The 143,752-nt window shown below is 44.8% G+C and overlaps 4 protein-coding genes across 7 annotated transcripts; 2 read left to right on the top strand and 2 right to left on the bottom strand.

The window, feature by feature from the left end:
- Positions 1-55,751: 55,751 nt before the first annotated feature.
- SMPD3 (sphingomyelin phosphodiesterase 3) lies at positions 55,752-66,151 on the top strand (the record flags this gene model as incomplete). Its single annotated transcript, XM_080937083.1, has 7 exons — positions 55,752-57,068; positions 61,486-61,561; positions 61,662-61,817; positions 63,726-63,815; positions 63,984-64,047; positions 65,644-65,806; positions 66,050-66,151. The coding sequence occupies 7 exons, from the start codon at positions 55,752-55,754 to the stop codon at positions 66,149-66,151; spliced, it is 1,968 nt and encodes a 655-aa protein (XP_080793209.1).
- Positions 66,152-69,639: 3,488 nt separating this feature from the next.
- PRMT7 (protein arginine methyltransferase 7) lies at positions 69,640-106,798 on the bottom strand. 2 transcript variants are annotated; one of them, XM_080937079.1, is made up of 18 exons: positions 106,648-106,798; positions 105,179-105,341; positions 102,305-102,341; positions 98,179-98,328; positions 92,773-92,881; positions 87,589-87,701; positions 85,372-85,613; positions 85,007-85,187; positions 80,679-80,806; positions 79,747-79,882; positions 78,588-78,671; positions 78,197-78,244; positions 77,267-77,356; positions 74,649-74,810; positions 73,480-73,554; positions 70,849-71,009; positions 70,048-70,144; positions 69,640-69,855 (listed from the first exon to the last, which is right to left on the bottom strand). In XM_080937079.1, the coding sequence occupies exons 1-18, from the start codon at positions 106,688-106,690 to the stop codon at positions 69,685-69,687; spliced, it is 2,190 nt and encodes a 729-aa protein (XP_080793205.1). In that variant the 5' UTR covers positions 106,691-106,798; the 3' UTR covers positions 69,640-69,684. The 2 variants fall into 2 exon arrangements, with proteins under 2 accessions (XP_080793205.1, XP_080793206.1); XM_080937080.1 differs by having other exon boundaries at positions 105,179-105,373; positions 106,648-106,715.
- A 19-nt stretch (positions 106,799-106,817) lies between these two features.
- Positions 106,818-114,848, top strand: SLC7A6OS (solute carrier family 7 member 6 opposite strand). Its single transcript, XM_080937100.1, has 5 exons — positions 106,818-107,012; positions 107,113-107,379; positions 111,193-111,402; positions 113,017-113,137; positions 114,188-114,848. The coding sequence occupies exons 1-5, from the start codon at positions 106,821-106,823 to the stop codon at positions 114,304-114,306; spliced, it is 909 nt and encodes a 302-aa protein (XP_080793226.1). The 5' UTR covers positions 106,818-106,820; the 3' UTR covers positions 114,307-114,848.
- Positions 114,849-116,511: 1,663 nt separating this feature from the next.
- Positions 116,512-143,548, bottom strand: SLC7A6 (solute carrier family 7 member 6). Of its 3 annotated transcripts, none has more exons than XM_080937087.1 (10): positions 143,505-143,548; positions 134,671-135,227; positions 125,335-125,460; positions 122,603-122,747; positions 121,791-121,914; positions 121,433-121,536; positions 120,736-120,832; positions 119,720-119,869; positions 119,170-119,353; positions 116,512-118,691 (listed from the first exon to the last, which is right to left on the bottom strand). In XM_080937087.1, exons 2-10 carry the CDS (start codon positions 135,191-135,193, stop codon positions 118,597-118,599), a joined length of 1,548 nt encoding a protein of 515 aa, XP_080793213.1. In that variant the 5' UTR covers positions 135,194-135,227; positions 143,505-143,548; the 3' UTR covers positions 116,512-118,596. The 3 variants fall into 3 exon arrangements, with proteins under 3 accessions (XP_080793213.1, XP_080793212.1, XP_080793214.1); XM_080937086.1 differs by having other exon boundaries at positions 143,487-143,511; XM_080937088.1 differs by lacking the exon at positions 143,505-143,548 and adding an exon at positions 143,278-143,389.
- Between the last annotated feature and the right edge of the window lie 204 nt (positions 143,549-143,752).

Below are 143,752 nucleotides of genomic sequence, written 5' to 3'. Positions count from 1 at the left end.
CATCATCCCTATCAGAAAGTCATACTGGCCTGCTATAGCACTAACACCCATGGGCTATCCTCTCTCTTCTCGCTAGCAGATCTCTGGCATATTGCCTGTCTCTGAGAACATTTTTGGGAAAACCTGGCCCAGTCAAACAGGACCAGTGATGGCAGGTCAGTCCCAAGCCCTGCTGCTCAGGGTTCTTAGAAGTCAGAGCTGTCTAATTTGTATTTCCTCTAAAGAATTTCTAGGGTATGAAGCAGGTTGTTCGAACTCGGCTAGCCTACCTGCTTTTTGTAGAGTTTAGCCCTCCTTGTTTGTGGGTGTGGCAGTGGCCTCCCCACAATCAACACTGTGAAAGGGCATATAGAAGAGCAACCATTTGAATAAATTAAACAGTGCCAGTGTTGTAATTTAAATAAACCATTTAAGGCTGGTAACTGTACTGTAGAGAGTTTTAATATAATGTACATCAGAGTTTTAATATAACGTACCTTGCAAAGACAAAAGACAAATGGAAATACCAGAAAATTTTCTCACTAAAATTTCATTTACAAATCATTAAGAGAACTTTTAAAAATAATTTGTGTGCTCAGGAAATGTCATACCTGACACTGATGTGTCCTGCACTGCCTATCTAGGCAAAAGTCATCAGGTCTCCTATATAACCTTCCACTGTTCCTGTGGCCTGGAACACTCTTCCTGACAGAGCACATCTCTGCCAGCTGAGATCAGAACTCGGGCTGCTGTTCCACTCAAGGGCCAGAAGAGCCTGCAGGAAGGGCTTCCACACACAAGGCGCTAATGAACACTTTCTGCCTTGCCAGTGCCCACTGTTGTCAGATGCACATACCCTCTGGAGAGGGTTTGGAGTCTCTCATCTCTCAAGAAGCAACGGGAGCACTGGAAGTGGCCTCTTCTCTCCCGCTCCAAACAACTCCTTCCTGGAGTTGGTAAACAGAAGTTAGCATCAAGTCTTTAGAACCTTTCTATCCAGATGAGAAGGGCCCGCTGAAATAAGTCGAACTGCTTACAAAACTGAACACAGAGACAAATTAAAACACTCATTGGAGGCAACAGAAGGCAGATCAGTAGAGTGAGAAACAAGATGTCTCCCTTCCACATCACTGCAGAAAAGAAGAAATCACCAGCTATGGCTCAAAAGTCACAAAAGAAAGGAAATGCAGGAAACACAAAACACGCTGGCAGGAAGCCACACAGAGTGGTTACAACAATCAGTGTAAGCATTTAACACTCCTTTGGTGGAAAACAAAGGTCCCTATATTAAATTAATACAAGAGACTCACCTGAAATAAAACAGCTGCGGGGGTCGGCAGAGCTATAGCAAGTAAATGCAAACAAAAGAAAAGCGTGAGTGGCTGGATCAGACAAAGCACGGTTTAAGGCAATAAGCAGCGGCAAGTAGGATAAAAGGGTAATTTCATATTCATAGAAGCAACTGTGAAGGCATAGCTGTTCTGAACATTTGTACACTCAGTACCTTAACATCAAAATATGTGAGGCAAAAAGCTGTCACAAGAAATACAAGAAGCTGGCCAACAGACAGTTGTGGGTATAAATTTACATACTACTCGGAGAGTCTGACATCAAGTAGCCAAAACATACATGAAAATAGAAGGCAGTGGTATAATTAAGAGTGAATTAAAAGGTGGTACAGAGTTTGATGTGGTAGGAATGATGTTTGCCACATTTCAAGAGATTGATGCTTGTAATCTGAAGGTTAAATTTACTGCACATTTTTACATACAGTATAATTACAACTGCATTTTAAAACCCTAAACCACTAAAGAGCCCCTGAAAGAAAATATACCAAAATTAACATCTGGTATGTTTGGAAGATTAGAATTGAGATATTTATATTCTCCCACATTTTCTTCCAATGTTCCTCAATGATCATATAATATTCAATGACTTTAAAAATTAACTAAAAAGAATATACAAAGATGGAAGACATTCTCACGGCCTAAAATTATAATTTTAAATATTTGAGGGAATATATTCATAGAAGATTTGGTAAAATATAACAAACAGGGTATCACATAGAAGTCTGGGCAAGCTAATATTCCTAACAGTCTAGGCAGGACCAGGCCCTCTGGGATCACTCTCTTTTTGGAATAGTGTTTTCTTTACCCTGAATGCTTCATTTCCCCAACTTTGTTCTCATGCCTCACTCATAGCATACCTTTTCTACCCTGCACCCTGCACAGTAGTAGCTCAAATACCATTTTTCTAAGGTAAGACATGTCTGTGTTCCATATGACCTCACTGTACTTGTACAGGGATACAGCACCTCTCTATAAGCTAAGGAATCCTAATTTCATTACAGCCCCAAAGTCATTACAGAACTTCAAGGGTGTATTATTATTATCATCAGCCTGTAGATTGAACAATACCAGCAGATGGGCAGGGTTGGACATGCCTGCAGACAGGTCTCTTTGAGAACCTGATGGTGAGGAAAGGGGAAGGAAGGACTGAATGTGAGACAGGGATGCCCCCGTGGGTGGTGACGAGAACATTTAGGCATTCCCAGTCAGATGGAAAAGAAAGTTCCCACGAATGAATCAGAATAAATCATCGCCCACTCTATGCCATCCAAAAATGAAACCTATGGCTCTCTCTCACTTGCATGATTATATGAACTAAGGCTATTGAAGTAATCAAGAAAAGCAGCAAAGCTGAATGCTGCCCTAGTCCTGGGAGAGACTCCTTGAGTTTCCTTCTGCAGACCACACTCACCCAGCTGCCGGTTCAAAAGATAGACTGCCTCACTGCTGAGATCTGATGGTCAGTGGTTTCGGGTCTGGCCTCCTGACTTTTCAGGGCAGAACACTAAGTCTGTAAATACTCTAAGGGTTTTTCATCTACTGATAAAATGAGGGAGGATTTAGTCCAACTGATGGAGTGTGCTAATTCAAAGGTTTTTATAACTACAAGGTACCATCTCTCTTGAAAGGGCAAAAATAAACTTTACTAATGCTAAACATATATTCTCATGAGTTTCAGCTCAAAGAACATACTCTCACTGGTGTGTAAATTACTTTGAGAGCTTTCTAAAATTATTATATATAATTTCTCTTTCCTAGATCTGGATTGTTATCCAGTTAAGCACTTTATTTTGAAAGGCAAAATGTTCATGAGACCACTTTATGGGAAAATGGTTTCATGAGATTCTATACAGCTATCTGGCTTCAGGGAAAAGATGTTGCTAAGAAACCTCTAGCAAGTAGCTTGACTTTTCTAATTCACAGCCTCCTCCTTAAACATGGAGAAAATAGTACCTATCATAAAAGACTCAACACGAAAGTCCTATTTCTCAGTAAAGTGCATGCTACAGTGGCTGTCTTGCTGCAGGAGCTTTGTAAACAGTTTTACATCAAACAGTAGTTTCTGGTCTCCCCACCCTAGCCTCTCTCTGTATGTGATGCTTGAGAATCTGTGTAGGGAAAGGCCCAGGTTTTTGTACAAAGTCCCACCAGGACAGCTCCGAGTCCCTTCCCCTCTCAGGAAGCATCATCCAAAGGCACTGATTTTTGATTATAATCAATGTAGGGAAAATCCCAAGAATCTGCTTATTAATTTTAATTAAATTACTTGCAAACATTATTGCTTTATCATCAGTGACAAGTAAATGGCTAATGTCTAAAAGATAAGTCCCAATTACCCCAGAGCCTATTTTCATTAAAAAAAAAAAAAAAAAAAAAACAGGTCTGCAATAACTTTCCTGGGAATCAGCAGCCCTGCCAGTCCACTCATTAGGTGAGACCTGGGGCCTGCCTCCTCACCACAGGCAGCCACTCAAGGAACTGAGTACCGCAGACCACATTTTATTACTTACTCCCTCAAACCCATCTTCTCACTGGTACAGTGCTTTGCTTTTGGCTGACAGTTAGTAAATGTTTTATGAATAAATGCTCCCTCCCTGTACTGGGACTGGCAAATGTGCATTATGAGCCAAAATCAGGTCAGATGACCTGGCTTCCAGCAATAATATGCACAGAAGGCAAATGATTAAATAATGCATGTCTATCCACTCGACAGGACATTCTGCAGCCACTGGAAATGATGCTCTCAAAGACTCAAAGGCCAAATGGAGACGCATCTAACATTAATTGAGTAAACAGACCATAAAGAATGTCCTGGTATAGCCATTACACACATGGACCCAAACTGAAGGGAAGGCCATACAGAACATGCACTCTGAGAAGGATATAGGCTCTATAGAACATATTTCCAAAGTCTCTGTATTGTTTTTACAGTAATATAAGAATGGGCTGTGGGAACAAAACTGAAGATTAGCTTAGCACTTCCTCATAGGCACATTCACAAATTCAATGTACTGGACTCAGAATGCAGGCTGAGGAGCCATATTGGGAAAGTCCATTCAGGAATAAAATATGGACTTGACCCAAAATAGCTGCCATGCTCAGTTTTTGTGTCTGAATTAATCTTCCTCTTAATTTATTGACACCTATGAAATTGATTCTTACCACAGAATCACAACCCATAGCCCCAGCATTGCAGTCAATAAAAAGCATGACTAGGAAGCAGAGAAAAGCATCTGCACCAAATATTCACGGAAAGGAACCACACTAGCTTTTATGGAAGTTTATATGTTATCTCTGAAAATGTTCCTATGAATTATTAGAGATGAAGAAAAATTATAATTAGCATGGCAGGGAGGGGTCAGAGATAGGAGGAGGGGTCTTATGTCTTCACTAATACTATATACCAGAGTGCTCTGGTACTGAATACCAGAGTGCAAGCAATTTATGAAACTAAAGGGTTATATGGCTTCTGGTTCTGAAGATTGTGAAGTTCAAGATCAGTTGGCCACATCTGGTGAAGTCTTTGCTTGGAGGCACTTTCTGCAGAGTCCCAGGGCAGCATAAGATGTCATATGGCAAGACAGACAATTCTAGTTTAGGCTGTTTCTCTTCTTATAAAGCCACTGTCCATTGGATTAGGACCCTACTCTTATGGCCTTATTTAATCTTAATTGTCTCCCAAAGGTTTATCTCATTTAGATCAAGTTTCCACCCTTTACATTGGGGGTTACATTTCAAATGAGTGTTGGTGGAGACACTCAAACTACAGCAGAGAATACATATTGGTAGCAGGGAGTGGGGGAAGGGGCACAGCTTCTGCAGCTGTCAGATCAAAGCTGACCTTGGGTATGCTGCCTCCTCTACACTCACTGTGAGATGTCCAGCCCCACTTAAGTTCTGTTCCTCACTAGAGGTCTAAATTTACTTCTCTCTCCTAAGACAAAACCCACTTGTTGGTCCCAGGAGCAGAAAAGATCAGAGGTCTCAAAGACACTCACCGTTAGCAAGGGTGACTAGGACAGGCCAGCATCAGCCCTATATCACACTGCCCAATTTCTTCCTAGCTGAGCTACACCTGATGGTGCTACTCCCCCAGGCCCATAAGACAGGTCTGTGGTGCCTGTTGCTTGTACCCAAGTTCTTATTAAGAACAGAAACTGCTGTGTTCCTGGATCAGCGCAGGAATCTTGGAGTCTCCCCAGATCCTTCCCTGGAAATGCAGCCTAGCACTGAGGTTTCTAGGTCAGGATGGGAGCTTACTGAAAATTTTAGAACCACATTGCTAAAGGAAAGAACACTAAGAAGCCCTGGTTAGTTCCTTGTCTGGAAGCACTGATCATATCTAACAAGAGGCATGATGGGAGTGGATCCCACTGAGCCCAGCAAGAAAGCCGACAGACCTGTGGTTTTCATACCTGGAAGCCCAGTCACCAACAGTCAAGCCCCAGAGTTTTTACTTCCACCTGTATATCTAGTAGGTCAGGGCCAACTTTAGATTCATAACCCTGCAGTTATTCAGATCCAGAGCAAATGTACCCTGCCTTTTATGCACAGAGAATAGCCATCAGAGCTATTATCCCCACATGATAGCCAAGTTTGATTACATCACCTAGAGTCCTCCTATCATAGCCAGGCTGGCCTGCTTTGACCATAGTTAACACTGTCCACTCAGTTTTTTTCCCCCAATGGTAAAGACTGAACCCAGGGTCTTGGTCATGCTAGGTAAGTACTCTACCACTAAGCCACAGGAACCCCTGCCCTCTGCTGGGACTTTTTGATGTTACTGTAGTTGTTCTCAGACTCTAGAAACTGATAGGTCATAACCTTCCCTGGGCTCTGGACACATTAATGTGTCGCGGTTATCTGTATCCAGATCTGTCTCCAGGCCAGAGAGACCAGTTGTGACCCTTTTAGTTCCCAGTCCAGATGCAGGCACAGGTAGAAACTTCTATAACATTGTTTAAAACAATCAAGCTCACTCTATTCCCTTCATAATCAGGCACCAAAAACCAGAGGTTAGCTGTCACTTCCCTGCATGAGTTCCTGGAAAGCCCTTTGCTCTATATGACTATGTTTGCTGTTTACCTCCTGACCAGACCATTAAAGCTCAGACTCAAGATCATCTGGGGATGAGGGAATAATTCCTGCTCCTCTTTGAAAGTCCAACCAACGAGTCCTTTCTGGAGCTATCTAGCCAGACGCTTCTGCTGTTGCATCTGCTCCCTGCAGAGCTGCAGGGACAGGAGAGGACAATGTATTCAATCTGAAAACCAGAGTGCCAGTGGCTACTTGAAGCGGCCTGCAATGATGTTGTACTGGAAATGTTGCCTCTAACAAACCCGTCAATCACCAGTCCAAGGCTTTCCGATCACACACAGTTTATTGCCTGCTGCTTCCTAGTGCTTTTTTTCTCCACGGCCAAATCTTCCTGGGCAATGCTCAAAGAAGCAAAAGGGCCTTCAAGTTGGAAAATCTTGGGCTGTTAGCTGCTTTAAGTGGAGTCAAGTGAGTTTGTCTCCACAGTGATGTTTATTTTCTTGCTCCTGGGATGAGACACAGGCTGCTCAGATGCACCAAAGCAAACAAGGAAATGGTGTGTGGTGAGGTGGACACCAGCCCCTGGGAAACTTGAAACCTGGAAGACGGACTGGAAGTGATTCCCCCTGGGGCCTTGAGTTCCCTCCTCGAAAGCCTTGTCTTTCCATTGCATTTTTGGGCCTCAAGCCTGGGGAAAACAGGGATCCTCAAATGAACCCACTTTATACCTGCCCCCACTTTCTAAGCCCTTCTTCTCCATTCTGTCCTGCCTACACCTCTCTTTCCTTTCTCTGATTTAATGTCTCAGCTCCCACATGTATCAACACCCCCAACCCCAGTCATTTTCAATTCTCCATCCAATCTTAGCTTTGAAATTTGGTTGCTGAGTGAACCTAGGATTCCTCAGCCTCCTTGTCTGTAAAGTGGGAATAACTATGTCAACATGTGGACTGATGGAAGGACAAAATAAAAACATTTAAGGTATTTGACAGAAATAAGCAACCTCTAAACAAGGTTATTACTGTTGTTTCTGTTGTTGATGAACTCCAGCAGCCTGGGGTGGTGCTGAGTCTGTATGAAAGATTTAAGTGTGAGCACGTGGCAAGGATGGAGAGGACATAGCTGTGTCCCTCGGCCTCTTGGGGATATTTCTATTCTGAGTGCTTCTTTCTCTCATCATATTGATTTTAAATCAATTGTTAAGAGTGAGCTTTTCATTGTTTCACAGCTTTTTGAAGCATGCCTCTCTCAAATATTCAGCAGTTACTACTGGCAATTTCCATCAATGAATTACTTGTATAGAGGCCAAGTTGTAGGGATGAGTTACTAGATCAAGCAGAGATCAGCTTCAGGCTGCCCTGGGGAGACTCTCAGAAGCTTCTAGGTATAGACAGGAACTGGTTGTCAGCATGACCTAGGTCAGACGGTATGCCACTTTTTCTTCGTGTCCAGTCTTTATAATGACATAGCCCATGGGGTTGTCAAAGATCAAACGGGGTTATCAAATCAATATTCACTTCCCTGGTGCTATACTCATGTCTGATAAACATGTAGCCTGGTTAGATGCTGGGCAAACATTCTGATCCATGTGAAGATTCTATTTTGAACTGAGCTATGCCTTTGCAAACATGAAACAGGATTATTACTGCAATAGTTAAGATGATCTACCGAGCCTCTATTATTATTACATTTGTTCTGTCTTAAAATTTTTTTTGAAGAAAATATGGCCTGCAATCAACATCGGAGATCCCTGCTCCTCTCTAGTTAAATCCACCCACTCAGCACCCCCAAGCACTTTCACACTGACAAGCTGTGGTAGAATATGGAAGTGCGCGTGTTTGCCTGACTTCCCTACAACAGAGCACAAGGGAGAGACTGGCAAACCCAGGTTCTATCTCTTCTGGATTGTGTTCCTCTACTTCTCTTTCATTCTTCTTGGAAATGCTTGTTCTCCATGTTGCCACCACCTAGTTCTAATCTGGTTTGACTTGGCCATAGACCTACTAGCCCCCTACCCTGCAGCTTCTCTCCTCTTCATCTCCCTGCAGTACTAGCAGTATTCTAAAAAGCTTAGGCCTGACTTCTTCCCATCAGCTCCTCCGGCACACTTCAGCCACTTTCAGGCTCCAGAGCTACCTGATAGGCTTCCATGAGTGGCTTCATTTTTACCACTCTTCTCCATGCTCAGAACCTGGGCCACACAAGAATGTCAAGTTTAGAAGACATCATCTGCCAGAAGGTAATGACGTGGTCCAAGGTTTCTTGGCTAAGCCAGAAGCAGAGATCTAAGGTATAAGAATAAGGCCCCAAGAGGAAAAGGCCAAAACCTGTTTGTTGGGAATGTTCTGCAGAAGCCGTAGTAAAGTCCTCAGCCTTGTGGAACAGTCACAGGATGGGGAGAACAGATGATCTTTGAAAGCTCTTTTGTGCCCAAAAAGATGAAAGGAGGACAAAAAACCTTAATCAAAGTCTTGGCCCTCGTACTAACTTGAACCAATCTCTTTACCTTGATAAGCCTGTTTCTTCAGCAATAAGTACCTGCTCATGAGTTGTGAAAATTGATGAGCTAATAACTTTGAACACCAGAGTAAAGCCCTCTATTAATGATTCTAACTAAAATCCTAGAAGGCAAGGTAGAATCATGCACAGGGGATAATGGTAAAAGAGTTAGTCCCCCTCCTCCCCGAAATGGGGTTCTCTGTGCATAACCTCTGTCCTGGAATGGTTTCTCTTCTTTCCCTCCTCCTTCCGCTCTCTCTTCTCACTCTCCTACTTCCCCTCCCCCTCCCCCTCTCTTGACCAGGCTGGCCATGAATTCAGATATCTGCCTGTTTCTGCCTCCTGAGTGCTGGGATTAAAGATGCACACCACTACCGTTTGGGGCTGAAGTTAGTTCTTTTCAAGGAGACTTTTTTAAGCTGAAAGGGATCACCTTTGCTTTAACTTTCTCATCAATGGGGAAACCATTACTGGACAGCCAGACTCTGGTGACACCTGGGAAGTCAGATACTTGCCCAGAGCTCCCTGGAGGTCAAAGTAAAGAGAATGCATGTAAATGTGTAGGATAAAGTATCAGCCCTTTCAGATCTGTGGCCAAGGAGAAACAATTCTCTTCCTTCTCAAACCCTCAGCATCAGCAGACCGAAAAGAACTCCTGAGCAAGAGGTGAGCTTCCTCTCGGCTGGTTCTTCCCCTGGCCAGTGCTTCAAACAGCTGGGACCTGTGTTTCTTTCAACAGCTAATGCATTTTCCTTTTCTGAGCCTTGTCTTACTTTTCTCCTGCACACTTTTTCAGCTCCTGACTTTCAGGAGGTCTATCCCCCAATCTGGCTCTTAGCACCTAGCCCAACATATGTGGCTTCCATAGTTCTGAGGAAAGGGAGAGATCAATTCTGGTTCTGTAGAAATTAAAATAAGCCTCATTTCTAGTATAAATAAACTCCTCTTTGTGCTGAGAATTTTGCTGGGGTTAAATGATGCTGAGTTTTTCATCATCTTATCATCTCAGAGGCTGGAAACCTCCTCAACTTTCGTTTATTTAATTTTTACAGGGTCTTATGTATTGAGACCCAGGCTAGTCTCAAATTGGATTCTCAACAAGAATGACCTTGAATTTCTAATCCTCTGGCCTCCATCTCCTAAGTCCTGGAATTATAACTTTGTATCACTGCCAAGGTTTTTTGTTTTTGTTTTGATGTTTGTTTTAAGACAAGGTCTCATTGTGTAATGTAACTCTGGCTGTCCTGGAACTTGCTATCTAGAACAGGCTGTTCTTGAACTCACAGAGATCACCTGGCTCTGCTTCCTAAAGCAGATTGGATCTGCCTCATGGTCAGAAAATAAAAAGCTCTATTGGATTACCTCCAGATAATCACCATGTCCTGCAGATCTCCTTTCTAAATTAAAATCCCTTCTCTCTGCTTCGTTGCCACAGCTCAGCTGGAGGCCCATTTCTGCTTCCATTGTCAGGCCCCACTGCCTCTGCCTTCCCAGCCTTCATCCCACACATATATTTTCTTGTCCTATCATGCTGAAGCACACCTGTGACCATAACCTCTGTCCCTTTTGGGACTCTACATCCTGAGGTAGAGAGTTAAGTGCTTTATTCTGAGTTAAGAATTCAGAGCCACATTAAGTAAGTGGAAGATGAGGGAGGGCAGATCTTAGGATGAGAGAATAGGGGAACAGGATGCAGATGGTGTTGTCAACAGTGACCCCCGTGGACAGACGCACTTGGCTTAAACATGCGAGTGGGCATAGGCCTGGAGCTATGTCAGCCCCCAAGATGCAATTGGGGCAGCATTGGGCACCGGTTAGGGCTGTTGGCATGGTTGTAACTCAGAACAGAAATGGCTTCTGAGGACTAGTTACTGTACGAGTGAAAGACAAGAAGGAAGTCTACTCTGTAGATGATCATGACCAGGAATGGAGAATGCCAACTGGGTCTGACTGGGCAGAAGGCCATGATTTGCTGAGGGAGCAATTTTTTCTCTTTCTGCACCAGCTGAAGACAAGCCTAGGACTACCACCTAGCTGGGTCACCACCACAAAACTTAATTAATGCGTGCGAAGCACTTTGAGGCCTTGACTGAGAGGTTTCACGTGAACACAGAAGATCCTTATTAATCACTGTGGCAGCACCAAGTGGGGTATCCTAGGGGGCAAGCTGCACCCATGCACAGAACAATGAATGGTTAAACTGTGATTGTGAAGAGCAATTCTGATCAGCTGGCTGGGAAACAGCTTAGCTCAGAGGAGTCAGGCCCTTCTGGAAGCCACTTAACTCACCTGGTCCTTGTCGGCCATGCATTAAGTGGAAGAATAAAACTTCCCTCCCTGCTGTGGTGGATAATGAAAGAACTGTTAGGTAGTAGTAAAGTCTTTCCAGGTAGGCCAAGTGGACAAGCATGCAGACACAGCAGGCTCAGTATATCTTAAGGCATGTCCCTCCATCTCTCTTCTTGAGAGAAAAATAACAGTAGGCACCTGATCCCATTGGATTCTGAGATTAAAATGACATTCAGATGAAATGGCCTTGATGTCTATGTGAATTGTCCTTGCATTGCTGTGACCAAAATACACAGCATAACTGAAGGGAGGAATTATTTATTTGGACCCATGGCTTTAGAGGGTTTCCTAAATTGTTTGGCTCCACATGCTTAGGTAGAACTCCTCAGTTGCAGGAATAAGGTATAGGGGGTGTTCTTTACTTCATGGCCCAAGCACAGAACTGAGGAACAGGTATTACCTTCAGAGACAAGCCCCTAGGACCTATTTTCTCCAACTAAAACCCACCTCCTAAAGGTTCTAGAACTTCCCAAGACAGTGCCACCAGCTGGGAACCAGATGTTTAACACATAAGCCTGTCGGGGAGAATTTCATATTCAGATCATAACAGTGCGATATCAGAGTAACATGCTAACAGTAGTAATGATACCGATAATAAGAACAAGTACAGTAATAATAACATCAATGCCAATAATAATAATGATGATAGCAGGTATATACATCCACCTGAGTCAAGTAATCTTCTAAATATATTTCAATACTTATCTACTTTGAGATTTATTTTTGCTTTTAATTATGTGTATGCCTGTGTAGTTGTATTGTGGGTATGTGCCTGTGAGTGCAGTTACCTGCAAAGGCCAGAAGAGGGAGGTGAAGCCCTTAGAACTGGAGTTATAGTTTTGAACCACCTGATATAGGTAGGAACCAAACTCAGATCCTCTGCAAAGACTGTAGGTGCTTTATTGGCTCCAGTCTCCTTTTCCTCCCACTCTCTGCTGCCTTTACTAGTATTGCCACCCATTTTAACAACCAGACTTTATTACAATTACCATCATCACGGCCCTCATTACGTGGAATAAAGATGCTGGGCTCCTGAGCATCTGTCAGGGATGGGGAAGGGCCTGTAAGATTCTCACTCAACAAAATTCTGGGGTACAAGGAAACTGTAGGTGGTTGGCTTTCTAGAGACAAGCTGTCAATAGATGTGGAAAGCTAAGGGCTGTAGCAATGGCTAAGTGGTTAAGAACACTGACTGTTCTTCCAAAGGTCCTGAGTTCAATTCCCAGCAACCACATGGTGACTCACAACCATCTGTAATGGGATCCAATGCCCTTTTCTGGTGTGTCTGAAGACAGTGACAGTGTGTTCACATACATAAAATAAGTAATAAATTTTTTTAAAGATGTTGAAAAATATTGAGTTACAGCACCATTGTGCCCCTTCCCTCTATTTGTGCTTAAGAGACAGTATCTCCACATCTGGGAGACAAGGAGTTACCTGTTACCTAGTTACTCAGGCATTTTCCAATTTCCTGGATTGATTGATTCCCTCCAAAAGAAGACCTGAGGCCCAACCTCAAATCCTCAGTCTGATCCCTGTGCTTTCTCTACATTACAAAACTTCAACTCGTATCTGCATCAGGACCTATAGCTCAAGAGCTGTCAACCGTGAATCACCCCTTACCTTATTTGTAGACATAAAAGATCTGATTAGTTTCTTCCAACACCTACCTGACCCATCCCATCCTAAACCACCCCCAGAGGAGTTAGGGAGGCTAGGTAAAACTAAGTATCCCAGACATATAATTTTTGTATCCCCCCAACCACATTCCAGTTCTTTGTTTCTCTGCTCAAAAGACAAGAAAAAGCTAGGCATGGCTGATGGGAGGATGAAAAGTTCAAGGCCAGCTTGCACTACACAGTAAATCCCTGGCTCAAGCAAGCAAGCAAATAAAAGGGAATCCGGTTTTAAACCCATCTTTGCATAAATTAAAGACTATGGTTCAGTCTTATCTGGGACACAAGTGGAGAGAGCCAGAGGCAGATTGACTTTCAAAATAAACAGAAGAAAACCCCTTTGGAACCACCTGCCCTTTGAAACAGCCTTCCCAAGCTGCTACTATGGTTCTGAACTGGCTCATAAGGTAATGTGTAGCAGGCACATAGGCTGCTGTTGTAGACTATAAAATGCATAAAACTCCCAGTTGCCTACAGGGGAATGTGATATCATGTTGTTCTATGCTGTCTTTGCTTGCCTTATGCGTAGCATGTCTCTATCAAAAAAGTGAGTCTCTCACCCTAGGAAAGATCTCAGCTTTAAAAAATTTAGCGCAATGCTTTTTATATCAGTGGGTTATATTTAAAGCATTCAAAGGCCTAGATTTGCATCGACTGCATTTGACTTAGTCAAATTATTCACCATCTCTCGTGTACAACCCCTCTTCTCAGTCTATGAAGGCTCTGTTTACATAGAGTTTAGGTTTCTTCCAACCAAATTGGTAGTCAATTTCTTAGACCTCATCCTACCAAGAATCTGGGACGAGTACAACCATGTCTGGCTCTCCTATTGGTATTTTGAATGTGTCCAAGCTCAAATCATGGCCAGCAAACATTACCACTAGCCTTTCTGCTGCAGTGCCTGAATGTTTTTCCCATAAGAGAAAGTGAAACCAAACAGAAATGTGTCTAAGCTGATGGTGAGTACAAGAGATGAAGGAAGAAGGGAGATATTTCTACATGGTATGGCAGAGTCTTAAGAGCATGGTTTATAAACAATTGTGAATACCTACCATTTATTGATTACTTGATAATATAAGAGAAATATTATATTTCTTTTCCAAACAATCCCATGGACACACACACACACACACACACACACACACACACACCCAGGCTGAATCAACTGATTTGGAGTAGCTGTGTCTTGGTAAACATCTGTAACTCGTGAGGAGCAAACAGGTCTGTCTGACAGTGCACAACTGTATGTGTTTACTTATCTATACCTTACTTTGTACCACATAGCATTTGGGGTGAAGAGGGAGATGTGTGACACAGCAAGACACAAAAAGACACAATGAGGAAGACAGGCTAAAGAAACTTAGAAGATGCCAGGATCTTCGTTCTGCAAGCTACTGGGCCCCAAGCTTTCTGCAGCCATGCTGTAGGGGCAGGGAGCAACATGGATCTCCTCTCATTGTTGGTATTTTGTAGCATAAACATAAATCAAAATAGAGCAAAGACCTTTAAAAACACAAAATTTCCTAATTTCAGGTCCCCAAAATAAATGCCACCCCCAAGTGGCATTCTTAAGAGGCTTTAATGTAAAAGCATATAGCAGAATAATTAAAGGGGCCTTTGTTCTACTGGCTCCTCAATCAGCAGCCCCATCATAGCTTAGCCAAAGTAGCTCTGGAGGATGCAGAGGAATAGGAGGACGTGTAGTTTTAATCTCTCTCAGCTGAGCCATGCAACTGTCCAGGACTGGATTCCTTAAGCCTGAGTAGATTTGTAGTAAGTTCGAGGAAATGAAGGTGGGATTGGGTGGAGGCATAAGAAATGATCCCAAATTGGTTACAACAGAAATCACCATGGTTCTTTAGGAAGCATAGTAGCTGACATGGCTCTTCAGAATTGTCCCAAGGAGAGCCCAAGGGGCCTGGCCTTGTATTCCTTCCCCATCTGCCTGTCATTGGCCACCAACCACCCTTGAATAGGAGCTTAACCTTGAATCAAGCCAGTGATTGAGGGTGGGGGGCACAGCTGTGAGACACTGCCATTGGGCTTTGGGTGCAGCATTCATGACCACTGCCCAATAATCAGTAGACAACCTTCTAGCACAGACCTCAGTGAGGCTTATTTCTCCTCCAGTACCAGGTATTCCACTTGGACTGGCCAAGGAGGGAAGAAGCCCTTGGACCTGCCAAAGTGCCATGGAATACAGGACATATTGCCTCTGCTGTGAAGCCCTAAGGCTGTTCCTTTTGTCACAGACAACAGTAACCTTGGCCTGTTAAACCTACTAAATACAGACACACAGATACACACAGAGACACAGATATACACACTTTTGAAATAAAAGCTCCAGAAAGCACCTAGCTTTGGCAGTATTACTACTTCCTGGTGTACGTGCCAAAGTAAACTGTTTGCTAAGCACACAAGGACAAGGCAGAATCGAGACAGTTGGGTGGTGCTGTTAATAGGAAACCTGCAGAGGTTAGAAGATGACAATGGCCTTAAACTTAGACTTTGTAAAGTTTGCCATCGATGGGTTAGATGAGAGGGTCAGGAGGGGCTCCAGGAAGCCAGCTGGAATGACTTCTGGAGGGGGTGTGGGGAAGTGTGGGCCTGACAGATCTGAGGGTTGGAGGTCCCGGGTTGGAGGGTAACCTGCAGGAGACCACAGCTCTCCTGCTCCATCAGCAGTGCAAGGCTCCAGCTGCCACCTGAACCAGCTCTGCAACTTTGCAATGTCCTGGGGTTTTCTAGATCTGTCTGTAGGCACTAGCCTAAGCCTTAAAAATTTCCCTGCTGGGTCTGTTTGAAGTTAGGAAAGCTGAAAAGTGTAACCATGACTGCTGTGTTTATATTATTCTCATTTTGACTTTTAAGAAATATAGCCGGTGTTTATGTTAAATGGTAACATGAGATTCTCCCTTACTATCCTTTATATTCTTTAATTGACGGTGCCTGAGGTACAGAGCAGAGGGGCTGGCTCTGAGCCATGTTTCCTGACCACTTTCATCCACAGGAGTTCTCCTTGGTACATCCTGACCAACAGGAAGCAGCTGGTTCCTTGGTGAACGTGCCTGGTCACTACGCACAATGGCCACAGCAACCTGTAACTTTCCTTCCTGAAAGTTTGGTGTCTTTGGCCCACAGGAGGCAGAACCAATGGCTCTGTTCAAAGCCTTTCCGTTCTGCCTGGTTTGCCTTGCCACCCTTGCAACACAGATGTTGTCATTTTGAATCTGTTGTAATGAACTCTTCAAATAGCTTCCCTAATGGGTAATCAATCATTTCAGAGATTTAATACTGAATCAGGCTCCTGGACACATTTGTGGGCAAAGCTGTTTGTATCTAATCCTCAAACCTCCCTTCCTCTTTTACTTTGCAAAGCAGAACATGTCACATTAAATACCTAATGATCTATGACAGGTCTCTCATGACCTAAAAAGGAAAGCTGAAGACAGACCATTGTAAACAATACAAATGTGTAATTTGTGCATCTCTTGAAATTTGGCTCCTCAATTAAAGAATATAAAGGATAGTAAGGGAGAATCTCATGTTATCATTTAACATAAACACTTACTATATTTCTTAAAAGTCAAAATGAGAATAATATAAACACAGCAGTCATGGTTACACTTTTCAGCTTTCCTAACTTCAAACAGACCCAGCAGGGAAATTTTTAAGGCTTAGGCTAGTGCCTACAGACAGATCTAGAAAACCCCAGGACATTGCAAAGTTGCAGAGCTGGTTCAGGTGGCAGCTGGAGCTTTGCTCTGCTGATGGAGCAGGAGAGCTGTGGTCTCCTGCAGGTTACCCCAGCAGCTGGCCAGCCTCAAAGGCCTCTGTGCCCCACCCCCACTGCACATGCCAGCTGTCCAAACCCTGCTGGCTCCCATCTCAGTATCCCTACTCCGTGTTCTCCCAGTCACACTTCTGCCCACTCCACAGGCTTGTTCTGCTTCAAATTCCAGTGTCAGTGATTCCAGGAGCCTCTTATTGGCCCTCTTTAGTCTTACTCACAATGTTCCCTGCTGAGTACATCTACCCTCTAGCCTTCTGTTATCGGTTATTTGGCCATTCTTCAGTCTCTAGTGTCCCCAATATCATTTCTGCTGTTTCTACATGGGTGAGGGTGGAAATTAGGAAATGAAGGCTAACTCCCACCAGTCATTCTCCTAGGAAACCAAGCTTGCCAGATCCAGCCTAAGATCTGACTCCATCTTTCAAATGTCTAGTGGGTTGGGCCAATGTGGTAGAGCTGGCCAGTCACCACAGGGTGAGGCTGACACAGAACGTGGATAAAACCTTGATTTGATAAGGTGGAGGAGATATGGCCATTTCTTATCTTCCCAAAAAACACTCTTAAAGATTTTCTCCAAGTTCTTAACTGTTTTCAAAATAGTCTATCTTCAACTCACCACTTGCTCAGCCTCACAAAAGCTGTTAAATTGCCCAGTGCCCTTTCAAAATGTCTTTGTGATGTGGATCTCACAGTTACTTGTTTATCTTCCAATGGCAGGGACTTCACAGGTCACTCAAGTCCACACACAGGCAGAGCTCTATCTGAGTCTGGGAACACAGTCAGGTGGCCTGGTGGGGAAGGAGGCCAGAACAGAAGTTCTGTCTTCAGGTGCCTCCCAGTGCCTTCCATAGCCAGCATTTCAGCCAACCCAGGATCCATCTGTCTACAGGTGAGTTTCAAGTGGAAAGTCCCAGGTTGGACAGCAGAGAAGGCTCAGGTCCTTCTGAAGAACACCTGGGGAGAATGTGCCAATTTATCATACAAAGAAACTGAGGGTTAGGGTTAGGAAGTTGCCTAGGCTTTAAACTTGGTGTGTAGCAGCTGGTAAGGATTCGGATCCAGGTCTCCAATCAGTACAGCCCACACATTCTACTCACTGAAAAGTACTTACTTTCTGTCCTTGTACCTGACTTTAACACCCATAGGGAGAAAGTACAGAGAAGATTATCACCAGCTGCTTCCAAAGGGGGATTAAATCCTTTTTTGGATTCCTTCTAATGTGCAGCCGTGTTCTATGACTAGCCTAGAATTCTCCAAGTCCACTTAGCTTTTTATAGTTTGACCTTTGCACAAGAAAAAAAAAAAAAAAAACTCAATGATTTTCCACTATTTTGAATAAATGGAAATGGATATGTTTTTCTGAATGATTAAAGAATGAAAATCAGAGCCTACTACTATCCAAGTCCTCTAGAAATACTTTCTCTTGGAAGATAAGGCTCACAAAACTACCTTCTAGGTGAACCAAATCCTTACAACAGAGACCTAGTAAGCCATTTGTTTATTTTCCATTCTTGCCATGGACAAGAGGGTAGCTATATCCTGGATACAAAGAAAGAAGCAGGACTTTTAACCCTCAAAATGACCAAAACCTTGGATGTCAGACCAAGTACATTGTCCCCAAAGTATGCTAATGGAACACTGAAAGCATCACCAGTGGCCTTCAGAGCATCACTCAAATGCAGGTTCGTGGGTCTAGCAAAGCCTCCTTCACCTGTTGTCAAAGCAGGGCACAGTAGTGCACACTCACTATCCCAACCACATGGTAGACTGAGCAAGATTTCTTAAGTCCGAAAGTTCAGGATCAACCTAGACAACATAGTAAGACTCTGCTTCAACATACACAAATGAATGCATAATAAAGCATCCATTCACAAAGGACTGGGAAAACCAAGGGTGGGCAAAAGCAGCATTAGCATCACAAGCAGAGATGCTCTCCATTAGCTCTCTACTTCCTTTTCTGAGATCAGTATAAGTAATGGCTCCTTAAAAGACTTATGAAATCAGGGAGTTTAAGATAATGGTTATGTAGTTGGTGCTTAATAAAGGTGTTCCCATCTCCTCTTCAAATGCTAACCTTTAAAACATATGCCATGCGCTACCCTGCTTCTTAAGCAACAGAGATGGAATGTTATTTTATAATGTCTTATTGACACCAGAATCCTTACTAAAATGCAGGAATCACATACTATGGGGTCTAAATGAGAGGTAGGAGCCTACCCAGGCCAATGTCTCACTGTGATTTGAGATTTACAATTTGAGATTTACAGAGCCATTTGCCTCCTAGTTTTTCTTTTGGATCTTTGGGTTGCTTTGTGTCTTGTTTTTAATGGAAACCAGGAAAAAGTTTTATCAGAGCCCCGTGTTAACTCACGCAGGCAGAGTGCAGGAGATCTCTCTTTACAAACCAGCCTGTGGGAATTAGCAGTGCTGTGGTGGCCAGTTTAAAGCTGCAGGATGCTTTCTGATTACTTCTTTCTAGTCTCACATCTCTGGGGAACTACATGTGGCTGGGTGTCTGTGGAATTTCCTCATTTGACCTTTGCTGTGTTTGATGATGTGTGACTGGGTCATTTGTGGGGCTCCAGGACGGCATCTGACCTTGGGTTTCTTCCCTACTCAAGGTCCACAGCTGGTAATCAGGAAAAACCCTGTAGACTGGTGCTGGTTATTGGACAGTGGGCACCCTCATCTAACAGGCAGATGCTGAAGAGCCTTGACTGTCCTCACCACCCACTCGTTTCTCCTAATCTGTGCTACATGCCCTTCCCTCATATTCTTTTCCCAGGGAGGATTCAGGCCCACCCTATTCTACCGAACACAATGCCTCTGCCTCCACAGCCTCTTGTATTGTATTCTTTCCAGCATGTCTCTGTCCTATCATTCCCTGATTCTAATTTCAGACCCTCCTTATGGCTCCATCCCTGGCTAGTTTATCTTCTCAGCAACACCAGCTCCCCAGGCCATTTGCCTCCTAGGATATTCCTCTCTGACATCCTGCCTCAGCTCTCTAGATCCAGGCTCACATTTCCAGGTGATTATCATCTTCTCAAACTCGGCGTGTCACAAACTCAGTGCTTCATGCACCTTTCTGCTACCCTCCCAGCCATCCCAGTTCAGTCTCTCCTCTGTCCCAATAAACTGATTGTATCTGTTCCTTCAAGTGGGGCCTCTTCCTAGCCCTCAGCACTTTTGACAGCCACCCAACTATCCTAGGATCCCCAGAGAACCATGGTCACTTCCTCTTGGTGCTACCAGAGCAAATCAGGAGCTTTATTTGTGGGAATAAAAGATAAAGTTTGCTTTAGGGACCTGGCTCAAGAAGAATGCTCAACACACTGGCTGTTGGTCCTTCCCGGCTTGTGCCCCTCATGTTTGATTATTGTCGCTTTTATTTCTACCTGCTCAGGTTCAAGTCCTGTGGGCAACTGACATCATCATCACTAGCTTGGTCCTTTTCTTTCCCTGCCTCTCTCTAATATTTCCCTTTGCCTCCATCATGTGAGCTCCCACCCTTCAGGTGTGCAGGGAGACAGCTAGGAACAGGTCAGCACTGTCTTTGAGGCTTCCTTCCCCCCTACCTTTTCAAGGCCCGTGTAAGCCCAGACTTAACTACCTGAGCTCACCATGATAAGTCTTTTGTAGTCAAAGTACATCACATCTCACTTACTGGGTACTTCATAACTGCCTGGCTCCTACTGACAAAGTTTATTGGAGTATTTGTTTTGTCCCTATTAAGGTGTAACTGCTGTTTATTGTATTGTGGATACTATTCCTGCCGTAAGTTTGTGAGATACCATTATTCAATGTTAATTGAGTCCTGACTAGTTCCAGGCCCAAACCCAAGACATGCTAGGAGTGATGTTCTTGCCTTCCTGGAGCACTCAACCTTTGGGAGACAGCCATGGCTGACTTCTTTAGGTGCACTGTGTCTATACAGACCTGTGCTGTCTGCACAGCCTGTACTTTAGGGTAGACCAAATACTTTGAATGCTGAGATCCAGGTCAGTGCCTTTGTGTCAATCAACACCCAAAGTGATTCATTCATTCGCAATAAACCAACTTATCTAGAGCTGCCCTGTGCCCACTCAGATAGTAAATGTGTTCATTCTCATTATGGCTTTTCCTCCCACTAAAAAAATTCAAAAATCAGTCTTTTCTAAAAATTTTAGATCTTTCTTCCAATTTCCCTCAAGTTGCCACTGCCTCGTTTTTTACAAATTCACAAATAAACCAATAGCCCTGAACTAGCACACATTGTCCATGTTAGTTGCTGGAGCTTTGTAATTGCTTATGTTTCTCATTTTTCTCTTTGAATTCCATGAATCTCAAGGATAAATTTAGAACTTGTTAAGATTGGCCTTGTGGGGCAGGGGTTCTAGCTGTGTGGTAGAACACTTGCCTTGCTGCATAAGGCCCGGGTTCAGGTTTTAGCTGTTGGTGTTGCTTTCAATGGCCATTAGGCCTAGTGTGGTAGCACATGCCTTTAATCCCAGCACTCGGAAGGAAGAAGCAATAGGTCTCTGTGAGTTTAAAGCCACCCTGGTTTAGATACTGAGTTCCAGGACAATTGGGGCTATGTAGACCTTGTCTACAAAACAGAAGAATGGCCATGGTGTTTAGAAACTTCTATCTCCTGTCTTTTCAGAGTTGGGTTCTAGTCTTCCTTCTAGTTTAATAACCTCACTGCCCCATCTCTTGTTATGCACTACTAATCCAACTTTGATAAAGGGAAGAGAATAAATGAAGTCTCTCTAAAGACTCCAAGTAATCTTTTAAAAGAGATTATTGATCACATAAATTATCCTTTTCAAAGAAGATTGCTTTAATTTATGACCACGATCAGGCTTGCTGCCCTTCTGTGATGTTGTCTCTCTCAGACATGAGTTCGTAAATTGATGAGGACAGCTCTTATTGCCTATGTTAGGTTTTCCCTAAATGCCCTTAGGCAATCTATAGATAAATCAATGCACCTCGCCAAGCTACATTTATGGTAAGCAATAATTATAATGTGCCCAGATGGAGGCCTCAAATGTTTGCCTCAAGCAAAATTCGAGTCCCCTTTAATATTCTTCTGGTCAAGCTCCTGCCCTATTTCTGGTTTCCACTTCTGGGTAGTAATCTAAAGACATTAATGTAGAAACAGCCTGGAACACCCATCCAATTTTAGAAGATTCCCCCGGCAAACATTAAATCTGCAACCTCCACACACTACCCTCAATGCCTTGCTGATTTGCTGAGAGCAACTTTCATTCCTACCAGCTGATTGTGTTCAGCAAATGTTTGTAAATGTCCACAGCCGTGTCTCCTCCACACTACAGTGAGCTTCTGCACCCTGAAACTATGTTTTCAGAGTCTTTTGTGTCTCCTAATGGTGCCTGGAACATTTTGCACATGATAAGGAACTCAAATAAAATGAACAATAAGCGTCCCGACCAGCTTGAGCTTTTTACAAGGCTCTCCATGAAAACCCTGAACCACAGCAATGTCTGATAAAGCAAACATCTGTAGATGCCAGTGGCAGATGCCCAATTATGCTGAGCCTGGCACATGGCCGGCAGTTATTTGGAACTCCACAACATTGCTCAGCTTTGCTGCCTCCTGCTGCTGCTGCTGCTGCTGCTGCTGCTGCTGCTGCTGCTGCTGCTGCTACAGGCACTGGACCTCCCATTCCCAAGGCACAATCCTGACTCACACAGTACTGGGAATAACTGTTTATCCACCCATCAGCCTCCCAGATGACCACTGCCATAAGCCTCACAGCTGGGGATGCGGAAGGCTGGCTATACTTTTCTCCTATTTTCTCCTTCACTTCCATTTCATACAAATATATTTTCTATAAGAAAATATTAATTATACCACAGACACCATCAAATGCACCAAGCGATAACTAAATGTTCAGGGGTTGACATGTATATTGTTTCAAGTAGCTTCATGATTTATTATCTAATTTAGATAAATGGCAAATAGTGATATTATAATAGCCTCTTTTTATTCTGGTTTATGCCTCATTGTCTCTGGGTATAGAATAAGAAATGAATCATCAAACAGGCCCCATGGGAAGATCATTAAGAGCGTGGACTCTGCCTGGTAGTGGTGCACGCTTTTAATCCCAGCACTTGGGGGGGTGGGTAGAGGCAGGCCCATACCTGAGTTGAGTTCCAGGACAGCCAGGGCTATACAGAGAAACTCCATCTGAAAGAAACAAAACAAACAAACAAAAGGCTCTTAATGTCAGACCATTAAGGGTTCAAGCCCATGACAAAAGCTGTCAATACTAAAGAGATCAGGGAGCAAGAAAATGTAGAAAGGGTGAGTAGGATTGAAGTACACTGTGTACATGTGTGAAAATGTCAAGAGGAAACCCTTTTATTTTCTACTAATAATATAAAACAAGATCTTCTTAAAAACAGATAGTGCTGGAGAAATGTCAGTAGTTAAGAACATTGGCTGCTCATCTAGAGAACCCATGTTCAATTCCCAACACCCGCACAGCAACTCACAACTGTCTGTAACTCTGGTCCCTAGGAGACCTCTTCTGGTTTCTGCAGGCACTTCACACACACAGTGCACAGATACACATGCAAGCAAACACCCATATACATCTAAAATAAAAATGGGGAGAAAAAGGAAGACTGTATTAAAGGGCTTTCTACAGTGACAAGCCTGAGGCTTAGGGACCTATCTACTTGACACTGACTGGCATGAAAACTGTGCTCTGCCTGTGTGAGGTTTCACTCCAGGGGCCAGGCCCTCTGAGTGAAGAACGTGCTCCCAGCAGTCTCCATACTGTACCTGGTAGTGAAGAGACAGTTTGGCTGCTCCTGAACCCTTTCTATAGTGTTGTCAGACATGAATGAAGAGAGTCAGAGAAGAGACTGAGCAAGAAACTGCTGTGTCTCAGATCAGACTGGACTGCAACTTGCAACCAATGTGTGCTGTCTACTCCAAGCCAGGCTGTTCTAAATGTCTCACATGCAGCAGTGAAAGGCCAGCATCTGTGACCTGTCCTATAGTTCATCTGCCATCTCTCCAGGGCCCATGACACAATAACTTTCATTTCTGACAGAAAACTGGGGTTTGAGGGGGCCATACATTTCACGCTAAGAAGTCACATTTCCATCTGTGTTTAGTGCATTCATGGTGGCCTCCCAACCAGATGTTTCTGTGCATCTCTCTTAAGTCGGCCAACAGTCTGGTAACCTGAGTAATCCAGTCAGATAAGAAGATACAAGATAGTCCCAGGTCCCAGGGCTGTGTGTGATGTCAGCTTTCTTCAAAACAACTACTTGGAAAAGAAACTCTGCCAAGAATAGATCTCTATTAGCAGACCCCAGAAAACAAATTCTATAAGCCAAACAGTCCCAAAGTTAATCCAGTCAGCAGAAGAAACCTCCCACTGGGGAGTTAGCAAATCCCAGATTCTGTCATAGCATGGCCCATTAGGCAAACCTGACCACCGTACGACTGAGGCTTCAGAGAGCAAACTCAGTTCTTCTTGAGTTTCTAAGATTGAGGTCCTTCACAGTGTTCTAAGTCACTGCAGTGGGTCAGTTATGCCCCAGTATCTTTTCCTTTCTAGTTTGGATGAAAGTCTTTATGACAGCATACTCCAAGATACAGCATTGCTCCTGAGTTTGGTACTGAGCTGGGCTGCAAACAGTAACCTGGAGAGGGAGGAGCCAGTACCTCAATGGCAGGTAACCTTAACACAGAGAACATCAAACATGTCCTTTCAGCCTTGCTTCTAAAGGTTGCTTGTCAGGAACTCCTTGTACCCCAACCCGTAAATACCCACTTTTGCAATCACTAACATGCAGCCTGCAAGGAAGGATTCCAGGAGAAAAGAACAACAAATCCAGGGATAATTCTCAGCTCCATTTACGCTGCAGCTTTGCCAGAGCCTGGTTGTTCCCTGCAAAACACAGTGCATGGGTTTTGTGGCAGCTCATCTGATAGACTTTCTAGACACCCCCAGTTCCTTTATGCGGTGATCCTCTAGTCACAGGCACCAGTAAGAAGTAAGTGCTGTAACATGGCAATGGAGATCTGCTCCCATCTGTTACAAGACCATCAGAATGATCTTCAGGGACCTGGTTTAGAAATGAGTCAGGGTAAAATCATTGTGCAAACAATCAAACCTCAGCAAATCCATCCTAGTTTGTTTCATTTATAACTTTGTTTTCTATAAAGGATTAGACTAAGAAAGAATTTAATCATAGCAAATCCACTTCCAAAATAGTTACAGATCCCAAGACCAGGAAGAGTGATGAAAGGAAAAGACTGAAACTCCAAGATGCTGAGGCTCCTATTAGGTATGTAATTATCAAATTGCCCCTCCAGACCTTGAGAGTTAGCCTGCTTCTAGGGCTGGGATATGTTCATCAGCATTGTCATACACAAATGAAGACAGGTAGAGGTCAAGACCAGAGCAGGCCACTGTTCTTTGTTGACAATCAGTTCTGTCCAGCCACTAATTTATATCCTCTGCTCTGAGCCAGGCAAAGTTCTGGAAGTCATGTATCCAGTAACAAACAAAACAGATATGGCCTTGCTTTACATTTGGTTAAAAAAGAAAGAAAGAAAGAAAGAAAGAAAGAAAGAAAGAAAGAAAGAAAGAAAGAAAGAAAGAGAAAATATAAAGATGTAGAATGTGTTAAGTGGTGATGTTGGGGAAGCAAAATGAAGCAGAGAAGGGATCAGAGGGTGACCTGAGGGTCACTGGGTGCACAGGGTAGTCCAGGGAGGCTATCCTGAGGAGACAACAGGAGAAGTAACATGAATAACTTAAGGGAGTCAGGCTGAAAGAAGATTGTCAGTGGGGCCATATGCAGAATGCTTGCCACTCCAAGGCCTCTGGGAAGGTCTAAGAGAAGGGCCTTCCCCAACAGTGAAGTGAGGTCACAGCAAGCAGGGCTTCTGAGAGTGAGATGGGTGGGAATGGACCAGGCAGGTAAGGAGTTGCATGGACATCCAAGGGTAGAGTATTACAGCAAAAGCAGGGCATTAGGGCCGGAGAGGGCCTAGGACTCTGTGTACTGCATCCTGACAGCATCTGCAAATTCATTGTGTGAACTCAGGAGACAGACTAGCTCATCTTTACAGGAACACTGCCTCTCCAGCAAGTGAGCAGAGCAGATCTCAGTCCCCAAGAGTCATTCTAGCTCTTCTCAGCATCTTCCTGGAAGCCTCTTAAATCAGTGTACCCCTTCCCAGGGGAACAATGTTACACTTGGGGGTTACTCTCCTGACTGAGATACAGTATCCAATCAGGAAAAGCTCTGACCAGCTGACACCTCAGATACTCAGTCCCAGCACCAACCCTGCCATGTAACCCATCATTGCCAACCGGCACCAACATCTGCTCCTTCCATCACTGGAGTAAATGGATGCCCTTGTTCTAATGGATCTGCTTGGTAGGACTCCTCCAGCTGGTTCCAAAGTGAAAATCCCGGCTGTGCTATGACTCTGGCCTAGAGCTTATTCCTTGACTATGCCCAATGAACATTCCCCAGAACCAATCCCAGGCTAGTAGCCCAGGAGATATATATATATATATATTAGATATAGATATAGATATAGACATAGACATAGATATAGATATAGACATAGACATAGATATAGATATAGACATAGACATAGATATAGATATAGATATAGATATATGTATCCTCATCTTACAGATGATAGAAAATGTAACCTGAAGAGGCAGGATACCTAGCATTAAGGGTACAAGAGTGGAGGCAGAGCCACTAAAAGCATGATGGAACTTGGAACTTGTTATAGAAATTGGACCTCAACAGCTGAGTGTAGTGGCACATACTTTTGATCCCAACACCTAGGAGGCAGAGAAAGGCAAATCTCTGTGACTTCAAGGCCTAACCTGGTCTACATAGTAGTGAACTCCATCTACATAATGAGATCCTCTGTGTGTGTGTGTGTGTGTGTGTGTGTGTGTGTGTGAGAGAGAGAGAGAGAGAGAGAGAGAGAGAGAGAGAGAGAGAGAGAGACTAATTAGACATTATCAATCGCATGCATAACTGAGAAAACAAATCTGAAAGGGAGACATGACAGATTAGAAGAGATCAATATCCAGCCCTGTGGGGTGAAGAAGAGTCACAGCCTCCAGGGAGGTCTCTAGAAGACTGTGTCCCAATAAAGGATGCTGGGGGAGGAGTCCATGAAATCTTGTTGCCACTCTGTGCTCCTGCCTATGACTTATTGGGGAAGTGTCTGATATGGGCCTGGATTTGCTGTGGGTCAGCTGGAACAGACATCAGGAAGGAGACTAAAGATAAATTGGAACGTGTTGTAGGTCCTAGCCCTTTGGTGTATTTGCCTTGCTGAAAATGCTAAAGGTTCTTTGGGGAGCAATTATATGGTTCTAGATAATCTTAAAAAGTATCTGGCTTAGCAACCTTGCCCCTATGAAATTTGCTCTAAAACTCCCAGGCAGTACAGAGACTACATGTTTTGGCATTAGCCTCCTGATAGCCCAGGAGGATGGACATAACACAGGGGTTGGGAATATGAAACCAGGAGCCCTGTAAGCTACTGTGCCTGCTCTAAACAGGTCTATTCTCACCCTGCCCCCAGCCTTGCCCCATAGACTACCTGTCCTGTTCCCTGGGCCAGTCCCTAACATACTCTCTGTAGCATCTCCTTTATCTCATGATCTCCAGTCAACTTCTATTCCACTTACCAATGCAACTGCCCCAAATTGAGCTCCATGTGTCTGCCTCTCTGTTGGACACTGCCACTGGTGTTCAGTACAAAGTGAACCAAACAAACAAGGGCATTGAAGTGAGACTACCACTGATCACTGGCTGCTGAGAACACTCTATCCAGACACTCAAAAAGCAAATTAGTCAGCTACAAGCTTAAGAGTCCCCTACCCCTTATCAGTAGACACCGCTACCAACCACTGTGACATTTCAAGTGGACTGGTCAGAAACAGGTGATACTCAGATAATTTGTGGAAAGTACCCAGAATCTGAAGCATGACAATTCAGAATTCCAGTCTCAGTTCTGACCCCACTGACCTGGGTGCCGAACTTCTGTGTCACTGTTCATGTGATATGGGAAGTTGCATGGACCATAGCCTCTATCTCTTCAGTACCTAGTACTGTCAACAGCACAGAGTGGGCCCACCGAATATAACCAATGGGAAACAGAAGAGGTAAGGAACATTGGACAAGAGCCTAAGACAGGCCTCTCCAACCTGCTTTTCTGTTCTGCCTACCACACCTATCCTAGAATCTTATTTTCCTTCCTCTTCCCTATTCACCTTCCACACTAATCTCAGTAGCTTCCTTAGACCTAGAGATGGGCTATTTCTCTGACCTTCCATCCTGGTACAGCTGCCCCTTGTGATGGCAGCCAGGACTGGACAGTTTATAAGGCTCCGTTATGGGTCCCATTTCTTCATCTACCTGGCATTAGTATGAAGGTAGGAGACAGGGAAGAAGGCACAAAGGTTCAGTCTAGTGCAAAAGCAAGAGATTCATAGGGGTGGACAAGTGGCTCAGTCAATAAAGTGCTTGCCTCACAAGCCTGAGAACCTGAGCTCAGCTGAGAACCCTCCTAAAATGTATGACTGTATAATCTGTAATCTCAATTCGGAGAAAGAAGCAACTAGATCCCTGATGCTAGCTAGCTTAGCCAAATCAGTGAGTTTGGCTAAGGTTCAGTGAGAAACCCTGCCTCAAAAATTAAAGTCCAACACAGAAGGACACCCAACACCAAACTATGGCCTCCAAATGCACCCAAATGCACATATATACCCTCCCCACCTTTAAGAAAAGTAACAGATCCAGTCACAATCATCTAATAATCTGATTATCATTTGACTTCTGTGACACACCTATCCCACAACAAACTAGACTCTCACATTCAGACCTGGCCAGAAGCTTTTCTATCTACACATGCTCAGTTATAGTACTTACCTGTGTAGGAGCTACTAGAATGACCAGCCCCAGAAGTCAACTGATCTTTTAAGTTCAGGTTTTGGGAAGTTGGTTTGTTTCAGTTTTATGAGGGTTGTATGTACTCTAGTGTTTTGAGGCAAGGTCTCCCTCTGAAGCCCAGGCTGGACTGAAATTCACTATGTAGCCCAGGGTAGCCTTGACTTCAACTATGATTATTCTGCCTCATACTCCTGTGTACTAAGATTATAGGCATGACTATGCCTGTCTAGGTTCAGTTCTGAGCAGAACATCAAGTCCAGGCATCTAAATACTTTTGTCATGATTTATAAGAGGAGAGCATGGCAGAATGAGACTGCAGATACACACATAGCTATCTGGAAGATGTTCCCACATGGCACTATGAACCTGTGGATTCATATACCTGTAGCATAATTGTACTAAGGGATCATTTCCACCCACGTTGTAGAAAGCTGTCAAAAAATGCAAGTTGGTCTTCTTGTCTGAATCTAACCCTACCTCCATAGCTGTTGGCTTCTGTACCTTGATAAATGTTACTCAGAGCCACCACATTGAATTAGGAGCCCATTATATCTGATTTGCCCTATAACAAGGTTAGGTCCATTTCCTGGGATGTAGCAGAAAGGCCTAATGGTCATCAAGCTCATCCATGATCATCTTTTAAAATTACAGCCCAAATCGGTCATGCTGACAAGGGCCTTCAACCAAAAGGGACAACCCAAGAGAGCTGGGTTAGCAATGGGCACCAAAGTTGCTGTCACCTCATCATAGCTTTTTCTCCTTACCCAGGATTCCATCACTTTTGATACATATATGTAAAGGTGGCTCCTTCTAGTCACTATCAGAAGCAGGATGTAGACCTAGAAGAGTCTGGCTTAAGAGTCAGATGGATTCAGGTTCAAATCCCAGTTCCTCCACAATGATTGTGAACATTATATTTGATCCCTCTGGCCTTTCAGGTTCTTCATCTACAAAATGATAGTAGCTTCCTGCCATGGTGTTGATGGGGAGGTTGGTGACCTTCACACCAATGCCCAACAAGCAGGAGGTAAAAGGAAGGACACAGGCTGATTTGGCATTATCCTTGATATGATACCAGGCTTCAGGTTCATCCTGATGTCACAGGTGTGCTGTATTTGTAACAAGGAGACCCTCCCTGAGAAGTAATGTCGATATCTAACCACTGGCTAAGTCTTTGGACTAGTGAGGACAGGAAAACCTGGCAGTCTGGGCAAGAAGTAGCTAACTGGCCTGAATCATCCAGGGAGAATGGCCATTCAGGAGAAAGACCAGTATGTACCCTCCCTACATTATATGTACTGCCCCGGGAGGGGAGTGGGCTGACAGGTCTTTTTTCCGGTATCCGTGTGAGAAGGGAGATATGTTCTTTTCTTGCTTCCATAGGCCAAGAAGGAATGGCTCCAGTGCTCACTTCCATCCCAGTCAGCACATGCATTGCAGGGCATGCCTAGCAAGCAGTATGACTTGTTTGCATCTATGGCTGTAGGCCCTGTGCCTTCATTCACAAGGTGATGACTGCTACAAAGATGTGCTTCTGGGCATGAGGCAGAAGGGCAATGGAATTCAAAAGCTGACCCCTTCTGTCTCCTGTCCTGACTTCTATTTTAAAGCTAGATGAGGAGCTGAGGAGTAGGAGAAGCCAGCCATCTTCATCTGGGGAGGCATGGCCTCACACTTCAGCCGGCCAGGCCTGCTTTGGATCCTGAAGTGACCCTCCAATGCGTTTACCTGAGGGACATGTCTCTGGCTTTGGCATTTGAATTCAAGCCTAAAAACCCAGAGAAGCCGGCAGAGGTTTGGACAGAGGAGGCCCAGGATTTGCTTTCTTCATCCAGAGCCAACTACAGGCTCAATATTCTCCAACGTTTGAATCAACAACAGAGAGACTGTTTACCAATATTTTAAAAAAGAAATGTAATTAGAGGTTGGTGAGCCCCCAGTGTTCCTGACCACAGATGTCAAAGGCTTCCTTGACTTGGAGGGACAAAATGAAAAGCAACCACAGGCACCGTTGCCACGGCATGCTTGGCCACAAGTACCACCTGACAGGCTCTCCCCATCGAGACTCGTAAAAGGTTCTGTGGCTAATGGAATGGCATTTCACATGTGGCTATGTCTTTTTATTCCTAGTTTTCTTTCCCAACTTGGAAATGTGAGGATCCTATTTTAAGAACCATAATTACTGTCCAATTTTAATGTAACTAACATGAACGAAAACACAACTTTGAACCGAGGAAAAGAAACAAAAACAATTTGTGAGGTAAATTTGTGTTCACTTCCCACAGGAGGGCCTGAGAACACAGGTCTGGTACAGTTATTTCTGGTCAAGAGAAGTGAAGAGCCAGTGTTTGGGTGGTTTCTGGAGAAGGAGGCAAAGGCTAGCCACAACTGCCTCAGAGATGCCAACCCAGGCCACCTCAGGCCAGGCTCCCCACCTCCTCTAGGCTCAAAGAGGTAGTGTGGGGAGGCAAAAATAGAGTAAGGGATTTAGCCACAGCTTTGACACATGGTTCTCTCATCCCAAGAACTGCCACACAGGGCCCCCTTTTCAGCTATTCTAAGTAGAAAAGAAAAAAAAACTGAAACCTAAATAAGAACAGTGCTACATTCTAGCACCTTCCCTGAGATCATCCCCATCTCCCAGTGCCCTTTTTGGCTCTTTATACTAAACCAAAAAAAAAAAAAAAAAAAAAAAAATGAGCCCCAAAGTCCTGTCCTTGAACACTCCCTACCCCCTTTTTTCCTACCTGCTGGATCTGAGACTAGGTATCAATATCAACAGCTTTAGCAGATGTCCAAGTGATACAGCTCTGACACTGGTGAGCACAGCACTCTTGGACAATCTTCCTCCCACAGGCCCTCACATCCCAGAAGCTGATGCTACAGCCCCTGAGGAGGGGCATGCTTGAGGCACAAGCATTACTCTCCGAAATCATTATCCCCACAGCCCTACCTGACTATAGGTGCGTGGGATTATTTGACCTAAGAGTGTGGGCCCAGCCCTACCACAGCCTACTCCTGGATAGGGCCTCAGCTCAAGAGAGTGTTGGGCTGAAATTCAAGTGAGGATACAATACACTATCTAGGCAAGGTGTCAATTCAAGCTGAGGAGGAGATCTTGGGAAGACAGAGATGTCTCTGAGAACAAGCAGATGACAATTATTAGCAAAGGATAAGCCAGGAGAGGCGAGTGGGTACAGGGCTTGGATCTTGCTGAGACCATGAGAGTGGTTCAGCTGGGAGTGCGCTTGGCAGGGTATGGGAAAGTCAAAGTAGCTTGTACACGCAGAGGTGGGGAGCAGGAGGCAGGGCTGACATCCCTGGTAAATTATGTGGAGCTTGGATATCCCCTCCTATTCCACAGTCTACAGCAATAGCTATACCTGATTTATACATTCTGAGGTACCCCCCACTTCGGTTTTTTGGTCAGACACCTAAAACAGCTGACGATAGATCTATTCTCACACATTCAACTACCAATAACAAATTATGCAGCATCTACCTCAAATCCCTCTCAGATAGACCAAGGTGGCAAGAAGGAAGGGAAGGTAGCTTCCAGCAAACTTTCCCACTGCTCTGGGATGTTTCTCCCTTGCCTGTGACCGTTCTGTATTTGTTAACCATTCCAAGTCATCAGGTTAGAACCTCAGAAAAGTTTTATCCATGAAGTCTAGGCTGTGCCAATCATAGATGGCTGTGACTCTGGGCAAGCCACTTGAGTGTCTACTCAACTCTGACTCTTCCATTTTCTTCTCTCAGGATAGGGACAAAACTCCCCAATCACTCCAGGTTCTAAAGCAAGAAAATACACATGCAATGTTCTTACCACAATGCCTGGCACATGGTAAGTTCCCCCAAAATATTCTTGATGATGATGACAAGGATCCCAACAGGCTGCCAGTGCCAACACCACCCACATGAGTTCACACAAGACCTCTAGCCTTCAAGGCTTCACTTTTGGAAGTCTTTCTTGATGACAAGCAGCCTAATTGATGCATTCGTTTCAAACAGTCAAGAGCTCACAGTTCCCACTGTGCTGCTGGTATGTACTGAGAATTGATCCTCTGGTGACTAACATGCCAGCCTGATTAGAAATCACTTACTTTCTTCCACTAAGGCTCCCCAAGTATTTTTCAGGGACTGGCCCCTCGGGTCTTCATTCTCATAAAAGCTAGAGAGATGGCTCAGTGGTTAAAAGCATTTGCTGCTCTTGCAGAGGACCCAAAGGTCCAGTTCTCAGGTTCCACATGGCAGCTCACAACCATCTGTAACTCCAGCTGCAAGGGATCAAACACCTTTTCTGGCCTCTGTGGGCATCAGGCACACGCGGTACATAGACATACTTCAGGCAAACATTCATACACATAAAAAAAAAAAAAGCTTAAAAAACAGCTTAAAGATGCAAGTCTGAAGAGGGACTGATAGCTTCAGATTGATGCTTTGGAGGATGGGTGCTGCAGAGAGTATTGCTGGTGACCCCGAAACATTCAGTAATGTCACACCATAGTTGCCTCTCAAATATGCATGGCTTATTCACACAAACACCCCTTACAGTCCCAGCTATTAGACAGGTTACAGTAATCTCATGCAAATAGGCATCTCACTGACTTGGTGACAGGTTGGTGGGACCAAAATTGCTGCAGGGTTCCAATAGGGACTGTTCTGCAGTGAAAATGTTCTGGGAGCTTGCAAGCTCTACCTGCATCTGCCATGAACTGCTTCAGCTATGGCAGGCTAGGGGATGACACTGTTGCTGTGGAGAGTATCGGCCAGCAGCTAGTGTTCATAGGCAAGTGCACGAGAACTCAGCTACAGTGCTGGAAACAGTTGTCAAAGTCAGAGTCACATAGCAACCAGTTTCCAAGTCCCTTGCTGGTGCGTATCAGCACTTCATCATCTATAGATGTGTGTATGGTGGTACAATCCTGGGGGCCATCTCCAAAGTTCCAGTTTTTGTATCATTCCAATGGTCTGTTTGTTTTGTACAACTGGGGTCCATTCACAGCTTAATTATTTCACTATCAGGGCAATGCAACCCCAGGGTTGGTTCATTAGCATATCAAAGCCTGCCTTAAGCTTGGCTCACAGCTAAGCTTCTTTGTGGCTGGTTCCTGCTTTGCAGTCATTGTGTTAATTTTTTCCAAGTCACTCGAAATGGTTTCACTTATGTTCCTAACAGGTGCCAAGAGACCCACCTAGGAAGGTGTGCCAGACTTAAGGGACAGCATAGGTATAAACATGAAGAACATGATACATTTATAGGAAAGAGGAGGGCCAGAGGCTTGGTCACACAGGTGGGAAGAAAGGAGGGGTAAAAATGATGCTGATCTCCAAGAAGGACATGTCAGTAGAGAAGTTGTCCTGGGAGTGCTGGGAGGTATAAAAAAAGGTTGGTTAAGGGCAAAAAGGAAACCCCCCCCACACACACACACAAAATCATGTGGGAATCATGGGTTTGGATGTGGAGGGATAGCAGGGGCCAGATAAAGACTCAGTAGTGGCATAGCGGCATGTGTGCAAACAAGAAGTAAGGAGCCTTGAAAGGCCATGACAAACAAGGAAGAGTAGAGTTGGACTGAAGATGGACTATGTTAGCATTCCTTCTAGGCTCCGCCCATCAGTTACCTGGCAACAGCCAGATAGGCCTGGCTTGCAATAATAGGGACTGTTTGGCCTCTCCTCTCTCTGCCCCCCCCAACAACTCTGTGTGTGTGTGTGTGTGTGTGTCTGTCTGTCTGTCTGTCTGTCTGTCTGTCTGTCTGTCTGTCTCTTCTGTCTCTAAATAAACTCTATTCTACACTATACCCATTGTATGGCTGATACCTCAAGGGTAAGGGATGTCTCAGCATGGGCCCACCGAGGCACTCCTACCTCACCATGGTGCTCTACAGAAACATATACTGGTCTTTTTAAAAGCACAACAGATTGTGCAACTAACAGAGACTGGCCCTGACTCTAGACAGGATAGGTTGAAGGAAGGGAGGACCCAAGACATAGTCCACTGTTGAGGTTCATGGACAGCCCACCCAGGCTGCACATACAGAGGGAGAGCAGTACTCCTCTCTTGCCTTCTCTCAGCCACCCATGTCTCTCTCTCTCTCTCTCTCTCTCTCTCTCTCTCTCTGTCTGTCTCTCTCTCTCTCACACACACTCTGTTACAATAGGAAACCAAATATTTGCCATTGCTATGCTGAAGAGCTAATCCAGGGTCTCGCCCTGCTACTAGGCAAGTGTTACACTCCTTCATCTACATCAAACAAAATACTTTTCAATTCCTTACTATAGTTTCTAATTTTTAATCTGGAAAGAAACGAGTGAGATATTTTCTTTTCCTTCTTCAAACAGAAAAGACCATTATCTATGAATGGTCTCTACTGTATATGAATATCTAGACTTTGTTTACCTTGTGTTTAAAAAGAAAAGACAAGACAATAGTTAAGAGTTATTGGTTCCAGGAGCCAGGCCTAAGCTTACCTGTCCTGACTGGCTTGTCGTTTAGGGACTTGGGCTAGACCAGTACATGGCAGACAGCTCTTTACCTGCACAACTGAGCTGGAGGACACACTCTAACCTCTGGGATAATGACATTCTGATAAGATTTTTAAAAAAACGATTTCACTTTGCAAGACAAACAGCTAATAAAATAGATTCTTTTTTGGTAACCACCCATACAGCAATCAATCTGTCACTCGAAAACCTGGCTCCGAAGAAGTGTGAAATGAGGCCATGCTGGAGTTCTTTGGGAACAGAGGGCCAGAGAGACCTTCCCCTCAACCAGACTCCATTTACCCTCCAAACAGGGAGAGCTCAGATTCAGAAAACAGAAAACACAACTGAGTTGCTCACTCAATATAGACTTTGGGAGGATGCTGGGGGAGGGGGAGCAGTGCTGTCTACATTCAGCATGCCCACTCTTCCTGTGTCTCACCCTTTTCTTTCCTATCCCCATTGAGTAACAACAACAAAAAATGCATTTCCCACTCAGGGCTGATGGAGTGAGTCACACCCTGGGGGCCTCTTCTGTGTTACAGCCATTCAAGCAGGAACTTAAAACAAAGGGTCATTTCAAAACCACCAGAAAAAGATCAATAGGACAAGCCTTAGTCATAAGATATATCACCTCTGTGTCCACCTGAGGCCACCTAACTCCCTCATTCTCTCTGTTTCTAACTGCCTAGATGCCTCTAGAGTTTTCTGTTATTGAGGGAAGGGAAAAGGAAGGCAGAAGTGAAAGGGAGAAAGGAAAAAAGAAAAAAAGTGTCCTATTGCACACAGAGCATAGCTGAAATCCTTTCCACTCTTTAGGAACAAGATAGAACAAATAAATTATTTAGACAAAAAGCAGCCCAAACTGAAGTCTTTGGATGTTACTGCCCTAAACCTGGAGAAAATCAGATTGCTACAAATGCTAATCAATAAGCAGCAGCATCAATACAGGTACCCAATAAATATCAATTAATTTAGCTTCTAAGTGATGCAATCTGAGTGGGGCAAGGTGGTTTACACCTGTAAAGCAAGAAGACTGCCTCAGATTTAAGGCCAACCTGAGCCAGAGATAGACTGTCTCAACAAACTAACCCCCAAATGATCAAAGCTATGGATTCTCAAAGATCTAAGGAACAAATAGAAAGAACTTGGTAACAACTTAAAAAGTCCAAATTGGGGGGGGGGGGAGTACAAAGATGAACAGATCAAAAAGACAACGGCTCTATCCCAGAGTAAAAACATAAAGGAACTGAGAACACCTGGAAGGAGTGATTGACAGAAAAGGGAGACAGTAGAACAGAGGAGTCAGGGGTGCTGGGGTGAAGGCACACATCAAACCCAAAACATAGAAAATAGGAGCAAATAGGTGCTGTGGTGCTAGACTGAAGCCTTCAGTATGGGGAAGCTTTGGGGGAGGGGAGTGGCCAGCACCCTCCACCCTAGAGCTAAAGACCATCCATGGTGCCTTTCAAGTTTAACTCTGAGGAGAAGAAATGAACATTTACTAGCTAAAATCTTGCATTGTAAATTATTCATTAAGTTGAAAAGGAAGAAGATAAGCTCTTTTGAAACTGGGTAAAGTGAAGAGAGTTTACATCACAGATATTGAAGAAACAGTGGGCTCAGGGGACAGGGGGATTCTAACATGTGGGTTGTAACTCAGGATCCTAAACAAGATCAGATCTGTAAAGTAGGAAGAAGACAGTTATGTGGAGGGACCAGGATAGATTAGTATACAGTGGAGATTTTTAAAGCCAAGGTGGATGCCTGCCTTTATAAAGGGGTAAAGGACAAAAGCTATCTTATGTAACAAGAATTAGAATTAGAATGAGCCAACTAAAGAAGAAAGAATAAATGATCTGACAAAATGTTGTCACTCCAAAGACTTCATCTCTACTCAAATAACTCCCAATTTCTAATCCAGCCAAGCCCTCAGCTCTGAGTCTTTATAGCCACCTGGCACACACATAAATGCTGTACACTTACCCAACCCCTGGTGGGCAGCGGGTGTAACGGTAGTTGCCTGAAGTGGGAAACCTCAGAATGTCCTTCAAGCTACCCAGCTGGTTACCCTTCCTTCATCCCACCCATTGGCATCAGTCTGCTTCCCTGGCCATGAAGGTACCACAGGTTGGGTGGCTCAAACAAATGCCATTTATTTTCTCATAGTCCTGAGATCAAGGTCTGGCAGATTCCAGTGAGGGATCTCTTCCTAGCTTATAGACAGCTGCCTTCTCTGTGAGTCTCCACAAGCTTTCTCTGGGTGTGAATATTCGGCAGTATCTCTTTTCTTAAAGAAACACCAATCTTGCTGGGTGGTGGTACACACCTTTAACCCCAGCACTAGAGAGACAGAGGCAGGCAGATCTCTGTGTATGAGGCCAGCCTGGGAAGGGAGGGGGGAAGGGAGAAAGGAAGAAGGAAAGAAGAAAAGAAAGGAAGAAAGGAAGAGAGAGAGAGAAAAAGAAAAGAAGGAAGGAAGAGAAGAAACACTAATCTTATCTGATCCAGGCCCTGCCCTTATGATCTCATTTTACCATAATTACTTCCTTACAAGCCCTGTCTTCAGTTACAGTCACACCAGAGAGCTAGGACTTCAACTATATACTTAAGGAAAGGGACACATCCAGTTTTAGATGCCCCCACATATGTGACCACTCTTTGTTCTGTTGTCTCCCTGCTTCCGCTCCCAAATTGACCTTTCTGCCCACATCACCCCCCACAGTCCACATAAAATTCTTTCCAAAATAGGCAACAGATCACTAGGTTGTCTATTAAGAATTCCTAATATCATATTATCTCTTTGCATTCTCCCAAGAACCCTGCAAAGTGATAGAAACCCAAGGATGTCCCAGAGTGGTTAAGTGAAGGTCCAGGGCTACCCACAGTCAGATCTGAACCCAAACTGAGCTCTGAAACACATCTTCTTCCCATAGATGTGGTACAGGCACCTGAAAAGGCTCTAGACCCAAATGCCCAGGACAATTAGTGATGGACTGATACGTTTGTGTATAATGTAACCTCATCTTCTCCCTCATCAGTATTATGGCAAAGCTGATTTATTTTTCTAATTTCATTAAGAAACCCAGGACCTCTGAGTTGCTACTTCTTTGGAAATGACAAGTTAATCTTTTCTAACTCAAATTTTAAAAATCTGTTTTTTTTTTTTTTTTTCCTGTCAAGGAAGAGTTCTTATATGTGACTCCAATTATTTATTAACAAATTTACTTGTACTTTTAAGGGTAGAAATTTTACCAGCATAAAATAACAAATGAACTACTGCTTTGTCTTAATTTTCTGCTAGCTGTTGGTCTAGGCTCCATTCACTGCAGTAGGGGCTCTGCCTCAATTCAAATTGAATCAACCAAGTGAGACACTCAGTTCCCCACAGAGTTCTTTAGACGCTGCTGAGGTGTGGAGGGGTGTTCCTCTCTAGCTTTTTTCTAGCAGTTGCTTTGGGCACTTCTGCACACTCAGCCCCCACTGTCTCAACTAAATACACACACAGGCTGTCTGTGCTTGCCTTTCTCTCTTTGCCTTGGTGTCCAGGGCATCATTGTTGCAGGCATGAAGTTAGAGTTACCTTTGTTTCAAAAAAGTACAAACTGACACTTGGAGAGGTACCCTGCCTGAGCTGCTGGTGATTCTGGGCAACAGCCCATTCAACTCCAGTTGGATTTATTATCCAGGAGAGGCAGAGGCATCCAGGAACCTGACCACACTTGGAGCCTCCAGGGACCGCAGTCTCACTTGGAGCTACATATTCATCAAGGGTCACCCCAGGTGCCAGTCTGTGGTCTAAGGGCCTGTGGGCTCCAGGCAACCTAGTGGACAGGCAGGCAGGCGCATGTCTAGACCACTGCTGGCTCCTCAGCCACTGCTTTGCTGTGCTGGGTAAATGGCCCTCTTTCCATGCCCGCCCCCCTCCCAGGCCTGCCCTGCCTATTTAAGCTAGAGGCCCTGACTTCTAGCCAGACACAGCCAGCTTCCAGAACCAGGAGAGTAATGCAGCCTGCTCCATTCACCCAGGGATGAAAGGTCCTTCTGTTTCACCACTTCCAACTGATGCCATTTTCAACCGGTGTGTACTAAATAATGTTGCTGAGGGGGGTTGGGGCAAAAACTGATTCTGCCCCTACCTGCGAGTATATTGAGATATAGTTGGCAGAGGGAGGCTCTGATTGGACTGTTCCTTTTTCTATTACCTGACTTGATATGACCCTATTTTCAAAGAGGAAGAAAGGTGTACTTTGTGAATGGGCAGGGGAGAACACATTTCAAAACAGGGTCTGGCACAGAATACCTATTATCTCATACAGTTTTCTTTTCTTTGAAAAGGGGGCCTATAAATGTCAAGGTCACCAGGATTTCCTTCCCCTTCAGAAACTCCTCCCTAGAACCAGTTCTTGCCATTTAGTTCTACTTGGAAAATACATGCAGGAGGTTTGGGGGGGGGGGTGGAGGAGCTATGGAGTTGGTGGGAGGTCAAAGACTGTTTAACAGACATAGAGAGACAGGAGTGAGCTCCTCCCACTGTGGTTTGCTCATCTTCTTTCAGGTCCTGACTGTGCTGATGTCTCGAGAAGACTGCCCAAAGAGCAGTGGAGGCTGACAGCCACACAGGCTCACATGGGTGGGATGGGGCCTGTCTCCTTTAAGTCCACTTACAGAGGCTTGCTAGACTGTGTCCTTAAATCACCCACCTGTCAAGTGTAAGAAGGCAGGATTCCAAGCCCAGGGATTGGGGTCTCTCTCCTCCAAGAGGCTGGGTCAGCAAGATAACTTCTTCGTTTCTATTAGGCTGCAGTCCTGAGGATGGGGGTGGGGCAGGATCTTCTCTATGACAGAAAAGGCTAGGGTATCACATGGAACTAGAACCTCCGGAGAATCCAGAGTCACCTTAAATAGAACCTGGAACTATGGGCTTCTTTCTTCCCACCCTGTTAAGAAATGGACAAGTAGTAATGTTCTTTGATGCTAGTCATGGGGGGACAAGATCCTGCATCACCACTCAGTGTTTCAGGGGAGGGGTGTTGGAGGCTCAAAGGTTAAGAGAGTTGCTCAAGACCTTCACCGGCTGGGCAGATAGCTAGAGAAGAACCAGGTTTCCCCTGGAGCTTATATCTTAACCAGGGGGGGAGCTAAGCTATAAGACACTCCTACCAGTGCTTCCAAGAAAAGATGAATTCATTCTCAGATTTCAGATTCATTCAATAACAGGGGTCTCTAAGGAGTGTGGTAACCCTTCTCAGGTTGTGCAGATGATGTGAGGGCTTAAGACAGTGAAGAACAGTGGAGGTGGAGGAGGAGGAAGACAAAAGGAGAACTTCTTTTGCTCTGTCGGATACAGGATGAGCTTGATAGACCTCGATCAAAACAGGTTGTTACAGCCAAGGACTGGCCAGTGATTGGGGCCGTGGCACTCCCATGAGGCCAGGGCGGAGCTAGAGGGCCAAGAGCAGGTCTTATAAAAGAGAGAGGACATGTTCCCTAGGGCATAGAACCACAGTCCCTGGGCTGGGAAAGCTAATGTGGTATAGGGAAGCTGTAGCATTATGTCCAAAGGCCTCCACTCATAGAATACCCTCCCAATTGTACCCTCCAGAATTGTGTGCCTGCTCAGCCTTCCTTCTGCTGGTATGTTTATCTTTTTCTTTTAACTGCTACAAATCCCTCTGGTTCTTCCTCGAAACTCTTCTTTCTTCCTGAACTCCAGCCAAGGTGGCTGCCAACCCTTTCCTGGTCAAGTTCGGCCTCAGAGCACTCTCCTGCTCCCCGCCCCTCTATACCTCAGATCTAAGGGAGGCAGAGATTACACAAAGCTCCCAGAGAGGGCCCTGATTACTATGGCTTCATCTACCAGATCGAATCCCGGTCCACAGCAGGGCTCTGCATTTGCCTCTTTGCTGCGCCCCTTTCAACCTGCACACGGAGGGCCTGCCTGGGTGCAGCAGCCCATGTGGAAGGGTCATCCACCTCACTTGGAGCCCTTCCTACCTGTTAATCTTCCTCACTTTCTGTTACATAAACTCCGCCCTCATCCCCTGTGGCTGCACTTCTGCTAGGATAGTCAGACCTCACACCCAAGTCCTGGCGACAGTGAGGGTGTGGTAGGTAGTAGCTCTTGGTGAGGTTTTTGTGCCCAGCTCACCTGAGTGGCTGTCTTGTTCCAGCACCACTGTGAAAGGCTCATCCCCTTTCAGGTCCTGACTGTCTGGACCTCTTGTCTCCAGAGGCAAGAACACAAGGCCCAAGTGGCCCCTACTCAGGTAAGACAGACTTCCGGAACTCCAGGACGTGAACTCTAGCACGTGCCTCAAGGGTTCTTGTTTTGCTTTAGTGTTACTACTTTTTCTTTTTAGTTTTGGGTTTTTAGATAGGGTCTCAGTACGTAGTGCAGACTGACCTGGGGTTTATAGTGATCATGCTTAGTAATGGGTTATGAGTTAATATTTTTATATAAAGAGGTGGTAGGTGTAATCAGTTAAAAACTTCTGTTGTTCCCTTAAAAAGTTTGAAGTTGATGGCCCTGAGGTAAGAGTCTATGCAGGGCTGGCCCTCCTGTGGAGAAAGTGTGAAGAAAGGCACTTGAGAGTAACAAGTATCCTGAACAATGTAACCAGACATCACTGCCCACCAAACTATTAAATAACAACGGTTTTTACTCTAAACCCTAGAATTGGTAAGGGCATTGTGAAATAATCGTTCTCAACCAATCGGTGAACTGACAGTGGTAGAAAACAGTTTGGCAATATTTATTAGCAGCTTTAAAGTTTACTCATTCTCTTGAATTCATACCAGAGAAAGAATCAAACTACTGAGCACTCAGAATCCAGGGATAAAAAGTGGACACTAGGAACACAAAGTGATCCCTAGAGTTAAGAACCTCAGGCCAAAAGTCAAGCAGCAATACTACTGTAAGAACCCTTCCCAAATACTGACAGTATGTGTTTTCTGGGCTGCCAAGGTCATCAGGTCAAGAGAAAGGAGATTTGGGGTCCCAGGTAGTGGTGACTGTATGAAAAAAATGTAGGTGGACCTGATAAAGCCAGGACCTATGGGAAGGGAGAAAGATCACTGGAGACTACACAGGGCCCAGTAGGTGATGGATGGAACCTTTAGGAGAGGAAAACAAAGCAGGGATCTTCTCCTGTGCACACAGGGAGGACAGGGCAGATAGGTTAGGAACGATGGTTCTTCCCCAGGACTCAGGCTGATGCACGGTCACCTGTACTGAGTAGATCTAAAGACGCTTGCTTGTCATTTATACTTGGCCTTTGTGAGAAAAGCAGAGAGAAGGGAAACTGGAGTCAAACAGCTCTCTGGAGCTGTTGTTTCTCTGCATCAGTTTTCCCATCTATACAGTGGGGTCAGTTGTGCTCATTCGGGGTGACTGAGGTACTTGCTGAAGGTACCCTTAGGGATAACAGCACATTCTCCAAAGGTGCTTGACAACTATTCACATGGCTCCAAAAGGCAGATCAATTATTTCTGATTTCTCTGCTCATTTCCAGTGTCCTTCATGTCTTAATCATGTCCTGGTTCTTGGCTTTGCCCTGTCTCAACATAGAGAGAGAAAGGAAGGAAGGGGAAGAAGTCTGAGGTCCCAAGTGGCTGCAGGTGGACTTGGAGAAGCTGAAGCCATTCTGGCCGTGGTTCAAGGTTCAGAGTGCACAGGGTTGCCACCTGTCAGGCAGGAAGCGGGCTTCCTGTTACTTTCCTACGGGCCACATAGCTAGGGGCAGATAATGGAATTAAACACTGAAGGTCTGTGGGCAATGGTGGGGACACTGACCTGTTCCTCTTCAAGGCCCCAGAATTAGAAAACGGTGCCTTCTTTCTCTAGGAGGAATGGAAGAACGCCTTGTGGGCAAAGTCCTTAGTCCTGATAAACAACCCACCAAACCCCACTTGCTTAAAAGTATGGGATGTGCTGACATAGCTTGAGCCTCCAGTCAGAAAAGAAAGAAAGGAAGGAAGCCAGGAAGTGGGGGTGGGAGGGTGGGGAGTGGGGTTAGGAAGGAACTGAATAGGGCATTTCGTTTGCTCAATTCCTGTTTCCCTACTCTTTGCCCCTGACCCTGTGTCACCATCCATCTTGCCCTCCTCTTGTTCTCAAGACTGCTCCATCCCAGAGCCCTTTGGTCAAACCTCTGTGACAGGGGCTGGTGTACGGACTGCAAAGTTGCACAAAAACAACAAACTGCCAAGACAGATGTGTTTGCTTTAGGCAGATCAAAGGTCCACAGTGATCTTGGGAGCCACAGGAGGGACTGGCTGAGACTTGACAGAGGCTCATCACTGTGCTCTAGAAGCTCACCTCCTCAGCTGAAGCCACATCCTTCTGCACAGATGAGAGCTGAGGCAACCATACCTGCAAAGGCATCATGGGAAACTGCCCAGGTCTGAGTTCCTGTGGCTCCAGAAGTAGGAAACATAGAAGTCAGGCTGCCGGGCACAGCCGGTCTTCCTCTAAGTAGATGGAGCATCAGCAAGAGCCACTAAAGGGCTTAAGAGGAAGCAGTGTCATCTGTTGCATACTTTAGAAAGATGCCAGCAGTGACCAGGTGAGCTAGGTGCTAGGAAGGAGCTAGATGCAGGGAAGTCAGGCGAGGCTGCTGTAGTTTGTGGTAGGAGAGGACAAGGTGGCTGGGCACGGCTGTGGAAAGCCAGCTCCAGAGGCAGAGCTGTGGGCTACTGACAGGAGACAGGATATGGAAGAGGCCTATTGCTCAGTGACCCCTTGAGAGACAGAGCTGGTGTTAGAAAAACAGAAGAGGAATAATGAACCTGGGAACTTGTCAGTCAAATAGATGGGGTCAAAGGTCATGAGGCCCCAGTGCTGGCTGTCACTTAGGAACAGATATCCCATGAGGAATCACCTGAGGGGTTTGAGCAGAGACAGGAGAAAGTTTGGCATTAAGAGGTGGGGTAGCATCAAAGAGCTCTGAGAAGGGACAGTTGTGAGAGCAGGAAGAGGACAAGAAGTATGGTGTCAAAGAACCAGGGGTAGAAAATAGAAAAACAGAAATCAAGGAACTGAAAGCCTGAGTCTAGTCCTTTCTTCCTCTCTCCCTTCTTTCCTTTTCCTTCCTGAGCAAGGTCTTGAACATGCTAAGCACTCAACTACTGGGCCACATCCACAGCCCCTGAATCTAATTTTTACTGCTGTTTATATGAAACAAGGTCCCATCACTTATGCAGCTGAGGCTAGCCTAAAACTTCCTGCCTTAGGCTTCCCTAGCGCTGAGATTGTGTGTATCACTACACCCAGCCTTCTGGATTTATTTTTTAAAGCAATTCTGACCAAAAGTGCATGAACTGTGTTTTCATTAGTGCTGACATCTTTATGGTGATTTTCTTTTTTGAACCTTACCAGCAAGAATGCCCAGATACACTGCCCACCTCTTCTGTATGGATGGGAGTGCAGCCTCAAACTGGACTGTCATTCACTCCCTCAGCCAGCTAGAGGGCATTCCAGATAGCACCAGCATATTGTGAATAGTTATGTAGGTTAGCCTGAGCTACATGGTGGGTGTACTATCTGGACAGTGAGTCTTCAAGCAAACCAGGGCTTGGAGAGCTGCCTTGGCAGTTAAGAGCATTGGTTGTTCTCCCAAAAGATCTGGGTTCTCTTCCCAGCACCCTACATGGCAGCTCAAAACTATAGCTTCAGTTCCAGAGTCCAATGCCTCTTTTGGCCTCCAAGGCATCAGACATTTATACTGCATACAGACATACACGTAGGTAAGACACCCATACACATAAAATAAACAGTGAAAACAAGGGAAACAAACCACTTAGGGGACTGATTTGATACAGAAGCACCCTCTCATGCCACAGTCCAGAGCAGGACTGTGTCTGTCTCCTTGCCTGTACGCAGTCACTGTAGTTACTAAGGGATGGCCTTGGGAGGCAGGACTTACGAGTGGCTCAATCTCTTTTGTGTCCACTCTCAATTCTCTCCCTCCCTCCCTCCCTCTCTCCCTCCCTCCCTCTCTCTCTCCTTCCCTCTCTCCCTCCCTCCCTCTCTCTCCCTCCCCCCTCTCCCTCCCTCCCTCCCTCTCTCTCCCTCCCTCCCTCCCTCTCTCTCTCTCCCTCCCTCCCTTGCTCACTGCTTGTCCTGCCCAATACCCAGCACTCTCCTGTCCCCACACCCTCTAGAGGACACCTACACCTTCCATATATGCATGGTCACCAGCATTTCTCATTAAACACCCTGAGAAATCCTATCTGACTCTGGCTCCTAAGTTCCTTGTTTAACTTCTCTGCCTTGGCCCTGTCTGCTCTCCAACAGTACTAACCCCAGAGAATCTGGCCACACCCAATGTCTTGGCTCTGGCTCCAAACATGAAACATAGGCTCTTGGCTCTGTCTCAACATGGGTCCACCTGTGAGGACCTGATCCTGCCTCCTGCCTGTCTTCTGCAGGTCCTGCTGACCCCTAGATCAACATCTCATAGAGGTTTCTATCTATTCACATGGATTTTCTTCTCTGTGTTTATGGATTTACTGTCTACTGATATCAAACTGTTTCTCCCTGAGCAGAAAGTCTCCACTAAAAATGAAAAGCTTAAGGCTCAAAAGTCCTAGTGCCTCATGGTCCCAGAGGATCTGGGCACAAAGCAGACTTTGTGAAGAGGTGAGTGAACAGTGAGCTTTCTCCTAGCTGGAGTCTGGGCAGAGAAATATTACTATCATTGAAATGAGGATAAAGAAAGTGGAGTCCAGAGGTAGATCTGGCTGTAGTCCTAGAAACCAAAGCCTGTCAGTCATCAAGGCTTCGTTCTCCAGTCAAGCAGGGAGAATTGATTATACAATTCTTCCTCTGCTGATCAAAATGGGATGGCCAATGCTGTGGTTATAATCAGAAGCTGTCTGGGGTTATGGATATAGCTCGAAGGTAGAGTGCTAGTCTAACAGGCATGAAGACCTGGGTTCAATCCCTACAATTATATAAACAGACTCTGATGGATGATACCCCAAATCCCAATATCTGAGAGGTTAAAGTAGAAATATCAGAAATTCAAGATCGTTTTTGGCTACATAGTGAAGTCAAAGCAAGACCAGGATATATGAAATCCTATCTAAAAATTAAAGATGCCTTATCCAGTTACACAGTGGTGATCTAGGGTGCCTGTCTGATGGAGTGGCTGTAATCTCAAGCACTACATACAGGTCCATTTGGCAGAAGGAAAGAACTCTATGGAAGTTCTGACACCTACTGTTAAATGCTCTGTCTCACAAGGGGACTAGGAAATGCAACCTTGGAGAGATGTCTGGATAAGTCTGCCCTGACTGTTACCAAAGTAATGACATCCATCCCTTTAAGAAGTTACTGCTTTGTAGAAATGCCTTTCATCCACATTAGCCACTTATGTGAATCTACCTACACAGAACTGCGGCAACCAGAGCCAAGAGCTCTTGCACTCACTCTGTCAAAAGTACTCAACAGGAGGCAAAGGACTGTGAGCTGGAGTTCAGCCTGGGCTACAAAATAATATTCTAGAACATCAAAACCCAATCTCCCAGCACTCAGAAGAAAGAATCAGGCAGATCTGTGAGTTTGAGGCCAGCCTGGTCTACAACAAAGTGAGTTCCAGGGTAGCCAGGGGTACAGTGAAACTCTGTCTCAAAAAACAAAACAAAACAAAACCAAAGACCTTAGTCTCAAAGCCCAAGCAGGGCTACGGTGTTTAAACAGCTGCCGTGCTAGTGTGAGGCCTGAATCTGGGGTTAGTGTTAGTACTGCTGTTGCTGTGATGAAGCACCATGGCCAGCAGCAACTTGGAGAGCGGAGTGTTTATTAGGCTTACACATCCCGAGGGAGGCCAAGGCAAGAACTCAACTGGGGTTGTCAGGTTTGGGTCCTATATGGGATGTTTTGAGGCATGAACTGATGCAGAAGCAATGGAGTATTGCTTACTGCCTTGCTCTTCATGGCCTGCTCAGTCTGTTTTCATACAGAATCCAGAACCACCAAGTCAGGGGTGTCACAACCCATGGTGGGCTGGGCTCTTCCCCATCAATTATATCAATTAAAATGTCCTGCAGTCCCGACTATGGCCCGATCTTATGGAAACAATTTCTCAATTAGGGTTTTCTCTTCTCAGATGCTTCTAGCTTGTGTCAAGTTGACATAAAACTGGCCAGTACACCATGTAAAAACCAGGTGTGCCTGCACACTCCTGTAACTTTGGTGCTGGAAGACAGAGACAAGCAGGTCTGATGACTTGCCAGTCAGCCATTCTGGCCAGAATTGTGAACTCCAGGTTTGGTGACTTTATCTCAAAAAATAAGAAATGATTGAGGAAGAAATGATATCAACTTCTGGCCTCCTTACATCCACTGATGGGAAAGCAGCCCCCCCACACACACAACATACACATACATTCACACACACACAAATGTATACCTGAAGCAATACATAAACAAAAAATGAAGTACAGAGCTCAACAACCAAAAGCAGGTGTGGACAAGAGTCGCTGCCACTGTGAGGTGACCAGTTGACATAGTTGAAACCCAGAGCCCCTGAAGACTCTTGGTGTTGAGGATGGGGAAAGTGGCAGTACTTATAAAGAACACAAAAGAACCAAAGAACCCATAAGTTCCTCTCTATTTTGATTCAGGTAAATGATTGGCTTTCAGTCTTAAGAGCCTCCAGCAGTCCTCAGCTCTCTGGTGGATGTCAGACTGCTGCACTGAGCAGCCTCACACATGGGCCCTTGGCTGTTCTGTGCATCCTCTCTTAAGGGAGGGAATATGGTCTGTTCTCTCAGAGCCAAGGGCTTCTATACTGATGTATGCAGGAGGAGTCCCTGAGTATAGCAGTGGCCAGGGGTCAGAAGTCTTTGAAAGGGTCTGAGACAAAAGTTTTTGACCCTCAGCAGAGAGTGACACCTGACCTCAGTCCAGAAAACCCAGGCTCAGCTGCCCAGGGCTGTAGGAAGGTTGGTGGTGGGCTACATACTATACTGATTTAATTTGCTTACTGGCTCATCACTGCATACATTCTCTGGGATACAGTTTGTTAAATGTTTTTACATAGAAAATTCTGGACTGGATATGGAATGATCGTTCAGAAGAATGTTAGCAAGTCTCCTCCTACAGAAAACATGTTACTGTTTCTTCTGAAGCAAAGTACATTCTTTGGTTTGTTTGGCTCCCAAACCATTGATAACAGCCTTTGTGTCAGAGATCAGGAATTTTGCTGAAAGAGAGACCTCAGCAATAGGGTCTGAGAGATTTGAGATCACTCTTGTCACTGTGCCTGAAAAGAGACTCCTGGTACTAGGTGGGACATGCTGGTATTTCCTTGGCAGTTGACCAGCTAGGTAGTTCCTCTCACACACTGGATTCCCCAGAACTCACTGAAGACCAGATAGGGAGTTCCAAGAGCACCCACCTGGACTGTTCTTGAGTCTGGATTCAGACCCATACTCCAGCATCCAGCAGCTCAGAACTCTAGAGAATATAAGCCCAGATCTGGCTAAATGCTCAGCTATTTACCTCTGAATCAGGTCTGCTCTAGTTCTGCCCATTGAGGCCTAATGTGGAAAGGCCTGTGAGCTGGGTGATCTCAGAGTCCGTCCTCACCACAGAGAAAGCCTTTACCCCAAATCTTCTCTGCTATACTGGTCTCAGCCTTCACAAGGGTACAGGATTGGTAGAAGTCCCAGGGCTTCTGCTTCAGCCAACTTTTTGCAATGGGTTTGATGTATGCAGGCTCTTACCCATAGTATCAGGAACCATGGGACTGAAAGGAGGCTCAGGCAAGGCCTTAGGATCCAGCTACATCCCACCTTCCCTAGCAATATCCTTTGTAGTCACCAATGGAAAAATCTGGAATGGTAAGCAGTGAAGACTGAGTAGCCAGGTTGGCTGAGCACCTAGCTTGAGATTTGCTTTCCAAGCACACACTAGTTGGCTTCATCTGGGCTTTCTAAATTCTGCCATGGAAATGCCCAGGCTGCCTGGTGGAAAGAACACCTCAGAGCTACTCCCATCCCGTTCCTATTCTCAGAAGCCACATTGTGAATTAATAGCTCCCATGGAAAGTTTCTTTTTGAAAAATTTATGGACCCTTGGCCTACACTTGGCTTCTACAGAAGCCTATGACTCTGGCTTATACAAGCAGCTCAGAACAGGCAGCTCTATACAGTCCTGCCAGGAGGCAAGCCTGCCTACCTCCCAGTGTCCTTGCCTTGTCTTTTAGGAGAGAAGATACCCTCCTGTAAGGCCAACCCACCCCATGAGATAACTTTGAAGCTTCCGGATGTATCCTGAGCCTTTCTTTCTTTCTTTCTTTTCTTTCTTTCTCTCTTTCTTTCTTTCTTTTCTTTTTCTTTCTCTTTTCCTTCTTCCTTTCTTTCCTTCCTTTCTTCTCTTTCTTTTCTTCCTTCCATTCTTCCTTTCTCTCTCTCTTTCTTTTCTTCTTGTTTTATTTTGTGCTCAGAACTCAACTCAGGGCTTCAAAGATACTAAGCAGGTACTACGGCCCGGCTCCTTAAGGCAAGGGAAACATAGTTGTAGTAGAGCTAGTGATAACACCGAAGCAGGGTAGGCTCTGCACTAAGTGCTGGAAATGCTTGCCATCTCCAACTAGCCCAGTGGTTCTCAACCTATGAGTTGAGGTCCCCTTGGTGGGGAGGATGTGTCAAATGTCCCTTTCACAGGGGTCATATATCAGATATCCTACATATCTACATTATGATTCATAACAGCAAAATTACATTTATAAAGTAGCAACAAAACTAATGTTATGGTTGGGGGTTGCCACAGTATGAGGAACTGTATTATTAAAGAGTCACAACATTAGGAAGGTTAAGAACTGCTGAACTAGCCCAAGGAATTTTCATCCACATATAATACAAAAGGAAACTAAGGCTCAGAGCATCCCTCAGTCAACTAGTCTGACATCTACCATGACTCCACATGCCTGGTCTCAGAGCTTGTGTTTGCAAGCTCTGTCTGCTCAGAGCACTAGCTAGCTGTAAGGGATGCCTTGAGGCATGTAGACCTGCAGGGCCCTTTGACTCAGGAGGATATCACTAATCTGCCCAGTGCGCGCTAGGGGCAGTATAGGAGTTATGCACAACTGAAAAAAACTTAGCTTTAGAAAGATCACATACCTGGTGCACCTAGATAAAACAAAGCATCTTTAGTGGTGAGTAACAGAAACACTCAAAAGCAGCCAGAGCAAAGTCAGGGGGATTTGCTGACTCACTGATTAGAAAGTCGGCAGGCTGTATGGCTTCAGACAGAGAGATCAGAGCTCAAGTGTGTTATGAAGACTTGGCCTCTCCATTCTAGCCTTAAGGCCTGTTTTCCTCTGGACTGAATTCATTCTCAAGGAAGGCTCTAGAAACTGCAGGCTCTCAGTGTGGCCATCCATCTCACACAAAATGTAGACTTATTTCCTAAGGGGTCTGATAGGAGGGAGTTCCAGGAACACTTAGAATTGTCAGGGATGTCAGGGGACTATGGCCTCTTGGTGTGGCTGTTATATCACCTTGGAGTGGGGCAGGGCAGTGTGTCTGCCACTGCCAGAGAGGAGAAGCAGTACAGGAGGAGTATGAATATGCATTTACCTGTGTCTGAGGGAGTCACTGCTACATCCTATGTATTGATGCTAGACCCCAAACAGCAGTTCTATTTGGGTTACAGATTTTCCAACCCCTCCCCCAACTCAGAAAAGCATCTGTCTCTCATCAGTCTTTCTGTCCTCCTAGCAATGAGCTGACTCCAAGTTTCAGCAGCTCAGAGCTCACGTTGCCATGCCAACTTCTCCACGGCAGCATCTAGGCAGAATGGGCTGGCCTGATCTCACAGCCGCTGGTGAATGCAGGCACATTTGGATAATTGGATTGGAGTGATCCACAGGCCTTTCCTTTGGAACCTGGGGCTTGGTCCAGCTCCTGTTTAGACTCAGACTTGGAGGATATTTTGCTCCAAGACTCTAACCTTATAGTGAGAAATAATGGGCTCAGTAGGCCTGAGAGTCAGAAGACAGGGTAGTAAAGGAGGAACAAACCCTAGGCAATGCCACATGGAGCAATTACCAGCCCTCCAAAGTTCAAAGACCCCCTCAGAGATGGCATCACTTCCATACAGGGTCAGAACTTGCTTTGCCCAGAACTGACCTGGCTTTCGCACCTTCCCACTGCAAGAGAAACTCAGGTTCACAGGCAGCATCCACACAAGCCCCTTGGAGCTACTCTGAAGGAGTGCGCTGTGCCATCAGCGTGCCAGCCAGGTCCACCCTTTATGGCCGGCAATTCTGGGGCCTGGTCATTTGAAGCTCAATGGGAGCAGTCCTGCTTCCCACAGTTTGCCCAGATAGGGCCATTCCTAAGGATTCCCTTCACTGGTGAGGGAAGATCAGCCTCTGGGCCCACATGTAATTAATTATCTAGAGTGAGACCTTCTAGCTTCTGAGCAGCCATAGTGCCCTTCCCATGCTCTTGTCACACAGGTTACTGACTAGGAGTCAAGTGCCTTCAGTGTTAACAGGTTAATTTGTTTGAATGGCCACACTTGCATTTGATGCCTCAGGCTACCCAGAAATGCTTGGGACTATAAACTTAAGATCCTGCAGTGGATTTGTCCACCCTTTCCTCTTCCACATGGACTGAGGGTTTTCTGGGCTCTCAGACATTCCTAGGCCAATTTCTTCCACCTGCATACATCTGTGACCCACAGCGCTCTCTGTTCCCTGTCTTCGCTGCCAAAGAGGAGCAAGTTAACAAAGGCTTTGGCTTTGGCCCAAACAGTGGAAGTGGCACCTGTGAAGATCCCCAAGGCACTCTGGTTCAGTCAGAGTCCTGAAAATCCTGTGGATGGGCTCAGGGCATCCCCTTAAAAATGCAGAAAACACAAACTGGAGAGAGGTGTGACACACTGGGTGACCTCAGGAAATAGAGAAAAGGAAGCAGGAGTGGCCAGGTCCCTCTAGTCCTCATGGCAGCTCTACAGGTACGTACTGCTAGCCCCTTTAATGGTCAGAGCCAGGGTGTTACTTGGGCTAGCCTGACTCCCAGGCTGAATGCAAGACTATGAAGCTCAGGTGAAAGGAGCAAGCCTGGTCTCTACATCTAAGCCAGAGAAGCTGGCTGTCAGCGGTCCTGCCTTGGGGTACCATATACCTACCAGTCATAACCCCACAGCTCATAATGAAGGGATCAGGGATCCAGGATCCCTGAAGACCGAGAGCCTGAGCATATTCAGCTCAGCTATATAGACTATGGTATGGAGGGCAAGAAATGTGGCTTCTAGTAACCCTGGAAACAACATATGAGAATTTCCAAAGGGGACTGACCCAAGGGTGATTGTGGTTTTAGCATAACCCCCCCCCCCCAATATTCCACCTAATCTAAGAGGTTGAGGTGTAGAAGTTTGACGTACGTGGCCTTGGAGGAACCTACTGCCGCCTTAAGAATGTCCTTGACAGATTCCATCAAGGACATGGGATAAAGAGGGACTGAAGGGAGAATGGGGCCCTGTGTCCAAAGCAGAATCTGTGCCTGCCACAGACACATGCCTGACCCCACCCAGACAGTGCACACAAGGGGGAGATAAACAGGGTGTGGCTGAGCACCTGCCTGGACTTCGGGAGCCTGGGAAAGGCACGTCCTTCCACGGCCACTCCTTTGAGTACTTGAAACTCCTGGGAAGTTGCCAGCCTCTCGTGTTTAACTGCAGCACTCCTCTTTCATGAGGAAAGTGTAGATCAGACTAATTAATGTGTGCTGTTTGTTTACCCTCCTTTCATTTCCCTGAGACAAAATAATTATCTAGAGCTTTAGAAACAGCCTCGTCCATGGCAGTCTCTTCTGTGTCTGCTGTAGCACAGCTTCCGGATGTAGACGGGGAACCAGTGCAGGGCAGAGCAGGTGGCTGCCCCCAGAGGTGTCCTCCTTTCGGGCACTGCAGAAGAGGCCCAGGGTAGCTGGATTTGAGGTGGCAGCATGGAAGGCTGCCTCATTTTAGAGAATCCCTTGTGGTAGTGCTACTCCCATGAGCTGCTGGAGCTGTTACCCCAGGTCCTCCTCTTCACCAACCCTGCAAATGGAGACCAAAAACATGCCTGTGTCCAGCCCAGGACTGGCAGAAAGATCACTGCAGAATAGAGGATTTTGCCAAAAAGGTTTCTGGGCTCACAACAAGAGTGAAGAGAGCAAGGGGCAGCTGAAGATGAATTCTCACCTTGTCCCCTAAAGCCCTGTCCCAGGCAATAGCTGATCCCAATCTGATTACCCAGTATTAGGGTTGAGCTCCACAGGGGTTACAGAGTGGGTCATTTTTTCTCAGGAAGCCTTTGATGAAGCAGAGCCTGACTCACAGGGGTGCTTTAGCCACCTCCTGGATAGTACAGAGGCTCCTGGGGGTGCTGACAGACCTCCTCTCTGATCCTCTGTCCATATGTCATCTGTTCAGCCCACATTACTGCCCACAGGTCAAACCTGACCCTCATACAGGGAGACTGGCTTCACATGAATTCATTTCTTAACTGGGTTGTTTCTGAACTTGTTACTTCCATTCCCAGAGTGGCCAACAACCAGGGCTTGGCCTCAGACAGACTTAATCTTCATGGATCTTATGCAGGAGGGAATCATAGATAGAGCTCCAGCCCTAGGCCCAGTGATGGCCTGATGTGGGGAGGGGCTGTGGTTACATAATGCCTTGGACAGCTACCCTGAAGAGAACTCTCAGCTGAGTCTAAAGTCAAGAAGAGAGTTGCAGGCTCTTGAGCCACTGACAACTTGTAGAAATCCCCACTTCACACAGGGTGCCTGGCAGAAGGAGAGGAAATGGCTGCCTCCTTTCTGGCACCAGCATCATGATGGACCTCTGTTCATTTATCCTGTCTCTGAGCCACCTGCTACTTTTGCCTTGATCTGGAACCCTTCCCTCTTGGAGCCCCTCATCTGCTGAGTAGGTAGGCATATCCCAAAGTATACAAGCTGCAGGTCTCTGTTCTGTGGGACATGCACCCCCTGTGAACCTGCCTAAGCCACCTGGGCAAGGAGGTGAAGAGTCTTCCCTAGAAACCTAGTGACTAAGCTGAGCTGTGGAGATGCTGGGGGAACAAGCAGGGCCATGGGAGATCCTCAGAGGGAGGTTCTGGTACCACTGTCAGAGTGAGTAGGAGGAGAATACAGTAAGGTGACAGGCTGCAGAGGCTGAGGAGGTGTCCCTCCAATCACTGTGTGAAGAGGGTGAAAGCTGATAAAGCTGATCAATTGTGACACTGTCCTCAGCTCATACTGAGATGCTCAGAGGGACAGATGAGACACGAGAACAGAGGGAGGGCAGTATAAATGAGATCTAGGTTTCTAGCTCCAGTGACAGAGTCTCAGGAGGGAGAATGCAGGGCCAGGATGCATGGTGAGAGTCTGGGTCCAGACCTGCTGAAGTGTCAGGGACAGAAGGGGTGTAGAACTTAATGAACTTACCTGGCTGGCCTCATAACCAAAATGCAGATCATGCATCCTGGATTTTTCCCCTCAGGATGAGCAGTGTGGGTCCCTGGAGGCCAGATAAACACAAGACTCCTGTCTTTATGAACATAAAAAAATCAGCACAGTCAATATATCTGTCAGCCTATTCTAGGTGTGGCCAGGCCTGCTCTCAAAACTACTGTGACTCAGTACAGCCTGGAGCAGGGACCAAGAATAGATGTGTATAGGTGTCTGTTGGCTTTGCTTGAAGCTGCATCTTGGACCACAAGCTGGAGAGTTAATAAAACTTTGGCTCACACAACCCAAGAACCTCTCCAAGTGTCTAGGGGACTATCAGGGTCCCTATAACTGAATAAACTGTTCAGTAGGTCAAACAGTCTGTGCCTAGGTCCCCACTGCCTGGGGTTCTTTCAGGACACTGTGGGGTAGTGCACAGAGCTTAGTCTGTTGCTCTGGAAGCCAGACTATGGCCAGAGCAGGCTGCACGGGGATGAGGCTTCCTTGCTCTTCTGCCCAGTCTGCCACACTGCCCTCTGCCCTCTTCTGTCTTTCCTGGTCTAGTTGGTACTAGATAAAAGGTGAACAAACATGTTTGCAGCTCCTCTAACCAAGGCCACAGCCTGCCCACTTTAGACACACCCCTGGCTCCCAAAGGGTTTCACTTGCTTCTAGCCAGTGTCAGTCCAGGCTCACTCTCAGATCCTAACACACCCCTTTGTACCCATAAGGCTATGCTCTTTTGAAAACATGGGCCATTTTTTAAGTAATTAAGTTACAAAACCAAGAGAGTTAGGGACAGTCATATACTGTTTATTCCAAGAAAACAAAAATATGTAAGTAAATAAGAGTGTGCTGGGGCATTCTTCTTGCCCCAAAACACTCCACGTGAAACTGATTCTTTGGTTTTTGGAACAGCCTAATTCAGTAAAGGACTCCCTCACTCTCTTTTCTACAGGTTTTCAACAAGCTTTGGTGTCCCAGCATGGCCCCTTGAAGTGAACCATGACTGTCTGTGGGACACTCACCACTAATCCTCCAGAGTCTCATCTCACCAGGAGGTGACCTGTCCTCCACCCTCCACCTGCCCCCTGCCTGGGAAAGTGCTGCAGCTGCCACGGACACCATGTAGTAGGGCCGGCTGCGGCGCCCAGCGAGCTGCAATGGTTTTGTACACGACCCCCTTTCCTAATAGCTGTCTGTCCGCCCTCCATGCTGTGTCCTGGGCCCTCATCTTCCCATGTTACTGGCTGGTGGACCGGCTGGTGGCCTCCTTCATACCCACCACCTATGAGAAGCGCCAGAGGGCAGATGACCCTTGCTGCCTGCAGCTGTTCTGCACGGTACTCTTCATGCCAGTCTATCTGGCTCTGCTTGTGGCTGCATTGCCTTTTGCCTTTCTTGGCTTCATCTTCTGGTCTCCACTGCAGTCTGCCCGTCGGCCCTACTCCTACTCCCGGCTAGAAGACAAGAGCCCAGCTGGTGGAGCAGCCCTGCTTAGTGAATGGAAGGGCACAGGGACTGGCAAAAGCTTTTGCTTTGCCACAGCCAATGTCTGCCTCCTCCCTGACTCGCTTGCAAGGCTCAATAATGTGTTCAACACCCAAGCACGGGCCAAAGAGATTGGGCAAAGAATCCGCAATGGGGCTGCCCGGCCTCAGATCAAAATCTACATCGATTCTCCCACCAACACCTCCATCAGTGCAGCCAGCTTCAGCAGCCTGGTGTCGCCGCAGGGCAGTGATGGAGCCAGAGCTGTCCCTGGGAGCATTAAGAGGACAGCCTCTGTGGAATACAAGGGAGATGGTGGGCGTCACCCCAGCGATGAGGCTGCCAATGGCCCAGCCTCAGGGGAACAGGCTGATGGAAGCCTTGAGGACAGCTGCATTGTGCGAATTGGTAGTGAGGAAGGAAGCCGGCCACAGGAAGCTGATGACCCTGCTACTGGGAGCCAAGCCAGGAATGGGGCTGGTGGGACCCCAAAGGGCCAGACGCCCAACCACAATCAGCGAGATGGGGATTCTGGGAGCCTGGGCAGCCCCTCAGCCTCCAGGGAGTCCTTGGTGAAGGCACGGGCTGGGCAAGACAGTGGTGGCAGTGGAGAGCCAGGCGGTAACAGCAAGCTGCTACACAAGACCTCTGTGGTGAAGAAGGCAGCAGCCCGCAGGAGGCGCCACCCTGATGAAGCCTTTGACCATGAGGTCTCAGCCTTCTTCCCAGCCAACCTGGACTTCCTGTGCCTGCAGGAGGTGTTTGACAAGCGTGCAGCAGCTAAGTTGAAAGAGCAACTACACGGCTACTTCGAGTACATCCTGTACGACGTCGGGGTCTATGGCTGCCATGGCTGCTGCAATTTCAAATGTCTCAACAGCGGTCTCTTCTTTGCCAGCCGCTACCCCGTCATGGACGTGGCCTATCACTGTTACCCCAATGGGTGCAGCTTCGATGCCCTGGCCTCTAAGGGAGCTCTGTTTCTCAAGGTAGGCTTCCTCAGCTCCACCTGAGGGCTACCCATTAGCAGTCCCCAAGCCACATAACAAAGTAGCCCCCCCAACCCTTATTTCCTGGGAATCCTCACTCCCTTAATGGGATGAATTAGGAGCCAGACAAAACTTTTCATGGAACTGAACTCAAGGACCCCAACCTACCACATGGGCTCAAGCTGGGCGTTCTAGGCCAGCCAGTTCCTCAGATCTGAGTCACTTTTACTTATCTGTAAAGTATAGTGAGAGTGACCTGTGTGCTGAGGCCCAGACAGGATTCAGAGCTTCTTGTCATGCATGTGGTGACCATGACGGTGGTGATGACAGTGAAGGAAGAGGAAACAAGCCCCTTCTCCATTCACACAGGGCAGAGACCAGAGTAGGCCAACATGCAGGCCAGTATACGGGCTCTCAGGTCTGCAGGCCAAAGACCATACTCAGCCACTGAAGCCTCAAGCTTCTTTGGCCAGGACAGCACCCACTGTCAGTTGTTAGCAGCTGCCATGCCAGGCTCTCTGCCCACCAGCTCCTGGCTTCACTTTATAGTCACTAATTAAAGTGAACCATAATTATTTCTGCTAATTTGGATGCAGTTGGAGGAGGCTTTAGACCATGGTAATTTGGTCAATACACATTATCTTCCACAGAGCCTGAAATACTGTCAACTTTTTGTTCTCTATCTAAAAGCCACTGTTAAGTGAATCTAGAGTCTTCTGAAGCATCTGCCCCAGGGGCAGCAGTTCTTCTGCCAGAGACTTGACTGGGGAGCTCATGGTAGGGGACCCTGTCTATGGCCCAGGGCAGGTTTCTCTCATTCTCAGTTCCAGTGTGTGCAGGAAAAGGCTGGGTCAGTGCCTGCTGGAGTAAGGGTACATTGACTGCACTGAGCCTGTAAGAGCTAAGGCAAGCACTCAGATGCCTCACCCTGGGCTGTTTGAGGTCTCTTACACACCTCTACCAGAGTTAGGGTTCCCAGCTCTCCAGACACAGATGCAAGTTGTCTGACACAGTTCCAGCCTTCCTATCCTGACATCTGTGTTGTATTTGAAGATGTACTCTGTCTTGGTAGCCAGAGTAGCCCTCTGGGAAGAAAGGGGATCTGCCATCAAGTTCAGAGTACAAAGATGGGTCCTCTCACCCTTGGCCTGATATAGGTGGCTGTGAGCCTAGAGATGTCCACAGACTCCTGCAGTGCAGAACAATCCATACGTTCCTCCTCACCTTCCTCCTCCATCTAGTACCCCGAAACAGTTCTAAGGACAACTTCTTGGGACAGCTTCTCCTTTGTGGCTCTATCTTTAATGGTCTTTTTGTCTCCCTTTACCTCATGGGTTTCAAACTAGTTAGCAAATATGTTGATGAATTCAATTCCAAACCTTTTTAAAGCTGACCTGTATGTTTTTTGTATCAAACTTGATTTGAAACATCTTTTAACACTGTGACAAGGCTGAAAGGTTTTCTTATAGGAAGGTTGGGATAAGCTCGGAGACAGTTCTCTTTACTTCTCAGGGCCCCTTATTATCACCCTGTCTCCTAAGGGAGAGTGCTCCCACGGTCTCCATTGTCTTTGCTGGTAACCCTCATCCTTGTCCCAGCTTAGAACTCTCCCCAGAGCTTATGTCTGAATCTGGCTGACTCCTGGATACAGCTTGCTCCTGAAGCAAGCTCAGCACTGCCCTGCTATGCTCACTCAGGTTCTCCTAAACTGCCCAAAGAAACCAACTACCCTGGCTGCACTTCGTGCCTGCTCAGTCTATCCCAGATTTTACTTTCAACCTCACCACCTTAGCCTTGTACTCCCCTACACCGACCTCCTTCTCCTTACTAAGTCTGATTCCTACAGCCCATACTCTACCCTTACCAGAACACCAGAGGGTCCTCCACATCCCAGATCTACTAGTCTTAGTCTTGCCAAGAATAAGCCAGTTCTCCCTTTGAAGGCTTCTTGACTCTATTCTCAGGTATTCTGGGAGCACTTGTCCAGTCAAATGCTGCCTTTTGGAGCAGGGTTGGGTTCTACTGGAGTAAGACTGCTGCCACAGAAGAGGGTCAGGCCCATCTGAAGAGAAGCTGGGGACTTTGGGAGGATGCAGCCAGCAGTCTGTCCCTTCCTCTACCACCACATCCTCACTTGGTCTCAGCCTCTCAGTTTATTTCATGAATTCCCTTGAAGAAATGGACATCCCCACAAAGGAAGGGCTGGGTTCCCTTTGGCCTGAGATCAGCACAGCTAATTCTAATTTAATCAACATTCTGTGTTGACAGAACTAAAGGGCATAGCCTTTCAGGGGGACTGTTTGTTTTTGTAAGAGAAACACACATGACTGTGCAGGTCCTGAGGACACTATGTTTGGAATCACTGAGACCCAGCAAATAATAAGTTGGATGCTACAGAGACCACATACCTGTTAAGAGGGAGGCAGGGCATGAGGTAACTATGGCCTTGCTACTATGGTATCCTCACCCCAGGTGGGTTCTTCTCTGCTGCAGGCCAACAGGGATGCCTTTGTCCTGTCCTTTGTCAGCACAGGGCAAGTGATACTAAGGGAAATTCTGACAAATGTGTGGCTAATCTTGACAAAGACACCAGCAGCCCAGAAAGCAGCAAAGAGCAGCATCCAGAGGCAAGCAGGTCTAACATGTGCCCATCTGAGTGCTGTGAGCCTTAAGTGTGCCCATCCATGAAACAGTACACACTGAACATGTGAGGAAGGGCTGAGCTTAAGTATCCATGGCTGAAGATTACAGCAGGAGAAACCTGTTTCCTGAGGAACACCTGGGGGCTGTGTCATGTGCTGCTTTGAGCACTGCGTTCCTGTATGTGCTTTTATAACACAATATATCAGAGGCCCATAATTTTACAGAATAGGGGTGTGAGATGGAGCGGGCAGGCACATGGGCAAGAACTGAGCATGTGAGTTAGAAACAGCCTAAGTCCAACAGGAGGGCCTGCCATCAAATTGCCAGACAGTCACCCATAGGCATGGAGGAAGACTGACATGTATTGCTAGGAAGGTGGAGTTGGAGAAATCCAGAGGACAGAGTGGAGAAAGCCAGACAGGGAAGAAAACACACTCAATTTCAGCAGCAGCAGAACACTGACTTGAGAGGCCACGATTGTGCCCTTTGCCACTGAGCATGAAGCCTGGCTTCTGTGGTCCACCTCCCAGGGAAGTGCCTGGGTCTGAGGGCTCATCAACATAAGAAATTCTATTGGAATTAATTATTAATTAATTAAATTAATGAAGTCTGGGGAGGGCAGCTGGTGCTCACATAGAAATATGTTATTGATATAGATTCTGAGGACAGGTGCCTACCATAGTCCCTAGGAGTGTGCAGGTGAAAGACTCACAGCCCCCAGCAGCTAGTGATAAGGGGTCCTGGGAGAGGCCTCAGGTGGTAGGAGGGGAGGAGCTGTGTGTTCTTTTCCTCCAGAGCTACAGCGCCAACAAGGGCTCATTCTAGTGCTGGGTTACACATGAGGAACAACTGCATTGTCTTTAGGACATGCAATTAAGATGCCCGTTTTTATGAAGCCAGAATTAGAGATGGCCTACTTAAGTTACCTGCTTGCTGAACCAGACCCACCTAATATGACTCTGCCCTAATAAAGAAGGGGTGAGGTTTGAAGTGGAGGCATGAAGATGCCACTGTGGAAGCAGGAGGGCTGGACTCAGGATGAGGTTAGCCTATGTCAGGGGCCCAGAATGAGGGAACACAGGCTAGAACTCTGGTCTCAGACTGAGGGACTGTAGAAAACCATGTCCCATAAAATTCGTGAAACAATGAACCATACAGCTAGATAGGGCTTAAAGACAGAGTAGCAGGAGGCTGTCTAAGGCCCCTATAGTGGGCTTTTGTGGAAAATGGTGGGGGGGCACACACACTGGTGACGATGATAAATATTCAAAGACTGAAGGTTAGATTGGGTATGATGGCACGCACCTGTGACCCTTGCACGTGAGAGCCAGAGACAGGAAGATCCATGTAAGTTTGTCATCCTGACTTATAAAACAGTTTCCAGGCCAGCCAGGACTACATTCTGTCTCAAAACAAAAGAACCTGGAAGTCATGTAGGTGGATGTTCTAGTCACCTGGCGATGCCAGGGACTGGGGAGGAACTTACCTGTGACTTGTAAGTTCCCTCCTTCTTCCATAAATCCTTGCACAGATTGCTGACAACCACGTGACACTACAGCCTGATGTTTTCTTTACATTATCTGCCTCTATAACCAGCCAGACACGTCTACAAGTAGAGAATGTCCTGAGCACTAGCCAGAGTCTAGCCAGGAGTCTGTCACCGAGCAGGACGGGGACAGCTTGAGCAAAAGGCTTTGGGTGTTGCCAGGGTCCCTTTGCACTTGGAGCAGCAATGGCTGGCTAACAACAGTACTGACACCCTGCCTTCCCTCAGGTGCAGGTGGGAAGCACACCTCAGGACCAAAGAATTGTTGGGTACATCGCCTGCACACACCTGCATGCCCCACCAGGTAGGCCACAACCCAGGGTTTTCTGGGTATGGGTTCAATAGCTAGGACCTGGCTGGACTTCAGGTCAAGCTTCATAGTCCGGTCTCCCTCCTATCTACAGAGGACAGTGCCATCCGGTGTGAGCAGCTGGACCTGCTTCAGGACTGGCTGGCTGATTTCCGAAAATCTACCTCCTCGACCAGCACAGCCAACCCCGAGGAGCTGGTGGTGTTTGACATCATCTGTGGAGATTTGAACTTTGATAACTGCTCTTCTGGTGAGGCTGCACTCTTTCCCTCTCAGATCTGAAGCTCCAGATAGACCACAGGCTCCAGGCATGGTAGTCACAGACTACAATTAGGTAGTCTGAAAAGCTTCTAGTTCTCATGTGTTGTATTATGTGGGAAATTTAGTAAGACTGATGTGTCTGTCCCAAACTGAAGTCCTAGCATGGGGACAACACATACAATGCCAAAGAAGCAGGAGACTCTGGCTGGAGACAAAGAAATATCCCCAAAATGGACCCAGGGCAAGAGAGACCCTTCCAATAATACAGGCTTAAACTGGGCCAGCAAATTGGCTCAGTGGTAGCTTGGTGGCTAAGAACACTGGCTACTCTTGCAGAGGACCCAGGTTCAATATTCATCACTCACATGGTGACTCACAATTGTCTGTAACTTCGGTTTCAGGGGAGCAAATGCCATCGTTTGGCCTCTGTAGCAGTACATAGACATACATGCAGGCAAAACAGCCATACACATAAAATAAAATGGATAAAAAAATTATTTAAAAGCTGGTTTAGCAGGCAAAAGCATCAACCTGATGACCTGGCTCAAAAACTGTCTTGTGACCTCCCATGTTTGCTGTAGCTCGCTCTCTCTCTCTCTCTCTCTCTCTCTCTCTCTCTCTCTCTCTCTCTCTCTCTCTCTCCCTCCCTCCCTCCCTCCCTCCCTCTCTCTCTCTCTCTCACACACACACACACACACACTCACACACACACTCACATACACAAATATTTTAAATACAAAAAGCTACTGGCCCGAACTATTGGGTTATGCTGGGTATGATGGCCCACTGCCTGAAGTCTCAGTACACAGGAGGTTGAGGTAGAAGGACTGCTACAAATTTAAGACTAGCCTGGTCTACTGGTCTACACAGTTATTTCTAGGCCAGCTAGAGCTACATGAGTCCTTATTTCATGAAATAAACTGCAATCAAACCTTTTAGGATAAAAAAAGTCAATCTGTGAAGTTTTAAACAACTGGTTTAAATCTGTCCTTACAAAGACCTCTTCTGAGACAGGAGTAGCTTGGAGCCTTCCTTGGCCTGGGAGCCGGTCTGACTCTCTAGCAGGAGCTACAGCTCCCCAAGGAAGTTATGGGTAGGGTGAAACTTGGAGACTATGAGTTCAGGCCTCACCCTTAGAGCAGGGAACCTCAAGGTCACAGGAATCCAGGATGGTGCCCTCACCTGGTGGCAGAAGGTAAAAGACATTATAATCTTTCATGGCCAGGAAAGCATCAATCAACAACAGTGGTAACTCCAGGATGGGCAAGGAGAATGCAGTCCCCACCATGGAACAAACAGTAACCAACACAGACTGACTTTCCATTGTGGGACATCAAGGCTGTGACAGCCAATACAGAAACTCCTGCCCCAGCACAGGTCTCTGTGTTTGGTCATGGCACTCTTGGCATAACACATAGAAGAAGAGGCTTTAGAGGGGAATCCTAGCAATCCTAACCCAGTGCTCTTCCTTCTAGCCTGAGGTAGGGGAGGTGGTTGAGGGGTGTCAAAGAAAGACTTTACTGGTCCAGTGAGTTGGCAGGTCACCTGGTTCTCTGAGCCATGTGCTACCCACTCCTCCCCAAGGGCCAGACATCCAGCTCTGTAAAGAAAGGAGTCCAGGATTATTCAGTCCCCACAAACAATTTGCCATGGACTCTGGGAAGGCTTGGAGGACAGAGATCAGAGTGTTGGGGCACATCCTGAGGATACAGAGAACAGTGACAGATGAACTAGTGCCAACTATGGGACCATGGAGAGAACTATAACCCTATAAATCTAGAGTGCTTACTTAAGAGACGGGGACCTAGTGGCATATGGTAGGAGTAACTGGCAGGAACCAGGTGACAGCAGGTACCTCAGGCCACACAACATTCCTCTCTCCCTTCCTCCTGCACAGATGACAAACTGGAGCAGCAGCACTCACTGTTTACTCGCTACAAGGACCCCTGCCGCCTGGGGCCTGGGGAGGAAAAGCCTTGGGCCATTGGTAAGCAGGGATTGGGTTCACTTTTTGGGCTTCCAATGTTCCTGATGAAGGGAACATGCCCTAGGCAACTGTACAGAGGCCCCTAAAGGCCTCTAATCCCTCCATGGAGACCACCCTTGAGGCTGGCTAGACCCTACCTCAGTCACCACTTTCCTCCTCTGTTCCCAGGCACCCTGCTGGATACAAATGGTCTCTATGATGAGGATGTGTGTACCCCGGACAATCTTCAAAAGTAAGTGCTCACAGTACTGAAGGATGTCAGGGACTCCCCCTTCCCATCCTAACCAGCTCCCAGACCTTAACAAAGAATCAAACTCTTACTAGATTGTAGAGAGACAGAGACTCAGCAGGTTCCAGGAAGGTCAACTCACTCAAGCCACTAAGAGATTTATTGTGTCAGGAAGCCCTTATATAGGAGAGAGAACAGCTGGATAAAGGCTGTCATCACCCTCATAATCTGGAAATTTCAGAGGCTTATAGTCTGGAAGGGATAAATCCTAACCCAGCAGTCAGGATCTAGACTCTCATTGAAAAAGGCTCTTGTTGAGTTTAGCTCATATAGGAAAAGAAGCCGAAATTTCCAGGATCAGGCCAAGGGCCAAGCCCTAGAGAGCTACTGGGTAAGGGGCATGTGGAGAAGGGAGCCCCCTGTAGCATGTACCCACCGACTAGACGGATAAACGTGCGTGCGTGGAGAGCTTACGCACTGTCTTGAAAGGCAGTTCTACCTGACCAGCTCCATCCTGGAACCCAGTGAGGCTTCCTTAAAAGACCCTGTGGAAAAGCCACTAGCAGAATAGATTTATAATCCACAGCCCGATAATGTACAGAGCCACTGCCATGGCTCCTTGCAGCTAATTTGAGCCAATTAATTAGATTATAGACTAAATTTAAAACATCATCCTATGCTGAGAAAATTATCTTTTCATGAGATGATGATTAAAAAATGACTATTAGTAACTCTCAGATCATTGATGCTAGAATTAATCATCAAAGCAAAAGACAGTAATGGATTATATCTTTGAGCGTTAACAATGCTCTGAGTGTCATTAGTGTATTTATCTTAAGGCTGACAAAAACCTGTAGGAAACCATGTTTACCAGCCTGGTCTTTCCAGGCATTTAAATCTATCTAGTGTTAACCACCTGGAGGAGGCCTGGGCAGTGTCTGCCATGCCAGCTCCTGGCCTGAACCTGCTCTTGGTAATGGGCCTATAGGGCTCCTCAGCTCTCCCAGTGTTGCTTGGGCTCTCAGGGGAAAGGCTAGAAGGAACTGTATTAGGCATGTAGATACCCTATGAGCTTCCTGGCTCTGAGCACATTTCCCCCAAACCACAAGCTATAGCAACAACTCATTTTATAAAGGAAATAGCACTCCAAAAAGTTTGGTGACAAGCTGATAGTGACTGCTTCTTAAGGACACAATCATAAAACAGCTGATACGGCCACTGGAGTCCTTTCCTGGTTCTGGTGCCTCCTGCTAATCACATAGTCTTGGGGCTTCCAGAAAAGAAGGCCCCTAAGGCTCAAACTGATTTTGGCTCATGTTGGTAGAGAGGTGCTCCCAACATGACCACGAGCCAAGAGCCAAGAATGTCGTGACCAGTCTCAAGAGTATAGAAAGGGACCAGGAAACTGGCTAGCCTGAGGTGAAGGCAGCCTGTGATGGATGGTGGAAGGCCTCTGCCACTAGGAACTCTTCCTCTGGCTAGACAGGCAATTTAAAACCCAGAGGTCTGGTCTCCCTTTCCCCCTTATATCATGGAGAGCATGGCTCCATGGGCCAGGGCTGGCACAGGAATTTAGCTTGTTTCTTTTCTGCCTGACAGAGTCTTGGAGAGTGAGGAAGGCCGCAGGGAATATCTGGCCTTCCCCACCAGCAAAAGCCCAGGGGCTGGACAGAAGGGTCGGAAAGATCTGCTGAAGGGCAACGGCCGCCGCATTGACTACATGCTGCACGCTGAGGAGGGGTTGTGCCCTGACTGGAAGGCTGTGAGTCTGAGACTGTCCTGCAGCTGAGTATAGTGCTTTGAACCCAACCCCCAGTCTATGCTCCTTTAAAATGAAGTCCATCATTTCCAAGTCTGAAATCCTCTGTCCAACTCTAGCCCATTTGGCCCTACATCTGAAACTTCCCACCTGAGGCTGTCAATCCCTGTCCCCAGAACTCACCTTCCCAGAACACCCTCTCTCTGGATCTAATCAGAATGTTTCTACCTCTTTCCCCCAAACTAGGAGGTGGAAGAATTCAGTTTTATCACCCAGCTGTCCGGCCTGACCGATCACCTCCCCGTGGCCATGCGGCTGATGGTGTCTTCAGGGGAAGAGGAGGCATAGACCAGCCATGCCACTGATCTTGAGCAGTGGGGCCTCTGCCAGCCCTTCAAGACACAGCCCGTCTCGGCTGTGTCCCCTCTATTGAGCACCTAGTGCTGGGGGAAGGAGGGCAGGGGACAGGGAAGAGCAAGCCCACCAAACCCCTGCAAGCCTGGAAGCCAGGCTGTTCTGTGCCTCTGGGCCATCTGTGCGAACAGAGGACTCGGGCCAGCCTGGGAGCCCCTGGCTGCCTGACCAGTGCCATTCTTTCCAGTCACGATTTTCTACAGAAATACACAGCACAACATAGTTTGTAACCCAAGGGTTAGTATGAGGACTGGGTTTGTCTGCTGCCAATGTTGTCTCGCATGCCTGCACCCTCGCATGCCCGCTGCCCGCATGTCATGTGCCACACTGTAGCACCCAGACCCCTTGCTCGGGCCTCACCTAAGGCCAAACTCAAAACACAAAAACACAATCAGAACCAGCCAAAGAAGCACCTCCTGGGCACAGCTGCCAGCTCTCCCTGCTCTAGCTTGGGGGGATGTGACTGATGGCTGTCATTACCTGCCAGCCCAGGGCTCTTCCCAGGGTCTTGCATTCAAGGGCGATTACATTTTAAGAAGAAAACAGAAAATGTTAAACACAAAATCACCCTTCACTTAGGGTCCGTAAGTCACTGGGTAGAACTGTGCTCATCCCCAGCCCACACAGTAGGGTCCAGCTGGCTCTGGCCACCCCAGCAGCTCCTATAGGAGACTGACACCAGCTGTGGGATTTCCTAATAGGAAATCCAAGAGGGCATCACTTTTGTACATGAAGGGGACCTGGAACATAATGGGGGAGGGGGGAGGGTTCTGATTTTGAAAACGACAGGTTCGTAGCTTCTTCTCTCCTACCCAACATGTCCTCTTCTACGGGGCCCCTTGGGTTAACCTCTTCCTGAGGACTCCCTCATCCATGTATGGCTGAGCTCAGGAACCACTTGCCTGCCCCCAAGTCAGGCTGCGCCTCTGGCCTCCCAGGCCTACCCTGCCTCAACGGCTACCCTGGATAAAGTGGCAGAAAACCAAGATATAGAGAATGGCTTCTTCACCATTATAAGCTCAGGTGGCCTGCCAACAGCTACTGCTTGTCTAGGGCAGGGCTGACTCCAGACAGTATCTAGAAGCCACTTTTGCCACTGTGTGACGAGGGCCAGCCCCAAGCTCAGCACAGTAAGGCTGCTAGAAGCCCACTGCTCTCCACCTGGTCCTGCTCAGGTGCCCAAGAGCGCACTGACTCTGCCAACCTACCTTCAGAGAACAGAGGCTGACCCCTGACTACAAAAGGAAGATGTCTGTCTTGGGCCGCTGAGCTACTAATTTGAGGGACTGTTTGAATATCCCCGATGGTCTCTTCAAAGTCCTCTGATCTTGTATCTGGCCTGGCTCAAGGCCAGCTCTGCCTGGTGACGATGGAGGGGGCATGAGGCCCCTCCTGTTGGGACCTCTAAAATGCTGGTGCCCTGAAGCTGTGCCTTGTCACCCACTAAGTAGCAAGAGGGATCCAGAGGGGCACACATTTAATAGATGCCAGGCCCTATGCTAAGTGGTGATCCTTCAGATGGGCAGCTTGGTATTAGGGCATATATAGCTGGTGACACTGGCCTCTTAACCTCTTGGCCTAGAGAACCATGCACATGTTCTAGTGTCCAGAGCTAGGACAGCCTTGCTGGGTTCTCTGCTGTGCCCCTCTTCTGCCAAGGCCTGACCTCCCAGAAATCTGGGAACCCCTCATGGAATGAAAGGTACTCCTGGAAACAACCAAGATACTATTCATTCAAGGTACCATTGGGCAGGCCCAATCCTTAAACCAATGGCACTGTGTACAAGAAGAGTAGATGAGGCCAAGGCCACAGTCAGGGTTTGGAGTCAGAGCCACCATCCTTCTTTCCTTCCCAACCCCCAGGGCGGCCTTAGGCAAGTTATACTGCCCTGTGCCTCTGTAATTACAAGGTCACCTCTACACAGTCAGGTTCTGGAGTTCAGAGGAGGGACAGCCTGCCTTCAGGTCCCCTACACATCTCAGCACTGAGGCCATGACCATTTGCCACACATTTCACTGTGGTTTGCCTGTGGACTCAGGGCTCGCGTACTGCCAGGCCTTTCTATTTCAACTTTTAAAAAAGAAGAGACATTGCCAGGATTCCAGATTCTGTGCCATCTAAGGCCAATACAGGAACAATCATAGGAATCCTTTGAATCCCAACTGGCTCTGCCTGCCCAGGACCTCTCAAGGAAAGCATAAATGTGTTAGTTTAGGAAAGACCATTCAGTTCATCTTTATTTGTCCAAAACCACCTGGAGTTTTAAGTATGAATATTAACCTTGATGCTTTTTAACTATTGTATTAACTTGCTCAGATTTAGAAATACTGTTTTAAAAGAAAAAGAAGAAACTTTTTTAATTTCTGTATTTTTTTCTGTATTGTATCCTCATGGGACATTAGGGGTTTTATATGGTAAGACACCCAAGGTTTTGGTAAAACATTATCAAATATATATCCAGACGATTCTTCCCTAGAAGAAAAAACAATCTTTATGCCTGATTTAAAAAAAAAAAAAAAAGTTGAAAAAGAGGTGGATTTTTCCTTTATGGTGCTGAAAGGAAGGATGGAGAATGAGGAGAAAATAAAACTGTGAGGCTCAAGACTGGCGTTTTGTTCTGTACTTATTTTCAGGACAAACTGGGGAGAGCCTGCTGATTTCCAGAGCCGATCCCAGCCTAGGGACTTTGGGAAATGACAGAGCACACAGTCCATGTCTGCCATCTTGGTTCTACTACTTGGTCCCTCCCAGATTGTTTCAGAACTGAGAGACCATTAGCAAGTGCATGGGTGGGCAGAGGTGGGACAAGGCTGTGGCCAACTGGGGAATCTCTGCACTTTCTGCTTTAGCAAGGCTAGGTCATCACAGCAAGGGCCTTCAGACAAATAGGACAAAAGAAGGCTACTCTCTTAGTTTTCTTTCCAGTGGCTTCCGACAGGGAACTGCTTGATGACAGCCTCTTCCGTGGCCTGTAAGCAGCAGCCTGGCCTCTGGGTATCATGGCTTATCAACCCACCTGCTGGTGTGCACTGAGGCCAGAGACCCAAAGGTTTATCAATGTGGCTTGGTAAAGCTACTTGGGGCATCCTAGTCCTCTCAAACCAGACCTCAACAGGGTGATAAAGGCCTAAGGAACTCCCTGAAAAGCAGACAGGCCAGGTAGGTTCCACTAAGTGGGCAATGCTGCATTTGTCCTAATGAAAGTTGTTCCTCAGTTCTTCCCCAGGCAGAACAGGAAACACTGCTATACCAGGGCTTTCTAGAGTCTCAGGATCACAAACTGTTCTCCCTGATTAATTCAGAATTCTCCAGTCACTCACCAGCCTATGCTGCCTGCCATGCCTGATGCTGTGCAGATACCACGTAGTGCATGCAAGAAGATAAGTTCCTTGGCCTTCCTTCCCCATTGAGCCACAAGCCATTCAGAGTCTGCAGCCTGTTGGCCATTTTATTTCTCAATAAGAGATCAGTTCAAGGTGTCTGCAAGCCTAAACTCCATGGTGATGTCTCCAGTGAGGGGATGAAACTCCACAGCATAGCTGACTGATTGAGGGCCATCCAGAGGCACTTTGGGATCCAGTGTGGTACTGAGGAAGTACACAGCTTGCTTGCAGTGGGGGTTCCAGCAGCAGTCCCCCTACATGATGAGCAGTGAAAAGATGGGAAGGGTTTCAGGCACCCAGGCCACCTTCCCAGCGCATGCCATTAACAGTGGGAAATAACTTGGGCCGCCTAGGAGCTATCTGCCCTGAACAGGGATATTCAGAGCATAGGGGTTCAAGTGGATCCCGGGCAGACACACACCCTGGGCTTCCTGCCCTGGTACTACCTTGTCTTCTGCAGGGTTCATGAGGCCAGTGCTGACTGTGCTGTCTGGAGTCAGCTGATATTCCATCCACAGAACTGCCCCATGGCTCTTCCCGGGTCTGGGAGGGAATGTAGAACCAAACAGTCACACAGACACAGAGGAGTCCAACCAGCATATCTTCTGCTTTTCTGAAACCTCAACCAGTCCCATCCTTCCCAGTCAGTTTTTTTATCCCTTACTCATGTAGGTAAAGGCTTGACAGAACAGGTCAGCCAGAGCAGCCACAGCTCTCAAGATAGCCTAATCGCTGTAACCTCTGACAATGAAGATTTCCCGGTCAGGTCAATGACATCTGCCCTGCCCTTGCTTTGTCTCTGGTGCAAAAAGCTCTCAGAGCTCCGGGCATATGGCATCCTTAGGTAGGAGGCAGCACTCTACTGTGAAGGGAGCTGAAGCTGAGTGGGGTCTCCCACACCTTGCAGCAAGTAGCCTCACCAATCCTGACCTGCTTTAACTCCCAAGAGAATTCAGGAAAATGGGTCAGCGTTGTTACCATAGTAACCAAACTCATATTAGCAGCTTGACACAAGGGGCTGCAAGTGGAAAGGTGAGCGAGGCTCATCCCAGTTCTCCTTCACCAGCACATGCTCAGAGACTGTGAGATCCACCCACCCACCCCATAATGCAAAAGATGGAGAGGATGGAAGCACACATCCTGGCCCAGGAGTTGAGAGTCTCCAGGCTCTTTGTCCTTCACAACTGTGACTGCTAAGTTCCCCTACTGTCTTCTTCACCCCACAACTCCCTGAAGCTTCCACTCACCTCCTCAGCTCCATTGTGCCCTTGGATTGCATAGGCTGTTGGGGGATGGGCTGCTGGAAATCAAAAGTCAGGATCTGTTGAGGCTCAGAGAGGCTTCTGCAGGGGTATTCCCACAATGGATGTGGCTCTGCCTCTCTGCTCTCTCGGAAATCCAGGGAGTGCTAGAGGAGAATAGGGGGTCTGTAGAGATAAACTGAAGCCAGCCAGGGACACCCTTATTTTTGTGGCTGAATCCTCCTGGGGGACTTCAGTCACATGGAGCAGCATGTGTCACTTAGCCCACTGGGCTCCAGGTTATAACAGCCAATGTCTCCCTTCTGTGTTCATCCATCAGAAAGCCACTTTGTCTCTCCAAACCTCAGCTTCCTCTTAAAACAGGAATGACAACGCCTACTCTTGACCAATATCTTTGTTCCAGGGAGAAAAAAACAGGCACACAATCCACAATCACCCCTCTCTGACACTGCCCACTATATGATACCATCCAAACGAGTCCAGAAGCTCAGGGAGATGAATGTGTGAACAAAGCCAGTAGCTAGGAAAAGCACTAGTACTTATGTGAGAAGAGGCCGTAGAGGCAGAAGCAGGCCAGGGACGCTGCTTAGATGAAGTGACACCAGGCAGAAGGCTCAACTAGAAATGGGGACCCACTGTAGAGAAGGCAAGATACAAAGGGGTGGACAAGGTAGGAGCCAGACCAGAGAGCCTCTGACAAGGCTGGAGACTCCCTGGAACCTACTGGGGAAGCACAGCAGCAGGAGGATGCCAGTCTAGGCGACCAGAAGGGTTGCAGCCTGGGAAAACACAAACTCAACCCCTGATGTTGCCTAGCAGAGATGTCTACCTTCATAAACAATTCCTCCTTCTTTCTTTCTTTCTTTTTTTGAGACAGGGTCTCTTTACACAGCTCTGACTGTCTTGGAACTCACCAAGTTCACCAGGCTGGCCTTGAACTCTCAGAGATCCTCTTGCCTCCTACTGGTTTAAAGGCAGGGGCCAGCATGCCTTGCAGCTATCTTCTTCAAGCTTTATTTTAAATAGTTTAAATTGTGGGTGTGAGTGTGTGTGGGGGGTGGGTAGTATACACACTCCTCTGTGTGTGTTTTTCCAGAGGCCAGAGTGTCAGACTCCCCTGGAACTGGAGTTACAGGCACCCAACATGGGTGCTAGGAACTGAGTTTAGGTCCTCTAAAAGAGTACTTGCACTTAACACCGAGTAACTTCCCACTCAGGAGAAATGAACCCCATTAGCCAGGCACTAGACTGGCAAAACCAGTTATGCAGGGTCACGAAAAGGGACTGAGGGAGACCAGAGACATGACACCTCAGAGGATAGCAGAATGAGAGGGGGCCAACCCAAGCCTGATGTGGCAGAGGGATCCAGAGCAGGGTCTCAACACAAAGATGTCTAGGAGCATGGACAGTCAGTGGTCTGCTGAAAAGAAGGCACGATATAAATGGAAAACACCCATGGGGACGACTTTAAAAATGTAAAAAAAGCAACTCACATTCACATAGAAAAATGTGACTAACAAAACGGAGAAAGGTGTCCATCTAATCATTAGCTATGAGTTCCATTCTCTTCTCTGTGTATGGATATGATTTTTCAAGCATAAAAATGGGCCCATGTTTCTGCCCTGCCTTCTTATGTGAACTATCCTATGACTCGATCCCTACAAAGGCACATAATATTGTTGCTGTCATGGCATGTTTCCAGGGAACACAGGCCCCATGGGTCCCCAATTCTAGTTGAGCATTGAGGAATTGTCAACATGTGTTAGAGAAAACAACCTTGCAGAGACCTCTCACAGACCCCTCGAGCCCTTTTCTCTGGAGCATAGTGGGCAGGATGAAAATGGCTGCCATAGAAAGTGAGCAGTTAGTCACCCCGTGGAAAGGATGTTCCAACAGGAAACAAGCTTCTGGGCACCAGCAGGGCAGAGATGGTCCAGTGACATTGAGATCCTATGTTAGAGCATGGGACTAGGAACGGAGCTGGTATTTTGCAATGGTTCTCAGTCAATGCTCATGGTGGGGCAAACAAAATGGCAACACTGGCCTTACCATCTGAAGCAGACATTCTCTATGTTCATGCTGCCCACACTAGGTCCCTGCTAGAGTTTTGTGGCTGTGTGAAAAGGTTGAACTGTATGTCAGCCTACCTGCTGCCTGTTTTCAGAGAATGAACCTCAAGAGTACACGGATGTTGCACAGGTACACAGGTACCAACATTCTTAGTCTCCTGCAACCTCTATTACATGAATCTTGGTGGTGCTTTTTTTTTATGAGTATGGGTGTTTTGTCTACATGTACAACTGTTTAGCATTTGAACACACGATACCCACAGAGACCAGAAAAGGATATTATACTCCTTGGAGCTAGAGTTACAGATGATTGTGAGCCACCATGTGGGTGCTGGAAATCTAATGCTGGTCCTCTGGAAGAGCAGGCAGAGCTTTTAATTGCTGAGCCATCCCTCCAGCCCTTTGGGGTCTTTTTTGTTTGTTTGTTTGTTTGTTTGTTTGTTTTTTTAGATTTTGAGGCAGTCTTTCCAAGTATCCTAGGCTGAACTTTCAGTCTCATCTCAGTTCCATGTGGAACTACAAGCAGCAGGTTGGAGAGCCTGCTTACCTTGATCATATCATCCATGATGTGTACATCAAACCCTTCACAGTCACCACAAGGACTCCGGATCCGCCACAGGTCCTGTGAAGGAAAAACAGTCCTGTGTTATATACCTGGGCCACAAAAAATGTTACGTGACAATGGGTCTGGAGAGATGCTGGTTCCGCAGTGCTTGGGAGGCAAAGGTAGGCAGGTCTCTGTGAATCTGAGACTACACAGTGAGTTACAGACCAGCACTGACTCACAACAAACCAACAAGCAGACCCAGAGGCAGAGCTCGCTGTTCTCTACACCAGACACAGACCCCCAAGGAAACAGCAACAAAAACACTGAATGGCTTGTGTAACGGACTGGTCTAAGAACATATAAAATGACATGACATTAAGTCCCTCCTGAGGAAACAATTAACCAGAACTCCTAGCTGAGGATTCTGTAAGCAGTTCTCTGGAACCTGGGGGTCTGTGAACACAGCATAAAAGGAGAGGAGAAGGCCCCAAAGCATCTTCTGTCCCTTCCCCTCAGGCCTGGGAATAAGCACCTTTTTCTATAGCCACTCTTTAGCCATGAGAGCAAAGATCCATATAGAAATTCCATCAGGTAAATAATAGAAAAATGCCCAGAAATTTAGTGATGAAGCCATGAGGCTACAGAGAGAGCCATTCTCAAAACAAGAATATCAAATGTGATTCACTCTCCATTTCAGGTACAGAGCACTTCAAAATCCTTTTAATAAAAAAAATGTCTTTCCCAAAATGACTTGGTGACTACTGTGCTTCTGCTTTGATGAGAGAATTAAAATGAAGCTTTTCAATTCCTGCTTGCATAAAAAGGAGAAGTCCCCATCTCGGAACGCTCTAACAACCTCGGCCTCCACTCTCTTAAGAGCACAGCGAGCTGCGCAGTGTGCCTCCTGAAACACTTAATTTATGTCTTTAATTATTCTGATAAGCCACAATTGTAAAATGACAACACACAGTCATTTCCATTTCATATGTCAAATTACTGCTTTTTTAAAGTGCAGCCTTCCTTTATTCTGTCCTGTAACCAGTGATGCAGAAAACAAAGTGTCATCATCAGGCCCCACACTGTTCCCTCTGCACTCAAGGACTCTCGGGCACACAGCCTCCCCACCCTCCTGTTGTTTTGGGTGTTTCCGTAAAGTCCTGGTCACCTACCCTGAACTCCACGATCACAGCATGCAGTGAGGCAGCCTGGGGCATCACCACAGCTCCAGGTGCTAGGTGCTGGTCCACCGAGGTACGGACATACCAGAAGTATAGGTTGTGCCATGGCAGCAGGCTGGTGGTGAAAAAAGGTTCGCCCAAGAGGAGGGAGACCTGGCAACAGGACAGGAGAAACCAAGTGTCAAGAATGAAGCTAACAAGTAAAGGGCACTCAGCAATTTCATGGGGGCATGTAACAGCCCATTTGCTCATTCATTCATTCATTCACTCACTCCTTCACTCAATCAATGAATAAGCATGCTCCTGAAAACACAAAGGACTGCAGAATGGAGGAAGGACACAAACAAGAGAGGGAGCAGTCTTCATTGGACAGAAGCTGAGGTTAGGTGATGCAGGGCTTCAGAGAGGGCTTCCTGAAGGAATTCTGCCAATCCACAAACACAATTGTTTCTCCCAGTGTATCCATACCAGATAAACAACGTGTTGTCAAGGATCTCAAGTAAATGTGGACACTAGCAGCAAGGTGTCTGGCAGACTACATTTCAAGTCAGCATTTGTGGAATAAGCAAACAGATATATTACTAAGAGTCATAAGTCAAACAAGTGGGCAGAGACCAAGCAAGGGTGTAAGTAGGAGCAAGGCCTTCTAGACATAAGTCAGGAGAGGATGGGAGAGCAGGCCAGTGAGGGAGGCCAGACCAGCCAGGATCCAAATATCAAAGGAGGCTCAACTTGCCCTGAAGCAAGAAGGCCTCTCTTAAAAGCTTTAACCAGGGATTCAAAAATATAGAGGACATGTACTTTAAATGAGCTTCCCATATGGCATACAGGCAGAACACTGCCAGTAGAGACAGTGACAGGCAGCACTCTAAGGGAATGCTATAGCACTCGGGCTGATGTGTGGGGTAAAGAAAGCTGAGGCAGAGTCTGAGAGACCCTCCAAGCCTCGGTGGATGGGAAGCAAAGGACAGGCAATAGACACAGCAGAAGTCAGAAGAGGGTTGAGCCCAAAACTTCCTGCGCTTCACTTCTGCCCTCGGCATCGGGTTACCACCAGATACTTCTTTTAATCATTCCATCACTGCTCAGGAACCTGGGGTCTGGCCAGAACACCACAGAAGTGACCTGCAACTTTAACTATCTTCTAAACCCTCATCAAAAATCCCAGAGAGAAAAAAGGAGGAGAAGATGATGAGGAAAAGGAGGAGGAGAAAAGATAACCACTATTTAAACATTCAAAGTAGCCAAGAAATACCATTAATATAAATGCCCACAAACTGGTCAATGTAAAAATGAAATGTGGTATATCCATACAATGGAGTATTACACAACAATTTTAAAAAGAGGAAAAACTGACTTAGGTTACAATGTGTATGATCCTTGAAAATATGTTAAACGTAAAAAGTCAATTAGAAAGGGCCATGTATTTTATGATCTCAAATACATTATTTGTCCCGAATAGGCAAGTAATATTTGCCCACATAGACAGAAAGTAAACTAATGGTGGCCTAGGGCTTGGGAACACATGAGTATGACCACAACAGAAAAAGAGTATCTTTGAGGGTAATAAAAATGCCCTAAAGTTGGCCTGGTGATAACCGCATACTTTATAAATGCATCACTTGCCCATACACTGTAAATGAGTGACTTATATGTTGTATGGCTAAATCTCAAGCTGTCATTTTATAAAATGCATGAGGAGGAATAGGCAAGAGGCTTAAACACATATTCAACTAGAACTTAGACACGGCTGATGAGAACATGAAGAGATGCTCACTATCACTGGCTACCAAGAAGAAACAAACCACAATGAGAGCAAGTGCATTCCCACTAAAAAGGCTACACTGAGAGAACCACACAAAGAATCCTCGCACATGCTGTACAACAGGGCAGCAGCAGCTTCTTTTTTTCTTTCTAATTTATTTTTCTTTATGTGCATTGGTGCTTTGCCTGCATGTATGCCTGTGTGAATGTCAGAAATGGAACTGGAGTTACAGACAGCTGTGAGCCACCATGTGGTTGCTGGGGATTGAACTCAGGACCTCTGGAAGAGCAGCCAGTGCTTTTAACAGCTGAGCCATCTCTCCAGCCCTCAGTGGCTTCTTAAGAAGTTAAACACAACAAGCCGTGGTGACACAGGTTTTTAATCCCAGCACTCAGGAAGCACAAGTAGGCAGATCCCTGTGGGATGAGGTCAACCTACTCTTAAAGAACAACTCTGTTTCAACACAAACAAAAGCCTGCAGGGAGTTGGTGTTTAGCAATCTCAGGGTTCCTGGTGAGCAGTTTTTGGGGGTGAGAAGATCTGAGCAGGAAGAATCCTCTGAAGAGAACTATGTGAAGGGAAAGGAGAGGCAGTGCACTGTGTTCCTTAGCCTCAACAAACCACTCTGCTCTCAGCTGAGAGGCGCAGGAGCCCAGTTCTATGCTCACTGGGTCTTTATATAAATGCTCATCCATCCTCATAGTGGTGAAGTCTTGACTGGCCAAGCTACATGAGACACCATATAGCATTTAGCCAAGGCAACAAGGTGGGGTTTAGGCCACCTCTGTGCTACTCTGACCCCACTCAAAACAGCCCCAGTGTAACTTGAAGTTCCATTCCTTACCTTCTTACCCTCCAAGTCTGCAGATGTTAGCAACTCGGGCCGTTTATTGATGACACTAATTTTATCTTCCAAGTGGTTAACCTTGAAGATCTTTGAAAAACAGAACGTAACTATGTTTACACTCATACATTGTTTTGGACCAGGGGGAAAAATTATTGGACAGAAGGAATATACAGCTCTATGACGGAGTGCTTGCCTGGTGTGCGTGAGGCCAGGATCAATCTGCAGCATCATAGAAAGCTAAAACCTAATACCTCTCAAAGTTACCATCTCTGCTGAGTTTTCTGACTAAATGGCTCTAGGGAACCACTTTATCTGCTGTGGAAACATCTCTTTGGGAACCTCCTACAGACCACAAAAGAGGTCATGAACAGCTGGCATCTCATCAGGCAGGACCTATTATTGGCCTTGCAGTTTTGGTAGAGAAGGTTGCTCCCAGGAACAAATCACTCAATTCTATTTACACAGAGATGTTAGCTTCTTAGTCTTATGTGAAATGAGAAAAGACTAAACTTCTTCAACTACAAGAACTAAAACTAAACTAAAAGCAGAGTGTAAACGTTTGCTTCTGACTGGATGCCAGAAGGCTGGCATGTGTACAGCTTTAATCCCAGCACTTAGAAGGCAGAGGCAGGCAGACCTGTGAGCTTAAGGCCAGCTTGCTTTACACTGAGTTACAGACCAGCCAAAGCAGTAAGACCCAAGTTAGTGAGACCCTATCTCAAAAACAAACAAACAAACAAACAGAAATCCTAATTGGATGTCTGCCATAAAGCCAAAAGGACTGCTCTGCAGGTAGGAGTTACAGCCATGAAGCAGGACTCTATCTCCCAGTTCCTGGTTGTGATGCTACTGCAAAGTCACCCATCCCAGACTTGGAAGAGCAGGGCCAACAGGTCCTTCATGAATCTGGTAACCACCACCACTTACCCTTTTCATCAGTCTATAGGAAGCTACTGAACTCTCAACTGTAAACACCTGAAGAGAACACAGAAGATGGAGTTGGAGGGGGAAGACACTCAAGATGGAAACATTGTCTAGAGAATACTAAAACAATAGCCTGGCCTTCCTCCCTCCCTGGGATGCAACTACATGCACTCAGAATCCTGTGCTGTAGCTATGTGGCTATTACTTGTTCCTGACACCCAAACAAGCCCATCACATCCAAAAAGCTGCACCTGCTTTGGTCACAGAATCCCAGCCTAGACCACACCATGCCCTAACTCAAGAGCCAACCTTGAAAAAAGTGAACAACAAACGAGAAAGATTGAAAAGAGAAGAATCCTTACAAAGCCAACAGAAAGGCATGACCCAGTGGTACCTTCTCGGCTCCGAGGTGATGGGCCAACACAGAGAGTAGGCTGCCGTCACTCACACAAAGGCAGATGCTTCCTGACATCAGCACCTGCAGGAAAAGAGCAGGATCAGCACAGGCTTCCTTAGTCCAGGAGCTCCCTGCTGACAATCTAAAGGACACGCTTCCCTTCTCCCAATTCCACTCACAGGCTTCTACTTCTTTTTTTTTTTTAAGTTTTATGTGTACAGGTGTTTTGCCTTCATGTGGGTCTGCACTGAGGTGAGACAGTGGCATCAGATACCTTAGAACTGGAGTCACAGGTGGCTGTGAGTACAAGGAATCAAATCCAGGCTTGATTCAACCCTCAACCACCTTCGAGCCTCTCTCTCCAGGCACAAAAAATTTTTGAATACACCAGCTCTCATCTCTTCCCCACTGCCAACCTAAGTTCTCTTGGTCCCTAGCTCATCTGCCCGTTTCCTCAGCACACACAATGACCCATTATGGCTCTTACTCACTTCCCCACCAGGGCTCACTTCGAGGAAATCCCTACACAACCCAGTCAGAAGGCCCAGCTAAAGTCCTGCTCTACTAGCAGGAAGGTATCTTCTAGTCTGTGATGACATATTTCTTCCCCATCTGGTCCATGTACCCTTCAAGTGGCTCCCAAAGGTAGGGTGCCTTTACAGTTCTCAGATCCACTGAAGAATTTATGGCAGCTTGGAGTCGTTTCCCCCAACAAAACGCATGCATGTGCAGACATATTTCTGTATACAATTCCAAGGGATCCAGGAGACTCCTTCTAAACTCCTGAGGACCCTAGGCTGAAGCCTAAGTCAGAGAGCTCCATGTTCAGAGTCACTTATTAGGGAATTTCAGAAAGGTTCAAAAGATGAAAACAGGAGAGATACAGCTGAAGGCAGAGTTGGTGGTCCCAGATGTAAAGGCATCAGCAGAACAAGTTTAGACTGGGGAAAGGCTCTCTGGAGAGCTCTTATGGAAGAGAGAACACCCAGCAGACCTCTCACAGAGCAGAGAACAAGGAGAGTCCAGGACAAGCTCTCGGGCTCTCTAGTGTCTGCTCCAGGTGAAGAGAGTCCATCAACAAGGAGACAAAACAAAACTGTGAGAACACACCACAAGCAGAACAGTGAGATCCAAACACAAAGAGAGGGACACTTACAGTCCTCAGGGCTTGGGCATAGTGATCAGTTCTGTCCTGATCATTGATCTCTCCAAACCTTGGCCGGTTCCAGAGCAAGTGAGCCTGACAGTCACACACAGGTCGAACTTGGTAGGCGCTGTCATTCTCATCAGGGCTGAGCAGGGAGATAAAAAGCCAAACATAAGTAATAAATACTCTACACTGGAGGGGCTGGAGTGATGGCTCAGTGGTTAAGAGCACTGACTGCTCTTCCAGAGGTTCTGAGTTCAATTCCCAGCAACCGCATGGTGGCTCACAACCATCTGTAATGAGATCTGATGCCCTCTTCCAGTGTATCTGAAGAGAGTGACAGTGTACTCTAAATAAATAAAAAAATAAATCTTAAAAAATATTCTGAACTGGAAACCAGAGATCACAAGGGCACAGCATCAGCCATAAGAACACCAGAACTCAGCCTGGACCCTAGGAGACACGCGCAGGTTTGTCCAAGACTCTAGGTGAGTCTGCACACCAGCACGTTGTGGGTTACAGAGTCCTATGATTCTATATTTTTCATATATTTGTTCTGAATAAAACTTAGCAATCCATAACAGTTTCTACATATACACAAACACTGATATATCCTGCCACAAATTCTTGCTCTGTAAATTATTATTTTGTTACTTTATGTGTGGGGCTGGGGAGTACAATGACACAAAGTGGAAGTCAGAGGGCAGCTTTGTGGAGCAGGTTCTCTCCTTCACTCTGTGGATTCTGGGGATTGAACTTAGGTCATGAGGCTTGGCTACAAGCACCTTTACCCACAGGACCATCTTACTGGCTCTTGCTTATTTCATTCTGTTTTGATATAAATCTGCCCATTCAAATCTTTGCAAGGTCTTTCCATAGAAAGTTTGTATCAATGCAGTCTCTTCTGGCCAGTTCTCCACCCCAACGACAAACAGGCATACCTGGTTCTCTGAAGGCTGTACCACACACAGTAATCATCATGGTGGGCGATCAGGCATTGGGGTGAGCCCTGAACAATGGGTTCCTCCTGGGGCAGGAAGTACACACACTGCATCCAGTGGTCCCGCCACTGAAATGAGGAGTAGAGAGCCAGCTTTCACCAAGCTGTGACAACAGTGTTTCCAATCCAGCCGCCAAAACCAACAATTAACTGCACAGAGACATGGCACAGACTATAAGTGCCTACTATAGCCCTAAATGGTAAGAAAAAAAATCTAATCAGAGAAGCCAGTGTCCCAAAAGTTTTCTGGAACCTTCCTGACTTTAAAAGACATCATCAAGGGCAGTGGTCCTTTGAGACAGCTTTAGAAGGGACAAGTGCAGTCTCTGCTTTCTCCTCACAGAACAGCATTGTCTTAGTTAAGGTCACTATTGCTATAATGAAACACCATGGCCAAGAGCAAGTTTGGAAGGAAAGGGTTTATTTGGCTTATGCTTCCACATCTCTGATAATCATTGAAGGAATCATTAATAATCATTCAAGACAGAAACTCAAGCAGGGCAGGAACCTGAAGGCAGGAGCTGAGGTAAAAGTTATGAAAGAATGCTGCTTACTGGCTTGCTTAGGTCTGCTTTCTTATAGAGCCCAGAGATAACACAATGGCTGGGCCCTACAACATCAATCACTAATTAAGAAATTGCCCTGCAGCTGGATCTTATGGAGGTATTTTATCAACCAAGGTTTTCTCTTTCAAAATGACCACAGCCTGTGTCAAGTTGACACAAAACTAGTCAGCACAAGAGTCAATGCTTCACCTTGTTGGACTGTGAGTCATCTTTCATGTGAAGAAACATTCTCTGGCTCACAACCAAGACTGACCTAGTGGCCAAGGGGAAACCTTGCTTTAAGAGCCTCTTAGGAGATATCCAAGGCTTTAACATACACAAAATATCTTTTTGTCTTCTAAGTGGCTTCAAAACACAGAAAAGTCAAATATAATATACATAGTATCTAACTGGACCCTAGACTAGGAAAACAAAAACTATCCAAGGCATTTGGGGACAATTAAGGAAATTTTATTTTGAAACATATTAGATATTATGGAATAGTATACTGTTAATTTTCTTAGGTGTTATGATAGTATTTTGCTTATGAAGAAAGCTTTGTTCTTGCAAGTATCAAAGAGTCAAGTTGTCAGATATTTGTTACTGAGCAGAGACTGTGCAGTGAGAAAGGAAAGGAAGCAGAGAAAAAGAGAGGAAGAGATACAACAAATGTGGAGAATATTAACAATTATTAGTTAAATTGAAGTAAGGTATGGTCAGTGTCCATTCTCACTTACTCCGTGATTCTCTAATTGTTTAAAGCAAAGATTGGAAAAATAGGGGCTGGAGAAGATGGCTTAATTGGTGAAGTGACTGCTGCAAGGCTTGAGGACCTGAGTTCAAAATCCCGCACCTATGTAAGGCTGAACAGCTGGGTGTCTACAGCCTGGGGGATAGGAGAGGGCGGAAGCATCCCTGAATGTGTAGCCGACCTAGTCAAGTCAGTGAGTTTCCATTCAGTGAGAGATTGTGTTTAAAAAATGAAGATAAAAGGCAACTGACCTCTGGCCTCCACACTTCCATGACACAGGCCCACCCACCTACATATGCACAAACTAGCATTACTAATGAATATATATACTATACTCACCATAACTCATACACATACCACACTGTTTCTCTCTCTCTCTCTCTCTCTCTCTCTCTCTCTCTCTCTCTCTCTCTCTCTCTCTCTCTCTCTCTCACACACACACACACACACACACACGTTTAAAATAACACAAAATTTGTATAGTTTACTTCTTTGAATTAAATCAAGTTTTTAAAAGAAGTAAAATATTCTAAATTGTAAAAAATGATTTACAGAGATTGTCTGGAAATTAAAAACCCAGAGCAGCCAGACGGTGGTAACACACGCCTTTAATCCCAGTACTCAGGAGACAGAGGCAGGCGGATCTCTGTGAATTTAAGGACAACCTGGTCCACAGAAACTTTCTGGAAGAAATAAAAAACAACCAAACAACAACAACAACAACAACAACAAAAACCAGAGCATCAAATGTGTTAGGCAACTATTCTATCCATGAGTTCACTTGAGCCCAAATAAATCTTTAATAAATAGTGATATCCTTACTAAAAATCCTACATATAAGGAAAACAAGAAGAAAAGATAAAGAAGCTATAGTCACATAAATACGTGTGGGATGGTAAACCATGCCAGGAAGCTTGGTGGGTAAAGCAGGTTGAGACCCTGGAAACTCTCACCTGAGAAGGTAGGCAGGTGCCTCCCTGCTCTCCGCCAAATTCCTGGCCTGGAACATGTGCCACACTTCCCACATAAAGAAACTCAAAAACATGAACAACAAACCAAAAAGCCCAAAACATACTCACGTATACAAGTGAACACGCAAGCGCACACACACATACAAACAGGTTAAATATTAGTAAGATTTCATATTTGGAAACACAAGAAAGGTAGTTATTTTGGGTAGTAGAGTCCAATGTAAATGTTTATATACTTCCATAATAATATAAGAAAGTATATTATTAATTTTTGGGTGAGGAGCCAGGGTCTCACTATGTAGCCCTGGCTGGCCTAAAACTTGTCAGATACACCAGGCAGGCCTCAAATTCAGAGATCCACCTGCCTCTATCTCCTGAGTGCTGGGTATTAAAGGCCTACGACACCACACCTAACCGGTATATTATTCTTATAATCTACAATATATATGTGTCTTGCTTTTTTAGAAAATAAGGTGCTAGCATTTGAAAAAATTAGAAAAATAAACTACTGTAAAAAGTTGGTACCTGAGTTAGATGTGTAGCACAAACCTGTAATCCCAGCACTGAGGAAGCTGAAGAAGGACGACCATGAATTTGGGCCAGCCTGGGTTACCTTGTGAGTTCAGGCCAGTTTGTTATATAGCAAGATCTTGTATCAAAGAAAATGAATTAAAATATTTTTAAAAACCTGGTTCAACTCTAATGGAGCGACCACTTACTTGTTTATTGTTATTTCTAGAATCTAAGGCAGGTATCTAAGGTAGGTATCTAAGACATCTAGTCAAAAAGCTAACAGAGAATAAACAGCTTCAGTTCTCTCAGGTTTGTTATTTCTTCCTGAACTGTATGAATTTACCCCTGAGTGCTCCAGGGTACTTCCCTAATACCTCCCCCTCCCATACAACCTATGCAAGGAGGCTGCTGAGTTCTGCATCAGTGCCCAGAGAGCTGCCTTGTTCACTAAAAGACAGTGTGATTTTAGTCCTCACAATGGCCTGTCACTCTTTTTCTACAGAATTAAGGACACAACGATTATGTTGCAAATGAGTCACTGTACACATGAGCACAAGTGCCCAGGCCTAATATATATAATATATATAATATTAGCTATCACTTCCTACTAGGTTGGACTGTGTCACCAAACTTTCCAAATTGTATTTACTAATAGGTAAAGATTGTATTTCTTTCTTTTTTTTTTAACAGATTTACTTATTTATTATCTATATTTATATATTTATATCTTATTTATCTATAGCTGTCTACAGACACACCAGAAGAGAACATTGGATCCCATTACAGAGGGTTGTGAGTCACCATGTAGTTGCTGGGAATTGGACTCAGGACCTCTGGAAGAGCAGTCAGGGCTCTTAACCACTGAGGCATCTCTCCAGCCCAAAGATAGTATTTCATTGCAGTTCATTTATGCTGTTTTATTTCATAGCAGTTTAAAGGTGAAAACTTATCATAAGTTGAATAGTATTTCCATTTTATAGTTCATATTTCTCTACTCATTCTCCCTGAATTGGAGAAAGTAAATTTTGATCTAAAGGGAGTAAGGTTATAGTTCTCCATTCAAATCGACCAAGCACCATAAACCACGTATGGCAGAAGGTGAGGAGGTGCGTGGCTATGCCAGGACAAAGAGAATGGCAGAACAACTAAGCCTTCTGTTGCTCACTGTGGCCGCTGTAAATTCTCCCAGAGAGGAGAGGTAACCTTACTACACACACTGGCAGGCTGTGCTTCCTAATTTTATTTTTTATCATTTTTCTTTGTAGTATTTTGGGTGTGCATGTATATAGCACAGAGATTCATGCATGGTATGAAAGTGCCCTATCACTGAGTACATTCCCAGTTTCTTGTACTTGTGTGTGTGTGTGTGTGTATGTGTGTCTTCCCAAAAGAAAATTTCTGCTTTGCCTTTGCTGATACATTATCTAAGGGTGAAAAGAAACAAAAGTTCCCTGACTTACATGTAATGGGCTCAGCTCCTGTCTCTTACCTGAAGCTCCTTCGGATCTGTCTGTGCCCAATAGGGTGCCATGGTACACTTGATCTTGCCCTCAGGGTCCATTTCAATGTCCCACCAGGAAAGAACCACCTGTGCTTGGGCAGATGCCAGAGGTACAAACTGTCTGCTATGGCACGCTGCCGAGCTACTGACTTGCTTGCTGAAGTCCACGCTGTGGAAGGATATTTGGGAACTGAAGCATGACTTAACTCACACACAGCTCTGTTGAGCTCCCACAGAACCCTGAATAACAACAGCACTGACGTGGAAAGGACTCCGCTAGGTTTCTGTTCCATAAAAGAAGATATCTGAGCCAATGTCTCAAAGAACAGCCACCCAGGGAGGTTCCACAGTACCTGAACATTGGTAGCACATCACTGAGGACAGTGAAGTCAGCAGATGACACCTGGTTTAGCTGAATGTCATAGACGGAGGGTGCACCAGGACACCTCTCCAATTCTGAGGGAGGAACAATGACCTGCTCTCCGAGATTAGTCTGAACACGGACGGGTAAAAGCTTGTTCCATGACCACATCCTTTTGGACTCCACCAGCTGGGCATAGACAGTCGCCCTGTGAGGCACTGCTTCACAGTCTTCCTAGGTTTGTATGACAACAAAGAAACAACACAGCAGTAAGTCAGGTGCCTCCTCATGTATCAAAAGTTTTCATATTTGGCTGACTTAGTAACTCTAACACCTTCCCCGTCAGGAGAGTGAACTATGTCTTGAAAGAAAAGAAAGTTCATCTTGCCTAAAATGATTATTACTTTTAAAGATGCCTTGTTATGTAGTCTAGACTAACCTTTTTCTTGCAGTCTTTCTGCCTTAGCTTTGAGTAGAAAAATTACTTAAGATGAGTTCCTAGTTACCTAGAACCATTAAATGTAGTGAGAATGTTGGTTTCTTTAAAAAACACAATGGGCTAGAAAGATGGCTCAGTGTTAAGAGCACTGATTGCTCTTGCCAAGGTCCTGTATTCAATTCCCAGCAACCACATGGTGGCTCAAAACCATCTGTAATGGGATCTGATGCCCTATTCTGGTGTGTCTGATGACAGTGACAGCGTACTCACATACATACAAAAAGTAAAATATTTAAAAATAAATAGGAATGTGCTTTCATTTTAATCCCAGGTGTGGGGACTATGATTTTCCTCACATTCTGTTAGAAGCGTGATTTTACCAGCTGCAGATAGTTTCTGTGATTGTGTGGTATTTTGAATTCTGGGAACTTTTCATAGAATATAAATGCTATAGGGCCTCAAAAGGCATGGTTGGTTGTTGGTCAGTTTGTTAAGTACAAAGAAGAAACAACAAAAAGAAGAAATTAGGATATCCTGATGGTAGAGATCAAACTTGCCCCAAGGAACTCGATACTCCTTATCAGCAGGAAGCAGTCTAACAATAACATCCCCCTTTCCAACCCTTTCCTTTCTTCAGGGATTTCTTCCCTTTTCTCTGAATCTTTTTCTCTTTCATCTAGTGTAAAGGAGTTGGAAGGGCAGGAAAGAGAAGAGTGGAAGAAAGAAGAACCATGTAGTAGTAAAATCCCGCTACAAATAAGTATTTCAAAAAACCTACACATTGACAGGCTAACGAACTACTATAAAGACCTTGTAGAGTCTTCCAAACAAGTAGCCATTCTAGCTTCAGACTCAAGGTGACCCTTCAGTGCAGCCCTTGCCCAGAACACCAGACAAAAGCCTTCCTGGATACAAACACACTGAGCAGCTGCCCACCCTGGCCGGCCGGATTCATCCAGCCCTGATGAGCATCATTCCTACTTGTTGGATGTCAGGAAGACATGAAGTCTTCTTGCCCCCAAACATAGGGAACCAGGAATGTTGAACATTCAGGGGCCTCTCCTTAATGGAGGAAATAAAATACCTGTTTTCCCACCAAGAAGGCTGGAATGGATTCTGTTAATGACCTGATGACTTTTTGCCTCTGTGGAGGCAGACCTCACCTAGACCCCCCCAGAATGTTTTTCCTAGACTCTCACTCCCTAGACCTTTATCTTTAACAGGACCCATCCTTAGGGGAGATGTCACATGCATTTTAGCCTGCTGACTTCTACACTATCTTTCAGAGACCACATTAGATTCTAGGCCCTACCCTCATGCTCACATGTACTTTCCAAAGGAGTTTCTCTGTAGTCACACTTTAAGCTTTATGGTGCACCTAGAATTGGAATGATTACCTAGAAACCTGGAATGAGAATGGTTTGGGGGAAAAAACAAATTTCTCCAAATTGTCTGTGTTTTAAATATGCTGACAATGAAGCACCTGGAATTAGACTCCCCAAAGTCTGAGCTAGGATCTAGGATGACAAAGGCAACAGGACACCTGCAGCGTGCCCCAGCTACTTGGCTGTGGTTCTACCTCCCTGCCTAATGGTCCTATCTCATTCTGCATCCATTGCCCTGAAAACCCAGCAGCGAAGGGATTTTTTCATAGCTCGGAGTTATAAATAAAGTTTCTCCAGTTCAGCACTACTACCTCCTGAGCTACAGGAACTGGCTGTGTATGATGCCTGCAATCCTAACACTCCCAAGGAAGGCCCTGAACAATACCTGTATAAGATGCTTGTGTGCATGCTCATACGAGGGCAGTGCTCCCTCCCCAATCAGTTCTGTGTCAAACAGCTCCGTGACCAGAATGTTAGCACGACATGGCAAGTCACCATCTGGAAACAAGTGAATAGAGTCAGAAATATGCAACATACTAGGAAAGATATTTATGACAAATATATCAAAGAGACATGTCAAAAGTAGGAGCTAGAGATATGACTCAGGGGTAAGAGCATGTGCTGCTCTCGCAGAGGACCCAAGCTCAGTCCCTAGCACACACATCTGGCAGCTAAGAACCCCTGTTGACTCTAGCTCCAGATCTGATGCCCTCTTTGGAACTCTGCAGGCATTGCACTCAGCATGTGCAGACACTTACACACACACACACACACACACAGGCATCTGCATACACACACAGAGAATTTAAAATAAATCTTAAAGAAAAACAAGAGAGCTCATGCCACTGAGAGCAGATACACATGCTGAAGTATCTGGAATTGTTTCTGTAACTCACTTTCCAGTGGTTACAAAAACCACTGACATGGTAACCAGGGGTCAGGAATGAGTCCTCTCTGCACTGCTCTTTCCGGTTTTATAACCACAGCCTGCTTGCATTTCTCTTTCAACTCTCCGGTATGTTTAAGATTGGGGGAAAGGATGGAAGTTGGTGGCACACACCTTTAATCTCAGCACTCAGGAGGCAAAGGCAAAGGTAGGCAATCTCTGTGGGTTTGAGGCCTGCCTGGTCAACAAAGTGTACTGCCAGAGCTAAATAAAGAAACCCTGTCTCAAAAAAACAAACAAACAAAAAAAAAACAAAACAAAACAAAAACAAAAACCAAAAAACCAAACAAACACCAAGGACAGGAGAAAAAGGAATACCGTGGAGAACAAAAAGAGTCTATAAATGTCTAAAATAAAAACTAAGCAGAAATAAAAATAGGAAGAAAAATATATATAATTTCAGAGGAAAAAAACTCAGATGGAAAATTCTCCCATCCTGACTAGCAAAACTGAAAAGTAAAACTGAGTGAACACCAGTACTTCCAGTTATAGGAATGACAGAAAACCAAAGCCAGAAGAGGCTGATCTGTATCTGCAGTCACGGTAAGCTCAGCCATGAAAACTGAGATCCAAAACTTAGAACACCCAGATTCTTCCAGCCACATCCTTTCAGGTTGGCGCCTGCTACCAAGTAGTCTCCAAATGCCAGCTGTTTAGTAAAAGCAGGGTTTTGACTTCTTTTGTCAACTATTTTCTAAACCTGTAAAATATGTTACTGCTACCATTATAATTTATAATGAGCCAATAGATTTTGGAAAGAGCTATTTCTCATGGAGAATGACCTGTGGACATTCCTAATGGCTCATGAATTACACCTGACACAGCTGGCACTGAGAGAGAAGCAGTGACACGGGTTAGAGAGAACGGGTGCAGGGAAGGACTGAGCCTGGAGCCTGGGTTCCAAACATCAAGTTAGCCACTTTGACGTGTGCATGGGCTCCTTTTCACTTACACATCTAGCGAGTAAAGTGGAAGTTAAATATAAGGGTTAGTTAAGAGCACATTCCATCTCTTGGCTTAGAAATAGTGTCCATTCTCTCTCATATGCTAAATTCCAGCTGGAGCACACTGTCCCAACTTGACCCCCTCCCCCTCCCTTCATTTGCTCGCCTCTGCCTTAGGGAGCAGCACCTGTCACCCTGCACAGAAAGCAGCATCATTTGTTAGGTCTAGGACTGCCCTTTTCACCACCATACCTCAATAGCTAGAACAATGCCTAACAGCACATAAGAATCAGCAAACACCAGCTTAATTCTTGATTATTCTGTCTGTCATCACCAACCCTTGCCATTTCTACCTCCTCAAGAAAATTTAAGGTGATTATGAGACTTGAAATGATTTACAATCCAAGTTTGTTTCATTAAAATAAAACCAAAGCTTTATGACCCAGTGAGTTTTAATAAGTACTTCTTAGAGCCTGGCATTTATCAAATGAGTGTGAATTTATGAGGGGGGGGGGTGTAAAGGAGCCTGGAAGAAGGGCAGTTACACCAGGTGTGTCCTAGTTTATCACACAAATAAATGCAATGGGCAGTTGAAATGAATGATTGTTACCACACATACTCAGGGTAATCCATCTCTGAGGTACAGGCTCCAAACTTAGATGCTAATTTTAAGGCCTCAGAGCAGACTCTTAGGGGAAATCACATTTGGAATTAGTAACAAAGGCACATATGCCTAATCCTAACATTCAGTAGGCCATACACAGTGAGGCTAACCAGGGCTACAGACCAGACCCTTTCTCAGTAAACAAAAACAAAAAAAGTGAGAAAGGAGAACCAAAATTAGAAGACATAACTAGGTATTGGAAAGAGTTTCAGAAAAAAATATGAAATGCAGAAATAACATTACTGTGGCAGTTGAGGAGAAAAACAAAGGAAGACTTGTAACTTGCCAGTGAGGAACCTCCTGTAGCAGGATAATACAACAGGGCATACCTGAAATCCCAACACCTGGGAGGCAGAAGCAGGAGGCCTGTTTTTGAGGACAGCCTAGGCTACATAGCAAGACTATCAACAAAACAAAAACCTCAGCAAGCTACCTCTTAAAATGGAGGAATAGAAGCTGGGTGTAGTGGGGCACACCTTAAATTCCAGCACTCTAGAGGCAGTGAAGTGTATCTATCTGAGTTCCAGGGCAACCAGGGCCGCATAGAAAAACTGTCTTTGAGAGGAAGATAAAAAGGGAAGGAAGAAGCGGGAGAAGAAATGTCAAAGTTGTCATTGGGGCATGCTTATGTTTTTGGAGGTTATTATCATGGTGGCAGGGAGCACGACCCCAGGTATGGTGTTAGAACAGGAGCTAAGAGCTACATCATGATCAGCAAGCAGAGCGTGGCTAGGCCTGGCATGGGCTTTTGAAACATCAATGCCCACCTCCACACTTCCTTCAACAGAAGGCCACACCTCCTAATCCTTCTAAACAGTGTTCCTCCCTGTAGACTAAGCATTCAACTATATGAGCCTATGAGGGCCACTCTTATTCTAACTACCAAAGGGACATAATGGCACAAGCCTGTGTGATTCCAACATAGGACTGCAGAAGAATCTCAAATTTGGAGCCAACCTGGGTTACAAAATAAGACCTTGAGAAAGAAAGGAAAGAGGAAAAGGAAGGTAGGTAGGTTGGTGTGCTGGTTGGTTTGAATGAGAGTGTCTCCTACAGGCTTAAATGTCTTAATACTTGGTCCCCACTTAGTAGTGCTGTTTGGGTAGATGTAGGAGGTATGGCCTTGCTGGAAGAATTATGACACTGGGAGTATCTTTGAGGTTCCAAAGCCACAAGCCATTCTCAATTTGCTGTCTGCTTGCTGCTCCAGCCCCCAAGCCTGACTACTGCCAAGTGAACTCATGATGATGGGGATGGACTGTTATCCTTCGGGAGCTGTAAACCCAAAAACCCTTTCCTTCTACAGCTGTGTGGGTCGTGAGGTTTCATCACAGCAATAGAAAAGTAACTAATGTATCAAAAATAAAAAAGAGTATCTGCAATAAGAAATATGGTTAATTCTGGTGTACACATACAACTGCTTAGCAACATATAAATAAGAATTATATGGACACACACACACAGAACAATGTGAGTGAGACTCAAAAGCATTAAGCTGCTTTCAACTGTCAAGAATGCTGAGAAACAAAGACCAAGAAGTAGACATGCTAACATAGATGGGGAAATGGGAAAAACAGCATCAGGTTGTATTTATGTATTTAGGAAAAGTGTGTGTGTGTGTGTGTGTGTGTGTGTGTGTGTGTGTGAACAATAAATGGATAAAAGGGGAAAATGAATTTGAAAGAGAAGAGAGGTATATGGGTACATCTGGATAAAGGAGAGGGGGAAATGATGCAATTATAACCTCAAAAAAAAGCCTTAAATAATAATAATAATAATAATAAAAAAAGCTGGAAAACTGTTAGAGACCAGGTCAATCTGAGAGTGCTCACAATCTTAGAAGAAAACGACAGTGATGTGCCGTCATTTAAAGATGATCTTTACAGAAAGCAGTAGGATTGCAGGAAGAATGGTGTTGAAGTTTGTTCCAGGAACAGAAGAGACTTCAGCAGCTGTGACATGTACTGAGAATTTTAGTTTAAAAACACAAAAATGTTATGTGAATATGTTTTTGTTTTTGATTTTTTAGAGTCTTACTATGCAGCTTGTCTTAGTTTGGGTTTTATTGCTATGAAGAGACATCATGACCAAGACAACTACTGGGGTTGATTACAGTTCACAGGTTTACTCCACTATAATCTCATGGCAGGAAGCACAGCAGTGCGCAGGCAGACAGACATGATGCTGGAGAAGGAGCTGAGAGTTCTACATCTTGATCCTCAGGTGGTAAGAGGGGACTGTGGATGTGGGCATAGCTTGAGCATTTAAGACTTCAAAGTTCTGCTTCCACAGTGACACACTTCCTCTAAAAAGGCCACACACACCTCCTAATAGTGCCACCCCCAATGGCTAAGAATTCAAACACATGAATCTATGTGGGACAAACATATTCAAACCAGCACACAGACCAAGTTAGCTTTAAACTCACAATCCTCTTAAATGCTGGAATTATAAGCATGTATCACAATTCAGGCTCTACACTAGTATGGTAGCACATGTAATCCTAGCACTCAAGACCTTCAAAGACCTTCAAAAGAATTGTCATAGTCAGGAGTTTATTTAAGGCAGCCTGAACTGAACACATACAACACACACACACACATACCACAGAGATTTTTTTAATTAGAGTTAAATTGGCAAAGTTAAACTTAAAATGAAATACTGACTTTAAATAGATCCTTCAATCCTAAAATATACTGCATCTTAAGAACTGTTGGTGACCAATTAGTTAATGGTTAGGGTTAGGGATTAGAGCTAAGGTTAACCCTGTCCTAGGACTTCCCCAAATATTTTAGCTGTGCTCTCCAAGTTTCAAGGAATATGTAGAATTTTCTAAGTTTCAAACTCCTGACCACGAAAACTTTTCTTGCCTCAAGTTTCACAAAAGTTGGGCTACTCAAGAATTCCAACATGCTTAAAGCAAAAACCATCTTTCCTTCATGTGAATGACTGCTGCAACATGCATTAGCTCTGCTTCTCACACAGAGCTTTCCATACAGGAGGTATGGCGCTCACCTGGTCCGACTGTCACCTCAGTGGAATGCTTGTTAATAACTTTAATCTTATCACTGAAGCCATTTTTCTCCACAATCTTCACAGCAGCCTCAGCCATAGGCTTAAAAACCTATAAATCAAAAAAAGGAGCAGAAGAAGGAGAGGACAGGGAGGGAAAATGAGCAATGTGCTATTTAAAAAACAAAAACCTTACCATCAAGGACTTATAGCTAGCAAGATAGTACCCAACTCAGGTCCCATATCTGCCGATCAAAATGTTTTACTCTCCAAACGTGTCATGAAAATGAACACAAGAGAATGAAATCCACCCAGGTATCATGTTTGCTATCCCAGAATTCAAGAGGGTAAGGCAGAAAAATTATCATGAGTTAGAAACAAGCCTGAGCTACAGAGTGAAACTGTCTCAATAGCCTCCACCTGAGCAAAAAAAAAAAAAAAAATCCAAATCCAGGGTAACATTTAGAACTTCCCATTTCATGCCAACTAAGTGGAAATGAAGGAATCTTGCACTTCCTGGTTTAGGCAATAGATGTTGCTGCCATGGTAAAAAATAATAAGAACAGAGCTGTCCCACAAACCTGGAAATACATGCTTTGTGTTAATGTGGCCAGACCACCTTCATGTTCAGAAGTGACCCAGTCCAAAAGCACAGCCTGCATTTTCATATGGTACTTGGGACCCTCCACAATGTAGACCACTTTCCTAACCCAGGCGGTCCTCTCCAGCATTCATAGGCAAGTCTGAACTTTCCCACCCCATCTCCCAAATCAAATCCATGCCTGTAATCTCAGCACTTGGGAAGTGTAGGTAGGAAGAACAGGAGTTCAAGGCCAGCCTGGGCCACACAAGACCCTAGTGTATAAAAAACACAAACACAACCCACAGGGAAGCACCAAGTTTTTCCTCCAGAAGTCATGAGTGCCCTGAGCCCTTCTCTAGCACCCTCTAGTCCTGACTTTTCAACCTGCCTAGTCTGGATATCACAGCTCCAATCCATAAAAACACAGAAACTCCCAAAAATACACAATGGTAACAAAAAAAATGACGAGATATTTTCATTATTTTTCTAAATCATTTTCTGTATTCTCTACCATAAAAATGATTTTGGTTTTTATACTGAGAAAAGCCATACTCTTTCGTGAAGATTATATATACTCTGCTGCTGGGGGGTGGAGGGTGGGGGGTGTAATCATTTCTAAATGACTTTTTTTTTTTCACATGTGGTCTCTGGCCTCAAACCCTCAGTCCTCAATCACTTTATCTGAGCCTTTAAAATGGTCACAAGCTCAGTGTTCTCCTCCTGCCACTGCTTCCCTTCCCTAAACCTCAGTCTGACCACCACAGCTCTCCTCAGCCCACCTCAAGATCTCATGGGGCTGGAGAGACAGTGCACATCCAGTGTGTGATGTTCATTTTAATTGTCACTTGGCACAATGCAGTATCAACTGAGAAGGGCATGTCTGGATTAGACTGGCCTGTGAACAAGCCTGTGAGGGGTTTTTAACCGGGTGAACAGACGTCACTGGCTGGGTCCAGGACTAATGAGAGAGAAAGCCAGCTGAGCACAACCCTGCATGCATCACTCATCACTTCCGCTCTTGACTGGGAGTATAACTCATCTAACTGCATCAAGCTCCCAACACCCTGACTTCTCCCAGTGATAGACCATAACCTAGAACTATGAACAAGGAACCCTGTTATCCCTAAATTGCTCCTGTCAAAACCAAAAATGAAACTAAGGCAGCAGTGCAAGTGTGAGGACCCGGCTCAGAATCCATCCCTGTGACTCCTGCATGGGTGAAGCAGGCCCTCTGTAATCTCAGAAACAGGAGCCTGGCTCAGGGGAACAAGATGCTTGGCTTCCATGAGATGGGCTGGCTAGCTCTGAGTCCAAGAGGCACTACATCAATATGTAAGGTGGACACCGACTAAGGAAGATACCAGTGTCAGCCTCTGGCCTCCACCTACACCCAAACAGGCAAACACAAACATACTATCTTCCTACACTAAACATGAACAAACATGAACAGTTAAGATTTCCCCACATCTACAATCCCTCCCTCAGAACAGGGGCTGTGGTGCAGTATGGGAACTGACCTGCTTTATAGTGATGAACCCGTCTGTCTTAAGAAAAACTAAATCTCCTTTGTCAATTATTTTGGCCAATTATAGCTACTAAGAGAGATTTGCCAAAAATTTCTGTGAAAAACTTGCTGCTTTTAAGAGAGAACGTAAGTTAGGATCATGTTCTCCTGTCTGACACATCCCCAGTGGCTCTTTAACAGTTCTCCTAGAGCCAGCAGAGGTGAACCTTCGAAGGAAGGTGGTCTATCAAAACAGAACAGTAAGAAAGATTCAAACAGACATGAGATATGGCTCAGAAGTGCCTACTGCTTTACAGGAAACCAGAATTCAGTTCCCAGCACCCACATTAGTCAGCTTAGAAGCATGTATAACTCACCTGATGTCCTCTTTCACTCTGAGGCCACCGACGTGGAAGCACGCACATACACATACATAAATAAAACAAACTCTTAAAACAATTAGGAGCTGGTAAGATACCTTAGTGCTTAAACTCAAACACTGCTCTTCCAGAGACCCATGTTTACAAGCTATATTAGGGGATTTAATGCCCTATTCTGGCCTCCATGGACACCTGTACTCATATGTGCACACACACACACACACACACACACACAATCAAAAATAAAATCTTTAAAAAATTATTTTAAAGGTCATTAATAAAGTGGGCAGTGGTAGTGCACACTTTTAATCCTACCACTCAGGGGGTAGAGGCAGGCAGATCTCTTAGGCTGCCCTAGTCTACAGAGTGAGTTCTAGGACAGCAAAGGAAATAGAGAAACCCTATCTCCAAAAAAAAAAAAAAGTCACTAATGATTTTCTATTGCCAACTCTCAACAACTGTTAGTCTTTAACCAGCTAAACCTTTTTTTTTTTTTTTGGTTTATTTATATATGAGTGCTCTGCTGATGCAGGTACACTTGCATGCCAGAAGAGGGCATCAGATCCCTTTATAGAACCACCATGTGCTAGGAATTGAACTCAGAACCCCTGGAAAAGCAGTCAGTGCTCTTTACCACTGAATCAGAGTCCTGCCTTCATGTCTAGCTTCTATTTGTTTACTTACTACTTTTGCTGAAGATCAAGCTTCCTGCATGCTTGGCAAGCATTACACTAATGAGCTATCTCCCCAATAATTCTTTTGCTTATTGATTGTAGGACTTAAGTTCTTAACAATTCTGAGTCCTGGCTTCTTCATTTGTAACAGGGATAACAAAATTTACTTTGACACTATCAAGAGAATCATTCTAAAACATAATTTCTTTGAATCTGCTCAACACCTTGGTAATGTCTTGAGTTTTGGTTGGTCTTGTTTGCTTACTTTGGATTTTTGAGTTCCAACATTATGTAGCCTTAAATTCCTGAATCATACTGCTTCTCTCTCCAAGTACTAGGATCATAAGTGAGCAGCACTATACCCAATTTAAACATCATTATTTCATTTCTTTATGGCTATGTAAAATTCCATTGTGTGCATGTAGACATTTTTTCTTTATCATCTATTTATATATCTAATCTGATTCCAATTTCTGTCTATTAAGAATAATGCAGTGCATTATTATACTTTTTAAATTAAATTCAAGACAAGCAAAGACTCATATACAACTCTCAGGATTGGGTCTTATGAAGATCTCAAATAGATTTTTTTAATGATCTTTTTACTATTTTTAATCATATGTATGGGTGTGTGCACAAGAGACCCAATGATTAAAGTACCACTCAGCTACAAACTCAGCACAGATGATACCATCTGCTAAAACAAAAAAAAAAAAAAAAAAAAAATAGACCTACTCTACCAAAGTCCACAGTTCTGGGAAAGTTTCTGAATCTCACCTTTTAGCTTCTGTAGCTCCACTTCTGGCTAACAGTTCTTGCTAACTGAAGTATGCAAACCCAGGACTTTTGTGCTTCCAGGTTAACCCTGAGAAAGGCTTAGGGCTACACTGGAATCTACACTGTATAGTCTCTGGCTGTCTAATAAAGACTTTATATTAGCTTAAATCCACATCTGAGCAGTCTTCCCTGGTACATACCCCACAACAGTTTTCAACTGCTAAGCTGTCTCTCCAGACCTTACACACTTTTTTTAAAGTTAACTACTCATTATACTGGCTGGTTTTGTGTCAACTTGACACGAGCTGGAGTTCTCACAGTGAAAGGAGCCTCAGTTGAGGAAATGCCTCTATGAGATCCAGCTGTAAGGCATTTTCTCAACTAGTGATCAAGGGGGAGGGCCCAGCCCACTGTGGGTGGTGCCATCCCTGGGCTGGTAGACCTGGGTTCTATAAGAAAGCAGGCTGAGCAAAGCAGGGGAAGCAAGCCAGTAAGTAACATCCCTCCATGGCCACTACATCAGTTCCTGCTTCCTGACCTGCTTGAGTTCCAGTCCTGACTTCCTTTAGTGATGAACAGCAATGTGAAAGTGTAAGCTGAATAAACCCTTCCTCCCCAACTTGGTTCTTGGTCATATTTTGTGCAGGAATAAAACCCTGACTAAGATACTCATTTAATTTATAGTTTGTTCATTTTGGGGGAACAGGATTTATTTAGTCTTGGCTGTCCTGAAACTCTATATGTAGACCAGGATGGCTTCAAACTTCAGAGATCATTCAGCTTGTGCCTCTCAAGTGCTGGCTAGGATTGAATATGTGTGCCACCATGACTAGCCTACTCATTTTGTTTATGTTTTTTGCATATGTATATGTAATCTCTTTTTTCATTAGAGATCCAGGGGTCAAACCTGGGTCATCAGGTTTTCAGGACAAACCATACCTCTAACCACTGATCCATCCCAAATATCTTGCGATTAGGGCCACACTGTAGCAATGACAGGGTGGACAGCTAGCTAGAAGGAATCTAGAACACATTCTACTGTTAACCTCAGGACTTTACACAAGCAAAATGTTTATATTATTTAAGCTACTGTTACTATTCATTTATCACATTTCCTGTTATAGTGAATACTATTTATGTTTTCATAATAAAATTAATATTTTATTAAAGAAAAAATTAAACTGACATTATTCTAAAAGTTTCTATAGCAGCTCAGATTGAGCAAGATCTGTCAGAGGCCCAGGATGATCCTGAACCCTGATTTCCCACTGAGCCATCTTTCCAGCCCACGTAACTAAAAGTTCCTCAGGGATTTTCACACATGACAATCACTGTGTCAGAGCAAAACAAAAAATGAAAAACCACCCATCTGACTCATCTCTGTGTGTGGGAAAGCTGGTCATGTGCTTGGCATGTGTTTGACCGGGAAAATTCAAGGACCTAAAGGCCTCCCCATGAAAATAAATGACAAATACCCATAGCACAGCTTACCTCAACAGCATAGCAGAAGTCAGCCCCTGCGGTAACCGCCATCATTGACAAGAGACCTGTGCCAGTGCCAATGTCAAGAACCAAGGCCTTCTGTCCTTTGTCTTTCACCCTGCTCACAGCTGCCCGGATACCCTGGTAGTATTTGATATTCTACAAAAAAGGAAAATACCTATCATGTCACATGATATTATAAATAAGTGAAAAGGTGCTATACAGAACTGGAGTCATGGTTGGCAGCACCAGGTGTCCTGTCTAGCCTCTAGATGTCAGCACTTGCCAGCTGAGCCAGACAGGACTCCAAGATCACTGAGTCAGCCTCTGCCCTGTAGTAAGTGATTCTCTCTGCCATATCTTCTATTTCTGTTTAGAAATGCTGGAGAGACTGCAAACCACTGTCCTTTTTAACTGTTAGGTATAGGAAATAGGAAAACCAAGAGGGTAAATGGCGGGTAGGAGCAGAGAGAAAGTATGTCCTTCGTGTAGGAATGCAATTCTGATGAGGTTCCTTTTAGAAATGGCAGCTGGTTCCAGGCCCTCTTCTCCTAGTACCCCAACAAACAGCCTTCTGGTGCATCAGAGCAGCACCAAAACCTAAGCCCTGATTCATCTGAGAGGTGAAAGCATGGGTCCACAGACATACACCCCACTCCCACCAACCTAAATCCTAAACATCTGCTTAAGTCAGTCCTACCTGCACAACTAAGTTGTTATGTGCTCACTGAATACTCGACTAAACCTGGGTCCTCTGGAGTGTTCTTAACCACTGAGCCATCTCTGCAGCCCCAATAAATGATTTTAAAAATAGTTTTCACATACAATTATTTGTTTATATTTATTTGTGAGGGGTGGAGAATGTATGTGCACACATTAGGCCATATGTGTACATCACAAGATGGTTTGTAGGAGTCAGTTCTCTCCTCCTACCATGTAAGTTCTACGAACTGAACTGAGGTTGTCAGGTTTGAGGACATGCAGCCTTACCTGATAAGCCATCCTGCCAACCTACTTATCTAAAAAGGGTTTTGGTTTTAGGTTGGGTTTTTGTTTTTACTGTTGGTTGTGTGTTTTTAAGTTTAAACACTACATGTTGATTTCTTTTTCCAGTGCTGGGTATCACTCAGGACCTCACATATGCTAGGCAAGTATCCTACTGAGCTATACTCCAGTCTCTAAAATAACAAATGTTGATAAAAATGTGAAAAAACTAGAAACTTCATACATCAGTAATAGAAACGTAAGATGATACATTCACCCTAATAAAAGTTCCAACATTTCTTAAGATGTCAAACATGCACTGACTAGGGGCTAGAACTGGCTTGTAGTTAAGAGTACTTATCACTTTTGCTGAAGACCTGATTCAATTGCTAGTGTTCACTGGCAGCTCGCACTGGGCTGTCATGTAGAGGAATGAGATGAGAAGCTCAGTGCAAGTACATTGAGGACTGAGCAATGATCTGCAGTCGGAAGATCAGTCAGGCTCATGAAACCCTTTCATAAATAGAGCTATATTTCTGACATGGCTGACAGTATGGAATGTCATTTGGCCAACTTCCCTCTAAAGTAAGAAGCACCCTTTCTATATGTGTCACACTAAAACCAGGAAACCTCATAAACACAATACTACAATAATAAGATGAACATGCTATGTTATGTGTCTAGTCAAAAACCAAGACTGCTTTCACCCATTTAGCTCAGCAAATACACTCAGATATTTGTGAAGATTAGCAGATCCTTTAGTATAGTCTATACATTAAAGGTGTTGAAGAATGTCCTTTTAAGGCTCAGATATGACTCAGCTGTTAAGAGTGCTTGCTGATCCCACACTGGGCAGTTACAATTCACTTCCAGCTCCAGAAATACAGCACCCTCGTCTGGTCTCAGAAAACACCTGCATACAATATGTATCTTCACAGATAGCATACACAATAATGAAAATAAAATAAAATTGCTAGGGTTGGTGGTGCATAAGTTTAATTCAGCATTCAAGAGACAGAGGCAGATGAATTTGAATTCAAGGCCAACCCAGTCTATACAGTAAGTTCCAGGCCAGCCAATGCTGCACAAGGAGACTGTCTAAAAACAAATAAAAACTAAGAATCCTGACTATAACATAGAGAACTGTAAGAGGCCTTCCTTTACTCAACCACAGGGACACTATCTGAGAAAAGCTTAGCTGCAAATGTCGTTACTCAGTGAGCCATCTTGCTCCTTCACTGTGGATGCAATGTGACCATCTGCACCAAACTCCCAGTGCCATGACTACCCCATGCTTGCTATACAATAACCTCCTAACTGTGAACCTTTTCCCCTTATGTAACTTTTATCAGAGTATTTTATCACAACAGGAAAAGTAACTAAGATATTATCATCAATATTATCAACTTAGTTGGCAGACAAAACAATGGGTTTCAGAGTACTGTGTGATAGTGTAGACTTGTAATCCCAGCACTGAGGAACCAAGACCAGAGAACTACCATGATTATGCAACCAACTATGTAGTGAGTTCATGGCCAGCTTGGGATACATGCTAAGATTTTTATCTCTAAAATGGAAGTGGGATGCTCATTAAAACAGTCATACATATATGTCAGTTTACTTTGCTCCTATCTGCCATCACCCCACAAACAACTCATTGTAAAATTAGAACTAGACATCTCCACAATTCAAATAAAGGGGGGAAAAACAACAAATGAGAAAAAGAAAACATGAAAAGTAATTCTGCAATGATGGCTAAATGATGGCTAATTTACAACGATGTCCTTAGGAACCTCCACAAATATGATTTGATAGACTCAGAATTTTACCCTGTACAGCATACTCGTTTTAAAACTGAACATGTAAGGTGGACAGAGGCTGCACATGCTTTTTTCCAGATCATAGATCAATGGAGAGGCACCATCACCAAACTAATACACAAAGAAAATATATCCCTTCAAAATGACATAGTATTTAGTGTTAAAATGAAAGAAATTTCTGTAATTTCATTTTGACACATTTTCACTATTAAGTGAAAGAAGAAATAAACAAGACACAGAAAGACAAGTATTTTATGTTGTAACTTGTATGCAGTCCACACAAATCCAATCTGGAAGTAAAGAGTGATTACTACTGGAGCTGAGGGGACATCGGTCAAATATATTAATATAGTGCATATTCTATTGAGAGCAGATTTTTCAGCCTATTACTGAAGAAAAATTATAAATGACAGATAGTTTAATTTAATCACTTCACAACATGTACATAGCACACACACACACACTTAAAACATTACATTGTACCAATAAGTATAAAAGATATTTAATTGTTAATTATACTACGTACATGGATAGGTGTGCATGTGCCTGCTGTCATGTGTGCCCATACAAAGGCAGAAACTGGGTGTCTTCCTCTATCAAATTCCACAGTGTTTGAGGCCAAGACTCTCTGGGGGTGGGGGAAGGGGGCTATGACCAGTAGTTACTTAGTCCACAAGGCTAGAGAGGTGACTTGGCAGTTAAAGGGTACTTTCTGCTTTTGCAAAAGACCTGGGTTTGATTCCCAGCACCCATATGGTGGTTTACAACTATCTGTAATTCTGTTTCCAAGAGATCTGATGACCTCTTCTTGTCCTGGTAGTGAGCACAACTGGCTCAGGTAGACTCACTGGCCAGCAAGTTCTCACAGTCTGTCTGCCTTTGCTACACTGCCAATGCCCAGCTTTTACATAGCTACTTGGTATCCAAATTCAGGTCCTTATGCTTATAAACCAAATATTTTATCCACTGTGCCATTTACCCAGCCCTTGTCAACTGTACCTTAATATAGCTAAGAGGAAGAACAGGCAGAAGCAGAATGCAACATCCTGAAAGACTTTCTAACTATTATACCATACATCTCTCAGTATCACCAAACATTATGATTCCTATGGGAGTCTCTGACCCTTTAATCAAGATTCTAAATACCACAGCAAGATTATGGTTTCCATCAGCCACGAAGGTGCACAGCTTTAATCCCAGCACACAGGAGGCAGGGAAAGGTAGCATCTCTGAACTGGAGGTTAGCATGGCCTACATAGCAAGTTCCTGGCCAACCAGGTCTAGACAGTGAGATCTTGTCTTACTTACAGTATGGTTTTCTTTACACTTACTCTGTCTTTGTCATGTAGCATATCTGCATAGGATGACCTTAAAGGATAAGAGAAAGACAGACAGTGAGTCAGAAACCTTTGCTAATAAAGACAAGCATGAAAACATCACCGAGTTCCCACCTATAAACACTGTCCTCAATTGGACAGAACAAGTGTGTCATCCTTTTAAATATTTTAATAGGTATGGTGGCTCAAACCTATAATCTCAAGCATTTCAAGACACATTTGAAATTGGTTCAAGCTCAGTTCAGGCTGAGGAAAGTGAATAAGTTTAAAGCTAGTATGGATTATATACCAAAAAGTCTCAAAACAAAACAAAACAAAAAAAAAAAAACCTAGGCATTTTAAATATCACTCACTGTACTGGCTGGTTTTGTGTCAACTTGACACAAGCTGGAGTTATCACAGAGAAAGGAGCCTCAGTTGGGGAAATGTCTCCATGAGATCCAGCTGTAAGGCATTTTCTCAACTAGTGATCAAGGGGGAGGGCCCAGCCCATTGTGGGTGGTGCCATCCCTGGGCTGGTAGACCTGGGTTCTATAAGAAAGAGAGCTGAGCAAGGCAGGGGAAGCAAGGCAGTAAGTAACATCCTTTCATGGCCTCTACATCAGCTCTTGCTTCCTGACCTGCTTGGGTTCCAGTCCTGACTTCTTTTGGTGATGAACAGCAATAAGAAAGTATAAGCTAAATAAACCCTTTCCTCCCCAACTTGCTTCTTGGTCATGATGTTTTGTGCAGGAATAGAAACCCTAAGACACTCACCTTTACTCCCAGGACATAGAAGACAGAAGCAGATGAATCTCAGGAGTTTGAGACCAACATGATCTACATATTTATTTAGGGAAGGGAAAGCATCCACCATGGCATATGTGTAAAGGTCCAAACACAATTTTGTGGAAGTTGGTGCTCTCCTTATATCATGTGAGTTGCAAAAATTGAACTCAAGTCTTAAGGCTTGGCAGCAAGTATCTGTACCCACTAAGCCATTTTGTCAGCCCCCAAATTTTATTTTAGTATGATCAGTTACTGTCACTCTCTACTATTGTAAAAAAAGCACCTCAGAGCTACCCCTTACAGTACACCCTGTGCTTACTTTATTTCCCCCAAGCTTAGGAGGGCGCTGGGGTTGTCACTCAGTGATAGAATACTTACCTGCCTAACATGCTTTAAAAGAGGATGAGAGTATAACCCTTAGATTCCATAATTAGAATCACCTGAGTAGCCTCAGCTGAGGAATTTTCCTGACTGCCTTAGAGATAAGGTGACAAAATACACCCTGACTGGATGGCACCTTCTGGTAATAGCCAGATGAAAAGGGGTGTTTCAGAAGGAAGTAATTACTGGTCTTTGAATAGCTGTCACTTACTGGGGGGGGGGGGGGTCTATGACCAGTAGTTACTTAGTCCACAAGGCTAGAGAGGTGACTTGGCAGTTAAAGGGTACTTTCTGCTTTTGCAAAAGACCTGGGTTTGATTCCCAGCACCCATATGGTGGTTTACAACTATCTGTAATTCTGTTTCCAAGAGATCTGATGACCTCTTCTTGTCCTGGTAGACACCAGGCACATGCATACACACAGGTAAAACATTCACACACATACCAATAAATTTTAAAAGGTGGGGATCATGCTGTGTGGGGGTCACACATGGTGTGACAAGCCTTTAATCCCAGTACTTGGTAGGGAGAACAAAGTGAATCACTGAGTTCAGGCCAGTTTGGTCAACATAGAGAACTCCATGTCAGTACTAAAGAGACTCCATCTCAAAAAAAACAAAACAAAACTACAGAACAAAACCCAGGACATTCTAGAAACTGACCTAAGGTCCTACAACCCTTTTACCAACTGAACTGTGTCCCTATCTGCCCTATCTACTTTTAAAAAATTATTTTAGGTGCTAGAGAGAATGCTCAGCAGTTAAGAAAATTGGCTGCACTTCCAGAGGACCAGGGTTTGATTCTGAGCATCCACATTGTGGCTTACAACTGTCTAACTCTAGCAGCAGGAGGTTCTGATGCTCTCTTCTGTCTCAAAACTAGCCAATAATAAATATATAAAAATCTCAAAAACTATTTTATCTTTAATCATACATGTATGAGTGTGCCTGTGAGTGCAAATGCCTAGAGTCCAGAAGGGGCATCAGGCCTGGTTACCGCAGGCTGAGCTGCCCACTGTCTTAGGTGCAGAACCATCTCTCAGGCCCACTCACGTCTCACCACCGCGCCGCCAGAGCTCACTCTCATCGCTCTGCTCACTGCTGTTGCCAATGGGCATCAGTATCCAGAACTTCTTAGCAGACTGACCCCCCCCCACACACACAGTTACTCCTTTTCCTCATCTTCTCTTTCTTTCCATCCTAAACTTTCCTTCTAGCTCTACTTAGGCCTCCTCAGCTAAACCTGTTTTTGACATCCCATAACCTCTTTCACTGAGATGCTGCAACTTCTCTCAATTTCATCTTTACCAAGCTCTGCAAACCCTGTGTCTCCAGACTCATGCTTCTTTCTACCTCTAGCATCACACGAATGTCCGAACCTTAACCCGTCCTCCTCTTGGGAGGGCATCCCACTCACCCAGTCATCTAACCAGGAGAAATCTTGGTGCTTCTTGAACTTTCTCCTCTTGCTGCATACAGTGTTACCAAACTCCCACTCCTCCTAGCTGTTTTTCCTCTCTCACCTTCACTGCTCCTACATTAGGAGTAAGGAACCACTCACTGTCCTCTCTCCAACCCACTTCCCACACTGCTTTCAGCAAGTATTCTGTTCTCCTAACATCTCAACGGCTCAGGAAACAATCTCCAGAATCTTCTTCCAAACTAAATTAACATTGACGAGCCCTATAACCCCTGCAGCCAGCTGAGAAGCAATTGTTACCTGGCAATTTCTTGGTGGTAATCATAGTGCTCATCCTCCTCCAGCCATTCCAGGGATCCTGTGGTTGGATTGGCACGACCACAGAAAACCTTCATGGTGCCAACTGGTTCCTCAATGTTAGCACAGAAATGTGGGCTTGTCAATTTACTTCTTAGGAATAGATCTGGATATCAGAAACCTAATCAATTAGAATGCCTAGGGTGGAGGCAAAGGATAAGAAAACAAAAAACAAAAAAAAAAAAAAAAAAAAAAAAACCAAGAAACAGACAAAAATGTCAAAGTTACTTAAAAATTTTTTATTAATGATAACATAGAACTTCAATCTCAGCTCTGGGGAGGCAGAGATCAATTTTAAATTCTTAATTTTAGATCTGTTTAAATTCAATATCAACATGGTCTGCAGAGCAAGTTCTAGGCCAGCAAGAACTATATATAGTGACAACCCATCTGAAAAGAAAATTAATATTTTTATATTTCTAGTAAAAGTAATTTCATTTTGTATACAGCACATACCATCAAAAACTATAATAAACACCAGTTGTGATTGCTCATGTCTACAATCTCAGCACTTAGGAAGCCAAGGCAAAAGGATCTGAAGTTTGATGCCAGCCAGCCTAGGCTATGCTGTGAGACCTTGTCATAAAACAAGAACAAAATACAACAACGTGTTGGTGCATGGCTTTGATTCTAGCACTAGAAAAGCAGAGGCAGGAGGATCTCTGAGTTCCATGCCTGTCAGAGATACACAGTGAGATCCTATCTGAAGAAAAAAGTAGGGGGAAGAGTCCTATAGTAATTATATAATGCTGCTGTAAGTTTTGACACTTTTCAAAAACTCCAACACAAGTTCATCGTGGTCCAGCCCTCAGATGAAGACAAGTGAGAAGACAGGGTAAGCCAAGCACTGAGCTAACATTAGACAGTAAAAGCGCAGAAGTGGTTATTCCTCGACATATTAAGGTTACTTATCGGTGATGTCGCTAGGGTTTAATACACTTAAAAATGCACTGAGAGCCACGCCAGAATTTTAATCAAAAGCATGTGCACCTAGGTACGCACACTTAACGGCACTGCTCTGGGCAAGTGTTGTGAACTTAATGGTTTCCATCTATTCAGAATACCAACTAAGGAAAGCCAACCGTTCCCGGTTGGGTTGGAGGAGCTACATATGGCTTGAGTGGCTAGGGCGAGGCTCCCAACACAAGTCCTGCGCCTCAGACCCTAATCTGCGCTCGGCGACAGTCTGAGAAATGACAGTCACCCACGCGGACTGTTGTGGCAGATCTGTTCAAGGTGCTTGAACAACTCCACGTGGATTCTGGAAAAGTCCAGAAGATAAGTATACCGGAAACACAAACATTCCCAAACCAGAGCCCTATGCCAGAGTCTTAAAAATGAGACCCGGAGACTAACTGCACCCAGGACCAACCACGGCCCAACCAACCTCCCCAGCATGCCCAACAGCTTACCCGCTGTGGGAAACGCTCCACTCGCCGCCAATCCCGCGGCCATTTTGCCTCACCCACTGGGGGGCGGGGCGACGGTGCGTAGAGTGACGTTCCACGAGGCACAGCCCTCTGCGGAACTGGACAGATATCCCATCGCACCCCGCGCCTTCCCACAGTACGCCGCGATTGCCGCTATGGAGGCCGGCAGGACTGCGGTACTGCGCGTGAAGCGGAAGCGCAACGCGGAGCCGGCAGAGGCTCTCGTGCTGGCCTGTAAACGCCTCCGGTGCGGCGAGGTCGAGTCATCTGCTCAGGAGACGCCAGAAGGTCAAGAGACAGCGGCGGAGAGAAATGTCTTCCAATTGGTTGCTACCGTACGATCCCAGGTATGAGGAGGAGGATAGACTCTTTGTGGAGGCGATCTTTGAACACTGGCCATATTCAAACAATTGCTGAGGCAGTCATCCTTTTCTTGTCGCCCCTCAGGAGGAGCCAATCCAGCAGCTTGTGCGGGCTGCCCTGCGCCCGTCCCGGAGCAGCCAGCTGCGTATCCGCCGCGATCTTCGTGCCTCGGTTCGCGAGGTCCGTAAAGAGGGCCGCTACAGGGTAGTCTCCAGCCACCGATCCTCAGGGACCTCTAACAGTTTGGAGCCCCAGTGTGTGTCAGAAGCTGTCAGGGATGCAGGCTTCCAATTGTTGGACCTAGTCCACGAGGAGCAAGACCCAGAGGCTGCTGCTACAGACTGCCACAAAGTGAGTATTATATATGTCTGTTCTGCTCCCAAAGGCAGTAGTTGAGAGCATAAACACTGTAAGCTTCAGTATGTATTATACACCCTAAAGGTTGACCTCATTCTACCTGTTTGATTTTTGTTTTTGTTTTGTTGAGATAGTTTTGCTGTGTAGTTCAGGTTAACATAATACTGGCTATGTAGCCCAAGTAGGCCACTGACACACAGCGGTCCTCCTACTTCAGTCGCCCCTGTACTATGATTACAGGCATTTGCCACCACACCTCTCTCTCTCTCTCTCTCTCTCTCTCTCTCTCTCTCTCTCTCTCTCTCTCTCTCTCTCTCTCTCTCTCTCCCTCCCTCCCTCCCTCCCTCTCTTTTTCTCTCTGTGTGTGTCGTAATACACACCTTTCTTCCCAGCATTTGGGAGCAGTTCCAGGTGGATTTCTGAGTTCTAGGTCAAAAACAACTACATACTGAGACTTTATCTCAAAAAAAAAAAAGTTTGGGTGTGATTGATCTGGCCTTTAATACTCAAGAGGCATAGATGGATAGATCTCTTCTTTCAAGGCCAGCCAGAGCTACACAGTGAGAATGTGTATCAAAATAAAGCAAACAAAACTGATGCAGACCTTTTAAAAGTAGATTTGGTGGGCTGGAGAGATGGATCAGCGGTTAAGAGCACTGACTGTTCTTCCAGAGGTCCTGAATTCAAGTCCCATCAACCACATGGTGGCTCACAACCATCTGTAAAGGGATCAGATGCCCTCTTCTGGTGTGTCTGAAGACAGATACAGTGTACTCACATATATAAAGTAAATAAATCTTTTTTTAAGTAGATTTGGCTATTTAAAATATATACAGTATTTAGAGATGATGTTAAATTTTCGTTGCTATGAAAAATGAGGTAAATATTAAGGATTTTTAGCTCATAATTTCAGAGGTACACTGTGTGGTAGGCCTGCTCAATTACTATAAATCTGTATTGTAGCAGAATACAGAACTATGTAACAGTAGTCACCCTATGGTGGCCAACAAGCAGATAAATAAGAACAAAAATGCTAAAAAAAAAAAAAAAAAAAAAAAAGAGAGAGAGAGAGAAAAGAAGAAATTACCAAGTTTTCTGTTTTCCTAATAATCATACTCCCAAGACTTAACCCAGATAAGCAATTAAACAAAAGTAAACTGCTATGGCAGTAACAAAAGATACTGTTGCCTTCTGTTACTTTGCTAAGTATTTATTTGGGCTTTGCAGTGCCTAGGGAATGTGGCTGGTCTTTGCTACTTTGTAGATTCCCCCCCTCCCATCTCTAGATAAGAGAGAAAAAAATAAAGGAGATAGGATAGGGATCTCTCAATGTAATTTCGTCTTGTTTCTTTGCTTGTAGCTGGTCTTTGCCACTTGTGGATTTTTTTCCACCCTTTACCTCTTCCCCTCCCCCCACATTTCACCTCTTATTACTAGATAGAAGATAGAGGGGAGAGAGAGCTTTGAATCTACTTTCTGTTTCTTCTTTGAGCAGGACTACTAACAATCTGCAACCAACCTCCCTGAAGATGGGGCCCTGGCATTTATATATACCCTCTGAAAAGTTCCCAGAATTTCTGTGGCTTTGTTTTGTTTTTTTAAAGAAACCAAAATTCCAGAATTGCCACTACAAAGGAGCAAACTTGGGGCAAGTGTTCTTCCAATGAGCTATATTCCTAATTAGGTATTTTCCTTTACTTAATCTTCAAGAATACTATGAATTAGATACTTTTATTGCCATTTTGTTTTTACTTTTTTCAAAAAAGATTTTCTTAGCAGGCATTGGTTATTCAAAGTAATAGTTTTTATTAGATTTTGTACATGTGTACTGTCACTCCTCTTGAATCCTTCTTAATGAACCCTGATTAGTCTACTTTTATTACTATGGTCTTTGAGTGTCTGTGTTCCTATTAATAAGTGTGGGTGAGGAGTTTCTAGCTGTGAACCTGGGCTTTTCTATTATGCCAGTATTTGTTTGATTTCTCTCTCTCTCTCTCTCTCTCTATTTTTATTTTTTTGGAACTATGTAGACCAGGCTGGCCTTGAACTCAACAGAGATCTGCATGCCTCTGCCTCAAGTACTGAGATTAAAGGCTTGCACCAGTACACCTCCAGTTGATTTGTATGCTTAAAACTTATGTTGGTAATGCCATACATTATTTTGCTACTTCATAACTAATTTTGCTACTGTTATGAATTGTAATGCAAATATCTGATATGCAGGATCTCTAATATGCAACACTCCTCATCCCAAAGGAGTCACAACCCTTGAGGTTGAAAACAGCTAATTTAGCGACAGAACAGCTGTGAACGAAAGAAGGCATAGTAAAGCTACAGTCTCTGCATTCCATAGGTTACAGGTGACTAAGCTGGAAAGAAATCTAGTATTACAGATACCATGCATTAATTTGTTCTTCCTAGGAAAGATAATTTGAACCTATAGTCATTGGACCACAGCAAGTTCCTTTCCTTCCCTTGGTTGACTTACATACAGCCCTCAGATAGTGCTAAGTGTTGGTGTCTTTCAGAGTCATCTGTGTTTTAAATGAAATGACGGTAGTGAAGTTATCACCATTTTTCAAATACAGAAATGAAATGTTCAAGTACGAGGTATGCATGGTGCTGTAGACATGGCTCAGCAGTTTACTTGCTGTCTTTTTTTTTTTTTAAAGATTTGTTTATTTTATGTATATGAGTACACTGTAGCTGTCAGACACACCAGAAGAGGGCATCCAATCCCATTACAGATGGTTGTGACCACCATGTGGTTGCTGGGATTTGAACTCAGGACCTCTGGAAGAGCAGTCAGTGCTCTTAACTGCTGAGCCATCTCTCCAGCCCTTACTTGCTGTTTTATCATGAAGATTCCCAGCACCCACATAAGGAACCTTAAAAGAATCAACACCTTTGATAACACTGAAGACTAGTGACTTGGGAAATATTTTTTAGCAATGGAAAGTGGTCTGTGTAATATAACTGAAAATACGGGTAAGCATGTAAGCAAATATTACAAATAATTTTATTGAGGGCTAGCAAGATTGTTCAGCAGGTAAAGGTAAAACCTGAGTTCAGTCCCTAGGACTCCCATATGCACTGTGCGGTAAAAACCATGTAATAATATTCTAGTTTCCTTTATGATTAGACCAGGCTGGCCTTAAACTCAAAGAGATCTGACTGCCTCTGCTACTTGAGTGCTGGGATTAGAGGTGTGTGCCAGTATGCCTTGCTGGAAAATGCTTCCAAGCTTATGTTTAGTTTCTTTTGTAGCCTTAGACCTCTTGCTCAGGAAATGGTACAGACCTATCTACTCAATCCCTTATTGAGATTCTCTTCACTGGGGACTCTAGGCTATGTCAAGTTGACAGTTACAGCTAAGTAGGACACAAACAATTGTAGGGTATTGGTCAGTCAAGTTGAGCCAGATGACACATTTTAATAGGTTTTACCGGGAAAACCTGTATGGGCATATGGCTCCCAAAGGAGGAGGAGCATAATAGCAAAGAGTACTCAAAGACCTATAGAAGCAGGCAGAAGGGAACAAGTATATGAGGATAAGAATCTTAAATACTACCTGCAACCCCAGTATTTAGGAGGTAGAGGCAGAGAAAAATCTAAGAGTTCAAAACATGCCTGGTCAATATAGCAAGTTCCTGGCCAGGCAGAGCTACAAAGAGTGAAACCCTATGTCAAAACAACAAGCCATCTTGAATAGGGCATTAAAAAAATACATGCCTTCGTGTACCCAATCCTTAAGAGTCCTCATTTGAGTCTTAATCTCTGTCATCTGTTTTTGGTTTTTTTTGGTAGACATTTGATCCAGATGTGATCCTCTGCAATTCTGTAGAGTTGATCCGAGAGAGGCTGACTGTATCTGAGGATGGATCCCAAGTAGAACACCAGGAGCAACCAAAGCACAATGATGACTATGTATATGACATTTACTGTATGGAGATGGCCCCTCCAGGATGGATTGAGAACATCCTGTCTGTGCAGCCCTACAGCCAGGAATGGGAGCTGGTAAGGAGGTCCAAGAGGAGAAGGGCATAATAGGGTACTTCTGGCTTCCTGGACCCCACTCCTTTTGTTTTTAAATTTTAAAATCAATTTTACTTAGTGTGTATGCATGGTTCATGTGTGGAAGCCATGGCTGTTGTTTGTTTGTATCATGTGGACTCCTGGAATTTAACTTAAGTCATCAGGTTTGGTGGCAAACACTTATCTTGCTATCTTTTATTTATTTATTTATTTATTTATTTGAAATGGGATCTCTCATACTGGCCCTTACAGGCCCTTGGGTGTCTTCCTTGATGCCAGATCTCTCACTGAAACTAGAGCTTGCCAATTCCAATTAATCTAATGACATCATACCCCAGGGACTCCTGTCTCTACCTCCCATTATCCGGGATCTCAGGCAGGCTCCCCAACTCACCCAGCTTTTACATGGGTTATATACAAACTCTGGTACTTACGCTTGTCGCCCCGTTTTATTTTTGTGAAAGGATATCACAATGTAGACTAAGCAGGCCTTGTACTTATCAAGTACAGGCTTTTAACTTGTGGCAATCTGAATTGCCCCAGCTTCCCCAATATTGGGATTATAAGCATGTACTATTACACCTAGCTGTGGACTCCTCTCAATAAAACATTGTTCTTTGCTTGGAAGGAAAGTTCTACCCTATATCCTTTGTAGAAACCCTGGTTCAATACAACCAGTATGTTGGACTACTTAACCTTGAGACAATAAAACCAGACATGAGTAAGAACAAAAAATTTTATGGATGTTTTGCCTACATGAATATCTGCACATCACTTGAATGCTAGTGCCAAAAGAGGCCAGAAGAGTGTTACATCTTCTGGCAGTGGAGTTTACAGGTAATTAATTGTAAGCCAACGAGTATGTGTTAGGAATTGAACCCAAGTCCTCTTAAAACATTTAGTGCTCTAACCACTGAGTTATCTCTCCAGCTCCCAAGAACAAAAAACATTCTAAATTTTTTAAAGAAGAGCAAGGCATGCTGGCATACACTTTTAATTCTATCACTTAAGAAGCAGGGGCAGGCAGGTCTCCGTGAGACTATCCTGATGTACACATAGCAAGCTCCCTGCCAGCCAGGGCTATATTTTCCTTAATGTCCTGACTCCATTTTTCTAAAAACGTTGAGGTTTTTCTCCCCCATTTTATGTGTATGTATGTGTTAGTCTACACATCTATCTGCCTGTGTGGGTGTCCATGTGTCTGTGGTGCCCTCGGAGGCCACTATTACTAGTGCAGATAGGTACCACCTTAGACCACTATGTGCTCTCTACTCTTCCTCTACCACTTACCCAGAATGAAGTTTTTGGTCCTGACCTTTGGCATTAACCACAGTTGTAGAATCCCTCTCCCACCTGGCCATCCATGAATGCTAATGCTTCTTTACAGTCATTCCCCTCTAATGACATTGGGATGTGGTATCTATAACTAGACTCTTGGTTGGGTCTGGGTCTAAGATTACCTAGTCTCTTGTAAAGCAGAGTCAAACTCTTCCTTGTCTGCCTTTACTTGAATCTCCCCAAGATATTGCCAATAGCTTCCCATAAGGAACATAACTTAAGAGTTTGTTACACTCATGTTTATGTTGAGATATTCAGGTAAATGATGATGAACAGCCAGAAGATATTTATGAAGATGAAGATGATGAAAATAGTGAAAATAATTGGAGAAACGAGTACCCAGATGAAGAAAGCAGTGATATAGATGAAGATTCCAGAGGTAGGTAGCAACCTAGATGGAGTTGGGCTAGTAGGAGTCAGGACTGAGGTGAAGGTATAATTGATTGATGGGTATGCTCGCATAAGCCAGCTTTCCCCTCTCTTTATAGGGGAACTGCTGGGTAAAGTATTAACAGGGTTGGAGAGATGATCGTTCAGTGGCTATGAGCACTGGCTATTCTTACAGAAGATGTACTGACATGGCAGCTCACACCCATCCTTAATTCCATTCAATTCCAGGGAACCTGACTCCCTCTTCTGACCTCTCTGAGCACCAGGTATACATGTGTACATACATACATTCAGGAAAAACACTAGTATGTTTAAAAAATAAGAAAATTGGATATGGTTTAATCCTAGAACTCGGGAGGCAGAGCTAGATGTGTATCTGAGGTTCAAGGTTAGCTTGGTCTAAAAATAGAACTCCAGAACACCACACCCAGGGATACACAAAGAACACCTTTCTCAAAACAAACAAACAAAAAGGTATTACATATCAGCCAGCAAATCTGACGACTTGAGTTGCTATAATCGTCTCTGTAAAAAGAAAACTAACTTCTATAAAGTTTCATACATAATAACACAAACACACTGTCACTCTCTTCAGACACATGAGAGGGGAGGATGGCATCAGATCCCTCTGGAAGAGCAGTCAGTGCTCTTAACCACTGAGCCATTGCCATCTCTCCAGCCCAAATTTAATTTTTAAAAAGATAAAATATTTACATGGCTCTAATAGGACGTACCTGTCATCCCAGCATTCGGATGGCTGAGGTGGCAGAGCAGTGGGCTCTAGGCAAATCTTGAAAAAAAGGGAAGATGGGGGTGGGGGGGAACTGGGCTAGAGCGATGGCTCAACAGTTACGAGCACTGGCTGCTCTTCCAGGAGTCCTGAGTTCAATTCCCAGCAACCACATGGTGGCTCACAACCAAATGTGTCTGAAGAGAGCAACAAATAAATCTTTTTTTAAAAAAGGCGTCTGACCCCTGATAATTTGGCTGCTAAGCCTGATGACTTATTATGTGGAAAACATCTTTTATCTACTTATAGGCTCTGATGAATACAACAGCTTCAGCGAGGAGGAAAGAAGACCAGTGTGGAGCAAATACCCTTTGGATGTACAAAAGGAGTTTGGCTATGACAGCCCCCATGATCTGGATTCAGATTGATGGCCTGCTGGGATTTTCAAGACTTCCACAGACCTTTAAGGTTCTGACTAGAGTCATTATCTTAGGATTCCTAACTGAACATGTGGAAAGAAAAACTTTTACCCCAGCACAGTAAAGACTTCTAAGTGATAAAGAGAAGCAAAGCATGCTGGGTCATGGCTGAAATTCCAGCACTAGAGAGTTTGGGAGCCAAGAGCACTGAAAATGCAAGGCCAGCTTTTAGGCTACACAATTACTTCTATGCCAGCCTGGGCATTTTATTTTTTAAAAAGATTACAATGTGGAAAATAAAATGATGTAAATCCTCCAGCCCTGGTGGGTTTTCTGTCATTTTAGTTCTATGCTCAGGCCTAAAGGAGCTGGTGTGAGGAGGGAGTGCTTGCCTCCCAGTAATGCCTCCCAGTGAAGCCTGCTCCCTTTGATGGAGAGAGAGGTCCTACCTCTCCCACCCCCTCTAGACTCTGATAATGGCTGTAAAGACTGATATCACCTATCTGCATCTGTATCCAAGGAACAGTGTGTATGAACGTGATAGTCTTCAATAAAAACTATACAGAAGGAAGCAATTCTTTCTAAAGTCTGATTGTCTTAGGTGTTTTCTCATAGAAAAAGGAGAGGTTAGTGAAATGCATGTTTTGCATTTTTCAGAATATGAGCTTATATGTTTAGCACTCAATCAAGGCATTACAGTTGTTCCTCATGCTTCTAGGATTGCCAATAACCACCATGTGTCCATGTCCCTCGCATAAGACATGGTATTTCCACAAATCTAATGTTGTTTATACCACAACTCTTTGGGGGAATGATGAGAATGTCTCAACTGCCTTAGCCCTAGATGTAGTACTGTCCAATAAAACTATCCACAGCATGTTCTGTGTATGCACTGTACAACTGGGCGGCCTTTGAGTGCCAGAAATATGGTTAGTGCAACTGAGAAACCTCAAGGATTTTTGTTTGGGGAGGAAAAGGGGTATGACAGTCTCTGTGTAGACCAAGCTGCCTCAAATTAGAAGGGATCCATCGACCTCAGCCTCCCTAGTGCTAGGATTAAAGGCATGAGCCACCACAACCAGTATTGAGAGGGGTTTAAAAGCATGAGCCACCACAACCAGTATTGAGAGGGGTTTTGGTCTTTTAATGTAAATTGCAATCTTGCCTTAATCTTCCAAGTGCTAGTATAACTCGTGAACACTTATCAAATTGGCTAGATTTTCATTTTAATTTAGCTACATGTGACTAGTTACTGTAGTAGACACTAGGTGTAGGGAAGTAACACTCAGCATTCAATTCAGCAAATGCCCTCTTTTCCTATGATAGATCCATGGGAAAGTAACACAGATGCCGTCTCCCCGGTACTTACAAGTCCATAAGCCTCTCTACAACCTCTCTGCATTCTTTCACTTATCTACCTATCTACAAGGAGTTATTAAACTTGTCAAAATGATCTAATGTGTATATTAAAGTGGTTATTGGAACAAATCAATCAACAAAACTATCTCAGTTACTCTATTCTGAGACTCAACAAACAATTCAGTGTTTTGAGTGATAGGCAGCAATGTGGTATCTAACACTAGTCATCTTGATCTGTAGGCATACAAGCAGGACTAAAATTCTGTTTGCCACTATAGTGTGCCCACTGTTATGCTCATCGGGATGCTAATGTTAACAACTTCACAGGCCATACCTACTACAAGAGGGGAACAAGCTGTACCATTATAAATGGGATTAGCACACCAGGAGTTAGATTTAAAGAGACTAAAGACCTGGTAAAAAGAATTCCACTATCAAGCTTGAATTCTGTAGGAAGTCTGGCTTCTTGCCCACAGAAAGGGTTCCTGGGGGAAGCTGTGTTCAACTTGGAAAGAAATACTATCAGTCAAGTGATGGCTCACTAAGCAAGTATTAGAGCACCTTCAGTGTGAGGTCCCTGCTTCTTCTAGAAACCACTGGAGGGCAGCAAATTCCTGGGATTATCTGGTTAAGGGCCAAAGACCACTCAAAGCAGGGTCTTAACTTGCTTAAAAACTTTGTTCTAGCAGAGCCTTGGAATGGATGCCAGCTTAGCTCAGATATGAATCATGTTTGTGTAGTTTAGGCAAGTCAGTCCTTGCATAAAACTCCTTATTATCAGACAGGATTCCCAACCATGACAGTAGGAATGTCACCCTCTCCCAGATACATGGCCAGAACCAATGGCAACTGTGATCATACTCCCCTTAAGTCTTTATTGAACAAGCATATATCCAAGGTTACTCCTGTGCATCTAGGGCCAGTTTGGTACTGGGAGACTGCCGTATAGTTATTATCTGTATTGTTCACAAATTCCAAAACTTAAAAATGAAATGTCTATGAGGGATGCCAAGACAGCAGGTTCTTCTGTGTCCAAGATGGCAGTGTCTAAGGGCATCAAGATAGTTGTACAATCTAGTGTAGACAAACTGCTCACAAAGATCCAAGCTGCCATTTTGGCTTTAACGGGCAGCCTGGTCTGGTCACCAGAATAGTTTCTATCCTTTACCAGGAGCTAGGTTGAGGTTGAAACTCTTTTTCTCCAAGTTTCCATTGATCTTCACAGGGAGAAAACAGTAGATGCACAAGTACCAAGCATTTTCTGACACTTCAGTCTCACCAGCCCTTGGACAAAAGAAGGCAAGCAGGTATACTGTCCCATGACCCAAGATAGTTCAGACTGTAAACAAAGCTTGGTGCTTTCAGAAAGTTAATGACCACTTCCAGCAGAGTGGGCTTTTGTAAATCCATACATAGCAAATCTCAAATAGGCTCTTAAAGATAACAAACTATTTGATGACTTGACTCCAGGAGTCCAATGACAACTGATGGGTCAGGTTATCAACCTGAATTCTGCATAACACCTTATGCAGAACATTCCAGGCCTCTTGCAGTTTATACCAGAAATCCAAAGATTTATTTTTTACCAAGTAGAACAAAGATCTATGGTCTGAATAAAACAAAGGACTCTCCTTCAAAATAGCAGTATTACCAGACTTCTGACTCATGAAATTGCTCATCTGTATTTGCTGGATCTGAGCCAGATGATAATAACATGTGACCTATCTATATATTAAAGTATAACAGGTATATGATGAGACGGGATCTTGTCTGATCTTTCCAGAATGACTGCCTGGAAATTATGTAGCCCAAGTTAGCCTCAAATTCAAACTCCAAATGCCTCTCCGTACCAAGTGTTCAGATTACAGGTGTGTGCCACCAGGCCAATTATGATACTTTTAAGATACTTTTTTCAAACACAATTCACTCATTGCATCCTGTAGACAAATGATCACTAATGGTTTGTTACAACTACTGTTCTGGATTAAATATCAATAAATGAGATACAGGAGTTGAAATCTGGTGACAGTTGTAGCTTGTCCAGGTAGTAGAGATGCTCCACTCAGCTGGAGTAGTGAGGTTTTCTCTCAGCCCTTGTTTCAAGGGTTCCACAGCACCATGGATGCAGCTAGGAAGGGCAGTCAAGTGGCCCAGGTGAATTCCTTTATGAGCCAGAAGCTCACCTCTTTGCCTAAGGCTCCTGACCATCTTGCTGATATGATCCAAGCAACATCAACAGGCAGCACCTCCTCAGGAGATGGATACTCTATTCACAATGAGATCCCAAAGACTCCCCAACATTCGGACCCACAAACTAGAAGACTTTCATGCCTAGATCCTGAACAGGCTTCTTCCCGTCACGCTTACTGTTTGCTTGAAGGTGAAGTTCCAGGGAGGGAGTGTTGCCCCTCTTGTAGAATTCAGGAAAGGAGGCACACATTGATCCTATGTCAGTTAAGTAAAGCCTGGCTGTCCATGCTACCCAACAAACAAAAAAGGGAATACAGCGCTCTCTCCCCAAGGAAGAATTTTGAGCCACAGGAAGAAATGGGAGCATTTCAGACCTCTAAAAATCAAGTAGCTGGATTGGTCAGAGGAAAATTTCCCATGAGGAGCCCACTGTAGACTCCTGGATTAAACTACAAATGGCTGTGCATCAGGAGTCAGAGCTGTCAACCTAATATTCCTTCAGGGCTGCATCTACTCATCAGAAGTAAAACTAAATCATTCCCCGCCCCAACCTCCCCTCCCACTGAAGTCCCCATCTTCAGGCTGGCCTGACTGGTATTGTCCCATAGCTTACCAACGAGAGAGCATTGGCCCTAAGCCCCTTACAGAATGTGGACCAAGAGGCTCCTTTAATTCAGAAGGTTTAGGGAACTGGTCTTTGGTAGCTGTGGTCACAGCCTTCTGGGCTTCAGGGAATGTCATCTCTGGCTTCTAGTCAGTTTTCCTCTCAACATTTTTCTCTTCAGCTACATCTAGCTCAGTCAAGACGCAAAAGCAAAGCTTCTGGGTTACTCTGGTGAAAGTAGCTAAATGAAAATAAGAAGCACAGCTTTAGCAAATATACTCTGCTCCAGTTACAATCTCAATACCAGAAGGCTGAGAGAATATGTGACTCCTTCCCACCTGTCCCACAGGCACACAAAGCCTGGTCTTGTCCCTTTTAACCAACAAGCCTCTCCATTCCACACCCAGCCTTTTGTTCCCAGGTGTGGTGGTACACACCTGTAATCCTAGCACTTGAGAGGTAAAGGCAAGAGGATGAGGAGTATAGGGTCATCCTCAACTACATAGTGAGTTCAAGATTAGCCTGGGTTACACAAAACCCTGTCTCAAAAAATACAACAAACCCAAGAACACTAAAAATAGATAGTACCTTATCCCTAAAACAGAACACAATTTTGCCATAAGGAAGGTGGAAGAGTTGGTAGCCTGCTTCTGCATATCTCTAAGCATAAGCACTCACCTGAGAACAATGGGGGCAAATGGGAGCAAAGAGACACTCACCCAGAGCATTCCTAATAAAGAGTGGCCTCCGGGACTCTGGCAGGTAAACACCCAAGAAGTAGACAGGGACCCCAGAGAGGGCAATCCCAATGCCAATGAGGGAATTGATGGTGTCACTGAAGAGGGGTACGGCCACCAGAAACAAGGAGCAGACACAAAACACGATGGGAAAAAAGAGGCTCAACTGAAATAGAGGAGAGTGAGATTTAGTAGGGAGGGATGACAGAACACAGCTTGATCGAAAAGGCACTTTAAAGACGAGGACCCAGGGCTGGAGAGATGGCTCTTCCAGAGGACTCAAGTTCAATACCCAGCACCCACAGCAGCTCACAACTTTCTCCAATTTCAGAGGATCTGCCATCCTTGCACAGATGTGCAGGCAGAATAACAATGCACATAAAAATAAGTCTTTAAAAGAAGAGGACCCCCCTCCTGGTAGTATGCATGAGGTTTACATGTTGAACTCTCCTTGGCCACATAGTTAGTTCTAATCTGAACTACATGAAGCCCTATCTTAAAAAAAAAAAAGAAAAGAGGAGGAGGTGCTGACCTTGAGAGGTCGGGGCCAGTCAGGCTCTTTCCAGCGAAGGTAGAGCTGTCCAACAACAGACAAGCCCACAAAGAACCAGTAGCTGAAGCTGAAGTAGTTGATGAGCAGGAAAACGTCCTTCACGACGAGGTAGATAAGTGTCATGGTGCACTGTGGGATAGGCGAAGAAGGGGAATGGGTATCATTACTTCCAGCCACACCAGGAGACACCACCATCCAGCCGTCTGTCAGAGCTGAAATAGCTTCACCAGACTGGCTCTGGTTTTCAGTGACTCTCACTTGACAGATCGGTCCATTGCCTACATTAACCTTCAAGGCAACATCTCTACCTCTGCCTATACTTAGTGCTTCCCCTTGTTGCAAGTACTATGATTAACAAGGTAGAGTCTTCCTTTCTGATGACTGACAGGGAGGACCTCAACATACCAACCACAATGGGAGTTACACTGTTAACCTAGAGGTCTTTAGGCCTGCCATACACATGGCAGAAAATGCCTCCAGAACCAGCAGAGTGACCTGGAGCTTTTGAAAGGGAGATGAACACAATGGATTCATACCCACTCTGAGAGAGGGATATCTACTTGTCTTCTTGTATGAAAGAATCCTAGTAGATAGGGTTTCAGAGACTAGCTTTCTAAGACAAGCCAAGACCTGCTTAAACTTACAAAATAGATAATTTACTCACCAATCTTTTCACCTTGATGTATCAACAAAGGATTTAAAAGAAAGAAAAAGCCCTTCAGAGAGGCTGAGGCAAGAGGATCTAAGCTCAAGACCAACTTGTAATGTAAGAAGACCTTGTCTGAGGGCAGAGGAAAATGAATAAATAGTGCCTAAGAGAATGGGACAGGCAGAATGTCTCCCGAACTTATATGGGGCCCTGAGTTCCATCCCAAGCACTAGAGAAAAAAAAACATGAACTATGCTTCAAATTTTGGAACAAAGCCTAAAGTACAGTATAAATTAGGAATCCTGCACAAACCTGCCCAAGCCCACGTTCTCCCTACGAAGCTTACATTGAACAATAATGCAGGCACAGGTGTAAAGCGCTCAATGTGGATCATGGACAGAAGGTTCGGGAGGTGGCCCTCACGAGAGCCCACAAAAAACAACCTGTAAGGAGATGAGATGCGTCAGCAGCTCCTTATCCGATCATACTCTTCCGACAAACTAAGCTCAGAGTCCCAGGGAAAAAACAGAAGACACCATCACAAGCTCCACTTACACCCAGCCCATTACTCATGCTACCCACAAATGTCTAAGTATTAGCACCTCACCACTACCCAGGAATGCTCACCCACCAACCCACCATTACCCATTAACCACTCCACTCCAATGGAATCACTATCACCTACCAAGGCTCCTACTTCTGAACCAGATCCTTCCCAACATCCCACCAGGGATGTTGTGCATTCCCACCACTTAATGGCATCCCCACCCCACCAGGGATACCCTTATTCTGCCATCATACAAATTTACAGCTACTACAATGGCTTTTTTTTTTTTTTTTTTAAGAGACAAGGTCTCCTATGTAGGTCTGGCTGGACTCAAACTTGGGATCCTCCTGTTTCAGCTGGGACTGCATAGCCCTTCTTTTAAATACCATCGTTAAGAAGAGGCGCTATTCTTGCACAGGTACCCCTGCAACTAGAGTCATGAATGGGAGCTGCCATGTGGGTGCTAAGAACAGTCTATTATCAGAAACCAAAATACCTTGATGAAGCAAAGATGGATGCATTTAGGCCCCCAAAGCAGGACAGAGCAACAGCAATGGGGATGGTCCAACTGAACATACCAAATGTCTGGTCAGCAAATGTCTGAAGGCAGAGCAAAGAAGGAATATTCAACACAGGACAGTTTGTAACCCTCTTATATCCATGATCTCTGCACAAAGGCAGCCCTTGTTAAAATGCCCACAGTCTGCCCTGTCTGAACCCATCCCTCACACTGTAGAGCTCAGACAGCTGCAGAAAAAGACTACATCATTCAGGAGCTAAGTAAGCACTATGTGATCCTCAGGACATGAGGCATATGAGCAAATGAGAAAACCCCCCTGCCCCAAGAGACTCACCACAGCTACAGCGTCACTCTTATGGACATCCTGAATGTTCAGCACTGTGTAATAGGCCACGTTTGTCAGGATGTAGATGAGTGTCACAATTGGCATAGAAATCCCAATGGCCAAGGGCAAATTCCTGTCGGGACAAGTGAAATAAGACTACCTAGAACCAACCTCTGCTGAGAATGAAAAGCCATCCAGTACCCACTGGAATTTTCCTAACATTTAACAGTTCACTGGCTGCCAGGTCTTTGAGATAGGCTCCTCTCTCCTGTATGCCTCAGGGCGGTTATACGTCCCATGTTCCTGGGCATTTTCCATGGAGAAAGAAGAGCACTTTCCCTGAAAAGGGACTCATGCTTCGTTTATCCTATCACATTAGGTCCAATGAGCCCCATATGGCTTTAGAACGTTCTTGCATCTATGATCTCAGGATAAATGCAAGGAGCAAATATCCTCTGGAACTGGAGGCTAGGCTGGTGATCTGGTAGGCCAGAAACAGGTCGGGCAACTCAGGCCACAGTCTCAGCACCACAGGGCTAAGTCCTGCCACCTTAGCCCTAGCTGGGTCTGCTGCTCCCCACTAAAGACCTCTCCTCTAGGAAGGACCCTGGGTGCTCTCCAACGGAACACGAGGGTGAGAGCCAGGGCTCTCCCACATTCACTCACTCCCATCCTAGCCCCCAACCCCTCCTAACTGGAGAAGGGGAGCAGGGAGAGGATGAGGGGAGGGGAGGTAGAGGGAGGAGCTATGGGAAAGGGGCAACTGTGCCCACCATCAGCAGAAGTTCCAGCCAAGTTGGAAAGTGTGATCTCGCCTTTACCTTTCTGGGTTTTTGATTTCTTCTGTTACAAAATTAAGGGTGTCCCAACCTGAGTAAGAGAAGAGGGCAGAGTACAGGGCAAGAGAGAGGTCTCCCACATTCCACGAGGAACCTTTAAAGGCGTCCTGAAAGTGCTCAGTGTGTCCTGTGGGGCAAAGATGGGTGGGAGACCAGGTAAAAGAAACAGATAGAAGGAATATGAAGAAGATAAAGGATACAGAGGGAGAATGAAAAAAAGATGAAACAAAAGAAAGAAAAAAAGAACAGGGCAGGGGAAGAAAAAAAAAAAAACATGATTTAATACCAAAGAAACAATCACCAGAACCTCCCCACCCAATCTACTCCCTCAACTTAAGTTTTATTTAGTAAAACTAGGTGATCAAGAAAGCAAAATCCTGCCTGGCTGCACTCTAAAGGAATGCTACTTCCAAGGCCCTAAGGAATTTCCATTTCCTGCAGGTGACGTCAGTTCTTCTTCCATTTTTGATGTCACTGGTCATTCATTTCACACAAAAGAGTAATTTCCACTAACAATCAGACCTTCCAGTAGAAGGTCTTGGCTCAGATCACTGTACAATTTTCGAGCTCGCAGTTTTATCAGTCTATTTGCAGTGGGTGTGGTATAGTTGTCTGGGGCAGGAAATCAAGGGCTATAGAGTAACTGAGGTCTTTATCTCTTAGTGGGCCAACCCCACCCTTCAGAGTACCAACCCAAGCCAAAGCGATTGTCTCCCTGAGGGCCTCTGAAAAGTGCCAATAGAAAGCCTACCTAGCTGCTCAAGACAGACAAGCAGACAGCATGGAGTTTCTAAGAGGAGTCAGCCTTCTAAGGTGTTTGTCATCACCCCCTGCAGAAAGCCTAAACTTGGGAGTAGAAAGAAGGCTCAGTGGCCAACCACTTGTAACTGTAGCTCCAGGGAGATCTGACACCCTCTTCTGGCCTCCACAGAACCCACACACATGTGGCATAGTCACACAAACAAAATATATATATATATATATATTTTTTTAAAAAAAGGTGTACTGGCTGGTTTTGTGTCAACTTGACACAAGCTGGAGTTATCACAGTAAAAGGCGCCTCAGTTGGGGAAATGCCTCCATGAGATCCAGCTGTAAGGCATTTTCTCAACTAGTGATCAAAGGGGGAGAGCCCAGCCCATTGTGGGTGGTGCCATCCCTGGGCTGGTAGACCTGGGTTCTATAAGAAAGCAGGCTGAGCAAGGCAGGGGAAGCAAGCCAGTAAATAATATCCCTCCATGGCCTCTGCATCAGTTCCTGCTTCCTGACCTGCTTGGGTTCCAGTCCTGAATACCTTTGGTGATGAACAGCGATATGGAAGTGTAAGCTGAATAAACCCCTTCCTCCCCAACTTGCTTCTTGGTCATGATGTTTTGTGCAGGAATAGAAACCCTGACTAAGACAAAAGGTTACACCTAGAACTCAATGTGGCAAAACTGTAGGTGTGCAGCAAGAGCTTCCAGGGGTCTCAAACTGCACACAGCAGTAGTTCTCTAAGGCACATATTTTAGAGGAAGGATGTTACTCAGTAGCCCAAGTTTACTCTAAGATATTCCTGAGACTCCAGTGATATCTAGATGCCTAGCTGTAGTCACTTGGCACTAGTGCTGGGCTAGGCAAGTGCTTCCCCAGCCCAAAGCTGTGCTCTCATGACATGCACTAGGCAGTTCTTAGGCTGGTAACCCCTAGGTGACTGTGAACAACACAGCCGTGTTTGGAGACTGGTAACATAGAGAACTGGCTGTTAAATGAGGAAGATATCCTTTGCCAAAGACTTTTCAGGATAACCTGGAAAGCCCATTAGCCTCAGTCTGCTCTGACCCCAGAATGAAAACATTTTCAAGAGCCAATATGCAACTGGATATGGTGGAACATGCCTTTAATCCCAGCAACTGGGCAATATGCTAAATTACAGGCCAGCCCAAAATATAGTTAAAGACATTTATCTTTAAAATTTTTAATTTTTTTTTAATTGAAAGGACTAGGGATGTGGCTGAGAGGTAAAGTATAACAAAGCACACATAGTATTCTGGCTCCATCCTTAGCACAAGTTTAAAAAGAAGGAAGGAAGGAAGGAAGGAAGGAAGGAAGGAAGGAAGGAAGGAAAGGAAGGAGGGAGGGAGGGAGGGAGGAAGGAAGGAAGGAAGGAAGGAAGGAAGAAAGAAAAAGCCAACATAGGAAAGACAAAGACAATGCCCATTTTACAACATTCTGACATTTTTTTTTAGAGTTGACTTTTTGGGGAGATTCCTCAATACAATGCTTAACACAAGTCCAGATAAACAATAAATACTGCAAAATGACCATGCACCCCTTCCCTGCTGCCCCTCTCCAGGAAAGTCAGGTTTCCCACTCACTGCTTTGTAACTAAGGACTACAATCAGTACACCCCTAGATGACTACAATGAGTCACCCAATTATACTCCAAGTTTCAAGAACTCCTAGGAGCTTTCCTAGCTTTCTGCAATGCTCTATTTCCATAGGAGCCCTAAGGAAAACCTGACATTTAACATATCCAGTTAGTTGGCCAAGCTAGCCTGGCTGACAAAACCCAGGAAGAGACTCATAACCATCTCTCATGTTCACTAACAACACTCTAGAACATACTCAAAATGTGCTGAGAGATGAAGCTAGCTGAGTCCCCACATCCTCTTCGGGGAGCCAAAGAGACTCCAGGAGACATTTACCCTTCTTCCCACCTCCTTCCCTCTTACCCTGGCACAGTTTAACAAGGCCCATGATAATGATGGCAATGAGGGCCAAGACCTTGGCATACGTGAATGTGTCCTGTACGCGTGTGCCCCACTTGACATAGGCACAGTTCACGAAAGTCAGCAGACCTATAAGAAAAACCATAGTATTACTGGCAGGCTTAGGCTGAGCACACAAGGCCCCAAACTCGCTATGGAAAGGATCCTTCTGCCCTTCCTGACTGAGTCAGAGGAACAATAGAACAATGAGAACTGAAACAGGTAAACAGCAGGACCTGCACACAGGTCAGCCCAGGACGCATGAATCCCCTACACTGTATCCTAAGCTACTAGGGCATGTATGAACAGATATAAGCTCTAAACTGCCAGAACAACTTCTGGAAGTGTTCCCTAGCACCAAGAATGGTTAGTCTCACTTCACCTGCTCTTCCTCAACCATACTCCCAAGGTGCCAAATGAGAGGCACAAGACACAGTAGGGACAAAAAGGACCCATTAATAAGTGAGGTAAATTTGAATTCTGATGACCAATCACCTAAAGTTGTGTATGTGTTATATCCTTGACAATTTCACAGGCATTCTTGACTACTAATTCTCACAATCCCCCAAATATAGACGTCTGTTCCCCATCTTATACATGAAGAAAATAAGTGTGTCACTGGGGGTGGGCTTGAGGGTTCAAAAGCTCATGCTACTACTCCAGCACCATGAGAGCCACCATGTTCCTGGCATGCCCCTGTAACTCTCTGAAACTGTAAGCAAGCCTAAACGCTGTCTTGTATCAACTCTTGAAGCCCATTCTCTCAGCCACTGCACACACTCCCACCTACTTACTCCTTTAGGTAGACTTTCCCTTACCCATGCCAGATAGACACACACAAAGTTTTACCATCTTCTTGTCAAAGCCATTACTGGCACCTACTTCAAGGCCTAGCCCAGCCCCTACTCCCCCTGAAAACCTTCCCCAAATAAGATGGGCAGATCAACCCAAGTTTCTTCTCCCTTTCACATTCTCACTTCACAATACAGCTTAGTGTCAAATGCTACCGTCCTGAGAACATCTAATTCCAGAAGATCTCTCCCTTGGGTATCTCAGTCTTGTTTCTGAAAGACCACAAACAGTGGATAATGTGTCTGAAGCTCATATTCCAGCAAAGAGGGGAGATGATGAACCCTGGTTGGAGGCAAGGGATTAATGGCTTTTAGTTAACAGCCAGTTTCCCTGGGACAATTATCAGAACAGTGGATCTTTCTTTACTCAAAAGAATAGTTCAGGGCCAGCTTGAAAATGACCACATGTGATAGAATAGCTTCAGTATATTTCAAGAGCCTCACTTAATATGCTGTCAAGTAGGGCTGGAGAGTTGGCTCAGCAGTTAAGAGCTCTGGCTGCTCTTTCAGAGGACCAGTGTTCAATTCCCAGCACATACATGGAAACTCACAACCATCTATAACTCTAGTTCCGGGAGAATTGATGCCCTTTTGCTGACCTCCATGATAACCAGTCAGACATGCTAGCAAACACTCATACACATAAGAAAAAAAAAGTTTAAATATACTTGCAAATAATATAGGTATTCGCTGGGGGGGGGTAAACAATGATATGGAATAGGGTCACAATGGCTAAGTAGGTTGGTGGGAAAAGGGTAAACCAAAGGAATGTGTGCTGCTGAAAAATCTTCACAGGAGTCAACTGCTGATCAAAATTTTTCCTGGCTAAGCCTGGGTATGTGCTCAGCTAACATACACAGTTAACAGCCACCAGTAAACAACAGCCACCAATATAATACAGTAAGCACATTTTGAGGTACTTGTCCATTTCCTTCTTAGGACTTGCTCAAGCCAAACGATGGATCCAATGTGGGCCTGTAAGTTATCTTTCCCAGAATACCGAGTGAGTCTAATAGCAACAAGCTACCCTTAGAGTCTAGAACTGCATGAAGTTGTAAACCATAGACGCCCTGACTAATAGCAAAACAGAACTGCAAGCAGAGAAAAAAAGCAGAAACCACAGAAGAAACAGAAGAAAGAAGGCATGAACTTGTGGGGAGGAAAGGCTGAAATACAAAGAAATGCATAGGAATGAAAAGATGGAGATGGGAGACAAAGGCGAGATAGAGACAGAGAAAGACCCCCAAACTGACATCATAGAAGAGACACAAAAACCTAGCTGGGTTCACTGAGCCAGCACACACTAGTCTCTCCAGCTTGCTCCTCTCTCCCTCCCTCTACTGGTTTGCAGACTCCCTGCAGTTGTGGTCATTTCTACACACAAGTAAACACAGCATGCACTGGAGCCAATGACTATATCAAAGGATGAGGGAAGGCAAGGCTCAGGAAGTCCCAGCAGGGCACCAAAGGCACCTGGGCAGTAAAACTAACTCAAAAAGACTAAAGGGCTGGAGAGGAAAGGAGCCAGTCTCTACGATGTATTCTTTTACATTTTGATTTATTCACCAAGCATATGCTTCTTTCTCAACAAAAGTACTTAATGAGCCACAGCTCACTTGCCAGAGAGCAGACCAGTAGAATGAAGTAAGTCAAATGCCCAGGGCACAAAATGTAAGAAACACTCCCTCTCTCAGGGAATCAAGCAAAGGAATCCCAGGGTGAATATATCCTCAGAGCTGGCCCCAGGCACCTAACTTGCCTCACGCTCTCAATCTTGCCAAAGAACACAGTCTACCAACCAGAAGCCAAATATCCCTTGACTGCTTGCCTGCTTCTAATTAGCAAACAAAATTTCACTACAGGCCCATACCCAGTGTGCTTCCAGGATCTCCCAGCCCCTTCCAGCTTACCAGACAGCCTAGAGGCCAGCTGCTACAACTCACACCTTCCCTATTTTGATCATATTTCCAAGCCAACATCAATGAGCACGGACCTATACAACAGTCTCCAAGGCTCTCCGATTGCTTATTTTTAGTTTGTCCTGGTGGTTCTAGGGACTGAACACAACATGCTCTGCATGCTATCCAGATATTCTACCACTGAGCCTAGCCTAACCCTTCTGGGAACTTGTTCCCCAAAGTCACTCTGTAGCAGACTTATTTGTCACCTTCCAGTATTTTCCCTCCTTTCTCCTTAATAGAAACTTTAGCCAAAGTCATGGCTACCCCAGACACGTCCAGACTTCCTCACAGGTAGATTAACTACTTAGATTTTCCCTAAGGACATGAACAGATGTTTTAGGTTGGGCCTCAGGGAGTATCTCTGAAGCTAAGCATTCCTTCCTTTGTCCTTCTTCTAGTAAGCTGCATTCAAACAGCTGGAGTTTAAGGAACCTCCCTAAGCCATGACAAAAACTATAGACTGAGGGACAAGGCAGAGCACAGAGAAAGGAAGGGGAAGCATACTGCCCAAAGCTGTTCTACCAGGCCACGCTGTGGCCTTACTTAACAAAAGACATAAATGTCAGGTCCAAGGCAGCCTAAACTGCAATACCATCTATACCAAGTCCCAGTTCCCTATTTCCACAGAGCAGGGCTGGGAACTGGGGTTTGGGAACACCGTCCATATCCTCACAAAAGCAGGTTGGTGTTTAGGAAAACATTCACTAGGAATAGAGAGAGGAGTACAATTCTATGTAACAACACAGATCCAAACCAAACCTGGCGGCTGCACTAGCCTATCATCCTAGCATTTGGAAAGTAGAGGTAGGAGAAGTAGAAATTCAAGGGTAGGCAAGTAAGATGGTTCAGGAAATAACAGTACTTGTCATCTAGGTTGACAACTTGAGTTTGACCTCTAGGACCCACACAGTGGAAAAAGAAAACACACTCCTAAAAGTTATCTCATGACCTCCACAGATGGGCAGGTGCCTGTGCACACATGTGTGCATGCAACTCTCTCCCTCACCCTCCCTCACCTCCTCTCCCTCACCCTCCCTCACCTTCTCTCTCCCTCACCTTCTCTCTCCCTCACCTTTATCTACTCTTTGCCTCCTTTTTCCTCCCTTCCTTCCTTCCTTCCTTCCCTTTCTTCCTTCCTTCCTTCCTTCCTTCCCTCCCTCCCTCCCTTTCTCCCTTTCTTCCTTCCTCTCTCTCATAACCTTATGTAGCTTCATAAGATAAAGGCACTTGCTGCCGAGCATCCCCAGGACCCTCTCAGTGAAAAGAGAGAACCTACTCTTCTGCTGGGTCTGATCTCTACACATATGCCATGATATGCACATGTATGTGTACACACACAAACTTATATAATTTAAAATTTTTAGCCAAAAGTAGTGGCAAATGCCTTCAGTCCCACTGAAAACCACTACTTAAGGATAATAAGTAAGACAACCTGAAATTCTACAACCACCACCAATTTTTAGATTTCCCTGCTAAATGAAACCTGAGAATGGAATGAGGAAAGCAGTGGAAAGACAGTGGCTGAAGCAGCAATACTGTCAGGGATCAAGAAAGCAATACAAATGGGAAGGCTAAAGATGGCATGGTAGGGTTTGCTGCCCTTCCAGAGGACCTGAGTTTGGTTCTCAGCATGCACAGTAAGCAGCTTACAACTTCCAGTACCACCAGCTTCCAAGGGATGCAATGCCCTCTTCTGACTTCTGTGGGCACTGGCTGACATGTGGCATACACTCACATACAACACCCCACTTCCCTCCTCTTTCTCTCTCTCTCTCTCACTGAAGAGATGGCTCCGTGGTTAAGAGCACTGACTGCTCTTCCAGAGGTCCTGAGTTCAATTCCCAGCAACCACACGGTGGCTCACAACCATCTGTAATGGGATCTGATGCCCTCCTCTGGTGTGTCTGAAGACAGCTACAGTGTACTATATATAATAAATAAATAAGTCTTTTAAAAGAAAAAAAGGCAAATAATTTACAAAAGATTAAAAAAAGCAATCCACAGCAGAAAACAGCCATACACACCTTTAATCCAAGCAATAAGAAAACAGAGGTGGGCGGACCTCTGTGAGGTTCAGGCCAGCTTGATCTACATAGTGAATTCTAGCCCACTCTTTCTCAAAAAAAAAAAAAAAAAATTAAACAAAACAAAAAAAAGCAACAAAAAATGGGAAAGTCAACAAAGTCTGAATATAAAGTGTGAGGAAAAAGAAGAGAAAAAAAGCAAGTATGAGAAGCAGAAACCTGAAGTTGACTGGGAACCACATACAACATTTAACAGAGGCATCAGCTGCTCAAACATGGCTGAGTGACAGGAATGGTGTTCAAACTTGAAGAACCCTTGATTTTTCAAGAGAAAGTCATCTTCTAATTTTTTTCTGTTTGTTTTAGAGACATGATCTTACTTTGTAGCTCAGGCTGGCTCAGTCCTCACTTTCTAGCCCAGATCGGCCTTTAAACTAAAAAAAAATGGCCAGTCTCCTGCCTCATCTTCCCACATGCTGAGATTACAGAAATGTGTTACCACACCAATATTCAGGAGACTGAGGCAGACATGGATTATTTAGCAAGTTCCAGGTCACTCTGATCTATAGAGGAAGGAAGGAAGGAAAGGAGGGAGGAAGGGAGGGAGGGGAAGGGGAGAAGGAGAGGGAGAGCCGTGGGAGAAAGAGAGGGAACTGTACAATTGCCAATTGTACAGGCCTAACAAGTTTGTGGGCCAAAACAGCCTACATAATGGGCCTCATAGCCTATGATCCATGACTAAACATATGGACACTTTCTGGATTCTACATTCTAGAACAAAACTTGGTCTTAAAGCACATGTGATCTCCACACTTGGGAGACAAGAGGAAATCAGATCTCTTAGAGTTTAAGGCCCACTGGTCTATGAGTGAGACCCTATCTGAAAAAACAAAATTAATGCTTATTTTTATTAGTTTTAGTTATTTGTATGTATGTGCCAACATGTAGGTTATGTGCACTTGAGTGTGGGTAAACATGAAGGCCAGAAGCACTGACTACCCCTGGGGCTGAAGTGATTGGCAGAAGTAAGCCACCTGAGGTAGGTGCTTAGAACTGAACTCAAGTTTTCTGGAAGAATAAGCAGTAAGCAGTAAAGGGCTCTTGTTGATGTTGGAGACAGAGTTTTCTATGTAGCACTGGCTGTCCTGGAACTTACTCCACAGACCAGTCTGGCCCGAACTCTCTCTGCCTCCCAAGTGGTGGGATTAAAGGTGTGCACCACCACCCTATCCTGCCCAGTAAGTGTTCTTAATGACTGAGCCATCTCTCTAGCCTTAGGTTAGAAAATCAAAATCTTTAGCTGTCTTCCAGTCAACAAGGTGTACTTCTCTAACATCTTATCTCAGCTTCCAACAAGGTGGACCTTTCGATGTCTTAATTTCAAAACGTCACCTCCTACCTATCAAAACCTTACACAGAACTCAGCAAGGATCCTTCTTTTTTTTTTTCACCTCAGAATGTATGTCTCCAGAGATCATACTGGACAGTCTCCTTCCTACCATATCTAAGCTCTGTTTAAAGTCTAAACTTAAGACCTAAATTCAAAAAAAAAAAAAAAAAAAAAAATCCCCAAAGCCTCATTGGTTAGAGGCTTTATGCAACATGCTTTTATTTTATAACTTTGCCTTACTTCTGACAAGCTCCTGCCCTCAGATCTAAATTCTGGAAATGCTTGTGCTTCTGAGAAAGGGGGCTCATGATTGCAATCCTATGAAATCTGGATAAATACACTGTGAGTCAAAGAGAACCAGAAACCTCATGGCTACATTTCTAGGAGGTGATGCTAATCCTTCAATCAAAAGATAAATTCTTGGTATGAGGATGGGCCTAGAAAACATGAGAAGAATCATAAGGGGGTAGGAGGGTTAGCAAATGAAAAATAATAATCTTTCATGTGTCAAAAACTATAGGGGCTGCAGAGATGGCTCAGCATTTGTTACTCTTGGAAAGGAGTCGGGTATGATTCCTAGCATAAATATGGCAGCTCACAACCAACCGTAAGTCCAGTTCTGGGGGATTTGGCATTGTTTTCTGACCTCTGAGGGCATCATGTATGGTATGGTGCAGACATATATTCTGGCAAAACACTTATATACATAAAATTTAAAACAAAAACATGGGGCTAGAGAGACAGATACTCAGTGGCTCCTCTTCTAGAGGACAGAGGACCGAGCACTTACACAGCTGCTCAAAACCATCAAGAACTGCAGTTTCGGTACATCTACTGTCTTTTCTGGTCTCTGAGGGCAGTAGGCACACACATGGTACATAGACATACATACAGGCAAAATGCCCATACACATGAATACATTTATAAAATAAAAACAAAAAACAAATCATATATACCAGTCCCCTTGGGCTTGGCTGCTCTCTGAATCACACTACTGCTGTCAAACCAATGCACAGGCTGTCAGGTGCTCACATAGGAACACAAATGCATAAAGCCTTCTAAAAAGCAACTGCATAATACATGACCGAGTCTATACTTGGTTGTATCCATTCCCTTGTACACAAGAATTTCCCTTGTACAACTCAATGCCAAGAAACATGCGGATGCTCTAAAATGACCTTTAAATTTTCTTAGCTTTATTTACTGTGTGTGAGTGCTCTCACTTATGGAGGTCAGAACACAGCTGTGGAAGTAGGTTTTCTCTTCCCACCATGTGATCCTATGGGGCAATTCAAACTGTCAACCTTGGCGGTTAAGTGCCTTTACCTAGGGAGATATTCACCAGGTTATTTGCTTATTTAAGAAGTAGTCCTGGCTGGTCTGGTATGAAGCCCAAGTTAGCCTTGGCAATCCTTTTTGCCTCTGCTTCCCAAGTAATGGGATTATAGGTGTGAGCCAGCAAGCTCACTTCATAAAACTACTGTCCTGGTTTTTGTTTTGATTTGGTTTTTAAGACAGGGTTTCATTGTGTAGTCCTAGCTGTCCTAAAACTCACTTTATAAAGTAAATTAGTCTTAAATTCAGAGATCCACCTGCCTCTCCCTCCCAAGCGTACCACCACCCATTTTATTTTATTTTTTGTTTGTTTGTCTGATTGCTTTGAGTCAGGATCTGCAGTATGTAGCCCTGGCTGGCCTGGAACTGTGTATAATAAGCTACTCTCAATTCACAGAAATATGACTGTCTCTGTTTCCAAAGTACTGGGACTAAAACTGTGCCTAAATGTGACACCTGCCTAAAGTCAGTCTGTAAAGATCTCAGCAAGGCCAGAAACTGTGGTAAAACCCTATTAGACAGAGAACCAAGGAAAAAAGGACGTGTAGCCGAATCCTGGCTTGCTTACTCTTCCCAGGAGTATCTATTTTCCCTGTCTCAAGGAATACGAAGAGTTACCTTTATTGTTTGCCTTTAACAAAACCCTTAAAGGCAGAAGGCAAGGTACACTATAATCGTTTTTTTGCTTACTCCAAGGTATTATTGATCTATTTTTTAAATTGTCAATAAACTATATTTACAACCAAAGTTTTTGCAAACAGAGATTTAAAAAGAAGAAGAAGAAGAAGAAGAAGAAGAAGAAGAAGAAGAAGAAGAAGAAGAAGAAGAAGAAGAAGAAGAAGAAGAAGAAGAAGAAGAAGAAGAAGAAGAAGAAGAAGAAGAACAGACTATAATTAAGTACTTCTGGAAGCACAAGATTGGGCACTAGCCACGTCACCAGCCCTACAAGACTGGCTAAGTTCATAGCAATTCTCTCATGTCCACGATTTCACACTAAATATCCTTTTCTCCACTCCTAAAAGAAAAGAAATAGGGATCCCTTGGGATATCTCACACTTGGTTGGAAAAAGCACAAGCCATGTTCCTCTCAGTAGCAGCAGGCACAGCTTGTTTACAAAGTCAGTGTAAAGAAATCTGAAACACCAACGGGAAAAGGCCATTTGGTGTGGTGCCTGTTGCTTATTAGAACAGGTCACAAAAAGCAGCAGTGACAGGAAAGAGGGACCCCCATCATCCAGAGAAGCCTAGTTCCTCACTGATGCCTTTAAACTAGTTTCTAATGAAAAGCTGGGAGCACAAGGACTTAGCTGTCGCACTAAATATCCTTGCTCTGACTTGCTCTCTGAGATAAGTTACAAATAGTGATGTTGACATCATTCAAAATACCTTGCTGGCCCTCCAAGGGAGATTTAAAAAAAAAAATCATTTGGTAAGACAACTACAAGACATGTATCAACCTGCCTCATAGGGTAGGGAACAGAAATATGGGACAGCTAAGAATAAGAGGAACCTAAGGCCCCAAAAGCCATGAGCAGACTCAAACTTCTCCCATTCCCCATCTTTTCTGTTTACTCATCTCTCAGAACCAAATAAGTGATGAAACTATTTTTTTCAAAAGGTTTGATGCCTCACACCTTCCCTCTTCCCCAAAGAGCAAAATAAAACATTCAAGGTATCAGGTATCCACACAAATAACATAGCACCCCACACCTCCACACATGCTCCCCGCCCATACTTACATATGCAGGCAGCAGCGAGGAGCCGGCAGGCCACGTATGGAGGATCGCAGGTGGGGAAGGAGGGCTTGATGATATAGTTGGCGAAGGTGATGGCGATGATGGCCTGGCTGGTGGGCTCAACAATTAGAAGTGAGACCCACAGACGGATAAAGGCAATGAAGCCCCCGAAGGCCTCTAGAATATAAGCATAGCTAGCCCCTGACTTGGTGATAGTGGTCCCCAATTCTGCATAACAGAGGGCACCCACAACAGAGAAGAGCCCACCAATGGCCCACACTACAAGTGACAACCCATAGGAAGCCGTGTATTTTAGAACACCCTTGGGTGAGACAAAGATCCCTGAGCCAATCATGTTGCCCACCACCAAGCTGACCCCGTTCAGCAAGGAGATCTCCTTCTTCAGCTGCATAGTTTCTGGAGACCCTTGCGATGGTGAGCTGGCATCTTCTTTTACAGTGTGCTGGTTGGCCTTGGGGAGAAGATGGTAGGTAGGTGTGGGGCTCCCAAGCTCCCTGGCTTCCATGGTAAATGGTTCCTGTACACCCGTTTACTGTGGCCTGGCAAAGAAAGCAAGTATGTCAAGTCTAGCGGCATGAGCTTGTATGATGCTGGCTTAGTTACACCTGCCAGTCAAACAGATTTCCCTGCCCACCACCTGCTTAGGTAGAGCATGCAACACATACAACACAACAGGATTGTCCCAGATTCAACAATCGTAAGACACAGATAAGTGGAAGTAAGTAGTATCCAGTGCTCCTAAGTAATACAACGTGAGCACTCAGTTCCAACCTAAGGACAACTTCCAACAAGAGATCTGTCTTACTGAGCAAAGAGATGAGCAAAACTGTATTTGTCCAAAGTAGATTCTCCCTAGTTTTGCTCAATTCTATTTTTTTAACTGTTTGAGACAAAGTCTGCCTGTGTAGTCCTGGCTATCCTGGAACTCACTGTAAAGACCAAGGTGATCTGAAACTCAAGTGCTAGAAGAACTAAAAGTGTTAAAACTCACTAACTTTGTTTCAGAGAAAACCAGACACATAGCACTCACAAGCTTGAAAGACGAGTGAGACCACAAGGAAAGACTAGAAAGATCATTCCAGGAAATCTTGCCACTTAGCTATATGTAAACAGTGATTTCTACTATAAACACGAATTCTATAGGAATTCAGGCACATGTGAAAAACTATTCAGTTACATGGAAGGAAGGTTTAAGAAGATGCTGAGAAAATCTTTTACCACTAATATGGCTCAATGTGTTTGCACACAGCTTTAATCCCAGACCAGGGAGGCAGAGACAGGCATATCTCTGAGTTCAAAGCCAGCCTCATCTACATAGTAAAGAGAATGAGTTTCCAGACAGCCAAGACAAAACAGAGAAACTCTGTCTCAAAAAAAAAAAAAAGAAATTATTGCAGAGATCTTCATGAAAACATACCCAAGTATCACCATGTACACAACACCCACCTTACTCCACATATTTCTGCTTACTGATTCAATATCTTTCTTTTCTCAAGTATCCAAGAAATTACAAGGTAACACCCTAACTTGGAGCTAACCAAATTATTTGCTTTCTGGCTTATTTGCTTTTCTCTTTTGCATGTTCCTCACTACCATCTGAGGCTACAAAGCAATTCTCCCAAAATAATTCCCAGAGTATTGTTACCTAACCAAAGCCATTGTCTTCTCTTAGTTACAGAGCCAGCACTGGAAAGCATCTTGAAGATGGCATGTGTGTGTCTATAAACACACTCACTCTTTTTGGGTCACAGTTGGACCAAACCAAAGGCAAGTGGATTCTACATCATCGTACCTAAGAAGACTACCAAAGGATAAGCAAATCTCACTCTACCCAGACTGACCTCCCTCCCTCAAGTACTGTGCTGGTAATGAGTCAGAACCACTGAACCTACCTCACCTTCAGGAAGAGGAATGTGGTGGACCATAAATTACCTCCTAGAGTCAATCCTTAAAGGTCACAGGGATAACATCTAGAGGTAAGAATGTAATCTGCCCTATTCAACAAAGATGTAAAACTATGCAGATTGGCACACACCTGTAATACCAGCATTGGGAGGCTGAGGCAAGGAGATCTCAGGTTCAAAGTCAGTGTGAACTACATTGTGAGACCCTGTCATTTTTTTAAAAACTGGGGGTGGGGTGTGGCTGGAGGACAGAAGAGCAAAAATGAAACAAAATGTCTATATCAGATCCTGGCTTCACAAGCCTCAGAGCAAAGGAACCAAGGTCAGTTCTCAGGGGAGTGAAAAGTTCTTAGGGGAAAATCATATCTCCACAGACCCCACACAAAACCCTTGCCTTACCTCTCCTAATCCCCTTCCAAGAGTCCGGACTTGGACCCAAGTTAAAAAGCTTTTCTGGGGTATGAGAAATTTCTCGAGGTTCAGAAGAGTGAACCCAGCCTACTGCTACTTTAATAAGACTAGACTTATTAGAGTCTAGAAAGTACTGCTCATTCTTGGCACTAAGCTATGCAGGATTCCCTATGCAAGCATGTGGAAGCATATTTGTTTCACATGTCTGTCAAATGAGTCCAGGTTTCCATGGGAACAAATCCAGTAAATAGCTAGGAGTGCACACTCTCATATAAGAGTGAAGTGCAGAGACCTTCAGGGTACCTTTTCTACCTAACTCAATACACAGATAGGCAGAAAAGCCTGGTCCTAGAGACCACTCCAATCTCAAGTCCATCAAAACTTAGTTGAGAGTGTTTGTTACTGGGTATTGTTTTGGTATGTGAACAACCTGGCACTAGTGCACATGTGGCTTGTTCTGCAAGGATGTGCTACAATCAGTCACAGCCCTAGAAGACCTCTTGCCTAGAATCTCAGGTTCAGCACCTGAATGAGGGACAAGCAGTTTAGAACTCTTCTCGCCTTCAGTCATGGAGAAAGTCCTTTCTTTATTCAAAACCAAAACAGGTTCATCGTGATAACACTTGAACCTGTGTTTGGCCAAAGTAATTATAAATAACCTCTATCTTTTTTAACCCAAGAGCAAAATTGTGAAATAACTACAATAAACTCCTGGGGACAGATGGCTACATTCCAGGATTGCTTAGCCACAATGCCCCAAGGCCACTTCTTACCTTTCCTCTAAATCTAACCCCCCACCTCACATTCCTCTAGAAAATCCTGCCAAGTACCTCATTCTCTAGGGTTATATGTAAAGACACAGCAATGAACAAAGTCAGTATAGGCACGGATCATGTCCTCAGAACAAGACAATGTGATATGGCAGGCATGAAAACAAGAAAGACAAGATCAGAAATCCCACAGTCAAGAGACCAGAATTCACCAGCTAGCTGCACCTCACCATTCTCTGACCTTTAGCTGTTCTTTCCAAAAGCCTCGCTGTTAGTACGTACACACACACACACACACACGCACACACACACACGCACACGTGTGCACATATATATATGTATATATATATATATATTTTTTTTTTTTACTAGACAATATAAAACTCTTAAATAAAAATGTAAAGGCCTGGACCAGAGAAATGGCTCAGTGAGTAAAGGCACTAGTCACCAAGCTTGATAACCTGACTTTGACCCCCAAATTCCATACGGTAGAGAGATCCAACTACCACAAGTTGTCTCTGACCCTTACACATATACATTCATGCACACACACAAATATATACAATTAAACATTTTAGAAGATGAATGGGAAGAAATGATGATAAAGTTGGGCCAGACACTTGAGAAAAATTAGGAAGTAATTTGTATACCATCTCAAAAGCCAAAAGAAAGAAAAGTAACAACAAAAAATCATTTGTGCCTGAGGAGGGGACATGAAATTATAGTCAAAACCACTGAGAAATATAACCTCTGTGCCAGGCAAAATAACCCAGAAAGATCCATCCCACCCAGACACAGAGAAACTGAGGCTGAACCCAAAGAAAAAGGGAACCTCCTGCCCCTACTAGAAGTTCTGCACAGAGCAGGCTGTATGCCGAGAAGGGCTAAAGCTGAGAATAGAGCATAAGCTTTGGGAAAATGTCTTCCCCATAGCAAAGCAAACCAAGCCCAAGCCCAGAAACACCAGGAGATTCCGAAGGCAATGTTACTTAAGGCAACAACAAAAACCCAACACAAATCAAACTCTTCTACCAACAACCTTACAAAAGGGTCATTCCCATTTCTCAGAATAAAAATTATATACCTCAGTTTTCTCCTGTTCTACAAAGTATGGCAATCCCTAACAAAGTGTAAGTTATAAAAGGAGGAGAAGGAGAGGAAGAAAAACAACCCACTTTTGAGAGGCAAGTCATCAGCACGTCCAGACTTAGAGAGGACTGAAAGATTAGAAACATCAAACAGACTGTTCAAAATAAATATAATCGAGAACCAGGGGCAATCAGTGGTCTGTAATCTGAATAGACAAAATAAAACAACCACCATCAAATAGCCTTAAGTGGAAAACAAAACTAAGTTAAATTTATTTAGAATATAAACAACGCCTGAAGAAAAAAAATTGCAGAAATGCACTGTAGGTTTGTAGCATAAAGAAAAAAAAAATGTATGGCAATACTACCATTAAAAAAATAGGAGGCAAAAATTATTGGAAAAATACTGTTGTAAGGTTCTTACGTTACAGTGAAGGAAAATATCATTTAAGGGTAGATGTAATTAAAGATTCGTGACACTTTATAAAGCATAGCTCAGTGGTAGAGAACCTGCCAACCATATAATTATGGCCCTGTTCCCCGGAGGCCAGTAAAAGATTTACACTGTAAAATTAGGGCAACAATTAAAAAAATATTAAAGAGATATAACTAATAAGTTACAACAGAGCTGGTTTGATGACACAGGTCTGTACTCCAGGTGACCTCACACTTGCCTCTACAGGAGTGTACCAAGTCTATCTGAAATAGCAGATTTTAATTATTCAGCTAAAGATACTATTAATAGGGGGCTGGAGAGATGGCTCAGCAGTTAAGAGTGCTGACTGCTCTTCCAGAGGTCCTGAGTTCAAATCCCAGCAACCACAGGGTGGCTCACACAACCACCTGTAATAGGAGCTGATGCTCTTTTCCAGTGTGTCTGAAGGCAGTGACAGCATACTCACATAAAATAAATAAATCTTTAAAAAAAGATACTATTAATAGTGTTGGATTGGCTACAAAGCAAATCCCCCTATATGCAATCTATAGATCTATAGGAAATCACTGTAACTATAAAGGCATAAATAAGTTACTGAGAAAAGAAGAAAACTTAAAATTAAAAAACCCCAAACAGATAGGGTATACAGCTTAGTTGTCAGAGTATTTGCCCAGTATGCAAAACCCTGGGTTTGCTCTCCAGTACATCATAAACCCAGCATAGATGCCCAGGCCTGTAATCTCAGAACTCAGAAAGTGAAGGCAAAAGGACCAAAATCACTTTTCCTCAACTATGTATCAAACGCAAAGCCAGCCAAGGAGACATGACATTCTAGCCTAGGCTACATGACAGTGTGTTTCAAAAAAAGAAAGAAAATAAAGATCAATCAGAAGGAAGTTGGGAGCCCAGCATGGCGGTACAAACCTATACTGGTAAAACTGGGGAGCATAACTGAGGTAGAAGGATAACAAACTGAAGTGTAGCCTTAACTAAGAGAGGCTATAGCTCAAAACAGAGGCCAAAAAAGTGGCTCAGCGGGGAAACAGTACTCACATACTGATGACCCAAGTTCAATTCCCAGAACCCATAAAAAAAGCCAGATGTACATCTGTAATCTCAGCACTGCAAGAGGGCCAGGTAGGAGACTGAGATAGAAAAAACTAGCAGGAAGCATGTCACCAGATAGCCTGGAGTACTTGGGCAGTAACAATCAGCAAGACAGAATTTTGTTTGTCTCAACAAGTTGGAAGATAAGAACCAACTCCCAAAGGCTGTCCTCTGATTCCGCATTCCATGGGTCTAATGTGCCCACATTCACATATGCATGGAAAATAAAAGAATTTAAAAAGCATGCTGATTTCTCTAAATCAGCTAAAAAAAAAAAAAAAATCCATTAATCAATCAATGTACCCCCAAAAGATCCTATTCGGGAAATAACAATGTTACACTCTACTTGAAAAGACACATCCTGAGGCTGACAGTGTGAATCACTGGGTAGAGTGCATATTTAGGAGGGTTGAGGCTTGAAATGGGTTCAATCCCCAGCACTAAAAAGAATAGGAGGACGAGAAGAAGGAGGGGAGTAGGGGGAAGAGAAAGAGGAGGATGAGGTGGAAGAGGAGGAAGAAGAGGAGGAAACAGCAGTTTCTCGAAGGATTTCATTTTCCTGCTCTTGCAGCAGGTTATAAATGAGTTTCGCAGGACCCTACAATTTCTTCATGAAAATTTAATAAGTAAACTACCACGAGCAATTTTTAAAGAAAAAAGTAAATTAATATAAAAAAATGCAACTGCAACAAAAGTTGTCCATATATTTACTGTAGCTCTTGTTTTTCAAATAACAAAAATTGTTTTTCGTTTTAGGTAACAGATATAATTTGCTTCCAATCACAATGGATAAGATACTCTTACTTCAACAGTATTTGCTATACAGTCTTTTACATGGCTCTGGTTGTTTGATCACAAATGGATCAGGTACCAAGAAGAAAATGATTCCTTACAGCAAGGACTAATTCTACTTCTCTGTTTTGGCCATTCAATCTGTTACAAAAAATGAGTTCTTAGTTACTTATCAAAAAAAATTAGCTTATAGAAAGCATCAGGATGACATTTCTTCCTGTAAGGAGGCAGAGGAAGGAAGATCTCTGAGTTCAAGGCCAGCCTAGTCTATAGAGTGAGTTCCAGGACACCCAGAAACCCTGACTCTAAAAACAAAACAGCAACAAAAAAATTGATATCAGAAAACTATCCTGGTCATCCCAAATCCTTCCCTTCCTGATAGCTATAGCTCCAGAGTCTCAGGTCCTAAGAGCATTATTTACGTAACTTTTGTAGAAACATCTCCATACTTTGGAGACTATAGCAAGAAAGCAGAAATGTCAGGAAATTTCCTCTACCAAGAAACTTGGTAGATCAGCCACATAACTGAAATACACTTTTCCTTTACAAAAAAAAAAAAAAAAAAAAAAAAAAAAAGCCAGGCATAGTGGTGTTAGTTGGGGGGACGGGGGAGGCAGGCTAATCTCTGAGCTCAAAGCCAACCATGTCTACTGAGATGAGTCCAGTCAGGGTTACATAGAGAAACCCTGTCTCCAAAAGGGGAAGATGGGGAAATCTAGCTTATGGTCTCTATCTTTGTCCTCTCTCTCTCTCTCTCTCTCTCTCTCTCTCTCTCTCTCTCTCTCTCTCTCTCTCTCTCCCTCTCTCCCTGCCTCCCTCCCTCTCTCTCTCTCTCTCTCTCTCTCTCTCTCTCTCTCTCTCTCTCTCTCTCTCTCTCTCTCTCTCTCTCTCTCTCTGTTTCAAGGTGCTAGAAACGAAACCCAAGATGTGTATGGCAAGTGCTATCCCAAGGTCATCCATCTCCGTCAAGACTATGATTTTTTTCCACACATTTGCCAGGAAAGAAAACCCAAATATAACTCAAGTCAACAGCCTAAGACCCAAATCTGCATGCAAAAGCCACCTGTATGAAATCACAATAGAACTTTAACAAAATGGGAAGCCTGAGTAGCTTCATGAAGGACCTCGCCAGGTAAAAGAGGTAAAAGTTACTTCAGGAAGCAGCTGCAGACTTTAAATCTGCTCCTGCCAAGTCTTCAAATCCGGGATCGGCTCTCAGGTATAAGGAGCCAAACAGCTCAGCATACTGCTATACAGCCTGTTAGATTAGCTGCCCCAAACTGAGGGGCCGTCCCTGCCCGGCTGCGCCCCTACTAACAGCGAAGTGTTACTCTTTCCAACACATAACCCAGTGCTGGTGATTGGTTCCCCAAGACTTGTTAAATTAGATGTTTTCTATTTATACTGACCCATTACACAACACGGTGACCAGCCTTTTGGCTTAGTGCACAGTACAGAATTTTCAGAATATCATAAGATGGTCCAATGAGATGACAAAATGTGGAGACACTCAAAAGAGCACAACAAGAGCACCGTGTTCCCAAATGCCAATACCTCAGCACTCTTAAGTCCCAACACAACATGAGCCAGAGGTTTCAACAGCCCCAAGAAGCCGCATTCCTGCATTCACACACTTCACACACCGGCCCTGCATTCTCTACCCTCCTCACACTCACGGTCCCTCGCACAACAGCTTCCTCCTCCTCCTCCTCGCCGCCTCTCCGTGCTCCAGGGAGGATCACTCAGGCTCACACCGTCACGGACTGCGAAGGAAGCAGTCCTTCAGTCTTTACGCCCTTCGTTTTTCTCCCACTCAGACCTCCTTCACCGTCTTCGTCTCTCTCAGGGTCGCACACACTCCAGAGTCACCCTCACGCCCACAGTCTTTTTCCTCAAGCTCTGGGTTTTTCCGCTACACACACACACACACACACACACACACACACACACACACAGTCTCCCACACTCACCGCCTCGAAGCTTTCCATACACAGTACCCCCTCACACTCGGGATCTTGCACACTCACAAAGCCACTCAGGAGCTTTCTCCCTCTCTCCCTCTCCCTCTCTCACATACATACATACGCGCGCGCGCGCCTGCGTCTTTCGCGCACCACCGTCCACTCAGGGATCCACGCTCCCGGCGTCCTCCTCTCAGCCGCGGCGTCTCTCCCGCGCCCTCCACCCCACGCGGTTTCCGGCCCGCATCCAGCACGCGGCGACGGAGGCCACGCAGAGCGTTCGGCCGCACACTAGACGGCCCCGGGCCGAGCCGGAGCCAGCCCCTCACCTCGGCCCCGCCAGTTACCTCCTCGTGGCCGCGAGCTGCCAGGATGCTCGGTCGCGCCGTCGCCCGGGCCGCTCAAGCCCCGCCCACGCCACGTCACTCGCACCGGAGCGCGACAGCACAGCGCGCGCCGCCTGGGGACCCGGCTCGGAGCGGGGGCCCCAGGCGGCGTTGCTTCCGGGCTCTAGAGCACGCCGGAGCCCTAAGCGATCGGCGTACCGTTGCCGAGCAGCCTCCTGCAGGCCGCGCGGGGGCCCTTCCCGGGGACT

Source organism: Micromys minutus, assembly GCF_963924665.1.
Source record: "Micromys minutus genome assembly, chromosome: 24".
Taxonomy (NCBI): domain Eukaryota; kingdom Metazoa; phylum Chordata; class Mammalia; order Rodentia; family Muridae; genus Micromys; species Micromys minutus.
Note: the sequence above shows the minus strand (reverse complement) of the source record. Positions and strands in the feature narration are given on the sequence as shown.

What these genes read in the sequence shown, in the direction of transcription:
- PRMT7 (XM_080937079.1), bottom strand. Translation starts at nt 106,690, where the DNA reads ATGGCCGCGGGATTGGCGGCGAGTGGAGCGTTTCCCACAGCGG. An exon ending in TACCACCAAGAAATTGCCAG is followed by an intron (nt 102,342 to 105,178) that starts GTAACAATTGCT and finishes TTATCCTTTAAG; the next exon opens with GTCATCCTATGCAGATATGC. An exon ending in CCTATAGACTGATGAAAAGG is followed by an intron (nt 77,357 to 78,196) that starts GTAAGTGGTGGT and finishes TGTTTTTCAAAG; the next exon opens with ATCTTCAAGGTTAACCACTT.
- SLC7A6OS (XM_080937100.1), top strand. Translation starts at nt 106,821, where the DNA reads ATGGAGGCCGGCAGGACTGCGGTACTGCGCGTGAAGCGGAAGCGCAAC. An exon ending in TTGCTACCGTACGATCCCAG is followed by an intron (nt 107,013 to 107,112) that starts GTATGAGGAGGA and finishes GTCGCCCCTCAG; the next exon opens with GAGGAGCCAATCCAGCAGCT. An exon ending in CTGCTACAGACTGCCACAAA is followed by an intron (nt 107,380 to 111,192) that starts GTGAGTATTATA and finishes TTTTTTTGGTAG; the next exon opens with ACATTTGATCCAGATGTGAT.
- SLC7A6 (XM_080937087.1), bottom strand. Translation starts at nt 135,193, where the DNA reads ATGGAAGCCAGGGAGCTTGGGAGCCCCACACCTACCTACCATCTTCTC. An exon ending in TCCATCTTTGCTTCATCAAG is followed by an intron (nt 120,833 to 121,432) that starts GTATTTTGGTTT and finishes ATCTCCTTACAG; the next exon opens with GTTGTTTTTTGTGGGCTCTC. An exon ending in ACTGGCCCCGACCTCTCAAG is followed by an intron (nt 119,354 to 119,719) that starts GTCAGCACCTCC and finishes CCTCTATTTCAG; the next exon opens with TTGAGCCTCTTTTTTCCCAT.